Source organism: Salmo salar, chromosome ssa27 (genome assembly GCF_905237065.1).
Source record: "Salmo salar chromosome ssa27, Ssal_v3.1, whole genome shotgun sequence".
In the NCBI taxonomy this organism is placed as follows: Eukaryota; Metazoa; Chordata; class Actinopteri; order Salmoniformes; family Salmonidae; genus Salmo; species Salmo salar.
Genome location: NC_059468.1, coordinates 7,245,467 through 7,366,047, shown reverse-complemented (window position 1 = coordinate 7,366,047; position 120,581 = coordinate 7,245,467). Strand labels below are relative to the sequence as shown.

Below are 120,581 nucleotides of genomic sequence, written 5' to 3'. Positions count from 1 at the left end.
GATGTGTTGGATGTTAGATGTTAGATGTTAGATGTGTTGGATGTTAGATGTGTTGGATGTTAGATGTGTTGGAGTATTAGATGTGTTGGATGTTAGATGTGTTGGATGTTAGATGAGTTAGCTGTGTTGGATGTTAGATATGTTAGCTGTGTTGGTGTGTTAGATGTGTTGGTGTGTTAGATGTGTTGATGTTAGATGTGTTGGATGTTAGATGTGTTGGATGTTATATGTGTTGGTGTGTTAGATGTGTTGGATGTTAGATGTGTTGGATGTTAGATGTGTTTGTGTGTTAGATGTGTTGGATGTTAGATGTGTTGGATGTTAGATGTGTTGGTGTGTTAGATGTGTTGGATGTTAGATGTGTTGGATGTTAGATGTGTTGGTGTGTTAGATGTGTTGGATGTTAGATGTGCTGGATGTTAGATGTGTTGGATGTGTTAGATGTGTTGGATGTTAGATGTTTGGATGTTAGATGTTTGGATGTTAGATGTGTTGGATGTTAGATGTGTTGGTGTGTTAGATGTGTTGGATGTTAGATGTGTTTGATGTTAGATGTGCTGGATGTTAGATGTGTTGGATGTGTTAGATGTGTTGGATGTTAGATGTGTTGGATGTTAGATGTTTGGATGTTAGATGTGTTGGTGTGTTAGATGTGTTGGTGTGTTAGATGTGTTGGATGTTAGATGTGTTGGATGTTAGATTTGTTGGATGTTAGATGTGTTGGAGGTTAGATGTTAGATGTGTTGGATGTTAGATGTGTTGGTGTGTTAGATGTGTTGGTGTGTTAGATGTGTTTGATTTTAGATGTTTGGATGTTAGATGTGTTGGATGTTAGATGTTTGGATGTTAGATGTGTTGGTGTGTTAGATGTGTTGGATGTTAGATGTGTTGGATGTTAGATGTGTTGGTGTGTTAGATGTGTTGGATGTGTTGGATGTTAGATGTGTTGGTGTGTTAGATGTGTTGGATGTTAGATGTGCTGGATGTTAGATGTGTTGGATGTTAGATGTGTTGGATGTTAGATGTGTTGGATGTTAGATGTGTTGGTGTGTTAGATGTGCTGGATGTTAGATGTGTTGGATGTTAGATGTGTTGGATGTTAAATGTGTTGGTGTGTTAGATGTGTTGGATGTTAGATGTGCTGGATGTTAGATGTGTTGGATGTTAGATGTGTTGGATGTTAGATGTGTTGGTGTGTTAGATGTGTTGGATGTTAGATGCGTTGGATGTTAGATGTGTTGGATGTTAGATGTGTTGGTGTGTTAGATGTGTTGGATGTTAGATGTTAGATGTGTTGGATGTAAGATGTGTTTGTGTGTTAGATGTGTTACCCACACGACTTTCATTTGTTTCATTTGGGCTAGAAAGTTTTGATGGGTCAAGTTTGATTGCTAGTGCAAGTGTATTGCCTAATGTGATAAAAGTGTAATGTACTGTAGAATATTAAATTCACAGGGCAATTTTGAAACATTTATCTTGCATTTTTTGCTATTGGATTAGATCAATGTTCTCATGCTATTTCACAATAAACATACAATTTGAATCAATGGTTGTGTGGTGAAAGATGACTTGCTGCGTTATAGGTGCTACCAGTTTGGAGTTTTGTACTAAGAGTTTTGAAAACCAGATTCTTAACCAGATTCTTGTGAAAATAGCACCAAAGCGGTTGAAAAAGAAATTGTCAACAACATTACTCAGGCACCATAACCCATCACTCATAACTCTGCGTGCCTATTTGTATGGAACTGAGAAAGTAAAAGTACAACTAGTTCTTTACTTTTCCTCAGAAGAAAGTATTCTGGATGTGTTCCGTAGAAGTTGTGTGTGTGGATGTTCGTAAATGTGCGTGGGTGTGTGAACACTTATCCTTCTCTGACAACCCTGATAGAGATTGTCTCCTGTAATTGCCAGGGTGTGGCATCAACGACATCGCTCCTCACCGCAAAAAAACAGCAACAATTCATTAGAGATGTTAAAAGTAAAGGGCACACTAATAAAATCAGCCATAGGCCTCTATATCCTAGCCCCGGTCGTGTGTGTGTGTGTGTGTGTGTGTGTGTGTGTGTGTGTGTGTGTGTGTGTGTGTGTGTGTGTGTGTGTGTGTGTGTGTGTGTGTGTGTGTGTGTGTGTGTGTGTGTGTGTGTGTGTGTGTGTGTGAGCCCTATGCCAACAGACTTCCTTTTTAGATAAAGGGCAATCCATGGCACCTTACATATTTCCCACTTTTGATTGATTCATAGAATAATAGTCATTAGGTTGACACCACAGTCCTAACATATATTGTAATTGAGTTAACAACTGGCTTCTTATCAGGAGGGCTTTTTTTTCTAGTTTGAGGCGCCATATGATGTCTTCAAATTTCCCTGATGAGCCTGTCCTGTTTGCCTTGGCCTCTGAGAGCAAGCACAGGTAATACACTACACTGATGAGCAGTGGTGTAAAGTACTAAATAAAAATACCTTACAATACTACATCAGTAGTTTTTTGGGGTATCTGTACTTTACTTTACTATTTATATTTTTAACAACTTTTACTTTTACTTGCCTACTGTACATTCCTAAAGAAAATAATGTACTTTTTACTCCAAACATTTTCCCTGACACCCAAAAGTACTCATTACATTTTGACAGGAAAATGGTCCAATTCACTCAAGAGAACATGTCTGGTCATCACTAACGCCTCTGATCTGGCAGACTCACTAAACACAAATGCTTCGTTTGTAAATTATGTCTGAGTGTTGGAGTTTGCCCCTGGCTATCCGTCAATAAAGAAATAAAAAATTGTTCCGTCTGGTTTGCTTAAGAGACGGAATTTGAAATGGTTTATACTTTTACTTTTGATATTTAAGTACATTTTAGGAGTTCCATTTACTTTTGACAGTTAAGTACATTTAAAACCAAATACTTTTAGACTTCTCCTCAAGGAGTATTTTACTGGGTGACTTTCACTTGAGTCATTTTCTATTAAGGTATCTTTACTTTTACTCAAGTATGACAATTGAGTACTTTTTCCACCACTGCTGATGAGCCTGTCCTGTTTGCCTTGGCCTTTGAGAGCAAGCATGGGTAATCAGTGGCAATTTTAGCATGTAAATCTTGGCGGGGGCCCCCAAACAATGTGTGAATCATGCCAGCAAAGCCACTACACAACACAACACTAAACAAAACATGAATTGCACTATAACGGTGACAAATGGTGCCCACAAACTGTTAGGGCCTACATAAAGCTGTCCTAACAGCAGAGACCCCAAAAGCAGTCCAAACACCTTACCACTGCTACACCTGGCTATCAGCGGAGCTTTGTCTGGCATCGAAACAGTTCATTCAGCCTCATTTACTGCCTTTTAAAAAAACATGTCTGATATGGCTGACTTGCTTAAACAACTGTGGTTTCAACTGACAATTAAGATGTACAAACCATGGCATAAGGGGACGGCGAGCGGATAAGAGGCAATCCGTAATTTAGATTAAGACATTAATGAGCAAGCTAGGACGGACGTAGTCAATATAACTATTTGTTCAGCACTTTTAGAAATTACAGCGACAGAATTCAAAACATGGGTCGTTCTTGTATTTACTTCCGGATGCTGGAGTGAGTAGTCGTGCTGTTCTTCGCTCCGCGGGTAATATTACATTTCCTTACATTCCTTACATTACAACGGAACGATTTGATTAGTGTAATGTTAGCTAGTTAGCTACATAGTTGTCTTTGCATCAAGGATAAAGGTGTAGCTAAAGGTGTAGGTGTAGCTTTGAGAAACTAACTTTGAGAAACTAATAAGGTTAGCTAGCCGGCTGTATTCGTTCGTTCGCGCCGTTTTCCAAACGGCGTCAACATCACAACACCACAGCCACTGCTAGCTAGCCAACTTTACCAACTAGAGGTACTGTAGAAACTAAACACATTACAACGGAACGATTTGATTAGTGTAACGTTAGCTAGCTACATAGTTGTCTTTGTATCAAAGATAAAGGTAAACGCAGCCATTGCTAGTTAGCCAACTCTACCAGCTACCAGCTAGCAGTACTGTATCATTTTTAGTCAATAAGATTTTTGCAACGTAAGCTTTCGAGTTGTGTAGTTCACTTGTGTAGCTAGCAGGACTGACTTTGTGTTAGCTAGCCAACGTTTAATTACTTCTGTGTTATGAAAGGAACTAGACACGGACACGAATGACCCATTGATAGTTTGTTGTAACCAAGTATTGGTGCTAACCGTGTGTTATTGGATGCTAGCATGCTAGTTAGCTACGGCGTCATAAGACACGGTGCACTGGGTGGGTTTCACGGAAGAATACTGTACCAAGTTATCTAGCTGAATGAACTAAGTTTGAGCCTATTCCTGGAAACATTGAACCACTGTAGTTTACATCAATTATAATTTCTAAGTGGAAGTTGGAATAGTTATATTTGAGTGTTTCAGCGAATGGTTAGTGAGGGAGGCCCTGCTCTCTCGCTTCCCCAGTTGTTTAGTTAATTTTCTTTCCAATCTCCTTAGCATTAGCACAGCCTCTCCTGTAGCCTGTCAACTATGTGTCTGTCTATCCCTGTTCTCTCCTCTCTGCACAGGCCACACAAACGCTTCACACCGCATGGCCGCTGCCACTCTAACCTGGTGGTTCTAGTGCGCACGACCCACGTGGAGTTCCAGGTCTCCGGCAGCCTCTGGAACTGCCGGTCTGCGGCCAACAAGGCAGAGTTCATCTCAGCCTATGCTACCCTCCAGTCCCTCGACTTCTTGGCGCTGACGAAAACATGGATTACCACAGAAAACACTGCTACTCCTCCTGCTCTCTCCTCGTCTGACCACGTGTTCTTGCATACCCCGAGAGCATCTGGTCAGCGGGGTGGCGGGACTGGAATCCTCATCTCTCCCAAGTGGTCATTCTCTCTTTCTCCCCTGACCCATCTGTCTATCTCCTTTGAATTCCATGCTGTCACAATCACTAGCCCATTCAAGCTTAACATCCTTATCATTTATCGCCCTCCAGGTTCCCTTGGAGAGTCCATCAATGAGCTTGACGCCTTGATAAGTTCCTTTCCTGAGGATGGCTCACCCCTCACAATTCTGGGTGACTTTAACCTCCCTACATCTACCTTTGACTCATTTCTCTCAGCCTCCTTCTTTCCACTCCTCTCCTCTTTTGGCCTCACCCTCTCACTGTCCCCCCCCCCTACTCACAAGGCAGGCAATACGCTTGACCTCATCTTTACTAGATGCTGTTCTTCTACCAATCTCACTGCAACTCCGCTCCAAGTCTCCGACCACTACCTTGTATCCTTTTCCCTCTCGCTCTCCTCCAACACTACTCACTCTGCCCCTACTCAGATGATATTGCGCCGTCCCAACCTTCGCTCTCTCTCTCCTGCTACTCTCTCCTCTTCCATCCTATCATCTCTTCCCTCTGCTCAATCCTTCTCCAACCAATCTCCTGATTCTGCCTCCTCAACCCTCCTCTCCTCCCTTTCTGCATCCTTTGACTCTCTATGTCCCCTATCCTGACCGACCTGCTCGGTTCTCCCCTCCTGCTCCGTGGCTTGACGACTCATTGCGAGCTCACAGAACAGGGCTCCGGGCAGCCGAGCGGAAATGGAGGACCTGGCATCTTTTCACTCCCTCCTCTCCACATTTTCTTCCTCTGTTTCTGCTGCTAAAGCCACTTTCTACCACTCTAAATTCCAAGCATCTGCCTCTAACCCTAGGAAGCTCTTTAACACCTTCTCCTCCCTCCTGAATCCTCCTCCCCCCCCTCCTCCCTCTCTGCGGACGACTTTGTCAACCATTTTGAAAAGAAGGTTGACGACATCCGATCCTCGTTTGTTAAGTCAAACGACACCGCAGGTCCTGCTCACATTGCCCTACCCTATGCTTTGACCTCTTTCTCCCCTCTCTCTCCAGATGAAATCTTGCAACTTGTGACGGCCGGCCACCCAACAACCTGCCGGCTTGACCCTATCCCCTCCTCTCTTCTCCAGACCATTTCCGGAGACCTTCTCCCTTACCTCACCTTGCTCATCAACTCATCCTTGACCGCTGGCTACGTCCCTTCCATCTTCAAGAGAGCGAGAGTTGCACCCCTTCTCAAAAAACCTACACTCGATCCCTCCGATGTCAACAACTACAGACCTGTATCCCTTCTTTCTTTCCTCTCCAAAACTCTTGAGCGTGTCGTCCTTGGCCAGCTCTCTTGCTATCTCTCTCAGAATGACCTTCTTGATCCAAATCAGTCAGGTTTCAAGACTGGTCATTCAACTGAGACTGCTCTTCTCTGTGTCACGGAGACTCTCCGCACTGCTAAAGCTAACTCTCTCTCCTCTGCTCTCATCCTTCTAGACCTATCTGCTGCCTTTGATACTGTGAACCATCAGATCCTCCTCTCCACCCTCTCCGAGTTGGGCATCTCCGGCGCGGCTCACTCTTGGATTGCGTCCTACCTGACAGGTCGCTCCTACCAGGTGGCATGGCGAGAATCCATCTCTGCACCACGTGCTCTCACCACTGGTGTCCCCCAGGGCTCAGTTCTAGGCCCTCTCCTATTTTCGCTATACACCAAGTCACTTGGCTCTGTCATATCCTCACATGGTCTCTCCTATCATTGCTACGCAGACGACACACAATTAATCTTCTCCTTTCCCCCTTCTGATAACCAGGTGGCGAATCGCATCTCTGCATGTCTGGCAGACATATCAGTGTGGATGACGGATCACCACCTCAAGCTGAACCTCGGCAAGACGGAGCTGCTCTTCCTCCCGGGGAAGGACTGCCTGTTCCATGATCTCGCCATCACGGTTGACAACTCCATTGTGTCCTCCTCCCAGAGTGCTAAGAGCGTTGGCGTGACCCTGGACAACACCCTGTCGTTCTCCGTTAACATAAAGGCGGTGACCCGATCCTGTTGGTTCATGCTCTACAACAATCGCAGAGTACGACCCTGCCTCACACAGGAAGCGGCGCAGATCCTAATCCAGGCACTTGTCATCTCCCGTCTGGATTACTGCAACTCGCTGTTGGCGGGGCTGCCTGCCTGTGCCATCAAACCCCTACAACTCATCCAGAACGCCGCAGCCCGTCTGGTGTTCAACCTTCCCAAGTTCTCTCACGTCACCCCGCTCCTCCGCACACTCCACTGGCTTCCAGTTGAAGCTTGCATCTGCTACAAGACCATGGTGCTTGCCTACGGAGCTGTGAGGGGAACGGCACCTCCGTACCTTCAGGCTCTGATCAGTCCCTACACCCAAAGAAGGGCACTGCGTTCATCCACCTCTGGCCTGCTCGCCTCCCTACCTCTGCGGAAGCACAGTTCCCGCTCAGCCCAGTCAAAACTGTTCGCTGCTCTGGCACCCCAATGGTGGAACAAGCTCTCTCACGACGCCAGGACAGCGGAGTCAATCACCATCTTCCGGAGACACCTGAAACCCCACCTCTTTAAGGAATACCTGGGATAGGATTAAGTAATCCTTCTAACCCCCCCCCCCCACCCTCCCCCCCAAAAAAGATATAGATGTACTATTGTAAAGTGGTTGTTCCACTGGATATCATAACGTGAATGCACCAATTTGTAAGTCGCTCTGGATAAGAGTGTCTGCTTAATGACATAAATGTAAATGTTCTTACAGAATTCTCCCTGTACATCAAGTCAGAACCATAGGATAAATAAAGGGGGCATATAAGCAGACAATGAAAGCTCTTACAATATTCAATGATTTTCTATTTAGATTTCTCTAAAACAGTTTAAAATCTAACTACCTAGTTAGACAATAAACGTTTACAATAGTTTTCCTATTCATATCTGGATCCTGGGACGCAGTTAACGTTAACGCTGGGACCGCTGATATATGTCCCGGGATCCGTGCTCAAACAAGGTGGTACTACATTGGCGAAGAAGCTAGCCTATCAAGCTAGGCAACCTGGTCTACTTTTGCCAGATACCAAGCACGCTAAGCGGTTAGCCTTTGTAGCAAGGGCACCACTTCTATTTGTCTCAGTTTTAGGACTACCGATTTACAGAGTTTTCTCATTTCACGGAGTGAATAGCAGGCTCATCCTACAATTAGTACTGTCACGCCTCAGAAAAAGACAAGGATCACATCTCTGCTGGGCTGGTATGTGAATTCTTGGAGAAGCAGAAAGTTTTCCATAAGGAAATTATACTTCAGCAGGAAAATAACTTTAAAAGCTTCATATAGATGATCATAGAGTCTACCAACAAACGGCTGGACGACCTGACTAAAGATGTACAAGACATTAAAACAAGCCTTCAGTTCACACAGAAGGATGTGGATGTATTGAAGACCACACAGGATACACTTTCCAGAAACTGTTCCTCTATGCGGAATAAAATTACCACAGTCAAGGAGGGCCTCCAGAACATGTCTGGGAAGGCTGATTACCTGGATGGACAATGGAGGAGAAATGATCTTGTATCCAGGAGAGCCGAAGTGAGACATGGGCTGAATCAGAGGACAAAGTTCGAAAGCTGTTTTCTGAGGAGCTACAATTGGATCAACAGGTTGAGCTGGAATGTGTTCACCGGTCTGGGAAACCAATGGTGGTGCCAACGGAACCAGAACGGAACCAGAACCAGGCCAATAGTAGTGAAATTCCTCAGGTTCAAGGATAAGCTTGCAGTCCTTGGAAAAGTCAAACGCCTTAAAGGGTCCTTCATCTTCATCAATGAGGATTTCTCAGATGCAGTCCGTCAAAGAAGAAAGGAACTAATACCAGCTATGAAGGCTGCAAGAGAACAAGGTGACATGTAGCATATTTGAGGTATGACAAACTGATTGTTCACCCTCCCTCCCAAGGAGTTCGGAGGAGCGACAGACACAAGTAAAATACCAAAGGCTAAGGTAATCTACCAAAGGTCCTACAGAGGTTTCAATCAGGACTCATTTGTGGATGAGATTAAGAATGTGCAATGGTTAGAAGTGTGTAGTAAGGATGATCCTGAAATGTCACTAAGTTTGTTTATGAGTATAGCTGATAAGAATGCCCTTTAAGAAAATGCACTTTGAGGTCAAATGGTGCCCCATGGATTGATGATGAGCTGAGAAATTGAATGATTCAACATTATAATGGCAAAAAAGTAGCAGATAAATCTGGCAATCTGTTTGATAAGCAAAGTTATTGTAAATTAAGAAATCTTGTGACCAAGCTAAACAAAGGAAAAAATAAGGGATTCTATCAGCACAAAATTTATGAAGTAAAGGGTGATTGGGAAAAAACTGTGGAGAACGTTGAACACTATTATGGGTAGGAATTCGAACATGTCCACCTCTTTTGTTGAATCAGAGGGTATATTTATTACAAAACCATATGACATCGCAAACTACTTTAATTAATATTTTACGGGCAAAGTGGACAAGTTGAGGAATGCTATGATTCCAACTGATGGCTCCATGTCATATAACCTTATAAAAGATTGTATCATGAAGGAGAGGCAATGCATGTTAGAATTTCATCAAGTAGAAAGAGAATGGACGCTGGTAGAAGTTGAAAGGATGCTGTTGTCTCTTTCGGATGATGTCACCTGGTACAGATAATCTTGACGCCAAATTGCTTAGAGTTACAGCTAACCAAATATCAACCCCAGTCTCTCATATTTTTAATAAGTGCTTGATGTATGGGGTGTGCCCAGAAGTCTGGAAAGAGTCAAAGGTTATTCCACTACCTAAGGATAAAAAAATGCATTCACTGGTCCTAATAGTTGTCCTATAAGCTTGCTGCCTGTGTTCAGTAAATTATTGGGGAAAAAATGTATCTGTACAAATCAAAGATTATTTCTCATGTAATGGTCTGCTAACGGGTTTCCAGCATGCATACAAAGGAGGGCATTCTACGAGTACGGCCTTACCACAAATGACAGATGATTGGTTAAAGAGTATGGATGACAGGAAGTTAGTTGTTGCAGTGTTGCTAGATTTCAGTGGTGCTTTTGATGTAATTGATCATGAACTGTTACTAGGTAAACTCAAATGTTATGGTTTTAAGTCTGCAACTCTATCCGGGATGGAAAGCTATCTATCCAGGAGAAGGCAAAAAGTGTTCTTTAATGGTAGCTTTTCAAATAGTAAAGATATACACTGTGGTGTTCCTCAAGGAAGTTGCCTAGGCCCACTTCTCTACTCTATCTTTACTCATGATTCACCTTCAGTAATGAACAAAGCAAGTGTGGTCATGTATGCTGATGACTCTACAATGTATAGCGCAGCATCAGAATGTAATGAGCTAACAGATGTACTGAGCAGTGAACTAAGAATGGTGTCTGAGTGGGTTGATATGAACAAATTGGCAAAGGAACATTTCTGAAAGGAAATGTATTGTATTTGGTTGAAGATGTATGCTTGCTGATGATTCCCAATTGAATTTGTTTATGAATAGAACGCATGTAGAGCAAGTGAAAAGAACAAAACTACTAGGTGTCATATTGGACGCAGCTTTACCATGGTCAAAACACATAGATCATATTGTATGTAACATCTAGCCCACTGAATCAGGTGATTCCATCTCTGGTCCTATCACACTTGGAGTACTATCCAGTTATATGGTTATCTGCAGCAAAGAGATATGAAAAAGCTCCAAATTGTTTAAAACATGGTTGCCAGATTAGCTCTTCATTGCTCTATCCATATGAATATTATCCAAATGCATCAGAATCTCTCATGGCTTCACGTTAAAAACAAATTACTCTCCAGTCTTCTGATTTTCATTAGGAATGTTATATTTTTCAAAAAAACACAGCATTTTTCAGGCCAGTTAGTACATACTAGCAACACGCATAACCACTAAACCAGACAGACAAATTCAGGGCAGCTAAGACAACCCAAGCCAAGGACAAATCGCCTTAAATCTACAGTTTTATATAGAGCCATAGCTGAATGGAACTCTTTACCAATCCATATTTCTCAGGCAAAAAGTAAATCCACCTTCAAGAAAAAAATAAAAGAACATCTAATGCGATAGACCATATGACTGGACAGGAAATAGAAAGCATCAACTGAATGTTAAATGTGTTTCCTGTAAGGTATTTTAATTGTCTGTATTGTCTACTTGTTGAATGTTTGTGAAGTCTTAATTTGTGGTTGTTTGTAATGTCTTGTTAATTGGTGTTGGACCCCAGGAAGATTAGCTAGCGTTACGGCGTTAGCTAATGGGGATCCTAATAAAAACAAATGACAAAATGGCTACATGTGCACCACCAAGTCAGAACAGTAGGCAGAATTAAGAGGGGAAAATACACCAAATGATTAGGGTGAGGCATATGGGCTACTAACAGCTTACTACAAAACATACACTTAGTGTTACTTTCTTAGCTACAGCATGCATATGTCCCTGGTATATTACATCATTTATGCAGCAGCATACAATACATTTTTGGACTCACCTTGTTGTGCTGTGTTCACTTGAACAGGAAGGTGGCGCGGCAGTCCTTGATGGGCAAATTTTGTCGTCCAACTATGTCATCAAAGTCTTTGTCATCAAACCTCTGGATTGATGGTGCTTTCAAGACAATTGGGAACTCTGAAAAAAACAAGGTCAAATCAAGATGACGTCAGTGATCGTCAGTTTGTAGCGCTAGAAAGAGGCCCGAGTTCCCGACTTACAATTCCGAGTTGGATGACCGTTTAAAACTTATTTTCCTGGATGTTCCAAGAGGTCACAAGACTGACCCCACAAACTCTCAGTCTAATAGGGATTACTCTTTGATTTAATTACTTTTACGTAACAGCTGATTCAAGATCTGTTTCCCCTACTTCTACCTAAGCCTAACTGACAATAAATATCAGAACAGGTCCTGGACCGATTCAAATGAGTTATTACAGGTATAATGTACCTTCACAAACACCAATTGATGGTACCGTATACATATGGATTAGGCTACCTGCACAGAAACATAACCTTACATTATTTCACAATCTGTCCTTCAATTGAAAATATGTATTAAGACTAGGAAAAGCTATGAAAAGACAACTGACATTTACTCCTGAGGTGCTGACCTGTTGCACCCTCTACAACCACTGTGATTATTATTATTTGACCCTGCTGGTCATCTATGAACGTTTGAACATCTTGGCCATGTACTGTTATAATCTCCACCCGGCACAGCCAGAAGAGGACTGGCCACCCCTCAGAGCCTGGTTCCTCTCTAGGCTTCTTCCTAGGTTCCTGCCTTTCTAGGGAGTTTTTCCTAGCCACTGTGCTTCTACATCTGCATTGCTTGCTGTTTGGGGTTTTAGGCTGGGTTTCTGTATAGCACTTTGTGACATCGGCTGATGTAAAAAGGGCTTTATAAATACATTTGATTGATTGATTGATTGATTGATGGCCTAGGGTGGTGTAGCAGTCTAAACTCAATCACATATATTGCTGCAGCATGTGTTCCCATCTTTCCCACTGTCTCTTCTCTAGCCAATAAGGCATAAAAAAGACCACACATTTATATTTAAAAAAAAAGGGGGGGGGGATGGAGGAGAAGACTATGGACCTTTGATCAAAAATGAAACACAGAGAAGTTTTATCTTGATGTCCAACCCTGGTCCATTCGTCACTGTCCTTGGCTGTTTGTCTTTCCATTACACACCATCTCTGATGACATAGGTAGGGCAGAGTGCAGACAGTGATAAACGGACAGTGATAAACTGAATGAGTAATACAGGCACTCAGCTACAGTAACCTATATGGGTCTAAAGGTACAGATAAAGGGTGCTTATTGATTTATATAGAGCTTGTGAAGTGCTCATTCTTAGGATGTCATAGCGCTGCATCCATATTCAACTGATCTGGGAGAGTCATACCAGACTGTATGCTGGTGTTTAACTCATGCTCTGTTCACTAAATATTCTAGGTTATTTAGCAACAACAACAAATATTTTCTACCTGCAACTGAACTAGACAATTGTTTTTGGTGACTTTCAAAGGCAAGATAAAGTGATATGATACCCTTCTGTTATAAATAGAAAAACCCTATAGAAAATGAACAAAAATGAATTATTTAGGCTTTACTATTATTATTTCAAGGCTATAGTCTGCCATTTAAGAAACACATTTTGAAACATAAGCACTCAGCATTTCACCAACACATCAACAACAGCACTTCAACAGCATGCCTATAAATGTAGCAATTAAGCTGTATAAATATTAGACTATACAGTCATTCTACAGTGCCTTTGAATTCACTTTTAGAAACACGAGTTTGGCCAGTCTTTGGTTTGAGGATCATGCCTAGTTTGTTAATTTAGCCTAGCAGATGCTCTCATATTCCCATGCTGTAATCACAGTCAACACAAATCTATTTTGTAACAACAATATCATGTAATCAAATAGAATCAATTAGAAAAGAATAGTTTCCCGAAATGACAAAAGTTACAAGTGCGTATAGGCTTATACTGATGATATGCAGATGCTGTGTTAAACAACAAATGTCTTTTTCTCAAATTTACTGGTGATCAGATATTTCAGTTGTACCTGGTTCTGTTGCGCTCAGTTTTTACAGTTGAACTTCATCACTGTTCCAAACTTAGACTATCCTCTTTTTTAACAAACTTAGACTATCCTCCTTTTTAACAAACTTAGACTATCCTCCTTTTTAACAAACTTAGACTATCCTCTTTTTTAACAAACTTAGATTATCCTCTTTTTTAACAAACTTAGACTATCCTCTTTTTTAACAAATTTAGACTCTCCTCTTTTTTAACAAACTTAGATTATCCTCTTTTTTAACAAACTTAGACCATCCTCTTTTTTAACAAACTTAGACTATCCTCTTTTTGAACAAACTTAGACTATCCTATTTTTTAACAATAGCCTGTATAGAAATCGAAAATGATTGGTTCTACTGCATGCTCTCATATTTTTTTCAAGCGAGGGACATCCATTTTCATCTTAGAAAGGTAGGATTTTCTCCAGGTATCCCTCAATATAATTATAAATAGTGTTCAGTTCATAAAGGAAATCCTAATAAAATACACAACAACAAAAAATAATTATGATTAACCTACATCACCAATAATTGCGCCACTTGATAACAATAATCAATAATACATTCCTCATTGCACTGTGTTGTTGTAGATTAGGAATAATAATGTTATTCTCTAAAAACGTAGACCGAATCAATAGTGGAATTTTGCGTGCCCGACTTTGCGTGCCCGAATGCACTTTGACAGACAAATATTGATAGCCCTAATATTTAGCTAATGAGTGGCCTAATTTCTAGCTAATATTTAGCTTCTTTGGCTACACAACTCAAACCTCTTTTTCAGCTATTCCCGTGCGCAATAGACTATAGCAGGGTGTCAAACTCATTCCATGGAGGGCCTAGTGTCTGCAGCTTTTAGTTTTTTCTTTCAATTAAGCCCTAGATAACCAGGTATTACATGGTTGCACAGGACAGACAGTGATGAGCACAGTGAAAAAGAAAATCCAAACGAATTGACATCCATTAGAAAAATGGAAATTGAAAGCAAACCACTTCCAATCAAAGTTCATTTGTCACGTGCGGAGAATACAACAGGTGTAGGTAGACCTTACAGTGACATGCTTACTTACAGGCTTTAACCAATAGTGCAAAAAAGGTGTTAGGTGAACAATAGGTAAGTAAAGAAATAAAACAGTAAAAAGACAGGCTATACACAGTAGAGAGGCTATAAAAGTAGCGAGGCTACATACAGACACCGGTTATGTAACGATCGTCAAAATGAGGAGACCAAGGTGCAGCGTGGTAAGTGCTCATGATTATCTTTATTTAACTCAGAACACAAAAAGATTTAAATAATAAACAACGGAACACGAACGTCACGTGCTGCAGGCTAACTGAGCTGTACAAAAACAAGATCCCACAGCTGAAAGTGGGCGAAAGGGCTGCCTAAGTATGATTCCCAATCAGAGACAACAATAGACAGCTGCCTCTGATTGGAAACCATACTAGGCCAATCAAAGAAAAAGACAACATAGAAATATACCACATAGACTGCCCACCCCACACCCTGACCTAACAAAATATTGAAATAAAATGTCTCTCTCAGGTCAGGGCGTGACAGGTTAGTCAGGCTGATTGAGGTAGTATGTACATGTAGATATGGTTAAAGTGACTATGCATATATGATGAACAGAGAGTAGCACTAGCGTAAAAGTGGGGTTGGCGGGTGGTGGGTGGGACACAATGGAGATAGCCCGGTTAGCCAATGTGCGGGAGCACTGGTTGGTCGGCCCAATTGAGGTAGTATGTACATGAATGTATGCTTTTGTTGTTGAATTTTTACATTTAATTGAAATAGGCCTACGAGTGTCTATATTATTTTTCATTAGGCTACATGTAGCCTACATTGAAGTGTTATTTGCAGTTGTCACTATGACAATGAACACACCCTGGAGCACTGAATGGTCTGTGTTACTACATTATTTATAGGCCTACAGCGTGCAGTAGGATGCTTTGATCAGTTGATTGACAGGTGTAGGCTACTGTAGAACAGTAAATGTTTCTCTGGTGTGGATGCTCACCAACGTTTTATAGTTATGCATAATGTATTGTTATAGTTATTGTCCTTGGTGTGGATGGCCCTTAAAGCTTAAATTGGTAAATGCCTCCCTCTAGTGCATAACATTAATATGGTATGAATACAGCAGTGGTTCTCACCACGGATTGATTTTATAGAAATCATGACCGCAACATTGATAGCCTAATAAAAAGCGATGTAATATTTCCTGCTATTTTGTTTTAATGATCATGTCGGAGGGGGAGGGTTACATGTTTTTGTTTCAAACACACGGGGAGGGACAGGTAAAAATACATTTTCCATCCATTTTCATTTCAAATAAATCCAATTAAATCCAGTAGCCCACAATGTAAATAAGATTCACTTCCTAAATCTCCTCTTATGTAATCATGGAAAGTGTGCATGTTCAAGATAGCATGCAAAGAATCTTGAACAGCATTGATCAATTTGCACTATGTAATTTTTATGTAATATTCACTGCAATCCAGATCACTAGGTTGTGCTATTAGATGAAGCACTGTGATAACACATTAAGTTGTTGCATACTAGTGGTTGAGTGTTGGGCCAGTAATCGAAAGGTTGCTGTCCCTTTCCCTTTCATACAAAATATCTGATATTGTCACGGGCGATGTAAGGATTGGACCAAAATGCAGCGGGAATGTGAATGCTCATTTTCTCTTTTATTAAATAAAATGAACACTGAACAAAAAGAACGACGAAAAACAGTCCTGTCAGGCGCACAGCTAAACAAGGAACAACTACCCACAAATCCCATAGAAAAAACACCCCTACTAAATAGGACCTTCAATTAGAGGCAACGAGGAACAGCTGCCTCCAATTGAAACTCAAAACAATAAACTAGACATCGAAAAACTAGAAAATAGAACATAGAAATACAAAACATAGAACACACTCCTGCCACGTCCTGACCAAACTACAATAACAAATAACCTCTTACTGGTCAGGACGTGACAGTACCCCCCCCCCCAAAGGTACAGACACAAAAAAATAAACCCCAGACACAAAAAATAAACCCCAAAACAAAAAATAATCCTAACTAAAGGGAGGGGAGGGATGGTGGCCACCGTCACCGACGGTTCTTGTGCTACACCCCCCCCTCCCCAACCTCCTACTACGGAGGTGGCTCAGGCCTTACTCCCCAACCTAACCTGTCCACCCCCGCTAAATGCTTATTATATTTTACCCATCCAGAAGTCTCTGGGCTATGGTGCATCGCTGAAGACCTCGGGCTGATGCGCGTCGCTGGAGACCTCGGACTGTAGGCCGTCTCTGGGAGCTCTGGACTGTGGGCCGTCTCTGTCGGTTCCGGACTGTGGGCCGTCTCTGTCGGCTCCGGACTGTGGGCCGTCTCTGTCGGCTCCGGACTGTGGGCCGTCTCTGTCGGCTCCGGACTGTGGGCCGTCTCTGTCGGCTCCGGACTGTGGGCCGTCTCTGCCGGCTCCGGACTGTGGGCCGTCTCTGCCGGCTCCGGACTGTGGGCCGTCTCTGCCGGCTCCGGACTGTGGGCCGTCTCTGCCGGTTCCGGACTGTGGGCCGTCTCTGCAGGCTCCGAACAGTGGGCCATCTCTAGATGGGGCACTGTCGCCGGACACTCTGGACGGGGCACTGTTGCCGGACACTCTGGACAGGGGCACTGTTGCCGGACACTCAGGATGGGGGCACTGTTGCCGGACACTCTGGACGGGGGCACTGTTGCCGGACACTCTGGAGGGGGCACTGTTGCCGGACACTCTGGACGGGGGCACTGTTGCCGGACACTCTGGACGGGGCACTGTTGCCGGACACTCTGGACGGGGGCACTGTTGCCGGACACTCAGGATGGGGGCACTGTTGCCGGACACTCTGGACGGGGGCACTGTTGCCGGACACTCTGAAGGGGGCACTGTTGCCGGACACTCTGGACGGGGGCACTGTTGCCGGACACTCTGGACGGGGGCACTGTTGCCGGACACTCTGGACGGGGCACTGTTGCCGGACACTCTGGACGAGGCACTGTTGCCGGACACTCTGGACGGGGCACTGTCGTCGGAAGCTCTGGACGGGGACTGCGCACTGAAGGCCTGATGCGTGGGGCTGGCTTAGGAGGCGCCAGACTAGGGGCACGCACCACAGGGCTAGTGCGAGGAGCAGGAACTGGATACACCGGGCCATGAGTAGGCACTGGAGGTCTGGAAATAGAACGAGAAACAGCTGCCTCCAATTGAAGGCCAAAACAATAAACTAGACATAGAAATAGAAAAACTAGAACATAGAAATACGAAACATAGAACGCAACCCAAAAACCCCGACAACACAAAACAAACACACCCCTGCCACGTCCTGACCAAACTACAATAACAAATAACCTCTTTTACTGGTCAGGACGTGACAGATATTGTTTTCCCATTTGAACTTTGTTGTGCTTTTAAATGTTTGCAAGCGCAGCGATAACACATTTAGATGACAACGAAACCAAAAATAAAATATTGTTTTTCCATTGTAATTTGGTTGTGGTTTTAGATGGTGCTTTTTTCTGTTCATTAGTTTTGGCCACCCATCCCATGAGAGTTAATGTCATTCCAGTTCATCTGAATGTCATTCCAGTGCACTGCTTGCTATGAATTATATCTGATGGTATTTGTATGTTTAGGTAAACATACAAATAATATCCCGGTTGGAACACTGACAAGTAGAATGCATAAAAAATACAAATCTGATTGGATGGGCTCCCCAGTGTCTAGACGGCTGCAATAGACTTTCTCACTGCTCATTCTGCATTATGGGCAGGGCTGGTTCTAGCCTTTTGGGGACTCTAAGCTCTCAGTATAATGATGCAAAGTCTTTAGATGTTGTACATGTGAAATTGTGTAATTCCGTCTTTATCCGCAAAGCTATATTCCATTTTGTGTGACTTGAGTGGTTTCCCCTACCAGCTGTGCTGCACAGGCTGGACGGAGAACTGCTAACTTCCTGTATTTCAACACATTTTGCCATGGTGCAGAGACGAACATTTGCAGTTTTCTAATGCCATTCTACATATTTTGTCATGAGGCTAAGAGAAAAGCAAATTTCCTGCAATTCTACACTTTTTGCCATATGTGCTGTTTTATAGCTCATCCATGCAATTGTTTACATTTTGCCATTAGGCTGAGAGAACATTTTGCAGTTTTAAAACTAATTTCCTGCTATTCTTTAGATTTTGCCATAAGACTGAGAGAGCATTTTTGCAGTTTTAAAGCTAACTTCATGTAGTTACGAAAGTTCAATCAGTAAGGCTGATCTGACTGGATTGTCACTTTTCATGAATCTAGTAAACTTATAATTCCTATCTCACTCATCAGCATAGCATATAAATACATGCTAGTGCCATAATGTTACCTCATCAGCTTAGCGTCACGCCTCTCCTCTTTCCTATTAGCAAGCATGCGGAATGTCATTCACCGATTAACTTCAGACTATGAGCATGGCACACTAAGGCAATTCCATCTTTGTAGAATGGCGCCGGAGGGGATGGCTGACGTTTTACGTGCTCCTAACCAACTGTCCTATTTTGTTAGTTTTTTCACGTTGTTTGTTACTTTATTTTGTAACTTATTTTGTACATAATGTTGCTGCTACCGTCTCTTATGACCGAAAATAACTTCTGAACAGCGGTAATCCACCTCGAACTGGAAGAGTCATTTTTCTTTAATGAGTCCGATGCGAAGGATATACTGCTTTCTCGGGAATGGGCCCAAATCCCCGTCATTTGCGTGAAGAAAAGACGGAGAAAAAGGGGGCGGAGGTCGGACTGCCTTCTGAGAATTCGTAGGTGAGTGAGAAAACTCCCACTGCCATCCGTTCTATTGGCCAACGTGCAATCATTGGAAAATAAAATGGATGACCTACCACCAATGGGACATTAAAAACAGTAATATCTTATGTTTTACCGAGTCATGGCTGAACAACGACATGGATAATATAGAGCGGCAGGATTTTCCATGCACCGGCAAGACAGAGAAGCTACGTCTGGTAAGACGAGGGGCGGGGGTGGGTGTCTTTTTCTCAATAACAGCTGGTGCGCGATGTCTAATATTAAAGAAGTCTCGATGTATTGCTCACCTGAGGTACAGTACCGTATGACAAGATGTAGACTACAACATCTATATTATTCGTAGCCGTTTATTTACCACCACAAACCGATGCTGCCACTAAGACCGCACTCAACCAGCTGTATAAGGCCATAAGCACACAAGAAAATGCTCATCCTGAAGCGGCACTCCTAGTGGCCGGGGACTTTAATTCAGGCAAACTTAAATCCGTTTTACCTCATATCCACCAGCAAGTCACATGTGCAACCAGAGGAAAAACAACTCTAGACCACATTTAATCCACACACAGAGATGCATACAAAGCTCTCCCCCTCCCCTCCATTTGGAAAATCTGACAAAAATTCTATCCTCCTGATTCCTGCTTACATGCAAAAACTAAAGCAGTTCGTTCCAGTGACTCGCTCAATATGGAAGTGGTCAGATGATGCGGATGCTACGCTACAGGACTGTTTTGTGAGCACAGACTGGAATATGTTCCGGGATTCATCAAATGGCATTGAGGAGTATACCACCTCAGTCATTGGCTTCATCAATAAGTGCATCAATGACGTCATCCCCACAGTGACCGTACGTACATATCCCAACCAGAAGCCATGGATTACAGGCAACATCCTCATCGAGCTAAAGATTAGAGCTGCCGCTTTCAAGGAGCGGAACACTAATCCGGACACTAATAAGAAATCCTGCTATGCCCTCAGACGAACCATCAAACAAGCAAAGCCTCAATACAGGATTAACATTGAATCCTACTACACCAGCTCTGATGCTCGTCAAATGTGGCAGGACTTGAAAACTATTATGGACTACAAAGGGAAACCCAGCAGAGAGCTGCCCAGTGATGCAAGCCTACCAGACGAGCTAAATGCCTTTAACCTCACTAGGGTAATGGGCACTATTTTCACCTCCGGATGAAAAGCGTGCCCAAAGTAAACTGCCTGCTACTCAGGCCCAGAAGCGAGGACATGCATATAATAGAAAACACTCCAAAGTTTCTAAAACTGTTAAAATAATGTCTGTGAGTATAACAGAACTGAAATGGCAAGCAAAAACCTGAGGAAAATCCATCCAGGAAGTGCCATTATTTTTAAATGGCTGTTTTTCCAATGAAAGCCTATCCATAATTTAAAGGGATAGGACCCAGATTCCGTTCCCAATGGCTTCCACTAGTTGTGAACAGTCTTTAGACATTGTTTCAGGTGTTTTTTCTGAAAAATGAGGGAGAATGACAACTTTGAGTGAGTGGATAGTGGGATGTCCCCAGAGCTGTTTCATGGCACGACCGAGAGTGCGCCTTTCTTGTTTTTCTTTTATATTGACGACGTTATTGTCCAGTTTAAATATTATCGATTATTTAGCTTTACAACAACCTGAGGATTGATTATAAACATCGTTTGACATGTTTCTACGAACTTTACGGATACTATTTGGAATTTTCGTCTGCCCGTCATCTGCATTTGAGCCATTGGATTATTGAACAAAACACGCCAACAAACTGGTTTTTGGATATAAAGAGGGACTTTATCGAACAAAACAAACATTTATTGTGTAACTGGGAGTCTTGTGAGTGCAACCATATGAAGATCATCAAAGGTAAGTGATTCATTTTATTGCTATTTCTGACTTTCGTGACTAATCTACTTGGCTGGTAACTGTATGTAATGTTTTGTGTGCTGAGCGCTGTCCTCAGATAATTGCATGGTTTGCTTTCGCCGTAAAGCCTTTTTGAAATCTGACATGGCAGCTGGATTAACAACAAATTAAGCTTTATTTTGATGTATTACACTTGTGATTTCATGAAAGTTACATTTTTATAGTAATTTAATTTGAATTTGGCGCTCTGCAATTTCACCGGATGTTGGCCAGGTGGGACGCTACCGTCCCACACCCCCTAGAGAGGTTAATGCTCGCTTCAAGACAATCAACACTGAAGCATGCATGAGAGCACCAGCTGTTCTGGACATAACACTCTCGGTAGCCGATGTGAGCAAGACCTTTAAACAGGTCAACATTCACAAAGCCGCTGGGCCAGACGGATTACCAGGACGTGTACTCAAAAGCATGCGCTGACCAAACTGGCAAGTGTCTTCACTGACATGTACAAACTCTCCCTGACAGAGTCTGTAATACCTACATGCTTCAAACAGACCACCATAGTCCCTGTGCCCAAGGAAGCGAAGGTAACTTGCCTAAATGATTACCGCTCCATACCACTCACGTCGGTAGCCATGAAGTGCTTTGAAAGGCTGGTCATGGCTGACATTAACATCATCCTCCTGGAAACCCGAGACCTACTCCAATTTGCATACCGCCCCAACAGATCCACAGATGACAAATCCTCAATCGCACTCCACACTGCCCTTTCCCACCTGGACAAAAGGAACACCTATGTGAAAATGCTGTTCATTGACTACATCTCAGTGTTCAACACCATAGTGCCCACAAAGCTCATTACTAAGCTAAGGACGCTGGGACTAAACACATCTTTCTGCAACTGGAACCTGGACTTCCTGACAGGCCGCCCCCAGGTGGTAAGGGTAGGCAACAACATGTCTGCTACGCTGATCCTCAACCCTGGGGCCCCCCAGGTGTGTGTGCTTAGTCCCCTCCTGTACTCCCTGTTCACCCACGACTGCGGGGCCAAACACAACTCCAACACCATCATTAAGTTTGCTGACGACACAACAGTGGTAGGCCTGATCACCGACAATGATGAGACAGCCTATAGGGAGGAGGTCAGAGACCTGGCAAGTGTGGTGCCAGGACAACAAACTCTCCCTCAATGTGAGCAAGACAAAGGAGCTGATTGTGGACTACAGGAAAAGCATTCACGGGGCTGTAGTGGAGCGGGTCGAGAGTTCCAAGTTCCTTGGTCTCCACATCACCAACAAACTATCATGGTCCAAACACACCAAGACAGTCGTGAAGAGGGCACAACAACATATTTTCCCCCTCAAGAGACAGAAAAGATTTGTCATGGGTCCCCAGATCCTCAAAAAGTTCTACAGCTGCACCATCGAGAGCATCCTAACTGGTTGCATCACAGCCTGGTATGGTAACTCCTCGGCATCTGACCGTAAGGCGCTACAGAGTGTAGTGCGTACGGCCCAGTACATCACTGGGGCCAAGCTTCCTGCCATCCAGGACCTACAGTTGAAGTCTGAAGTTAACATACACCAAATACATATAAACTCAGATTTTCACAACTCCTGAATTTTAATCCCTGTAAAAATGCCCTGTTTTAGGTGAGTTAGGATCACCACTTTATTTTAAGAATTTGAAATGTCAGAATAATAGTAGAGAGAATTATTTATTTCAGCTTTTATTTCTTTCACCACATTCCCAGTGGGTCAGAAGTTTACATACACTCAATAAGTATTTGGTAGCATTGCCTTTAAATTGTTTAACTTGGGTCAAACGTTTCGGGTAGCCTTCCACAATACGTTGGGTGATTTTTGGACCATTCCTCCTGACAGAGCTGGTGTAAGTGAGTCAGGTTTGTAGGCCTCTTTGCTCGCACACTCTTTTTCAGTTCTGCCCACAAATTTTCTATAGGATTGAGGTCAGGGCTTTGTGATGGCCACTCCAATACCTTGACCTTGTTGTCCTTAAGCCATTTTGCCACAACTTTGGAAGTATGCTTGGGGTCATTGTCCATTTGGAAGACCCATTTGCGACCAAGCTTTAACGTCCTGACTGATGTCTTGAGATGTTGCTTCAATATATCTACATAATTTGAAGCCATCTATTTTGTGAAGTGCACCAGTCCCTCCTGCAGCAAAGCACCCCCCCATCATGATGCTGCCACCCCCGTGCTTCACGGTTGGGATGGTGTTCTTTGGCTTGCAAGCCTCCCCCTTTTTCATCCAAACATAACGATGGTCATTATGGCCAAACAGTTCTATTTTTGTTTCATCAGACCAGAGGACATTTCTCCAAAAAGTACGATCTTTGTCCCCATGTGCAGTTGCAAACCATAGTCTGTTTTTTTATGGCGGTTTAGGAGCAGTGGCTTCTTCCTTGCTGAGCGGCCTTTCAGGTTATGTCGATATAGGACTCGTTTTACTGTGGATATAGATACTTTTGTACCTGTTTCCTCCAGCATCGGCCCTTTGCTGTTGTTCTGGGATTGATTTGCACTTTTCGCACCAAAGTATGTTCATCTCCACCCTGATCTGTTTCACCTGTCTTGTGATTGTCTCCAACCCCCACCAGGTGTCTCCCATTACCTTGTGTATTTATAGCTGCGTTATCTGTTTGTCTGTTGCCAGTTTGTCTTGTCCAGTCAAGTCCTACCAGCGTGTTCCCGTGTTTCCTGTGCTCTGGTTTTTGCTTTTTCTAGTCTTCCCAGCTCTGACCTTTCTGCCTGTCCTGATCCTGATCCTCCCTGCCGTCCTGTACCTGCCTGATTCTGATTTGGATTACGACTCTTTGCCTTCCTTGACCTACCGATTGCCTGCCCCTTGTATTGTAATAAACTCTGAGACTCGTACTATCTGCCTCCTGCGTCTGCACCTGGATCTTAGCCTCCCATCTTAGCCTCAATGAGCCACCTTTGGAAGACATGAGGAGTTAATGCAAAGCCTTATAGATGGGACTCCGTACCCTGGCAGAACGCCATGACCATGTGTTCACTACATTACTGGAGCAATTCCGCGGATTCCCAACTAGGCAGCAAGCCACAACAGTAATCCCCCAGACTCTCAGCAACCCGCCACCAACCCCGGTGTCCCCAGAACCTCGCTTACCTCCTCCGGAGCGCTACGCTGGAGATTCTGGAACCTGCCGGGCGTTTCTCTCCCAGTGCTCCCTCATCTTCGAGCTGCAGCCTTCTTCGTTCCCCTCGGACCGCTTGAAGATAGCGTTCTTGATAACGCTGATGTCCGGGAGGGCCCTCGTCTGGGCTACGCCGGTGTGGGTGCAACAGCCCACTGTTTGCCTCAGTCTTGAGAAGTTTGAGGCGGAGGTACAAAATGTGTTCGATTCTCCGTTGTCTGGGAGAGAGGCTGCTCGTAAGCTGCTCCAACTACGTCAAGAATCTAGTGGATTTTCACATGTTGGCAACTGAGAGTGCCTGGAATCCGGAAGCCCTGTTTGACACGTTCCTTCATGGATTATCGGAGCTTGCAGCCTGGGAGCTGCCCATGGACCTCGACTCACTCACAGCCTTCACCATCCAGATCGATGGGCGGCTACGGGAATGTAGGAAGGAGAGGGGGTGTGGGAGAAAGGTAGACTTGCAGAGGGAAGAAAGATAGAAATACATTAGCTAGCGAAAGAGGAGACTGACAGCAGGCCCTGAGTGGAAATAACAGATGGCCATACATCCCCAAGTAGGAACGGCCAGGCAAGCTGTATGTATGGCCATGACTAAATATATGCCAAGCGTAAGCCTGCAATGCATGCATTATTTTCATATCCATATGAGGAGTGTCTAGCCCCTACTATGTTAGAGCTAAAAGCAGATATGGGCGTTATCCATTGGGTTGAAAGAAAATGGTGGCAGAACGCATAGGGGGTTTTACTTCATTTACATAAAGGATGGACCTATGTATTGTATATGCATAAAAGCAGAGCCGGGGCCTAAGGAAGGCAGTTGTTGTCCGCGGACCGGCTCGGCTTTATTACTCTGTATTAAAGTCTATATTGAATTTACAAGTTCTTGTAAGAAGTGTTATTCTTAAGACAATTTTCCACGACAGGGGTCTGATCCCTGTCGCCCTCGCTCATCCTCGAATTCCACCTCGCCTCCGAGGAATCCTGGAAATCCCCAAAGTCTACATTTCCGAGAGAATCCGGTGTCATCCGAGTTCCCTCGAAAATCACTGAGGACTGTCGACTCACCTCCTCCGGAGCCCATGCAACTTGGCAGGGCTATATTGTCTCATGCTGAGCGCTTACGCAGACTGAATAGCAGTCTGTATTGTGAAGCTCCAGGACATTTCTTATCTACCTGCCCATTAAAAACCAGGCTCATCAGTAGATATGAGTACACTGTTGAGTCGTATGGGGAGTTTCCAATCTCTCACTACTTGTAACCCCCTCTATGCTACCCTGTTGTGGGGAGACCAGTCCAAATCCATCCGGGTGCTCATTGACTCTGGGGCCGACGAGAGCTTTATGGACACTACCCTGGTGTCGGAGCTGGGTATCTCCACTCAACCCCTTTCAATCCCAATGGACGTCAGAGCGCTGGATGGGCACACTATTGGCAGAGTTACCCACAATACGGTTCCTATCAACCTGAGAGTGTCAGTTAACCATAGTAAGGCTATGCAGTTTCTGCTCCTCGAGTCTCCTATGTACCCATGGTTGTGGGGTTTTCATGGCTCTAGAGGCACAACCCCCTAACCGACTGTGTTATGGGTTCCATCATGGGTTGGAGTCCGTTTTGCCATGCACATAGTCTGAAGTTGGCGCAACCTGTCCCGGGACGTCTCCCAGCGGGCTTGGGTAAAGCCTCTGATCTCTCCGCTGTTCCCTCGGAGTACTAGGACTTACAGGAGGTTTTCAACTCCATCTCTTCCCCTGCATTGGCTCTACGACTGTGCAATCAACCTTCTCACCGGCACCACACCGCCTCGGGGGGTGACTTTATTCCCTATCGGGTCTGGAGACCAAAGCGATGGAGGGGTACATTGAGGACTCTCTCGCTGCAGGGATTATACGTCCAACTGCCTCCCCCACCGGTAAAGGGTTCTTCTTTGTGGAGAAGAAAGACAAGACCCTGCGTCTGTGACAGGTTAAAGGAAATACTCATAGCCTGTTATACATTAAAAAGTATTAGTAAGTTCATAGTATGTGAGGATCTTAAAACATCTAAGGTTATAAAGATCATGCATTCTGTATTAGTTGATAGAGATGGATAACATTCATATAATTGTGTTAAAAAGTTAAAATCCATCAAGCGTACAAAAGGTAAGAATTGTAAAAGGAATGAGTAAACGTTATATTGATTACTTTATTTTGTGGTGCCTAATTGAAGGGGAAAAGTGTTCATCTGTGATCTACTAAATGCTCTTTAATCTATGAGCCTGAGATCGATTGCTCTGGTCTCCACCCAAGTTCGCGGGGAAATCGCGGTCTTTTCCTTATTGCAGTAAAAGTTCTCAGTGAGGAAACAATACCGTATCACTCTCGTGATTATTTCTCCCCTTTTTCAGGTACGTTATTGATGATAAAACAGAGTCATTTAAATGTAATAACTCGCTAACATGTCAAGAGTGTTTAAGGTGTGTCTTAGTAACATCTTGAGGAAGTTTGAGTTAAGTTTGAAGAGAGTATTATGAGCCCTGCTCGGTTGCAGCAAAGGCTAGCTTCGTACTGAGAGTAGCTGCCATTTTATGTCGATCGTGAATGAACATGTGTGTTGTTAATAAGATATTTTGTGGTGTTATTTGTATAATGTTTTTTCAAACACTTTGACTGTTGATAAATTGAGTTATGGTTTACTGAGTTAAAGCTTTGTGCTTGACAGTTATATTGAAATTAGTGTATGTTTCAGTGAATTACAGTATATACTGTTGTGACTTGAATAAGCCTTGTACCCTACAACACTAGCTCTTTCCTGTAGATCTGTTGTTTTGTAAAATGTGTTACTTTGGTAAAATGATTGCAGTAAAAGTTCTCAGTGAGGAAACAATACCGTATCACTCTTGTGATTATTTCTCCCCTTTTTCAGGGGTGTAACACGTCTGTGTATCAACTACCAGGGCCTTAATGACATTATGGTTCAAAACCGTTACCTGCTACCACTCATCTGCTTGGCTTTTGAGCTTCTCCAGGGGGCCGTCATCTTCTTGGACCTTCGGAATGCATACCATCTGGTTCGGATACGGGAAGGAGGCGAGTGGAGGCTAGAGGGTACTACGAGTACTTGGTGATGCCGTTTGGACTGACCAAAGCTCCTGCAGTGTTCCAGGCCCTGGTCAATGATGTGCTCTGTGACATGTTGAACTGATTTGTGTTTGTCTACCTTGACGACATGCTCATTTATTCCCTGCCAGCTCAAGCGAACGTCCTGGAGAAACAGCTTTTCGTGAAGGTGGAGAAATTTCAGTTCCATCGCTCCACCATCTCCTTCCTAGGATACATCATCGCTGCAGGGAATATTCAGATGGACCCTGACAAGGTGTGAGCAGTGGTGGATTGGCCTCAACCCACATCCAGAGTTTAGCTGCAACGTTTCCTGGGGTTTGCTCATTTCTACCGTTGTTTCATCCGGGGTTACAGCAACCTTGCTTTCCCCCTCTCTGCACTCACCTCTCCCAAGGTTCCGTTCATATGGTCTCCAGCAGCTGATCGGCGTTCTCAGACCTCAAGCAGCAATTGACTACAGCTCCCATCTTAATCCATCCGGACCCGTCCCGTCAGTTCATGGTGGAGGTCGACGCCTCAGACGTCGGAGTGGGGGCTGTCCAGTTCTAGCGTTCTGCCCTGGACCAGTAGCTGCATCCCTGCGCCTTGCTTTCCCATTGTCTTAACCCCGCTGAGAGGAACTGTGATGTGGGAAATTGAGAATTACTCGCAGTTAAGATGGTATTGCTGGAGGCACTGGTTAGAAGGGGCAGAACATCCATTCTTGGTGTGGGCGGACTATAAGAACCTGGAATATCTCCACACCACCAAGCACCGCAACTCCAGGCAGGTGAGATGGGCCCTGTTATTCACTCGTTTCCATTTCACTATGTCCTACCACCCGGGGTCCAAGAATGTGAAACCTGACACACACTCACATCTGTACAGCCCTGCTCTTCCCAGAGCAAGAGGAAGAGGTCAGTATACCATCTTCCCAGATGTTTGCAGTACCTGGAAGAGAGCTTGGTCCACTCTTCTCAAGACCACCTCCAGGTATCGTCGACAGGCGGACCACCAACAGACCCCTGCTGCCCACTACCGTCTTGGGCAGAGGGTATGGCTTTCCACTCGGGATCTGCCCCCCCCCGAGTGGAGTCCCGCAAACTATCCCCCGTTTTATCGGCCCTTTCCCCATCTCCAAGGTCCTCAAATCGTGACATCAGTGCTCTTCAGGGGGGGGGCTCTAGGGTGATGGTGCTTTCAAGACAATTGGGAAATCCCCTCAAATTATGACATCAGTGATCTTCAGGTCGAAAAGTTGCCAAACCCTCTCCTAATCCGGATGACGCTAGGCCAATTGTGCGCCGACCTGGGATCGAACCTGGGTCTGTAGTCACGCCTCTAGCACTGAGATGTATTGCCTGAGACCGCTGCGCCACTCGGGAGCTAGAAAGATGCTTGAGTTTCCGAGTTGGATGACCTTTCAAACCAATTTTCCCAGTCGGAGCTAGTTTATTTGCGAGTTCCCAGTTTTCTTGAGCGTGCTGAAGTCAGATGTCAGAGATATCCGAGTTCCCAGTTGTCTTGAATGCAGCGTGATACCCAGATTTTTCCCAGTCGGAGTTAAAAAAATAAATAATTGCTGTCAATTGTCTCCCATGCACGGATGTCAGATTAGGCTATCTAGTCAAAAAGCATCCATGAGCTGTTATATTTGTCCGAAAATCTGGCTTTCAATCGTTTGGCTTTGCTTGTGTCTATTTTAGCGACATGTGCATCTGCATGCATGTGGATAACTCATCGCAAGTGCAAGCTTTGGGACACAAAATCGGGAGTCTGTGTATTGGTTTGAGTCTCTGAGTTGTGCATCGTTCTGGTGTGGCGACGGAAAATAGCTAACCCGACAACAATACAGCAGGCATCACAGAAAAAACCGTGTCCCATCAACAAACGCGTATAGTCTCTAGGAAGTCTACTTACAAGATGTCAAGTCAAACGTGTCCCTCGCTATCAGGGGTGAAAGTATAATTAATTTCTTCCCAGTATTGGACCTCCTATATTTATGGGGCTAATCATATAATTACACATAGTATTGAATTAACAGGGATTCTATGTGGGCCTAGTCGTAAAAATGTGTAATTTAACTTAAAACGCAACACTTTTATCTGAGTTACAGACGTTTATTTCATAGTGAGCAGGGTTGAAAGTAAGGCGGTAAGGTCCTATACAGCTTCCCAGCAAAATAAATAGTGGGGGGTAAGCCATACAGGTAAAACATGAACCCCACAATAATTAAATACAAAGGTAAAAACTGTAGGCTATTACACCACTTTTTATCATTACCGTATGACAGCGGTAATGATAATGAAAATGAGCGAATGGATTTGAAAACGGGTGGCATAGCCTAAACTTCAAAATCTGATGTGTTTCGACAAAAACACTGAAATGTTGCCAAGGCAGCCCGAGACGCGCGCGGATATATAGACCTACATTCTGGCCTAATGATAATCACCAATGTCAATAGGCTTTTTGTGTTTTGTGTAACAGGATGGCTCTTTACATTCACCACTGTTTGGAGGCTGGAAATATGTTGCCAGTGGAAGAACGTGCGCGGGTAGCCTAGTAAAAGAGCCCTTTGAAGTGACTGTTTGACAATTACAGTACATATACCTTCGTTGACTGGAAACGTTTCGTTTTTTTTGGTGAAGCCGGCTATATTGTGGTAGGGTTATTTTCTGTGACCACCCACCATAACGATGCACAAATCAGAGAGTCCAATCAATGCACAGACTCCTGATGATATGTCCCAAAGCTACTCTAGGGCGTTTCACTCACCTGTGAGATTGCGCATGCAGAAGAGAGAGGAAGAGAGAGAAGCGTGAGAATCAGCTGTCTTCTTGATGTCTGCAGGTTCTTCGAACCTTGTAGTGTTTTTCATGTCAAGATTCGTGACAAGTGGTACTTTGAATTTGGTGACTTGCCATTTATGTCTGGAATAAACGTAAAGATGGCGAAAAAGAGTAGTTCCAAAAAGTCATTCAAAAGCTTGTTTTCTAAAAGCGAAGCCAAATTGACTGTGGAGAAGGAGAAAGATGACCGTGGAGGGAAAAAGTTCCAACTCTTCAAATTCAAGAAAAATACCAAACACGGCAAAGATGAAGAGAAGCAAGTGGACTTCAGGTAGGCTACTATATGCCAAATACTGGAAATAGTTCCAGGCTTTTCTTGTTGCAACACTGTGTCATAGTTTGCTATCTGAACTGATGGTCGTGATACCATTATAATGTTCTACTGTAGTCCACAGACTTTGAATAGCGTACTTTATTTATGTTGCGCGTGACTTGAAATGAATTCACACACTTTTGTTCTATTTGTGCATGCATCAGTGGGAACAGTTAAGCTAGTCTAACAATTAGGCAGCAAATGGGCTCTCTGATTCAGAAGATACCGTTGCAAAAACAACAAGATGATCTACACCACACTGGATGGAAGTAGCAACCTGTATTAAGCATGCATCGAGAATCTGGTTTAAAACATACACCTACTGCAAGGTGTTACACGCTAGACAGGGTGCAAGAGCCACTGGTTCAAACTATGCACATTGTATGCTCGTCTGAGGGTAGCCAGAACATTCAATATTTACACACATCTATGTTTCTGTCGATCCTACAACATTCTCAATGGCTTTATTTAGGTATGCAATATGGTGACGAAATCCCTTGACATTCAAGGTATACTAGAGTATGCACGTATGAATGCGCAGCAGATACTTTGACCCTAATTTACTGGTTGAACATGAACAAACCGGTTAATGAGCAGCGTAGCACATGACACAACAATCATGTGGTTAGTCCTTTTGGAAAGCAGCTGTTGCCATCTGGTTTTATTGGCTCCAATACACCAGTTTCTCCTTAATTGAACCGTGCCAACTATACACCTCAATGCCTGGATCAACAGCAAGAGTAAACATCTCCTTTTCATATAATATTTCATTCAAAGGCTGGAGGGTCAAACCAGTAAAACACGAGTTAGAGGTTTATTCAATGTTTGTTTTGGTGTTCGCTTATTCCAGGTTATCAAGGGTAGTTGCCATGTTTGTGACTATTTGGTATAGGGTAGGGCGTCCACCCACCCTGCCCAGCGTGGGTGAAAATGTGCTTTGGTGATGATATGTAACTTCCTGACGTTATAAAATATAATTTACCAAGACGCATATGATTACCATTTGTTTAAATCACTGAACACAACATGCGCTTATTCATGGGTCTATCTGCCCAAGGCATCTATTTGAGCCAGGTGTCTAATTCCTTAATGCACACAGCATTTGCTCATTTGCATAGTTAATCATTTAATTCCAGCATTCACTTCCAGCATTTGAATACATTTCTTAATTTCCTTCGCAGTGTTATCATTTACACACTGTCACGTTTATTTTGTGTTAGTATGCCATAATAAAAAAATTTAACAAAAAACTTTGACAGAATAATTATTGTCCTTTAAAAAATATATTTAACTAGGCAAGTGAGTTAGGAACAAATTCTTATTTACAATGACGCCAAACCCGGAAGACGCTGGGATTCAGCCTGGTTGCGAACCAGGGAGTGTAGTGAAGCATCTTGTACTGAGATGCAGTTCCTTAGACCACCGCGCCACTTTGGAGCCCTGGGAGACTGCTTTTTCGGCGGTTCTTATTTATGCCACTAGATGGCGATTGGACGATTATTAGTAATCCCGAAGTTGTTCGCTGTTTTTGTGGTTGCTGGTTAGCTAGCAGTTCTCAACTGTTAGCAGCCAATGGCTAGCATTTTCTTACTGGAAATACAAAAATTATTGTTCCCATAATTCTTTCAAGTCATTACCAAATAATTTAACGTAACAAATCAAGCATTAAACCTAGTAAACAATTCATTTAGACCCAGCGTTTTATTTGAAACAAGGGATTATTTGCTGACGTAATGCAATTTCCAGATTTTTGTCCGCATTTTTTTTTTCTGGCCTTCGTTGATTTATTCACCCTAATTCTAGCCATTGGACCATTGGTTTTCTTAGAGGATTATCGTCACAATTAACATTATTTTACCCATTGGTCAAAATGTGTTTTTGATTGGACACCCTATATAGGGCATTCTAGTTAAATCACCTTTATTTCTTCAATAGGGAGTGGTGAAGGATAAGGTTTAAGTACAGGTCTCCATGAAAATGTAAACTCACTGTCTGATCTCTTCAATGGTAGATAATCGTTGTAAAAAATACATAAATAAAACTGACATTAATCCTGTATGTCAGTGTGGTTTGGCATGAGAATCCGACTCATAGAACTACATGAAAGACCTTTACAATACCCAGTCAGCATTGCCAAAACCAAACAGGTTAAAATAAAATACTTCCAAATATGGAGTAATTCATGGGAGTGATTCATGGGAGTGTGGAGTGTTAACTGAACTTATCGCGTAGTTCTCAAAGCGTTGTGTGACGAGGCAACCTGGCCCCAGCATAACCCTTTGTGCCAATTTAAAGATCAAATCGGTCTTGACACAACTCGAGACGCGTCTCACTCCGTTCAGTCCTTGTGCATAGCTTAGCTTCTTCACAGCCACCCTTCTAGACAGAATTTGAGCTTCTGTATCCGAGGAGGACTGTCTAAGGACTTATTTGTGTCTTTGCTAAGCGAAGGGACACGAAGAGGAACCTGTCATTCCAGATGCCTTTCCTCTGCATTTCCTCTACATGTTATTGTTCCCAGGGGCATCTATGCTTGATGTCACTGTTAACATCATCTTAGTAAAAGTTACAGTAGCATTCAATTGAAGTGAAGCAAATGATGTATCTGACAATATGTAGCTAGTGGAGTTTATTTGAAACATATACCATTTAGACATTTTTTTTGTCTGCATATTAAGGATGTGCTGTCATATCTAGACATAAAAAAATACCATTTAATCTTGTCTTCAATTATTATTCTAATGTCTGCCAGATTACAAATTCAGTACGATATGATTCCTCTCTCTTAGATGTGAGTTTGGGCCTGGATTGTTGAGTGTTATTACTCAGCACAGGTGTCCCCTCCATACATTTACATCATAGTGTTACAGTATATACTTTTTGCTCTGTTGGTTTCATGATTCATGAAAGCATCAACTGAAACCCTATATGAGAACAGGCCTCTTACTTCAGCGTACAGTTTTCTCCACATGCAACTTCCTCTACGCTCCCCTCTTCATTTAGCTATGATTTAGCTTCATAGCTAAATCAATAGTGAAAACAACAACGCTTCACTTTTTTTTTTTTACCCAATACCAGCATCTTACCTTTTCCCATCTCTGCATGTTGTGTTACCTTCTATCGTTTATGTTTAGCCTATTGTCAATAGTAGTTTACTCTATAAAATGTGCATGTTTTCTAACACTGTATTTATTGAAAAACAACTCAAATGATGTGCAATAAGGTCTACAGTACCTTTACCAAGGTGTGGCCCAGGTATCTCACATACTGTTGACAATAACTAGGAGCTACACAGGTATGCTTCACCCCTCAGGCTCTGGTTAAAACTCCCTAGACTCCAACAGCACTTCATACTATACATGCATGCTTGCACATGTGGGCCAATACCAATCTCCCCCGACTACTAGTTTCAGTTGTCAACCTTAATTAGGCTACATACAGTGCATTTGGAAAGTGTTCAGACCCCTTGACTTTTCCCACATATTTTTTTAACATTACAACCTTATTCTAAAATGGATTAAATTGTGATGAAGTGAGAAGTTTTTATTTGTATTTTTAGAAACAAGTGTCTTGGTGGTTCCAAACTTTCTTTATGAATTATGGAGGCCACAGTGTTCTTGGGGACCTTCAATGCTGCAGTCATTTTTTTGGTACCCTTCCCCAGATCTGTGCCTCGACACAATCCTGTCTCGGAGCTCTATGAACAATTTTTTTAGACCTCATGGCCTGTTTTCTTTTTTTTTCTCTGACATGCACTGTTAACTGTGGACAGGTGTGATCCTTTCCAAATCATGTTCAATAAATTCATGTCCAATCAAGTTGTAGAAACATCTCAAGGATGATCAATGGAAACAGGATGCACCTGAGCTCAATTGAGTCTCAAAGCAAAGGGTCTGAATATTTATGTAAGTCGGGTATTTCTGTTTTTAATTTTTAATATATCTGCAAACATTTCTAAAACCTTTTGTTTTGTCATTTTGGGGTATTGTGTGTAGATTGATGAAAACATTTTATTTTGTCAATTTTAGAATAAGGCTGTAACATAACACAATTTGGAAGAAGCAAAGGGGTCTGAATACTTTCCGAATGCACTGTATGCGTGGGATTGTGTTGACATATCCGCTTGGCATAACTCATCATTCGCGCAGCACTTTGAAAATCTCAAATTGAACTTGTGACAAATAGTCTGAGTCCCTAAGGTGAGCCTTACAGTATATTAAATCATTTGGATAGGAAAAACCAGGTGGGTTGGCTAGCTGTGAATGACAGCCAACATCTCTATGCAAATCCTGCTCTGTTAAAGCACCCTGTCTAGTTGCACTGACGCGCTCCTCACTTTCTCCCTCCCTCTATATATTTCTGCTTGTGAATCTGAAGGAGGCACCTGTCACCTGCTCTTTAGGAATGCCCGGTTGAACTGCATCCAAATCATGTCTTAGATAAGAAGCTGCGTCAGTCTATGAGCCTTTTTTACATCCAGTCTTTATGAAGCCTACACAAGCAAGACGTTGTGCTTCTGTCAGGGTGTACACATGTCGCTAGTGAAGGATCTTGGAAGAGGACGTGACCCGTTCACGATGCATCAGGACTCCTCCCTCTGGGCTAGAGAGACATCATATTTTGTCTTCTCTGTGTGATGATGGATGGACACAATGATTGACAGGCCGAGCACTTTAGATGACACAGTAGAAACCAGGAAGTGAGTTGCTGGGGTTCGTTTGTGTGTAGAAGCCACTGGCCCGGTCTGATTTTTTTGGGGTTTGTTTTTATAGCGCCTGACAGTCTCTCCTAAATAGCAAACTTATACTGTATTTTAGGGAGGAATGCTGTTCCCCCTGAGGTGAAAATATAGAATTTGATCATTCCATTGGATCATCCACCTCACGATCATTCAACCTCACTCCCTTCACATGCAATGCTTCATTGTGACATTGTCGATGTCCATCTATTGTAACAAAGAGAGACATTTTTCTGTAGCTTTATTTGCTTGCCGCTTACCTCAACCCTTTTTCATTCAGCAAAGTAAAGAAATGCCACTTGTGTAGAAAGAAAGAGGCTTTTGTGGCACTCCTTTGGAGAGCTCTGCTATGATGACAGCTGCTTATGGATGAAGCCACTCTGTTTACAGCCACACACTGGACCCACTGGCAGCGTTATTGAGGAAGGGGCCATTTCTCATTCACTGTAATAATTATGTCAGTAGAAGAAAAAAAAATGAAACCCGATTCAGAGAGATTGTTGATTTTTCTTTTTGCATGCTAAAGGTTGTTGGAATGTGTAGACGCTATTTACTCAAAGTATGTAACCATGTTCTCAAGTGCTCTAGTGAATATGAACGATGCTCTCCAACTGTACTTCCATTTTATGAGCCAGAATTATGCTGCTATGTAGGTAGATGGATGGGTTGATAGGATAGCCTGAACATGTGAAAGTTGGCTTGGTGTCTCTAGCTTGAACGAATCAAGACTGATAATTACTGTTAGTGGGTTAATTTATGCAAATTTGATGTTTTAATGTGTGTAGCTGAAATGGTTACAAAGCAGTAGCATTTGAAATGGCTGCACTGTGTTCATATGGTTGGCATTGAATCCATTAAGTTGTATGTAAATGAAAAGTTTTAGAAATTTGAAGTCTGGATAGGTTCAACATTTTTTACATTTGGTATTTTTTTTTTTTTACATTGCTACCACTATATTCCTTTGGTTCTCATTCAAACATATGTTAATTTATGCTCATTTAAAATGGTTATAGTTCCAAAAGTATAAATATTATCAAAAGGCTGTATGCAAGCAATTTATGTTGAGTCGGTGTGCACATTTCAGCATCGGTTTAGAGTTGATCACCTAAACGCTTCAAGAGGAGTAGCGTGGCCAAATGATCCCCCATGCAAGTCTATGGCCCTTTTATTGTCATTGAAATGCATGGCAATGGTGGCTCATTTAATATATGATTGTAGTACAAAAAGTATAGATGCTATCAAAAACATTTTCTCAAGCATTGTAAGTTGGGACGGTCTGCCCAATTTAAACGTTTGTTTCTCGCTTATACGGTTACAGTGTTGTTGCGTTTGGTCTAATATGAAAATGTATGCCCATTTTAACTGATTAAAGGATGGAGGAATGAAAGAATATATGAAGTGTTTCCATCATCCTGCAGTTGGTTTTGGCCTGAGTTTCTAGCTGGAATGGTTAGAAAGCAGTGAGACTGAATATCTACCTCTCATGGTCGCCATTGACTAATGTAAATAATGCATATTTTAATTTGTTATATCAGTCTTTGACAAGCATTCTAAACACCCCAACCCTGGATGGTGTTGATAGCATGCCTTAAATGGTGAAAGAGGATGCATTTATATATTTTTTACCATTCAAGTCTATTGACTTGCATTTAGTTTTATGCAAATATGGTTATAGTACGGAAAGTATAAATGCTATCAAACATTTTCTCAAGCAACCTGAATACGGTCAGTCTGCACATTCTAAAGTTGGTTTAGTGTTAATAGCTCAAGTGGTTTAAGTGCTAGAGCGAGTGGAATAATAAGTATGTAAGAGATCTAGAATCGTGCTTTGCCTTCAGCAAGCACACCAAATCAGGATGTATTTGTGTGTTCTCCAGTGCTGATGAGACCAATGGATCTGGTGGTGATGCCCCGGGGAGGGATGCTGAAGGCTGGCCTGATGTTAGTCACACCAAGAAGTCCAGATCTCTGACTGCTCCCAGGTCAAAGGTCAGTTGGGGTCCTTGATCCCCGTCAGTCCTTTTGGAGATAACTGGGAACGTGGCGTGCTCCAGGACTGGGTACAAATACTAATCCAATAACTTTCACATACATTTCAAAGTATGTGTTTTAATATTTTTTTTATTTGAAAATGGAGGTATTGGAATATACTGTATTTAGAAATACACTTTGAAAGTATTGTCATGCATTTGAAAATACAAATATTTAAAATACCAATGCATTTGAACCCAGGTCAGTTTTTTTTTATTTTTATTAATACCTTTTATTTATACAGGTTTTTCTCATTGAGATAACATCTCTTTTCCAAGAGAGACCTGGTCCAATAGCAGCAGGGGGACCAACGTTTCAGACAAAACAACTTACATACACTAACACAACATTAAACAAAACTATAAACACACATACAGTACAACAAAAACATCCATTTGGTCTTAGTGGTATGTATTTGGAAACAGTTTCAAATAGTAGGCTATATAAAATATTTTACGAAAGTAACTTTCTAGTGCTGAGCGATTTTAACTGACATTTCATTTTTTTTAATCAGTTATTAAACAACTATTTGACAGATGTCGGTTCAATTGCTTGAATTCCATTTAGTTTGGGGGTTTTTTGTGAGCCAATGCCCTGTTTATCTAGAGAGAAATCTAATAATTCACAAGAGAAATCAAGTCAAGAACTATGTGGGATGCTGGGCTGAAGGGGAGTTGTAGTTTTCATTAAGCAAATATTCAACCTTGTTCAGCGCAGAAACTTGGTAATTAACTACAATGTCCATAATCCAATGTGGATTTTTCCGGCTCAGACAGAGACGGATCAGAGGATGAGGCGATACGAGAGGTTTCACTCTCACCAAGATCATTCTAAAAACAACCCCAATACGTTTCTTCCCACCTTTGGGACAATGACTCCCATTGTTAGGGCAGAGACATGAGCGTCTCGTCATTATATACAGATCTCTGGATGGATACACTTTTACGCTTGAGAGAGGAATGTACACAACCATGAGGGGGACATAAACAGTATGTGAAAGTATGCCTTATCTGCTTTGAAGAATTTGTAAAATGATTTTGTCAGACAGCTCTGCAGCATACTAGCTAAATAGGATGACTGAAAACCGTATAGTATGGAGAGCACAAAATGTTAGATGGGCTGGCTGGCTGGCTGCTACTGCCTGAACAGAGATGATTACTTTAAGGAATCAAAAATAATAAAGTCATCAAATAAAAACAAACTGAAATATACACAACTGAAATATGTTATTATTTCATAGTCATTTCCTATTTTTTTCTATTGACGTCTACCCAATGTGTACCTGACAGACAATGGAATATGATTTAGCAATGGGATGTTCAACATTTTTGGCTTTTTGGAATTGCCATTAAAAAGCTCTAAAATCATTGTACTGTCATTATTTCATAATGTATTTCATGTTTAAAAAAATGTTCAACTGAAAACCGTGATTATTTTTTAATTAACAAACCCGAACCTAACTGCTAAATCAAATTTTATTGGTCACACACATATTTAGAAGATGTTATTGCGGTTGTAGCGAAATGCTTGTGTTCCTAGTTCCAACAGTGCAGTAGTATCTAACAATTCACAACAATATACACATCTAAAAGTAAAATAATGGAATTAAGAAATATATAAATATTAGCACGAGCAATGTCGGAGTGGCATTGACTAAAATACAGTAGAATAGACTACAGTGTATATACATACAAGATGAGTAAAGCAGTATGTAAACATTATTAGTGACTAGTGTTCCATTATTAAAGTGGACATTTGGTCTCTAGTCATTGTCAACAGTGCTCAAAGAATCACACAGAGTTACAATTCTATAAAAAGTATGTTTTTTTGTGTGCAATAACTTTCCTTATCAGCTTTCATGTGTATGGTATCCATTTTAATGTGCTTTACTATAGTATGACAATAGCTCACTCCTAACTGTTCAGTGTCTGTTTTGAGAATGCCTAATCTCATAAGGGCAGCTACTGCTTTTGTTGGTGTTAATGTGGTGTCTGTCATTTTGATTGAGAAACCGCTGGGGTATTTCTCTTAGTTTTCTCAAGGCTTTTTCAGAGCAGGAATATACTCTGGGGTTTATTTTTGTTTGCGTTAGAAAATGCATATTGTCTTTTAAAGTTTAGTGTGTGGCCCTTTTTCTAACAGTGGCATGCCAGTCGGTGTCCCACTCCTCTCCCTCTGGCAGTTCTCAGTGCAAATCATGGCCGTACAGTACACACCCAGCCACGTAGACTCCTCACGTTGTGATCTGTGTAGCAGTTATTTAAAAAGGCTAAAGGTAAAGGTAAACTATGACGTTATCAGGTTCTGCTATTCCACGCTAGAGGGAGATATTTTCAAAGAATTTCCTATAAATAGCCTACTATTTGAAACAACTATCTTCATACTTGTTTCCAAATACAGTATTTCAAATTCCCCTAGGACCAAACACTGTAAATGCATGGAGTATTTGAAAATGCACTGTGTATTTCATTATTTTCAAACATGCCAATACTCTCCACATGTATTTCCAAATATATTCCAATAGTCTAAGAACAAATATACAAATACTTACTTGAAATGTCTTTGAAAAAAGTTAAAATAGCCTAAATAGTATTTGAACTCAGGTCTGGTGTAGCATAGCAGCTTAATCCTCTGGATTTTGGTTGAATGTACAGTAGGCTATTTCCTGTTGCTAAATTTCTAGACTTGCTCAGTAGGATTAGGGAACAGTTGGCATGCAAACTGCTGAAACAGATCCAGATGTTATTTTATCTACCTTAAGGTTAATGATAGGATTTCAGAGTAGGGTGATCTGTGGTTAGGGCCAACTTCTACTGCCAGCATTTCAGGGATGGTGGTGTCCAGTGATTATCATTTTTCTTTTTTTGTCAAAATGTATAAAGTCTGCATATAAAATAGATGAGACAATGGTCTGCTAGGGTGAGTTTCCATTGAACTGTCTTGTTGATGAAAACAGCTGGACATAATGACGTCACACCTAAAAAATAAAAAAAATATGGTGTTCAACACAAACGTTGAAGTGTTTCCATTACCCATTCAAGAAAATAAATTGGCGACAGCCTGTATACCCTCCCCGACTCGCGGCTCCCACCGCAGAACGCCGTCAAAGGGGACGAACCCGGGGATCAGGAGGGGACCGGTCACCCCGCTGATGCGCGAGAAGCTGTCACGTCAGCTGAGGCACGGGAACCTGTTGAGTCAGCTGAGGCACGGGAACCTGTTGAGTCAGCTGGGGCACGGGAACCTGACAGATCGTTTGAGGCAGGGGAGCCAGGCAATCCGGACGAGCCGGTGGAAGCAGAGGAGCCTGGCAATCCGGTGCAGGCATGAAAGCCCGACGATCTGGCTGAGGCAGGAGAGCCTGTAGCAGTTCCCCACGCCATTACTGACACAAACATTTTTATTTAAAAAAACACTCCCTGATGCTTCCCTTAGGTAACGTGTTATTCTGTAACAAGTGCGCTGAGAGTCGGGAAGCAAGTTCAGGGAGTGAGTGTTTTTAATAAATAAAAGACAATGAACAAACACCGCACCGACATGAAACAAAGTCAACAACACCTGAGGAAAGAATCAAGGGGAGTGACAGAGATAGGGAAGATAATCAAGGAGGTGATGTAGTCCAGGTGAGGGTCATAAGGCGCAGGTGCGCGAGACGGTGACAGGTGTGTGGGATAATCAGCAGCCCGATGAGCTAGGGGCCGGAGAGGGAGTATGCTTGACATCAGGTGTCCCGCTTACTTTCAAAAGTATTTGTCAATCATCATTTATTAGAAAAACAGTGTCCATTATAATTTTTCTCAATAAAGAACGCTTGACAAAATAAAAATCCACCCATCGAACATAATTATTTTATTTGCAATCTTTAGAAAATGTCTCGTAACTGCTGTTTCCATTGCAACATTACTTTTGTCGAATAAACCTTGGTCAATGGAAACCTGCCGCTGAAGAGCGTAGCTCATAAAAATCGTCTGTCACTACCGAGTTCCCAACTGCCTCTGGAAGCAACATCAGCACAATAACTGTTCTTCAGGAGCTTTATGAAATGGGTTTCCATGGCCTAACAGCCACACACAAGCCTAAGATCACCATGTGCAATGCCAAGCATTGGCTGGAGTGGTGTAAAGCTTCACCATCTGGCAGTCTGACGGACAAATCTGGGTTTGGCGGATGCCAGGAGAACGCCACCTGCCCCAATTCACAGTGCCATCTGCAAAGTTTGGTGGAGGAGGAATAATGATCTGGGGCTGTTTTTCATGGTTCAGGCTATGTCCCTTAGTTCCAGAGAAGGAAAATCTTAACGCTACAGCATACAATTACATTTTAGACTATTCTGTGCTTCCAACTTTGTGGCAACAGTTTGGGTAAGGACCTTTCCTGTTTCAGCATGACAATGCCCCCGTGCACAAAGCGAGGTCCATACAGAAATGGTTTGTTGGGATCGGTGTACAAGAACTTGACTGGCCTACACAGAGCCCTGACCTCCACCCAATCAAATACCTTTGGGATGAATTGGAACGCCGACTGCGAGCCAAGCCTCACTAATGCTGTTGTGGCTGAATGGAAGCAAGTCCCCACAGCAATGTTCCAACATCTAGTGGAAAGCCTTCCCAGAAGAGTGGAGGCTGTTGTAGCAGCAAAGGGGGACCAGCTCCATATAAATGCCCATGATTTTGGAATGAGATGTTCGACGAGCAAGTGTCTACATACTTTTGGCCAAATAATGTATAATAGGTTGGTTAGTTAGTTAGTCCTTCCTTTGCCCAATAGAGGGAGCCAGTGTTACCATGCATGAGGTTTGCAGGCATCAAGCATACAACAGGTTTTGTTGTCAGTCATCATCAGTGATTCATTGTTCCTCAGGACAGTGGTAAAACTTCAATTAAATTATGAAAACAAAAAAACGTATTATATTTCTAGCACATTAGTGAGAGTCTGGAGACATGGGAACTTGTTATATTTGGTGTAAACACTGTTCTCTGCTAGTGTTTGTGTGCATGTCTGAAAGCGTGTGGGTGTGTGTGTGTATTGCATAAAGGGGCATTTAGACTGAGACTTACCCAGAAAGACAGCTGTAATCAATGCCAAAGGTGATGTATTGACTCAGGGAGTTGAATACTTATTTAATCAAGATTCTTTTGTGTTTTATTATTCTTTTTTTATACAAAATGTTTTTTTTATAAATCCACTTTGACATTTAGTATTGAGTATTTTGTGTAGATTGTTGACAGCAAAATGACAATTAAATCCCACTTTGATTTCACTTTAATACAAAAAAATCTGGAAAAATGCAACGGGTGTGAATACTTTCTGAAGGCAACTCCTATGTATAGCCAAGGCAGCTGCTATGGTAACATGGCATAACAACTATCATACATTAGTAGTTATCAAGACAGCATAAACAGATCTGGGACCAGGCTATAGCATTTGTACCATCAGCAGCCACCATCAACCTCAGATGAGGGGGGGAGAGACAGTACACAAGTTCCCGCTCAGCCCAGTCAAAACTGTTCGCTGCTCTGGCACTCCAATGGTGGAACAAGCTCCTTCACGACGCCAGGACAGCGGAATCAATCACCACCTTCTGGAGACACCTGAAACCCCACCTCTTTAAGGAATACCTGGGATAGGATTAAGTAATCCTTCTAACCCCCCCCCCCAAAAAAAAAAGATAGATGTACTATTGTAAAGTGGTTGTTCCACTGGATATCATGAGGTGAATGCACCAATTTGTAAGTCGCTCAGGATAAGAGCGTCTGCTAAATTACGTAAATGTAAATACTACAGTATTATCTGCAAAAAAACACTAGTAATTACTACAGTAATGTATGTCTGCAAAAACAGTATTTTTTTTTTTTTACTGTATTAAATACTACAGTATTTCATTAGCATATACCCTGCCCATTCCCCTCCCCCATATCCCAATTTATGCCACCCATAAGTGAGAAACCTAGATGCCTAGTATAGACCATATTGTGTTCCATACAGGTTATAACAAGAGCTCTGAACTCTGTTCAGACCCCAGTCCTATCTATCTAAAGCTCATGGAAAATTAGCTCTTTTAGTATTTCTCCAGTAGATTTCCTCAAGGAATACTACAGTAAAGACTACAGTGAATACTATAGTATATAAATATAGTAGGACTACAGCATTTAAACTATAGTATATGGTCATACTCTTTGTAATAGTCTTCAAGTAGCTCCTCATCAAAATAATCTTCCTCCAAGAAGTCCATGACTTCATGTTCCTCCTCATCCTGCAGGTCTTCTTCAGTGATGACCCTTTAGCACATAAAAAAGGGGATCATGAATGTAAGGGAATTGTTATCAACCTGTTGGCAAGATGGCAAAGTTATATTTTATAATCCCTTTCACTCTCACATTTTGAGAAGACGTAACAATTTCATATCTGATAGTCCATAACTAAAATAATCTGATTATGTATGCCTGTAGCAAAATGAAACCAGTTATACCTCCAACCTGAGCCTTCATAAGTCATATGATTTATCATAAGAGTTATACAGTCATACTTCCATTCAACAGCCAGAAGGATCACATTTTTTTTTAGGAATCATATCACAGATAAACATACACCTAATGAGTTATCTAGCTAACTAATAATAATAGCTACCCTCTCTCTTTCTTCTGGCTGTCAGGATAGAAGCTACAAATCCAATAATTTTAGCGCAAATACCTAATAACAAATACTCTTCAAATTGTAAATTAGAGCATTTTGTACAGTCATCAAAGAAAACACGAACACGAAAAAGACGACAATCTAAATCAAGTCCTTTTTGGGTGACTGACTGACTGCAGCTTGAACAATAGTCAACAGGCTAGCTACCATTAGTTAGCTCACATATTTTGGTAGCTAGCAATTTAACTAACATTATCTGAGGAGACACTATAGTGGCCTAGAAATACAATGACATTGCTAAAGTAGGCAAGTAATTAGTAGAAAACAACTTTGCCATCATTATCATGTTGTCAAATTTACTTAGAGATGGCAATTGCCATAGCTAGAAATAAATTTTTTAAATGCTAACTTTAGCTAGTTAAAATCCGGTCCTGACACTATTAAAGTGATGACAAAATTATTTGCTTCCTTTTAGAAATGTCATTGTTTTTTCCAAGTAACTGTAATGCACTTTAGACTAAATCTTCATCAGAACATTGCAGCTCAGAGAATGTCATTGAGTAGCTAGTAGAACGTTCATTCGGGCATCGGTTCTCAAGAGAACATTCAAAACAATATTGTGACGAATCATGCAACTGTGGAGATGGGAGAACCATCTCACTCCATCAATCAGGCCTTCATGGTAGTGTGGCCATGACGGAAGCCACTCCTCAATAAAAATCACATGACAGCCCGCTTGGAGTTTACCAAAAAGGACTCTCAGACCATGAGGAACAAGATTCTCTGGTCTGATGAATCCAAGATTGAACTCTTTGGCCTGAATGCCAAGAGTCACGTCTGGAGGAAACCTGGAACGATACCTGTGGTGGCAGAATCATGGTGTGGGGATGTTTTTCAGCAGCAGGGACTGGGAGACTATTCAGGATCAAGGTAAAGATGAACGGCGCAAGGTACAGAGAGATCCTTGATGAAAACCTGCTCAGGACCTCCAGGACCTCCAGACTGGGGTGAAGATTCACCTTCCAACAGGACAGTGACCCTAAGCACATAGCCAATACAACGCAGGAGTCCCTGAATGTCCTTGAGTGGCCCAGATTTGAACCCGATCGAACATCTCTGAAGAGACCTGAAAATAGCTGTGCAGCGACGCTACCCATCCAACTTGACAGAGCTTGAGAGGATCTGCAGAGAATAATGGGAGAAACTCCCCAAATACAGTTGTGCCAAGCTTGTAGCGTCATACCCAAGAAGACTCAAGGCTGTAATCACTGCCAAAGGTGCTTCAACAAAGTACGGAAAGGGTCTGAATACTTACGTAAATATATATATTTTTTTTTATTGTATACTTTTGCAAAAAAAATCTAAAAACCTGTTTAACGTAACAATGTGGGAAAAAGTTAAAGAATGTCATTTTTGGTGAGTTTGGACATTTACAAGCGAATGTGAATGAGACATTGTGCAAATGAACTAAGTTTTGGATGCATCCTTGTCTGGAAGAACAGTACTGGCTCTGAAGCAGCATGTGTTCACGCTGTGCCTGTGTGGAGTCTGGGGTCGCTAGGGCAATGGGCCTGCCTGCTCTTCTTGAAGAAAAGGGGGAAGAAGATGGGCCGAGAACAGACAGGAGAAAAATACAAGGAAATCAAGATAGTGGCAGCTGTACAAATAATTAATCCAATCCACCTTTGACTTCTCAAACATGGCAGAAAGCTAACACAATATGGTGCCCCATCACCTTATTAATTCAGCCACTTACTTAGATAACGCCACCCAAAAGTTTAACTTGCTAGTTAATGCAGAATTCAGCATTTTTCACGCAGAAAAATAAATAAAACGCTTAATATCTTGCTGCGTTTTGTAAACGCAGATGTAAAATGCTTCTTATTGTAATTTCTGCTCGGCATTACAAATGTTGTGCTTCAGTTGCACTTCTCCACTCAGATGTGAATTCACAAACGGCATTCTATCAGCAGACAGCACTCTGACTGTGTAGCTACTTTTCTCCGGTACTTTTCTTGGTGTAGCCAACCTACTTTTCTCTGTAAAATGCAAGATTAACTTTAAGCAAAACATTAGGAAATGTAGCTGGCTGTGTGACTGGCTCAGCTGTTCTGGGGAACTACGTTATGTAGTTAGCTTCATAATGTAAAATAATGTGACCGGTGAAATGAACGCGATCTGCTTTATCTCGTATTGCACAAGTTGACTGTATGTATTTACATAAACATGAGCTACAAATATTAAAATGTATTGATGGTATTTAAAAACCATCCCATGGCTATTTCCAAATACCCCGGTATATAGTATACCGCCCAAGCCTATAACATTCAACATCATATTTATTCAGATATATTATATTCATATTTTCATTTCACATTTTCTTGTACCTGTGGGCTGCCACAAAAAGGGGGGGGGGGGAACAAATCTGAGAAATGCATATCAAGAAAGATAATGAGCATCATCAAAAGTTGTGTAAGATTTTGTATGCAAGGAAAATAAACAACCTTTTTTTCCACATTTAGTGTGTGTGTGTGTCTTGATGTGTGTCAGAACACATGGTTGCTCCATCCATATACTGTAGATTGACTCAGGTTTCACTACTATTGCTATCTTCTGCGTTTCACTCAAAGAGGAATTCTTTTCAACTCTGCCCAGATTCAAATCTGACAGACTGCCTCATGGAAAGCTTTGCATTCCATTCTCCATTGTCATCAAGGTTCAACAAAGGCACACTCACCAGAATAACATTGCAACTATGTCTTATCAAACATAACCATTGGGAAAACGATGTCCAGACAGATAGGATATGGTTTGTATTATTAGCTACCAAACACTTTCTGTGGCACTCCTCCAATCATTCACACCTCATCCCCACTATGTGACACACCGCTGGAGATCTAAATCATTCTCCTATTACCACGCTCAGATTTAAGTATCTCTGGAATTGATGTTGTTCAAACTAAGGGTGGAGTACTTTTTGAAGTATGCCTTGGAAGGGTGTCTCCGTGCTCCTTTTCCACTGAAGTGTAGACAGATGAACTCCGACGAACGAACACTGGCAGGATTCTGTAACTTCTGTTTTATACATACCAGTGATTCTTGCCTTTTGTTGTCAGTGGAGCGTTGCAAGCTCTGAGTAATTGGGGTTTGGTTCTTATGAAATCGAGAGATTATTCTCATGCAAATTATACAGTGAGCCTATTGGCTCTCTACGAAACAGTTGATAGAGTATGAAATGTTCATTTCGAAGCTAAGTAATGTTCGGTCTCTCTTTTCTCTCCCCAATCTCTTTCTCCCTCCATCTTTTTCTGCCTCCATCTTTCTCTTTTTAGCATATTGTCCCCCTTCTCCCTCCCCCTCTCTCACTCACTATCCCTCCCTCTGCCTTTCCGTCTATCGCTCGCAAACAGACCAAGGACCTCAGCTACTCAGAGATGGACCTCCGTGCCAAGCCCAAGAGGTTCGGCACTTTCGCCTTCGGCTTGAAGAGGAGTAAGAAGAAGAGTGACGGGGATCTATCCCAGAGCATCGTGGTCCTCCACAGCCCCGATCCAGAGGTCAAAGGGCAAGTGGAGGAGGAGCCTTTGGACCTCAGCCTCTGGAACATCGGCCAGGGCGGCACTCTGAACAAGAGCGTAATGTTCGCTATGTCTCAGCCTGACATGAACACTACGACACGGGTCACCTCTTATCCTCCTCATACTGTCCCCAATGTATCGCAGGCCCAGGAGCCCCTGATGGACAGTCCTAAGACTGTCACCGACCAATCAAAATCCCAGGAATCCTTGATGGATAAGATTATTCCTATTGAAGTGGGTCGGACTACAGGAAAAGCCCCTTTAGCTATGCCTGAGATGGTGTGGGACGAGACCTCAGAGGAAGAGGAGAGCCCGGGTGTTGAGTGTGACAACCCTTATGCCTCAACAGACCATACTGACACAACTTATATGGATGTTGATAGCTTTAACCCAACTCCTCCCTCTTTCCCATCTATCCCACCACCCTGCTATCCATCTAGCCCACCTACACCCTTTTGCCCTCCTCCTATTACAGTTTACACCACAAACCAGAGAGATGACCTTTCCCACTCCCCATTACCCAGCTCTGACCCTGGGAGTAGTGGTCTTTCTGATCCTGTCTTTCCTGTTACTGAATTCTCACTTACCAAAGCTGAGGCCTCTGTTACCTTCTCCATTGGCCAACCTGTTGTTGCTGAAAATATCAGCACTGTTACCCCTAATACTGATCCCTCTCCCATTGCCTTGGACCCCAATAGAGAAACCTCTGTGACTGAAACAGACACACCTGTCCCTGAAGTTAATACCGAGGCCTTTGCGCTCAACCCTGATAGTTTGGCTGACGACACTGACACTCCTATTCTCATCACTGTCAGCTCGTCTCTTATCACTATCAACTCTGTTACTGATGTGGACACCCTTGCTGACACTGTTACTACCATTGACACCACCTCCATCAATGACACCTCTGTCTCTACCACTGATACATCTAGGCCTATGCCTGAAACTGTCACCTCCGTCACCTCTGAAGAGGTCAGCACCGCTATTCCTCATCTTGGCCCCTCTCCTGCTGAAATGGTCAACCCCGTTCCAAGCACTGACAAATCTACAGCTGAAATGCTAGCCTCCATTGCAAAAACGGTCTACTCTGTTACCGGCAGTGACAACACTGTCCCCAACACTGACACGTCCTCTGCCAACAAAGAGGTATATGGAACTCTGTATGACTCGCTATTTCCTCAAAGTTTCACATCGGAACCAAAATCTGCCATATCAGACCCTCACTCTACTGAGGGACGTCTTGACACCAACCTAACCATGAGTTATGACACTGACCCACACCTGTCCTTGGATAACCCCTTTGACTTATTTTTACCTGAACCAGTTAAACAGGAGTCTGAAACTGCCTTTGATCACACTGAAGCTAGGGTCAGTGGCACCACCCAATCAACTCCATTACGGTCTGCCAGTGACGCCCCTTTTGCCGACATGGACATACCTGCCACTGTAGTCTCCAAAATGGATGCCAGCCATCCTGACACAGACACCACTGCTTCCCCTAAAACTAGCCTCACTGTTAGTGACTCAAAACCAGTATTTGAAGATCTTTATGACTCACTTTTTCCTGAAAGTTTACTCTCACATCACGTATCTGACAGATCTGCCGCCACTAGTTACACGTCTGACCCAGACATGGAGACATCTGCCGTTACGATGGACTCTCCACCTCATAATATGGACACTTCTCTTGAAAAAAAGGATCCCGCTGTTCCTCAAATAGACACCTCCGACCCTAACACAGATATCTCCCTCACTGAGCCTGAGAATTCCAGTTCTCTTGAGTCCACACAGGGGGAATCCTTTGTCACAAAACCAGTCACCATTGACGCTTCCGGCTCCTCTACAATCTCTGAAACAATGGCAACTGCGACCGGTCAAGAAGCAGAAGTAGAGATTATGGAAGCGGAAAATATTCTGAACTCTGATGCAGTCATTGTCAGGGAAAAATCAAATGATGTGTCCACAATTGCTACTGAGGAAGTTCAAGAAGCAGAGATGATGGAAGAGGCCAACAGCATAGATTCTAATAGACAGATTGAGGAACATATGCCCTGTGATGCAGAAGTTGTCAGGGCAAGCTCATATTATGTGACCATACCAGAGAACAGCAGTGCCATGGAGGTCACTATGTCAGTGGTCCATTACAGCATCCTGGAGGATTACATGGAGGAGAGTGGAGTTGAAAAGATAAAAGCAGAGGAAGAGAAAGGAACGGGCAGACAATGGAGGAATGGTAATGAAACCACCGAAATGGGATGGAGTGTGGCGTCACAGAAAGAAACGGAAGAAATGTTCGAAACGAGGGATAGAGGTCAAGAGAATGAAGTCCACAAAGAGAAGAGAAACGTTGAGTCCCAAGAAGAGAGTGATGCGGCGAGCCTAGTGCAGGTGGAGGAGAGAAAAGCGAGAGAAGTCTGGCCACTGGTGAAGGAAAAGAGGGAGGAGGGGGTGGAACCAGCCCTACCGGTTCAGCAGGTGCACACGCTTATGGAATGTGAGTTGACAGCCCCACCTTTCACCACAGAGCAGCATGGAGAGGAGGAGGGGTCAGGGAGTAACCGGAGTGTGGTTACGCATGCTTGCTTGGGAACAGAGGCCTGCACTTATACAAATGCACAGACCTCAGGCCAGGAAGAGCCACAGGAGGAAGTGGACGAGTCCCGCAGCGCTGAGAATAAACACTCTGACAACAGAGGGCGAGAGGAAACACTCAAAATACACAACACACTCGCACACGCCGCCGACGGAGAGGAGAGCATTTTAGACACACACACAGCAGAGATAGTGGACTTAGTCACTCGTACTGTCGAGGACACGGGTGCTCCGAGCACACCCTCTTTCACTGACCAGAAAACAAATGTAGACACTGTCACACACAGTGCAGATGGTGAGAACAGACTCACACTCGACACAGACAGAGAAGAGACATCGACAGACACATTCGCACACAGCGCTGAGTCCGAGTCCAACACATATACTGTAAAGGGAGAACACAAAGGGACACTCAGTGCTGAGTGGATAGACAGCATTTCTACTCAGGACACAGACGGAGCCAGTGGAAAGCCAGTGTCAGAGCAGGTGGCTGTGAATCCTCCAGTCACAGGAGACCCAATCCTCAAGAGACTTTGGAAGAGAGCCAACGGTCTTGTCACTGAGGACACAGAGAGACCCGGTGCAGAGCCAGAGCAGGTGGAAGTGAAGCTGTCAGTCACTGCAGACACATTCCTCAACTTGAAGAAGAACAGAGTCAACTGCCTCATCCAGCCAGAAGTGTAAGTGATTCCATTTTATCTGATATCCTTACTCTGATTTCCAACTTACCTTGATGTGTGTGTTTTGAAATGGAGGCAGAAGTGATTAAGTTTCATGTGATCGTTCTATACTAAATGAGTGAGTGTGCGCAGATTCAACACGTGTGTCTGAGTGTGAGGGGACGTGGAGACTCAACAACAATAGGACTAATTGATCTGTCATGTCTGCTGTGCAGTAAAGTGTATGTGTATGGTAGTAGGTGGAATAGAGGACAACATGGCGACGTCCGTTCTCTGCACTGTGTCTAGAATGTTTTCTGTTGGAAATGCAAAGACTGTTATTATCTTATACTGTTGTGATTTATGGTAACTAGCTATAATAACGATTGGATTTACAGTTGAAGTCGTAAGTTTACATACACCTTAGCCAAATACATTTAAACTCAGTTCTTCACAATTCCTGACATTTAATCCTAGTAAAAATTCCCTGTCTTAGGTCAGTTAGGATCACCACTTTATTTTAAGAATGCAAAATGTCAGAGAGAATTATTTATTTCAGCTTTTATTTCTTTCATCACATTCCCAGTGGGTCAGAAGTTTACATGCACTCAATTAGTATTTGGTGCATTGCCTTTAAATTGTTTAACTTGGGTCAAACGTTTCGGGTAGCCTTCCACAAGCTTCCCACAATAAGTTGGGTGAATTTTGGCCCATTCCTCCTGACAGAGCTGGTGTAAGTGAGTCAGGTTTGTAGGCCTCCTTGCTCGCACACTCTTTTTCAGTTCTGCCCACAAATTTTCAATGGGATTGAGGTCAGGGCTTTGTGATGGCCACTGCAGTACCTTGACTTTGTTGGCCATTTTGCCACAATTTGGAAGTATGCTTGGGGTCATTGTCCATTTGGAAGACCAATTTGTGACCAAGCTTTAACATCCTGACTGATGATGTTGCTTCAATATATCCACATAATTTTCCTACCTCATGATGCCATCTATTTTGTGAAGTGGTCATGATGCTATCTGTTTTGTGAAGTGCACCAGTCTCTCCTGCAGCAAAGCACCCCCACTACATGATGCTGCTACCCCTGTGCTTCACGGTTGGGATGGTATTCTTTGGCTTGCAAGCATCTCCCTTTTTCCTCCAAACATAACGTTGGTCATTCTGGCCAAACAGTTCTATTTTTGTTCCATCAGACCAGAGGACATTTATCCAAAAAGTACAATCTTTGTCCCCCTGTGCAGTTGCAAGCCTTAGTCTGGCTTTTTCATGGCGGTTTAGGAGCAGTGGCTTCTTCCTTGCTGAGCAGCCTTTCAGGTTATGTCGATATAGAACTTGTTTTACTGTGGATATATATACTTTTGTATCGGTTTCCTCCTGCATCTTCACAAGGTCCTTTGCTGTTCTGGGATTGACTTGCACTTTTCGCACCAAAATACGTTCATTTCGTTTGTTAACAAGAAATTAGTGGAGTGGTTGAAAACAAGTTTTTCTTCAATCTAAGTGTATGTAAACTTCCGACTTCAACTGTATATAGCACTTTCCTACCTATGTACAGACAGACGGGCATGACCAAGGTCTACCTTAGCGTCCTGATACATGACATGTGGCTCTAAGTAACTTAGTCATCTGAACCATAAACATTATGTAATAATTTCTCAGGTGAAACGACTACAATATTTACCAGGTATTTACCCAGGCTTTTTTTTTTTTCTGTCACCTTTTTGAATATTTCTTATTTGTGGACATTTCTTTAATGACAATGGCATCCTTTTTTTGATGTTGTTGAATTGGCCAGTTTCCTGGTGGATCACAAAATGTGAAAGTCTCCAAGCCAGACTGTAGAAGTGGTGATTAGCCTCACCCGTCCGACCACGTATTTGTGGAGATTGCTCTCTGCACCCTCTCAGTGGGATGGGCTATGAGGAGTCATAGTAAAATAACTTCTGGTGGCTTAAAAATATCATTGACGTGTGTGTGTGTGTCGCAACACTCTTTGTGTCGCCAGGAATGAAAGACATATGAATGTAGCCAATGGTTTTCATTCTTTAAGATAGGTACACTATGTTAATTGTTTCCGCCTGACTCAGACGGAGCCTTATATGGTCTACCTGATTGTCAGGCCTTTTGCGTGATCATGGAATCTTGGACCTATGGCATTTTCTTGGAACACCTTAAAGTACCAAGTAGACCCACACAGTAAAGTTTATATAGCCAAGCCACACTGTTATCAGTTCATCTGAAAACATACAGTACAGTAGGGACATTTTCCACATAGCATTATTCTTCAGAAGTACTGTATAATTTTTTTTTTTAAAGCAAAGCACAACTGCCAATAATGCACTTTCATTAAAATGAAATGTTGCTAAAAGTAATTAGGAAAGAAGTGGAGGGCCCTCAACCACGTGAGTCAAGGTGCAACCAAAACATTTTATCATAATTGAAAAGGAGCAACTGTAACGGCTGTCGTGAGAGTAGACCAAGGTGCAGCGGAGTTAGTGTTCATCATTGAATAGACGAAAGAACACTATACAAAAATAAGAAAACCGACAGCCAAACAGTCCTGTCAGGTGCAAAACACTAACAGAAACAATTACCCACAAAACCCCAATGGAAAAACAGGCACTTATGTGTGACTCCCAATCAGCAACAACACTCTACAGCTGTGCCTGATTGGAAGCCACACGGCCAAAATCAACAAAACAAACCAACATAGAAACAGAACATAGAACGCCCACCCAATGTAACACCCTGGCCTAACCAAAATAAAGAACAAAAACCCCTCTCTATGGCCAGGGCGTTACAGCAATGCTTACTCACCATTATTAACTATTAAAAGCTTCTCAAATGCATTTAGTTATTTTAAAATAATCAGAAAACCAAGGATCTCAATAAATAACACAAAGATACAGTACCAGTCAACAGTTTGGACACACCTCATCATTCAAGGATATTTATTTATTTTTACTATTTTCTACATTGCAGAATAATAGTGAAGACGTCAAAACTATGGAATAACACAAATGGAATCATGTAGTAACCAAAAAAGCGTTAAAACAAATCAAAATACATTTTATATTTTATATTCTTCTAGGCAGAGTTGCAAAGAAAAAGCCATATCTCAGACTGGCCTATAAAAAGAAAAGATTAAGATGGGTGAAAGAACACAGACCCTGGACAGAGGAACTCTGCCTAGAAGGCCTGCATCCCGGAGTCGCCTCTTCACTGTTGACGTTGAGACTAGAGGTCGACCGATTATGATTTTTCACCGCCGATACCCATTATTGGAGGACCCAAAAAAGCCGATACCGATTAATCGGCCGGTTTTTATTTATTTATATATTTTTGTAATAATGACAATTACAACAATACTGAATGAACACTTATTTTAACTTAATATAATACATCAATAAAATCTATTTAGTCTCAAATAAATAATGAACCATGTTCAATTTGGTTTAAATAATGCAAAAAAAAAGTGTTGGAGAAGAAAGTAAAAGTGCAATATGTGCCATGTAAAAAAGCTAACGTTTAAGTTCCTTGCTCAGAACATATGAAAGCTGGTGGTTCCTTTTAACATGAGTCTCAATATTTCCAGGTAAGACGTTTTAGGTTGTAGTTATTATAGGACTATTTCTCTCTATACCATTTGTATTTCATATACCTTTGACTATTGGATGTTCTAATAGGTACTTTAGTATTGCCAGCCTGATCTCGGGAGTTGATAGGCTTGAAGTCATAAACAGCGCAATGCTTGAAGCACAGCGAAGAGCTGCTGGCAAATACAGGAAAGTGCTGTTTGAATAAATGCTTACGAGCCTGCTGCTGCCTACCACTGCTCAGACTGCTTTATCAAATCATAGACTTAAATTATACACAGAAATACGAGCCTTAGGTCATTAATATGGTCAAATCCGGAAACTATCATTTCGAAAACAAAACATTTATTCTTTCAGTGAAATACGAAACCGTTCCATATTTTATCTAACGGGTGGCATCCATAAGTCTAAATATTGCTGTTACATTGCACAACCATCAATGTTATGTCATAATTATGTACAAATTAATTACGGTCTTTGTTAGGAAGAAATGGTCTTCACACAGTTCTCAATGAGCCAGGCGGCCTAAACTGCTGCATATACCCTGACTCTGCTTGCACAGAACACAAGAGAAGTGACACAATTTGCCTAGTTAAAATAAATTCATGTTAGCAGGCAATATTAACTAAATATGCAGGTTTAAAAATATATACTTGTGTATTGATTTTAAGAAAGGCATTGATGTTTATGGTTAGGTACACATTGGTGCAACGACAGTGCTTTTTTCGCGAATGCGCTAGTTAAATCACCCGTTTGGCGAAGTAGGCTGTGATTCAATGATAAATTAACAGGCACTGCATCGATTTATATGCAACGCAGGTCAAGCAAGATAAACTAGTAATATCATCAACCATGTGTAGTTAACTAGTGATTATGTTAAGATTGATTGTTTTTTCTAAGATACGTTTAATGCTAGCTAGCACCTTACCTTGGCTCTTTGCTGCACAGGTAGTCAGCCTGCCACGCAGTCTCCTCATGGATTGCAATGTAATCGGCCATAATCGGTGTCCAAAAATGCAGATTACGATTGTTATGAAAACTTGAAATCGGCCCTAATTAATCGGCCATTCCGATTAATCGGTCGACCTCTAGTTTGAGACTTGTGTTTTGCGGGTACTATTTAATGAAGCTGCCAGTTGAGGACTTACGTAGTTTAGGACTACGTAGTTTAGCCTTTTAAAATGATAAACTTGGATTAGCCTACACAATGTGCCAATGGAACACAGGAGTGATGGTTGCTGATAATGGGCCTCTGTACGCCTATGTAGATATTCCATTAAAAATCAGCCGTTTCCAGCTACAATAGTAATTTTCAACATGAATAATGTCTACACTGGATTTCTGAACAATTAGATGTTATTTTAATGGAAAAAAAGTAGCTTTTCTTGCAAAAACAAGGACATTTCTTGTTTGAGGAAGTGTAAAGGGAGGAAGAGGGGGTGGAGGAGGAAGAAGGGGAGGAAGAGGGAGGTGAGGAAGAGACTGTACATAAGTGACCCCAAACTTTTGAACGGTAGTGTATGCTGAGCAATTGTTGGCTGCTTTTCCTTCACTCTGCGGTCCAACTCATACCAAACCATCTCAATTGGGTTGAGGTTAGGTGACTGTGGAGGCCAGGTCATCTGATGCAGCACACCGTCACCCTCCTTATTGGTTAAATAGCCCTTACACAGCCTGGAGGTGTGTTGGATCATTGTCCCGTTTCAAAACAAATTATAGTCCAAAACAGATGGGATGGTGTATCGCTGCAGAATCCTGTGGTATCCATGCTGGTTAAGTGTGCCTTGAATTCTAAATAAATCACTGACGGTGTCACCAGCAAAACACCATCACACCTCCTCCATGCTTCACGGTGGGAACCACACGTGCGGAGATCATCCGTTCACTTACTCTGTCTCTCAAAGACACGGTGGTTGAAAACACATTAAGAAGGAAAGAAATTCCTCATGACCTTTTAGCCAGGCACACCTGTTAATTGAAATGCATTCCAGGTAACTACCTTGTAAAAATAAAGAAAAACCCTGGAATGAGTAGGTGTAAAATCAGACAATGCCAAATTCCAGTCCGAAGGAAGTATGCTTTGAATTAATTTCTCTAATTTCTCTAGTATAGAGAGAGATATGCCCTGGAAGAGGTGGTCTTCACTGATATATCCCTTAAACAAAGTACACTACACTTTGAAAAAGAATTGAATAACAATGTAACTGGGAGCTAAAAAGGTTAGCTAGTTAAATGCTTCTGGGTCAAATGCTTCTGCAGTTAAATATATCTGGGTCAAAGTTATACAATTCATTTAGAAGTGCATGAATTTAAATATTCAATGTTTTCGATCTATTATGCTAGTTAACGATGATAGCACCTTGAATCTCTCAATCAAAATCCGAGAAGATGACTAAAAATGTTGACTAAGATGGCAACCACCTCACTCTCTCCTATTTAACTAGAGAATACAGTTACTATTTAAAGTTATAACATTCAAATTATCGACAGCGAGAATTAATTGCGCTAGTCAAGGAACAATTGAGGCCTGGACAAATATATTTGAGTCTGTAAAGAACAGCTAAAGCCCCACACATACAAAACCAGTTTGTTTTATTTATTTATATATACAGTTGAAGTAGGAAGTTTACATACACTTATGTTGGAGTCATTAAAACCGTTTTTCAACCACTCCCCAAATGTCTTGTTAACAAACCATAGTTTTGGCAAGGTGGTTAGGACATCTAATTTTTCCAATAATTGTTTACAGACAGACTATTTCACTTATAATTCACTGTATCACAATTCCAGTGGGTCAGAAGTTTACATACACTAAGTTGACTGTGCCTTTAAACAGGTTGGACAATTCCAGAAAATGATGTCATGGCTTTAGAAGATTCTGATAGGCTAATTGACATCATTTGAGGTAGGAAAATTATGTGAATATATTGAAAGAACATCTCAAGACATCAGTCAGGAAGTTAAAGCTTGGTCGCAAATGGGTCTTCCAAATGGACAATGACCCCAAGCGTACTTCCAAAGTTGTGGCATAATGGTTTAAGGACAACAAAGTCAAGGTATTAGAGTGGCCATCACAAAGCCCTGACCTCAATCCTATGGAAAATGTGTGGGCAGAACTGAAAAAGCATGTGCGAGCAAGGAGGCCTATAAACCTGACTCAGTTACACCAGCTCTGTCAGGAGGAATGGGCCAAAATTCACCCAACTTATTGTGGGAAGCTTGTGGAATGCTACCCAAAACATTTGACCCAAGTTAAACAATTTAAAGGCAATGCTACCAAATACTAATTCAGTGTATGTAAACTTCTGACCCACTGGGAATGTGATGAAAGAAATATAAGCTGAAATAAATCATTCTCTGTACTATTTTTCTGACATTTCACATTCTTAAAATAAAGTGGTGATCCTAACTGACCTAAGACAGGGAATTGTTACTAGGATTAAATGTCAGGAATTGTGAAGAACTGAGTTTACATACACCTTAGCCAAATACATTTAAACTTCCGACTTCAACTGTGTGTGTAAATATATACACTGCTCAAAAAAATAAAGGGAACACTTAAACAACACAATGTAACTCCAAGTCAATCACACTTCTGTGAAATCAAACTGTCCACTTAGGAAGCAACACTGATTGACAATACATTTCACATGCTGTTGTGCAAATGGAATAGACAACAGGTGGAAATTATAGGCAATTAGCAAGACACCCCCAATAAAGGAGTGGTTCTGCAGGTGGGGACCACAGACTACTTCTCAGTTCCTATGCTTCCTGGCTGATGTTTTGGTCACTTTTGAATGCTGGCGGTGCTTTCACTCTAGTGGTAGTATGAGACGGAGTCTACATCCCACACAAGTGGCTCAGGTAGTGCAGCTCATCCAGGATGGCACATCAATGCGAGCTGTGGCAAGAAGGTTTGCTGTGTCTGTCAGCGTAGTGTCCAGAGCATGGAGGCGCTACCAGGAGACAGGCCAGTACATCAGGAGACGTGGAGGAGGCCGTAGGAGGGCAACAACCCAGCAGCAGGACCGCTACCTCCGCCTTTGTGCAAGGAGGAGCAGGAGGAGCACTGCCAGAGCCCTGCAAAATGACCTCCAGCAGGCCACAAATGTGCATGTGTCTGCTCAAACGGTCAGAAACAGACTCCATGAGGGTGGTATGAGGGCCTGACGTCCACAGGTGGGGTTTGTGCTTACAGCCCAACACCGTGCAGGACGTTTGGCATTTGCCAGAGAACACCAAGATTGGCAAATTCGCCACTGGGGCCCTGTGCTCTTCACAGATGAAAGCAGGTTCACACTGAGCACGTGACAGACGTGACAGAGTCTGGAGACGCCGTGGAGAACGTTCTGCTGCCTGCAACATCCTCCAGCATAACCGGTTTGGCGGTGGGTCAGTCATGGTGTGGGGTGGCATTTCTTTGGGGGGCCGCACAGCCCTCCATGTGCTCGCCAGAGGTAGCCTGACTGCCATTAGGTACCGAGATGAGATCCTCAGACCCCTTGTGAGACCATATGCTGGTGCGGTTGGCCCTGGGTTCCTCCTAATGCAAGACAATGCTAGACCTCATGTGGCTGGAGCGTGTCAGCAGTTCCTGCAAGAGGAATGCTATGGACTGGCCCACCCGTTCCCCAGACCTGAATCCAATTGAGCACATCTGGGACATCATGTCTCGCTCCATTCACCAATGCCACGTTGCACCACAGCCTGTCCAGGAGTTGGCGGATGCTTTAGTCCAGGTCTGGGAGGAGATCCCTCAGGAGACCATCCGCCACCTCATCAGGAGCATGCCCAGGCGTTGTAGGGGGGTCATACAGGCACGTGGAGGCCACACACACTACTGAGCCTAATTTTGACTTGTTTTAAGGACATTACATCAAAGTTGGATCAGCCTGTAGTGTGGTTTTCCACTTTAATTTTGAGTGTGGCTCCAAATCCAGACCTCCATGGGTTGATAAATTGGATTTCCATTGATTATTTTTGTGTGATTTTGTTGTCAGCACATTCAACTATGTAAAGAAAAAAGTATTTAATAAGATTATTTCATTCATTCAGATCCAGGATGTGTTATTTTAGTGTTCCCTTTATTTTTTGAGCAGTGTATATATATACACACACACACACACACACACAGCACACAGTTCATTCAGAATGTATTCAGACCCCTTGACTTCCACATTTTGTTACGTTACAGCCTTATTTTCTCATCAATCTACAAAGTAAAAACAGTTTTTTTAGAAAATGTTTGCAAATAATAATAATTAACTTATTTACATAAGAATTCAGACTCTGCTATGAGACTCAAAATTGAGCTCAGGTACATCCTGTTTCCATTGATCATTCTTGAGATGTTTCTACAACTTGATTGGAGTCCACCTGTGGTAAATTCAATTGATTGGACATGATTTGGAAAGGCACACACCTGTATATAAGGTCCCACAGTTGACAGTGCATGTCAGAGCATAAACCAAGCCATGAGGTCGAAGGAATTGTCCGTTGAGCTCCGAGACAGGATTGTGTGGGGTAAGGTACCAAAACATTTCTGCAGCATGAACGGTCCCCAAGAACACATCACTCTTAAATGGAATAAGTTTGGAACCACCAAGACTCTTCCTAGAGCTGGCTGCCAGGCCAAACTGAGCAATCGGGGGAGAAGGGCCTTGGTCAGGGAGGTGACCAAGAACAGAGCTCCAGAGTTCCTGTGTGGAGATGGTTGTCCTTCTGGAAGGTTCTCCCATCTCTACAGCACTCCACCAATTGGGCCTTTATGGCCATTTATGGCCAGACGGAAGCAACTGCTCAGTAAAAGGCATATGACCTCCCGCTTGGAGTTTGCCAAAAGGCCCCTAAAGACTCTCAGACCATGAGAAACAAGATTCTCTGGTCTGATGAAACCAAGATTGAACTCTTTGGCATGAATGCCAAGCGTCACATCTGGAGGAAACCTGGCACTACCCCTATGGTGAAGCATGGTGGTGGCCGCATCATGCTGTGGGTTTGTTTTTCAGCAGCAGGAACTGGGAGACTAGTCAGAATTGAGGGAAATATGAACACAGCAAAGTACAGAGAACATTGAAGAAAACCTGTTCCAGAGTGCTCAGGACCTCAGACTGGGGTGAAGGTTCACCTTCCAACAGGACAACAACCCTAAGAACACAACCAAGACAACACAGGAGTGGCTTCAGGACAAGTCTCTGAAAGTCCTTGAGTGGCTCAGTCAGAGCCTGGACTTGAAACTGATAGAACATCTCTGGAGAGACCTGAAAATACCTGACTGCGCTTGAGAGGACATGCAGAGTGATCGAAACTCCCCAAATACAGATGTGCCAAGCTTGTAGCGTCATACCCAAGAAGACTAAGCTGCAATCGCATCCAAATGTGCTTCAGCAAAGTAAAGGGTCTAATTATGTCAATGTTTTCTTTGTTTTTTATTTGTCATACATTTGTTTCTTTCAAGCCCAAGGTCGAGGGGTGGTATGGGGGGGAATTTAAGGGGAGATGGAGGGGTGGGAGGGGACTGAAAAGCAACTTTGGTTGCTGTGTAGGATGGGAAGGGATGGGGAACGCGTCAGGGTTATTTTATTTATATGCATTTCTTTAAAAAAAAAATGTTTTTACCTCTAACCCCCTCTGAAAAGAAAAATGTCAAAACGAAATAAAAAGTTAGTCGAACATACCACATAGGCTCTTGAAGCCTCTAAAAACCACATGGGAAACTGTTGAGGGTGAAAAACCCTTCAGCGTTGCAGTTCTTGACAAACTCAAACCAGTGCACCTGGCACCTACTACCATACTCCGTTCAAAGGCACTTTAAATATTTTCTCTTGCCCATTCACCCTCTGAATGGCACACATACACAATGCATGTCTCAATTGTCTCGTAGGTTTAACAATCCTTTAACCTGTCCTCCCCTTCATCTACACTGATTTGAAGTGGATTTAACAGGTGACATCAATAAGGGATCATAGCTTTCACCTGGACTCACCTGGTCAGTTTATGTCATGGAGAAAGCTAATGTTTGTACACTCAGTGTAGACCAGGACCATAGTGTTTTTTTGCAGTTCTTTTATTAATGTTCAGAATTTATCAAAGGGCCAGTAGAAATTAATAAATGGGCCGGATCTGGCCCGCGGGCCACCAGTTGAATAGCCCTTCTGTAAGTAGTGTTGTCTGTTTGTTGTTGTCTTTCCCATTGTCTTTCCCAGCTCCCAAGTGGTGCAGCGGTCTAAGGCACTGTATCTCAGTGCTAGAGGCGTCACTATAGACCCTGGTTTGATCCCGGGCTGTATCACAACCGGCCGTGATCGGGAGTCCCATAGGGCGGCGCACAATTGACCGGGTTAGGGGAGGGTTTGGCCGGGGTAGGGCGTCATTGTAAAATAAGAATTTGTTCTTAACTGACTTACCTAGTTAAATAAAGGTTCAATAAAAAATAAACATATCTGCTGTTGTTTCCTGCTACCCCACAAGATGGTGGCATATACATATGGTTGAGTTAAGAATGCAGTGGTCCACTTACTTATTACAATATCACTAAGATATATCTCTACACTGTATATAAGGGTGAAAAATAGAAAGAGTCAGCTTGTGTGAATGTAGGCAGTTTCTAGAAAGTCACACAGGACACAAAATGGTTCGCTAGCCTCTGCTTTAATCAAATCAAATCATTTTATTTGTCAAATGCGCCGAATACAACAGATGTATACCATACCGTGAAATGCTTACTTACAAACCCTTAACCAACAATGCAGTTAAGAAAATGGAGTTATAGAAATAAAAAAAGTAACACAATAAAATAACAATAATGAGGCTATATACAGGGGGTACCGGTACCGAGTCTGTGTGCAGGGGTACAGATTAGTCGAGGTAATTTGTACATGTAGGTAGGGGTGAAGTGACTACTCATAGATAATAAACAGCGAGTAGCAGCAGTGTAAAAACAAAGGGGGGGATGTCAATGCAAATAGTCTGGGTGGCCATTTGATTCATTGTTCAGCAGTCTTATGACTTGGGGGGTAGAAGCTGTTAAGGAGCCTTTTGGACCTAGACTTGGCACTCCGGTACCACTTGCCGTGCGGTAGCAGAGAGAACAGTCTATGACTTGGGTGACTGGAGTCTGACAATTTTTTGGGCCATTCCTCTGACACCACCTAGTATATAGGTCCTCGATGGTAGAGTATGCTGCACTCTGTCCAACATCTCTTTTATGAACTAGGAAGTGGTGTCATAATCTGCCAATAGACAAAACCTCCACCTCTTGTATGAGATTGGAGCTCTGATGGACAGACATGTTAACACTAGGTGAAAGCTAAACTAAAGGAATAACCCTCAATGATCACCTATAAAGTGTTTCGGACTTGGAGGCCACCTTGCTACAGGGATTCGGGAGGGCCAAATGTCTGTTGACACTGTATCATCTGGTGCTGTCATTGGCGCCATCCATTCTTTGTCTACGAACCAACTTAGATTTTCGATGACATTCAATTTTCTTTCATGAATACCAGGATGGAAGCAATAATCAGAAACATGCCAAAGGTAGAATTTCAAGAAAAGTCAACAATTGACAACAAATGCACATTTAAGGACATAGCTTGATTAGCATACTGCGCCCCAAACATTATCGTTTTACCCATGGGCAATGATGGGTGTTCAACACATGAGGGCAACACTTTCAAAAGAGATATATCAAACCAACACTTCTTTACTTGTAATTAAAAAGGACAATTTTGGCCTGTGATGAACACCTCCATTATAGGAGGCACACCCCTCGCCACTAAAACATGTTAGAAAAACAGTCAGCCGTGAGTGACAAGTTAAAGAGATTCTCCGGTACTTTGGTATACTTTTTAGCCAGTAGTTTTGAATGGTAAATCACGAGCCAAAAGTGGTCCCCAAAATAGATGATATGTGCCCCACGTCATTGCTCTCTCTCTGCTGCGTCCACTGAGCCATTGGGCCCGCCCTGTAACCTCATTGGATAACGCTGGGCAGGCCACTTGCTAGCTGTCACTCAAATGCGCAGGGCGGAAACTCATTGGCTAGAACTCTAATTGCTAGGGGCTGGCCCACTTGGGGGGAAATGAGGGGAAAATTGTACGGCACAGCTTCAAGAAAACTGTTTCTTTCAAATTAAGGATTTTGTGGCTAATTTAGGTAAAATCGTAATTCCGCTCATAGATAATACATGTGTAAACTACACATTGACACATCAGCCCAAAGCAAGAGGTTTTAAAAAATATTTTTTTTAGTCGCCAAAGTACCGGAGATTGTACATCAGTAATGTCGGCAAAATGTATCATCTTATTGAAACTATACATCCCAGGATGTTTAGCTACAGTAGTGGCGGTTTCAAACATCGTCATGGCAGAACCCAATGGATCGTGTTGCTCTGTAACTCTGAATCTAAATTTGCATTGGAACTCTGCATGTACACCTAGGAACAGCTGTGCACGCGATACCAGAGCGTGGGGAGATCTGTGTGGAATGTGGAGGCAGACAGTCGGGCCCTAATTCAAAAGTACTGTAGTACATACACAAAAAACATCCACAGGTGCAGCCAGGGTAAAAAATACTGCCATAGGAAAATAAATACCTGCACAACAGCAGTTGGAATGCTGCTGAATTTAAGCCTGATTTAAAATCTCTTAGTGATTGATGCATTGCTATTAAAATGTAAGAACAAGCAAAGAGTGTGTGTGGGTATTCGTGTTCTTCCTTAGACCGCAAAGCCTTCCTCCACCTTACCCTTCAGACAGCATAGATGAGAGAAAAAAAAGTTTAAAAAAAAGTCCTAGTGGTCCCAACATTTCAGTTCGAACATGTTCTAAATCAAAGTTTATTTGTCGTGTACAGATTTTACATAGCGTTTTAGCAGTGCAATGAAATTCTTCTGTTACTAGCTCCTAACAATGCAGTCAAATGTCAAACAATTCTAATGTAAAAAAGAAAAGAGTGGAAAAAAAGGCAAGAAATCAAGGACTGACGGACAAATCCAATTAACAACCCAAATAGCACTGTAGCAGTATCAAAATGCAATCTATACATATGTACACAAGGGGAATTTACACAAGAGAAACTATACTGAACAAAAATATAAACGCAATATGTAAAGTGTTGGCCCCATATTTCATGAGCTGAAAAAAAAGTTCCCAGAAATGTTCCATCCACTCAAAAAGCTTATTTCTCTTACATTTTGTGCACACATTTGTTTACATCCCCGTTAGCATTTTTCCTTTGTCAAGATAATCTACCCACCTGACAGGTGTGGCATATCAAAAAGCTGATTTAAACAGCATGATCATTACACAGGTGCACCTTGTGCTGGGGATAGTAAAATGCCACTCTAAAATGTGCCGTTTTTCACACAACACAATGCCACAAATGTCTAAAGTTTTGAGGGAGTGTGCAGTAGGCAAGCTGACTGCAGGAATGAACACCAGAGCTGTTGCCAGAGAATTGAATGTTAATTTCTCTACCATAAGCAGCCTCCAACCGTCATTTTAGAGAATTTGGCCGTACGTCCAACCGGCCTCACAACCGCAGACCACGTGTATGGCGTTGTGTGGGTGAGCGGTTTGTCAACGTTGTGAACATAGAGCACCATGGAGGCGGTGGGGTTATGGTATGGGGCAGGCATAAGCTGTGGACAACAAACACAATTACATTTTATTGATAGCAATTTTAATGCACAGAGAGACCCTGATGATATCCTGAGGCCCATTGTCGTGCCATTCATCTGCCGCCATTAACTCATGTTTCAGTATGATAATGCACGGCCCCATGTCGCAAGGATCTGTACACAATTCATGGAAGCTGAAAAAGTCCCAGTTCTTCCATGGCCTGCATACTCACTAGACATGTCACCCATTGAGCATGTTTGGGATGTGAATGACAGCATGTTCCAGTTCCCGCCAATATTCAGCAACTTCGCACAGCTATTGAAGAGGACATTCCTCTGGCCACAATCAACAACCTGATCATCTCTATGCGAAAGAGATGTCACACTGCATGAAGCAAATGATGGTCACACCAGATACTGACTGGTTCTGATCCACATCCCTACTTAAAAAAAATAATAATTAAGATGTCTGTGACCAACAGATGCATATCTGTATTCCCAGTCATGCGAAATCCAGAGATTAGGGCCTAATTCATTTATTTCAATTGACTGACTTCCTTATATGAACTGTAACTCAGTAAAATCGTAGGTGGCGATATATTCCCGACAGGATGCTCTCAAGGGTGCATCTGTAGAAGTTCATGAGTGTCTTAGGGGCCATGCCAAATTTCTTCAGCCACAGGAAAGGCGCTGTTGCACTTCTTCACCACAATGTCGGTGTGGTGAGACCATTTCAGGTCATCAGTGATGTGTACGCCAAGGAACTTCAAGCTTTTGATCCCATCTACTGCGTCCCCGTCGATGACGATGTAGGCATGCTCCCTCTTCTGTCTCTTGTAGTCCACAATAAGATCCTTCCTTTTTATTGATGTTGAGGGACAGGTTATTTTCCTGGGATCACTCCGTCTGCGTGTGTGTGTGTGTGTGTGTGTGTGTGTGTGTGTGTGTGTGTGTGTGTGTGTGTGTGTGTGTGTGTGTGTGTGTGTGTGTGTGTGTGTGTGTGTGTGATTTGACATTTTAAAGGGCAACTGCACTTCCTGATTCGGCCTTATTTTAGATTTGGTTCTTTAAGAAATGCTAGCAGCCATGATTGAATTCAAACGGGAGTTGATTTCGGGGTGTGGTTTGATGCGGGTGTCTCTTGTGTGTGTTCGCAGGTGTGAAGAGTTAGCCAAGTTAGCCTCAGCCGGCTGGTGTGCGACCGTGGCGAAGTTGACCTATTGACCTTTTTAAAATGTAGTCCCATGTACATCATTGACTAATGCTCCCTAACTAGCCCCATAGGGATGTCAAACCAAATTGACCATGGGGATTACGATCAGGTCGCATGCAGCTGCGCTCCGAATTGATGATTACTTGGGTGCTGCCGGCTGAGGGCATGTGGGCAGGATTAAAATAAACCCAACCCATAGAAAACTTTTATGGTACCCTTCATTCCTTGACATACAATCTTTTCCTATCGTCTCATAAATCTTAGTTTTGGACGAGACTGACTTTATGACCAAAATGATCCTATTTACACATTATACTAAACTTTGACACTGGAATAAATATTTGACTCATACCAATGACACATAGGCCGTTTAAAAAAAAAAACGAGAAGTTGCTTTTTAGGGGCAGTCGCTCTTTAAAGCTGCATGTTCCAGCAGAGGTGCAGTGGTATGTGGTAGCTCAGCCCTTCTGTCTTCCCCGGGGGCAGTTGTTGTGATGATTTGATCTACCTGCTGAAATGGATGGATGGAGAAGTGCCATAGCACGCTACCAAGAAAAACACTGGAAAGAAGTTGGATAAAGAAATAGTTTAGAAAAAGAAATACGCTCCTACGGAATGACGTTGTTGTAGTGATGTGCTGTCAAATTTTTCCAAAATGGTAGTATGAAATTAGAGAGGAGTTGTGAGGATAGGTAAACATTCGTTGTTGACTCATAAAAGGACTGCTGTTTAGCCTGGAACACATAGATAGGACGCTTACGTCTGACTTGACACTCTACTTGTCTCTAGTAGTTTGCATATTGTACACTTTATGTTGAATCTGTCTATTTGTACCTGTCCCTGGAGAGAGACCCTGCATGTTTGAACACGGAATCAAATGCTTCTGCTTCTGATCGTAAGTCAGTGGTTCTAATGGTCTGTGGGTTTTCTAACTATACCAGAGCTAACTTGTCAACTAATTATCAAGCCCCTTGACTACATGAATCAGGTGAGCTAGTTCAGAGCATTAAAATCCTAGGACGCAAATGGGTGGACATTTTTGTTTTTGCCCTAGTACTCGCACACCTGATTTTCAAATGAAGAATGAAGTGTGTGAGCGTTAGGAAGGGGGGGAAAAAAAGTGCAACCCTTTGTGTCCCCAGGACCAGGTTTGATTTGGATTCCCACATGACTAGTCTGTAGATTGTCTGTAGAGCATTCTACAGATGGACTATCCAATTAAAGTGTTACCACGTCTTTTAAAACCATATTAATCATACTTCAAAACATAGTAATTATGCAACAGTGACCTATGAGGAATGCACATCTGGCATCTGTTTTGATTTGACATACACTACCAGTCAAAAGTTTAGACACACCTACTCATTCCAGGGGTTTTCTTTATTTTTTACATTTTCTACATTGTAGAATAAATAGTGAAGACATCAAACTATGAAATAACATATATGGAATCATGAAGTAACCAACAAAAATGTTAAACAAATCAAAATATATTTTATAGTTGAGATTCTTCAAAGTAGCCACCCTTTGCCTTAATGACAGCTTTGCACACTCTTGGCATTCTCTCAAACAGCTTCATGAGGTAGTCACCTGGAATGCATTTCAATTAACAACAGGTGTGTCTTGTTAAAAGTTATTATGGCAAGAACAGCTCAAATAGCCCAAGAGAAACGACAGTCAATCATTACTTTAAGATATGAAGGTCAGTCAATCCGGAAAATGTCAAGAACTTTGAACGTTTCTTCAAATGCAGTTGCAAAAACCATCAAGCGCTATGATGAAACTGGCTTTCATGAGCACTGCCACAGGAAATGAAAACCCAGAGTTACCTCTGCTGCAGAGGATACGTTCATTAGAGTTACCAGCCTCAGAAATTTCAGCCCAAATAAATGCTTCACAAAGTTCAAGTAACTGACACATCTCAACATCAACTTTTCAGAGGAGACTGAGTGAATCAGGCCTTCATGGTAACATTTCTGCAAAGAAACCACAACTAAAGGACACCAATAATAAGAAGATACTTGTTCGGGCCAAGAAACACGAGCAATGGACTTAGACTGGTGGAAATCAGTCCTTTGGTCTGATGAGTCCAAATTTAGATTTTTGGTTGCAACCGCTGTGTCTTTGTGAGACGGAGTAATTGAACGGATGATCTCTGCATGTGCAGTTCCCACCGTGAAGCATGGAGGAGGATGTGTGATGGTTTGGGGGGTGCTTTGCTGGTGACACTGTCAGTGATTTATTTAGAATTCAAGGCACACTTAACCAGCATGGCTACCACAGCATTCTGCAGCGATACGCCATCCCATCTGGGTTTCGCTTAGTGGGACTATCATTTGTTTTTCAACAGGTCAATGACCCAACACACCTCCAGGCTGTGTAAGGGCTATTTGACCAAGAAGAAGAGTGATGGAGTGCTGCATCAGATGACCTGGCCTCCACAATCACCCAAACTCAACCCAATTGAAGTGAAGGAAAAGCAGCCAACAATTGCTCAGCATATGTGGAAACTCCTTCAAGACAGTTGGAAAAGCATTCCATGTGATGCTGGTTGAGAGAATGCCAAGAGTGTGTAAAGCTGTCATCAAGGGTGGCTAGAATCTAAAATATATTTTGATTTAACATATTTTTTGGTTACTACATGATTCCATATGTGTTACTTCATAGTTTTGATGTCTTCAGTATTATTCTACAGTGTAGAACATTTTGAAAAATAAAGAAAAACCCTTGAATGAGTAGGTGTGTCCAAACTTTTGACTGGTACTGTATGAGAGAGCTCAGGTTGTACACCTACAGGTTTGTGGAAAGGTTATCACAACACAGTGCTATTTTCTTGACTTTTGACCTCCAGTGCTTTTGGAATCCCCCCGTGCCTTGCGCGAAGAGTAGGTAGGGAACTTTAGTTAATGCCACCTCCCAACACAGAGAGCTGTAACAGAACAGTAATCACTATAGCTGTTAACGGTTATTTGAGTCATGTGGAATAGTACTGGGATTCAAAAGTGACTGTACCTGTAATGCTTTGTTTGGAGTTCTCTGCACATTTTCAAGGCGATGGCGAAATAGTGACTCATTTCAAATTGTCACGTAAACCTGTGACATTGAAGCTCAAAGGGGATTTAACAAATAGTTACATCCACAGTAGTATCACAGTAGGTTTGGCCTGGCATCATTTGAAACCTGTTGACTTAAAGTAACCTTTAGCTTTCAGCAACTCTTCATTCACATTGTAAACACAAACTAATCTCTGGTTAAACATTGTTGCAATGTGTGTAAGTTATTTTTTGCGTCCCAGTATACATTTTAGGTTGGACAGTCTGAAAGAAAATTGGCCCACCACACAATGTATAATATATATTTGTCAAATACTAATGTACTAACTATACACAAGATGTATACAGTTTTTGGGCCATCATTGTTACATTTCCCAATCAATGACACAAAACCCAGCCACTGACACACTGCTGGTGAAGCATGTAGCCTAGCTTCTGTTAACTTTTGTTTTTACAGTACACCCAATTCTGCATACCTGAAGTTCCCCTCTATGATTTCCATAGCTCGCCGAGATAATCACCACCTCTTGACAAAACAGTCCTTAATTAAAACACTGCCATGATTGGTCAATGACTATTATTAACTTGTGCCATTCTGTTTGTCTCCTACCTGTTAGGTCTCTGGATGCTTCAGCTGTTCGCAGTACTGCTTTAAAAGACTCTGAGGGCTCTGACTCAGAAATTCAGCAGATAGTGGCTTATCTGGAGTCAGACAGCGAGATGAAATTATACCGTTCCACTCTCATTATAAGACCCTCTCCCACCCACGAGGGCATGGATGAACCAAAACAGGACTTTCGCAAAGTCTCCCAGGTCACCGACAATGACACCACAGACCACACTGTATTCAGTGTGGACTACAGTAAAAGCACTATCACTGACCCCAATAGAACTGAAAGTGACCTAGGTCCAGTTGTACCAGAATACAAATGGAGAAACCAGTATGAGGGGGTGCAAACCACTTTCGACCCCACAGGGGTGTCCTGGCGCTCTGACTCTCAGTCGAATGAGTCAAGAGTGTCCACGCACAATGGATTCTACTCCTCCCTGTCCCCCTCCCTCCCTGTGTACAAACAACACATCACCTCCCCCGGGCCGCCATTCCAGGAACCTGGCCTGTCCTCCCACTCCTCGAACATGCCCGGTTCCCCCGGCAACGGTCACTGGCTGAGCGACAGGAGCGAAGTTCGGCTGAGCCATGAGAGTAGCGAGCCAGAAACAGGCAGGGGGAGGAGGAGGGAGTGGGAAGAGGAGGAGGAGGAGCTAGCCACTGCACCTGCAGGACAGAGAGAGAGAGGGGTAGAGCAAAAGAGTAGGGCGGGAGAGTCCGTGGGAAAGAAGATAAAGTCAGGCTGTGATCAACAGTCGCTCCCAGTCTCAAACTTCTCCTCGGCGGGTCAGTCCATTGACGACGTGGACTACAGCAGAGACAGCAGTGACTTCTTCTCTGGGGTGTACAAGGCCACACTTGTGGAGCTGCTCCCTGACCCCTCCTCCTCAGACCCTTCCCCCTCTTCCTCTCCCATGACCCCTGACCCGAGCTCTCCCTATCACAGTGACATGGAATGCCTGGTGGACACCCTGAAGAGCATGAACCCTATCCCGGTCCAGAGGCAGAGGAGCCTGCGTGGGACCACCTCCCCCTCCATCTTCTCCTCCCTTTCCCCTATCGTGGAGGATGCCCCCTGCTCCACCCCCACCAACACCAAATCTCCCCAGGTGCCCCCTGGGCCTTCGCTGGAGGTCCCTAACGACCGTTACATCCTGTCCGCAGACCTGGGCCTCAACCGGGGTGCCCCCAAAGAGATGCGCTCCCCTCTGGAGTTGATGAAGCTCCAGCAGCAGCAGGAGCAGCAGGCTGGGGACCACCATTTGAACCGTGGAAGCCTCAACCTCCCACTCCGAGGCTCGGCTCTTAACAGCATCATCGTGAGGAAGAGCTCCTTGGGCAGTGACTCATCCTCAGAGCACTCGCCGTCCCCCATACTAAACGGAGGGAGCAACAACCAGTCTCCAAAACCCTCGCGCCTGGACAACTCGTTCCTCTTCTCCAGCTATCGTTCAGCATCGATTGATCAACCACAGGAGAACGGCAAGGCCCATAGCCCAGGCCAGCGGCCCTCTCTGTTCCGTACGAGCTCCCTACCGGACATAGGGCCTAACCAGGACCGCATGAGCTCAGGGGTTGGTATGGGCATGGCCGGTGGGCCCGGGAACGGACTTGGATTTGAATCTGGAGCCGGAACCGGAAATGACCCTTCAACATCCGTCCGCTACGACCGTTTCTCCTCCCTGATGTCTGGCTCCTTAACCGGAAACAACACAGACACCAACTCTCGAATGAGCAGGCCCCCTCCCCTCCCTAGCTTCACCTCTACCCTCGGAAACCTTCTCAGTCCCACAAGCTCATCTCTGGACATCCACAGGTCGTTCGCCAATTCTAACGACTCCCAGTCCAAGCTCAGCCCGGGACTGGGTGGTATGGGCTCTGTGGGCTCTATTGGTCTAGGTCTGCAGAGGAGCTTCAGTAACGAAGGCCTGAACTCACCACTGTTCAACACGGGGTCCGTCCATGGAGGGTCCGTCCATGGAGGGTCCGTCCATGGAGGGTCTGTCCATGGAGGATCTCACTTCAGTCCAGAGCCAGAGCCAGAGAAGAACCTGGTGCCCAAGTATAGAGCTTTCCCCGACGCCTATGTGAGTACTGACCTGGGGTTTAATTTAGCATTGGTTTAGATGCAAGGTTTTAGTTGGAGAAGGTTTCAGGAAGAGATTGTGTGAATACTGGGATCATGGGGATGGTAAAAGGAGTGTGATAGAATTCATGACAGAGTCTTATGGGAAGGGGTCTAGTACAGGGGGAATAGGGGCATTTAATAGGACTGCAATTGGATTGGATTTGTCTTAGACACGTATTTCACCATTGGCCTCATGACACATTTTTTTTCTGTTTAGTGAGAGATTGTGAGAACACAGTGTGAGAGGAGAAGAATATAGAAGGGATAGGAAGAAATTGAACATGTTTTAGACGGCTACCGAGCATTTTATCATTCGTTTACATGGACGTTTTGAAGTACAGATGAGTTTAGGAAGAGATTACGTGACAATCTGATTTGAGAAAAAGTTAACATTACCAGTGTAGTTCCCTGATTTTTCTACCTTTCACTTAATGAGTTCCACCGCGGTGATGCCGATGCCCTTTCTGAATGAAAGGGTGAGAGCGGTGAAATGGTACCGGAGGCTGATGAAACGCAATAGATCCATGGCTAGATGCGTTACATCAGCCACAGTATCCGTGCTCCCCTCTCATGTAGCTACTAGCTCTTCCCATCTGCGTTCATAATACACATTTAACAGGTCTCTAATAAATACAGTAACAGAAAACAATGCAGGCCGGCTCCTACAGATAAGGAAGTCGCTGCTTGTGTGGCCAGGGTTGCCGTGGTTACGGGGCATGTGTGTTAAGCCTAAACATGATTCGGGACATGTCATGCCAATACACACATTCACGCAGGCACGCAAGCCTCACACACCACTCGATATTCCTCAAGGCTTGGATATCACGCTAAACTCATCATATAACACTTCATTGGTTCTTCCACAGAAGAACATGGCACATACCAATTAATGGTTTCACACTCATTCACCATGGCTCGTTTTTACAGTTGACGTTTTTACACCACAAGACACATCTCTGACGGGACGTGGCAGGAGTTACAACATCCAACAAGGCCACATCCTTATGTTCCCTCTAATGACATTGTCAGGCGTATATCAGTCACACAGGTGCATGTACATACTGACATTAGGATATACTGAGCACCACTCATCCAGTGGAGCTTTATCTTACACCATTCGACCGAGATGTTGACACTTATCCTATGCAAACTGTGTTTTGCAGAGTCGGCACAGTGCACTCGCGTTTTGTTTGTGTGCTGGTCCGGATATCTAATAACCCTGCCACCCCTCAGGCCACAGGTAGACCTGAGCAGCTCATGTTTCTGTCACTGAGACTATTATTGACTCTTTCACCATGTGATTTGGCTCCTCAGTGGAACTGGCTCTCTGACCTCAGTTATATAGGTCGAATCCTTATATAAATCTGAATGTGAGATCCACATGGGGGACTCAAGTTGACATTAATCTATGATTTATGCAAGTGTTTCTGGGCATGCATAGCCTAGATCTCAGCTAAGAATTCGGACAGAAGTCACAAGGGCAGTTCAGTAACCTGTAATGCTGGTGGCTCTCTGACCTACATGAATGCTAAGTCACCAGAACAGGTACAGTGAGTGGCTTGTTATCATGTGGGTGTTGCCAGGCAAGTGTTTGGAGACTGTTTCACCGCCCACTGTTGGCTTTTACAGCCTCATCCTGCTTTCCTTCTGCCAACAGAGAGGAAAGGGGAGGGCGAGATGGAGGGAGAGAGAGAGACAAGCAATGGGAGAGTGAGACATCAAGAGAAGGAGAGATAGAGATGGGAGGGTGAAAGAGAAAGTCCCACACACGCAAAGACATACCTATCAAAACACAACGGTTGGAGTTTCTGGGGAATTTGAATATACAGGAATTTACACGATCTTAATAAGATGCGTCTATGGCAACAGGCCTTGGACACACTGTACATCTATGTCTGTACATCTATGACATGAATGAAAGCTACCCATCCAGATAGCATTAGGGGCATAATTCATCTTGGCACAGTGTTATCTGTTCTCGGCAGCACTTATCCACCCAGCGATCGAATCCTGCTTGGGCTGACACACCTCGTCTTTTCATCTTCCGTTTACCTCAAATTTGACCTTTGTTTACTTGTGGATCTGACAGAGCTGGCCCAGGAGAGGAGGGAGGGAGGGTGGTGGAAGGGGGAAAATGATTAAGTCTTCTCTTTCTTTCCCCCGCTGTTCCGTTCATCTCTCTCTTACACATGTCTGTGCACAGTCTGAACGTATCGTGCTGAGACTGCGAGATGTAATCTGTAAGCACATTTCCAGCCTGCAGTGCTTGGCTGGAGGTTGACACTTGGGAGGTGGAGAGGCGTGGGTACATGATGGAAGTGGCATCGTTCTAGGGCTGTGACAATGCCAGTATCGCAACACCAAGCACACCAAACTATTTTGTCCTGTAAAAACCTGCTGTTATGTAAAGTATTGTGAGGTATAGCTTGGAAAATAAATAAATGTGACTCTGGATGACAGCATAATGATGTTTGTTTCCAACATCGGGGCTGTTTTCCTAAAGAAGTTACATCTGCTTCGTGTTTTGTTTCCTTGCCACGATACTAAAGAGTATCGCCATACAGGTACCGTCCTGGACCTACGAGCGTTCACTCAATTAATCAGAGACACGGGGAGAGAGACATAAAGAATGGGATGTGCTGTACTATAGTTAAAGACAACCTGTTTTTTTTTACCTTTTTATTTAACCAGGCAAGTCAGTTAAGAACAAATTCTTATTTACAATGACGGCCTACCAAAAGGCAAAAGGCCTCCTGCGGGGACAGGGGCTGGGATTAAAAAAGAATGATAATGTAAATAAATATATGACAAAACGCACATCACGACAAGAGACAACACAACACTACCTAAAGAGAGACTTAAGACGACAACATAGCAAGGCAGCAACACATGACATCACAGCATGGTAGCAACATGACAACATGGTAGCAACACAACATGGCAGCAGCACAAAACATGGTACAAACATTATTGGGCACAGACAACAGCACAAAGGGCAAGAAGGTAGAGACAACAATACATCACGCAAAGCAGTCACAACTGTCAGTAAGAGTGTTATTGATTGAGTCTTTGAATAAAGAGATTGAGATAAAACTGTCCAGTTTGAGTGTTTGTTGCAGCTCGTTCCAGTCTATCAGCTGCAGCAAACTGAAAAGATGAGTGATCCAGGGATGTGTGTGCTTTGGGGAACTTTTAACAGAATGTGACTGGCAGAACGGGTGTTGTATGTGGAGGATGAGGGCTGCAGTAGATATCTCAGATAGGGGAGAGTGAGGCCTAAGATGGTTTTATAAATAAGCATCAACCAGTGGGTCTTGTGACGTGCATACAGAGATGACCTGTTTACAGAGGAGTATGGAGTGAGGTGATGTGTCCTCTAAGGAGCATTGGTGGCAAATCTGATGGCCGAAGGTAAAGAACATCAAGCCGCTCGAGAGCACCCTAACCTCCGATCTATAAATTATGTCTCTGTAATCTAGCATCGGCAGGATGGTCATCTGAATTAGAGTTAGTTTGGCAGCTGGGGTGAAAGAGGAGCGATTACGATAGTCTAGATTTAATTTTAGCCTGCAGCTTTGATATGTGCTGAGAGAAGGACAGTGTAGCCATACTCCCAAGTACTTGTATGAGGTGACTACCTCAAGCTCTAAACCCTCAGAGGTAGTAATCACACCTGTGGGGAGAGGGGCAATCTTCTTACCAAACCACATGACCTTTGTTTTGGAGGTGTTCAGGACAAGGTTAAGGGCAGAGAAAGCTTGTTGGATACTAAGAAAGCTTTGTTGTAGAGCGTTTAAAACAAAATCAGAGGCCAGCTGAATATAAGACTGTATCTGCATATAAATGGATGAGAGAGCTTCCTACTGCCTGAGCTATGTTGTTGATGTAAATTGAGAGGAGCATGGGGCCTAGGATCGAGCCTTGGGGTACTCCCTTGGTGACAGGCAGTGGCTGAGACAGCAGATGTGAATGTGCCAGGATTTCATTATGTACCAAGCAGTACATGCCTGACTTGATTAATGATCATCATGATAATTATTACAGTTGTGGGCACTAAAAAGTTAGGTCATACCGAGGTATTGGCAGAACAATTGCCACAATGCATGTCTAACGTGCCACTCAAGCGTATTTTTACCAATGTCACAAAATCCTGGACTACTTTATAGGGTTTTAAAAAACAAACAGATTGGTGCCCACAAATGTATTCTTAGTGATTTTCATAGTCCCTCAGTCACATTCACTGCGGTCACATGGGTCGTACTAGGGTACGGATGTTAAAATCCCTCAATCTCCCGTTGGCGCCCATTCAAATAAGCCCCAAGGATGCCTTGTTAAATCTAGTCAATTCTCTTAAATTAAATACCATGACTGTTTTCTCATTAGCTGGGAATGTTGTTTGAAATGTCTGATACTATAAAAACAAAGAGAGTCGCACACTCCATATTGCAACTCCCAGTAATGTATTGGGTAAAACGCCAACGTTTCGGCATCACTTACCCAATAAATTACTGGGAGTTTATATATGGAGTGTGCGACTCTCTTTATTTTTTATAGTTTATTCGCTGTTAGTCAGCACCTCCAAATAATTTTTTTTTCTGGGTGTGTCCCAACTCATGTTTTTAAATTTTTTTTAAACGTCTGATACGGGGCGGCAGGTAGCCTAGTGGTTAGAGCGTTGGGGCAGTAACCGAAAGGTTTTTAGATCGAATCCCCGAGCGGACAAGGTAAAACTCTATCGTTAACAGTTAACCTCTATGGGCTAGGTGGGACGCAAGCGTCCCACCCGTGGTGCACTCCATCAACAGCAGGTGCATTTCAAGAGCGGCAAATTTGAATCCAAATAAATGTCAAAATTCAAATTTTTCAAACATACAACTATTTTACACCCTGTGGAAAGATAAACATCTCTTTAATCTAACCACGTTTTACGATTTCAAAAAGGTTTTACGGCGAAAGCATAAATTTAGAGTATGTTAGGACAGTACATTTACAAGAGTTGTGTGTAATGTTGTGCCAATTCAAAGACAGGCGTCACCAAAACCATAAAATCAGCTAAAATTATGCACTAACCTTTTACAATCTCCAACAGATGACACTCCTAGGACATTGTGTTAGACAATGCATGCATTATTAGTTCTATCAAGTTCATATTTATATCCAAAAACAGCGTTTTACTGTGGCGTTGATGTTCAGGAAATCGTTTCCCTCCAATAACCGGCATTCAAGTCAGCACCACAAATTAAATAATTAAAATTAGAAAACATTGGTAAAATATTATATTGTCATTTAAAGAATTATAGATTTACATCTCTTGAACGCAATCAACTTGCCAGATTTAAAAATAACCTTACTGGGAAATCACACTTTGCAATAATCTGAGCACTGCGCCCAGAAAAATACGCGTTGCGATACAGACTAGCCACCATGTTGGGGAGATCTAAAATCAAAAATACTATGTAAATAATCCATTACCTTTGATTCTCTTCATCAGATGTCACTTCCAGGTATCACAGGTCCAAAACGAATGTAGTTTTGTTCAAAAAAGCTAATCATTTATGTCCAAAAATCTCCGTCTTGTTAGCACATGATCTAAGCCTGCCGGACTTCACTTCATGAACGAGGGGAAAAATATATATTTACGTTCGTTCAAACATGTCAAACGTTGTATAGCATAAATCATTAGGGCCTTTTTTAACCAGAACATGAATAATATTCAAGGTGGACGAATGCATTCTCTTTTATAACGTATTGGAACGAGGGTACCCAACATGAACTCGCGCGCCAGGTGTCTAATGGGCCATCATCGTTCCATGGCTCTTGTTCGGTCAGATCTCCCTCCAGAAGACTCAAAACACTTTGTAAAGGCTGGTGACATCTAGTGGAAGCAATAGGAAGTGCCAAAATATTCCTCAGCCCCTGTGTTTTTCAATGGCATAGGTTTAAAGGTAATACAACACATCAGGTATCCACTTCCTGTCAGAAAATGTCTCAGGGTTTTGCCTGCCAAATGAGTTCTGTTATACTCACAGACACCATTCAAACAGTTTTAGAAACTTTAGGGTGTTTTCTATCCATATATAATAAGTATATGCATATTCTAGTTACTGGGTAGGATTAGTAACCAGATTAAATCGGGTAAAAAAAAAATATCCAGCCGTGCAAATACTGCCCCCTAGCCCTAACAGGTTAACCCACTGTTCCTAGGCTGTCATTGTAAATAAGAAGATGTTCTTAACTGACTTGCCTAGTTAAATAAAGGTTAAATAAAATACAACATACTTAGGTGATATTGTTATCAACCTACTGCATACCCCTTCAAAATATAAATGTTTGTGTGCAGGGTGTGCTATTAGCGTGCTAACACTCATTAAGACAGATGTCGAATAGCTGGCATTCACTGGTTGAAATTTAAGTAACTTTTGTGTGTAATGGAGTTGACTGGTGACTATGACATGAATATATATCATTCATGATGTTTGGATGGAAGCTATAATCCAGTTATAATGTATAAAAACATGTTTTACTATTTATGTTATTGCTTGAATTCAGTCTTGGCTGCACTGCTTTCATTGGGGAAAGATTGCTTCCGTACTCTGCCCGTCCCGGCTTGTGTGAATTTTCGGTAAAAATGTAACTTTGCCGTGTGGACCTATACCTGGTATTTCAATCAACATCACATACTGATGTCTCACTACTATTGTGTGGGTTATAGTCATTATATAACTCTTATGCACTGGGATTACAAAACATGAAGAACACATTCCTAATATTGAGTTGCACCCCCTCTGCCCTCTTTGCCCTGAGAACAGCCGAAATGTGTCGGGGCGTGGGCCCTACAAGGTTTCAAAAGCGTTCCACAGGGATGCTGGCCCATGTTGACTCCAATGCTTCCCACAATTGTGTCAAGTTGGCTGGATGTCCTTTGGGTGGTGGACTTGAAAAACCGATGCGTCTGGCACCTACTATCAAATCAAATTGTATTTGTCACATGCGCTGAATACAACAGGTAGATCTTACAGTACTTACAAACCCTTAACACGTATTTTTCTGCATTGTTGCTTAAGTAAAAAATAAATAAAAGTAACAAGTAATTAAATAGCAGCAGTGAAATAACAGGGGGTACCGGTACAGAGTCAATGTGCTGGGGCACCGGTTAGTTGAGGTAATTGAGGTAATATGTACATGTAGGTAGAGTTCGTGACTATGCATAGATAATAAACAGAGAGTAGCAGCAGCGTAAAAGAGGGGTCTGGGTAGCCCTTTGACTAGCTGTTCAGGAGTCTTATGGCTTGGGGGTAGAAGCTGTTAAGAAGCCTTTTGGACCTAGACTTGGCGCTCCGGTACCTCTTGCCGTGCGGTAGCAGAGAGAACAGTCGATGACTAGGGTGGCTGGCGTCTTTCTCTGACAACGCCTGGTTTAGAGGTCCTGGATGGCAGGAAGCTTGGCCCACTGATGTACTGGGCCGTACGCACTACCCTCTGTAGTGCCATGCAGTTGGAGGCCAAGCAGTTGCCATACCAGGCAGTGACGCAACCAGTCTGGATGCTCTCCATGGTGCGGCTGTAGAACTTTTTGAGGATATGAGGACCCATGTCAAATATTTTCAGTCTCCTGTGGGGGAATAGGCTTTGCGTGCCCTCTTCACGGTAGTCTTGGTGTGTTTGAACCATGATAGTTTGTTGGTGATGTGGACACCAAGGAACTAAAAGCTCTCAACCTGCTCCACTACAGATCCGCCCGATGAGAATTGGGGCGTGCTCGGTCCTCCTTTTCCTGTAGTCCCCAATTATCTCCTTTGTCTTCATCACGTTGAGGGAGAGGTTGTTGTCCTGGCACCACACAGCCAAGTCTCTGACCTCCTCCCTATAGGCTGTCTCATCGTTGTCGGTGATCAGGCCTACCACTGTTGTCATTGGCAAACTTGATGATGGTGTTGGAGTTGTGCCTGGCCATGCAGTCATGAGTGAACAGGGAGTACAGGGACTGAGCACGTACCCTTGAGGGGCCCCCGTGTTGAGTATCAGCATGGTGGATGTGTTGTTACCTACCCTTATCACCCGGGGGCAGTCCGTCAGGAAGTCCAGAATCCAGTTGCAGAGGGAGGTGTTTAGTCCCAGGGTCCTTAGCTTAGTGATGAGCTTTGTGGGCACTATGGTGTTGAAGGCTGAGCTGTAGTCAATGAAGAGCATTCTCACGTAGGTGTTCCTCATGGCTACAGACGTGAGTGCTACGGGTCGGTAGTCATTTAGGCAGGTTACCTTAGTGTTCTTGGGCACAGGGACAATGGTGGTCTGCTTGAAACATGTTGGTATTACAGACTTAGTCAGGAACAGGATGAAAATGTCAGTGAAGACACCTGCCAGTTGATCAGCGCATGCTCGGAGTACATGTCCTGGTAATCCATCTGGCCCTGCGGCCTTGTGAATGTTGACCTGTTTAAAGGTCTTGCTCACACTGGCTGCGGAGAGCGTGATCACACAGTCGTCCAGAACAGCTGGTGCTCTCATGCATGTTTCAGTGTTACTTGCCTCGAAGCGAGCATAGAAGTAATTTAGCTAATCTGGTAGGCTTGTGTCACTGGGCAGCTCGCGTCTGTGCTTCCCTTTTGTAGTCTAATGGTTTGCAAGCCCTTCCACATCCGACGAGCGCCGGAGCCGGTGTAGTACAATTCAATCTTAGTCTTGTATTGACGCTTTGCCTGTTTGATGGTTTGTCGGAGGGCATGGTGGGATTTCTTGTAGTCTTCCGGTTTAGAGTCCCGCTCCTTGAAAACGGCAGCTCTACCCTTTAGCTCAGTGCAGATGTTGCCTGTAATCCATGGCTTCTGGTGTGGGTATGTACGTACAGTCACTGTGGGGATGACATCATCGATGTACTTATTGATGTAGTGTACTCCTCAATGCCATCGGAAGAATTCCTGAACATGTTCCAGTCTGTGTTATCAAAACAGTGCTGTAGCTTAGCATCTGCTTCATCTGACCACTTTTTTATTGACCAAGTCACTGGTGCTCCCTGCTTTAGTTTCTGCTTGTAAACAGTAATTATGAGGATAGAATTCTGGTCAGATTTGCCAAATGGAGGGAGAGGGAGAGTTTTGTATGCATCTCTGTGTGTGGAGTAAAGGAGATCTAGAGTTTTTTCCCTCTGGTTGAACATTTAAAACGTCTTATGGATAGGTGGGACAGTAGCGTCCCACCTGGCCAACATCCGGTGAAATGGCAGAGTGCCAAATTCAAATTAAATTACTATAAATATTAAACTTTCATGAAATCACAAGTGCAATACATCAAAATAAAGCTTAACTTGTTGTTTATCCAGCCAAGGCGTCAGATTTCAAAAAGGCTTTACGGCGAAAGCAAACCATGCGATTATCTGACGACAGCGTCCAGCACACAAATGCATAACAAATCATTTTCAACCAGGGAGTTGCGACACGAAAGTCAGAAATAGCGATATAATATATGCCTTACCTTTGAAGATCTTCTTCTGTTGGCACTCCAAAAGGTCTCTTACATTACAAATGGTCGTTTTGTTCGATAAATTCCTTCTTTATATCCATAAAAACTCAGTTTAGCTTCAGTCAATAATCCACTCGGTTTCCCTCCGTCAAAATGCATACAAAATGAATCCCAAGCGTTACCAATAAACTTATCCAAACAAGTCAATCAAAGTTTATAATCAATCCTTAGGTACCCTAATACGCAAATAAACAATCAAATTTAAGACAGAGAATTGTTATTGTCTTTACTGGAGATAAACAAAAAGAAGGCACTCTCTCCGCCATGCGCTTGGAAACACTACAGCCAAAATGGGAGCCACTTAGAAAAACTACAACTTCTCCCTCAGTTTTCAAAAAACCAGCCTGAAACTCTTGCTAAAAAGACTGTTGACATCTAGCGGAAGCCCTAGGAACTGCAATCGGGGACAATTTCGCCCTATTATAAAAGTGCCAGCCATTGAAATCAGTGGTATGCTGAATTTGTTTTCTTTTTATGGTTTGTCCTCGGGCTTTCGCCTGCCATTTCAATTCTGTTATACTCACATACATTATTTTAACAGTTTTAGAAACTTTAGTGTTTTCTATCCAAATCTATCAATTATATGCATATCCTAGCTTCTGGGCCTGAGTAGCAGGCAGTTTACTTTGGGCATGCTTTTCATCCGGACGTCAAAATACCGCCCCCTATCCCAAAGAAGTTAACATGCTGGTAGAAATTAGGTAAAACAGATTTAAGTTTCCCTGCATTAAAGTCACCACCCAATCGGAGCGCCGCCTCTGGATGAGCATTTTCCTGTTTGTTTTTGGCCGTATATATCATACCCCGTTCAAAGGCACTTATCTTTTGTCTTGCCCATTCACTTTCTGAATGGCACACATACACACACACAAGCCATATCTCAAGGCTTACAAATCCTTCTTTAACCTGTATCCTCCCCTTCATCTACACTGATTGAAGTGGATTTAACAGGTGACACCAATAAGGGATTATAGATTTCACCTGGATTCACCTGAAAGTCTGTCATGGAAAGAGCAGTACGCGTTATGAATTATGCAGGTCAATTGTCTTTAGCATGGACTAGTGTCCTTTACAACTATTTTCCTGTCGCAAACTGAAAAGGCACACTCCGCACATAAACAATCTGGATAATTACCGCAGTAACTAAAGCTCAATCACCTTTGACAAAAGGACCTTGGCAGCGCTGTGTCGTAACCAGACAGCTGAGGACACTAAATGATGATCCCTCTATTGTGGGACTGCTCACTTCATCTCTCAGCAGTTTCAGTCATTTTTTTCCTACTCCCAAAGACAACACAGATACACGTTGTGTGTTTAATGACTGTTTTAGTTGACTTACGGCTTACACAACGCACCTGCAGCATTTTGAATAGGTTCTGTACCAGACTGTCTTGACTATGGCTCACTGAGTCTGGAAAGGCATCTCCCTCAGCAAGCCAAGATGCAAGAACGAAAGAGCATGAACTTAATTACATTATTTTATTGATGTTGGCATGTCTCCTTTGATACATTTGATTGACAAGGTTTCAGTTTGTTGTTCCAATGTTGGGATTTGTAATAGGCTATTACATTTCAAACATGCGTCTGAGATGGGGGGGGGGGGTGTTCTTAGACTAGAGAAGACAGTCTAACAGTCATTCTGATTCTACCTGTCTTTGTGAAGCCCTGAAGCATTGTAACTTGTGACATAGCACAGTGACAAAAATGGGTGGGGGGCTTTTCCCTGTGAAATGGCAAAGCCAATGTAGTATCGGAGGTCTTTTAAGCTGTGGCTCAATCCTCCCCTCGGCTCATTTTCAAGTGAATTCGACCGGTGTCCTGTTACTGTTTTGAATGCTCAAGCTGAATGAAGTTGAGGGCCGCTTTGTTATAGTTCAAGACTCATTTAGCCGCAAATGTTTCAGGGTGCAGTGTAAAGGCGGCCAGTCTTACTAGACAGTCATACTAGGATAAGCAATGTGTGGATTGGAGCAGCAACAAATTCTGTTCATGACCTGAATGTGATATGAAAGTCCCGCCTACTTCCTGGACCATGTCCCATGCTATTTTTGAATGGCCTTCAAGATTGTCTTCAAATTTATGAAAATGCGGTCACATAAGATATATGTAAAATTCCATTTGTATTCAGGGATTCATTTACTTCTACCTGATGCCTTTCATTAAGGTTTTCGATAGTGGTTTATTTTTGTAAACAAAAGCCTTCATAGATGGCATTGGGTAGAAGTAAATTAATCCCCTAACACGAATCAAATTGTACTTATCTTAATTGACCGAGTTTCCATGAATTTGATGATATGATTATGAAGGCCATTCAGAAACAGGATTGGATGTGATCCAGGAAGTAGGAAGGACGTTCATACCATATTTGATCTTTGATTACAGAGTGTAAAGAGATCTAGAGGATATTTCCTATGAGTTCCTACTGCAAAGAGTCAAGCAGACATTTCATACCAAATGACTTGCACATAAAGAGAGAGACACACACACACGCGCGCACACAAAACAAACACAAACTCTCTACCTGTCCACCCAGAAAGGTGAAGGACTGTGTCCACAGTGTGGGCACATTCTTTTGCATTCCAACTACATGCCACTAGTACATGTCATTGAGAAACAGGTGTAGCCAAGCAATGTCAAGGTCTGGTGAGACGAGAACAAATGACACAAGAATGCATCTTTCTCACTTCCCTCTTAGAGAGGTTGTTGTGCTTTCAAAATGGCCGCTCCCCTCCTCGTCTTCCTCAGAACCAGTTCTCCTAGATGAAGGAATGCTGAAATTGTAAGGCATGTGTGTCCTACTGGCTGAAATAACGTGAAATAGATAAACAGTAGTAAATCACTGCAAAGGGTATTCCCACTTTTTGAATGGTTAATTGTGTTGACAAAAATCCACACACACACACAGTAGTTTGTTGTTGTCTGTCTCATGCCTCTCAATGTGAAGTTGATGTTTGCATTCTCTCAGGGAGTAATGGGACATGGGTGGCCTTGTGTGTGTTAATCAGTAATTGCAAAACGGGTTGACAGGGTGGCTGGGGGGTTTTAGATTTAACATTTCTGTAGTTGTTTGGGTACTGTTTCTGCAGTAGTTGAGATATTTTGAGGTTTGTCATGTTAACTATTTAGATTCCAATCCCTAATGTGTTGTCCAAGACGAGATAAACATGACATACTGTAGAAAGTCTAGTGATGCACTGTTCATTTTTTTTTTTAATAATATACATTTTAGTCATTTAGCAGACGCTCTTATCCACAGCAACTTACCACATTCATCTTAAAAGATTGATCGATAAGATAACTATGTGCTATTTATAGTGGTTTGATAAAGTATGAAATGACTAGATGGCTGTTTTCTCTGTGTGTCTGCAGCTCACCAAGGAGAAAGAACATGGAAAGCTCAACCCTCGGCCAGGAAAGGTGAGTGTCTGTCTGACTGTGAAACAACTACACCTCTATCCCTCACCTATCGTCTTTGTCCTACAGTATACCATTTGTCCTGAAGTAAAGGTCAATGTCCCATTGTGACCTTTTTTAGATGTAATGAAGGATGACTGCTCACCAGGTTAGCCACCATGTTAGCTGTTGTTCACCAGGTTAGCCGTTAGGATTAATGAGGATAATTCAAAGTGAATGAATAGCTTCACACTTCACCGTACCCCAAAGTGACAGTTAGTTGCCGAAGGCAAGTAATTAAGGATGAGGAGAGCGATCTCATGTAGAGCATGGGAAAGCTGAGGAAATGAGATGAGTATGATTCCATTCAGATTCACTCAGCCAAACATCGTTCTCTATTTAGGCTGTTGAACATTTGGATCAATCAATCAGATCTGTGTGGAAGTGGAAAGAAAGCCATTTTCTTTTTTCTAAGAGCCCAGTTCATTCACTATAGTCCTAACATACTACAGAGTAGGGGTTCCCAACCTAAGGCTTGCAACCCCAGCATAGGGTCGCCAAAGCTTGCAGTGCTTGATTTGAGAGAAAATCAAATCATAATCATTGCATCATTTGTAAATCGGAAGGTTCCGGAACAAAAAGTGAACAAAAGAGGGGGGTGACCTGGGCAGCTCTGAATTGCCGGAAGCAGAAAGCATTGCATGCATATCATTGCATTTGCGTAGTGGCATAGAGCTGTAGAGGCGAGGCATTTTAGTAGCCTAGGGTCCGGGAAATATGTGCCCCTTTTCTAAACTCATTTCATGACTGGAGACTTTGGCAGAATCTTTTTTAATACTGTCCAAATGATCGAAATGACACTCTGACACTGACAATCTGAGATCAATAAAAACAACCTTGAATCCATCAATATCCTAGGCCTAGGTGTGTGCAATCATATTGTAGGCTACAATATGAACAGGAAATTATAGTCCTAAAAATGCTTTCCAGTTTCACTGATTTACCCAATGATGAGCAGCTCACTCACTGGTGATGGCCGACGTGTTTATGCCAAAAGCCTATCTCTTTCTTGTTTAACAAAGAGGCAACTCCAATGAACCTTGATCGCTTTTCTTCAAATTTCCGGACAGGATCCGGCTCAAACATTGGGCGTACTTGATCGGCATGTTTTATGTTTTAGTTTTATTGTTGTTTACAGTTTCACGTCTCTCATTATTAGCCATTCACAATTATTTCCTCTTTGGCAGAAGTTACATCCATGCCTTGCCAATGCTTTTGTGCTCCAGTCAAACGATCCTGTGCTCAAACAATTACTGTTGTATTTAAATTGCTGTGGTATTTCAACACTGAGTAACACTAGCTACATACCTGCCCTATTTGCCTTTTGCCATTAAGATTATGAAACTAGATAAATGTCAACCTTGCTCCTGCATGCTCCAATTAGCTTTTCTCCGTCAACATGGAATTCGCCATGGCACCTACAGACTTGCTTGACATTTAGCTCTGACAGGTTCTGATTAAAGAGCCTGGCTGTGATACACAATAGCATACCTTACCTGAACGTTCACACGGCTAACAACCCAAAGCGCTGTATCTAAGTTGCGTCACACTCTTTTTGCTGTTTGCTGCCTCCAGTGATGGAGGAAAGAGCTGGCTTGAGTTAGCCTGGTCATTGGATCAGTTTGTTCCTTTAATGTACGGTAAGAAGTGGCGGGCGCTCAACAAACATGAGTCAACTGCAAACCAAAACAATGACGTCATCGTTGAAAAGAAACGGGCCATTAAAAACATGTTGTTTTATTTGAGCGACTATTAAAAGCTTGACGTTCCCTTTTACAATGGCCTTCATCAGAACGTTTTAATGTACGTCAGAGATATTGGCTGAAGCACAAACGGATCTAGCGTCCACGCTAGGATAGAGGGTGGAACATGGTACAGTATCCGTGTGCTCTTTTAAGTTGAGCGTCTCTTATGAAATGGTGCTTTTCTTTTCCAGATGTTCATCTTTGACCAGCCAGGGATGTGTGGCCAGCGGATTGAGGTGCGGAGTGATGTCATTGATGCCACACCCTGGCAACTACAGGAGACTATCTCGATCAGGGTTGTCAGGGGAGGGTAAGTATTCAAATGCACGCTCGCTCGCTCGCTTGCTACTGTGGTTAGAAATGCTCATGGACTTTAGACTTGAGGGGATGCACACACCCACACACGGGTATATGACATGCACACACACACACACACACACACACACACACACACACACACAGCAAACAAAATCAAAGGTCACACTTTTTCGTCGTGTCACATGTCACTTCCACATATTTGGCCCAACCTCAAAGCGAGAGACAATATTTAAACTATCCTGTCAAGGTTATTAAAGTATCTCCAATGCTGCCAAATCATGTAGATCTTGAATGCCCCCTTATCACCCGCTGAGATACACGGAACTGAACACCAATGTCTGAAATTGGACACGCTTTAAGCGGTAATCCACACACACAACACACACACACACACACACACACACACACACACACACACACTAATCCATAGAATTATGATAAAGATAATTGCAGTATGATCTCAACCAAGTACCTAGTAGTAATACACACTATAATCCTTTTATTAATCCAGAGAGGGGCTATGGATTATTTATTCTAGGAAACTGCACTGGGTGCGAGCACTGCAGAGGGAATCTTTTACGTCTCTCATACCCATCCCTTTCTCTGTGTTGCTGCGACTTTTTGAGGAGATCTCTGGAGAGCGGACTAAGATATTGGCATGTTTTATTGCAATATTTGCATATCTGTCTACCTGTCTCTCCCTCTTGTTATAATTTGCCTACTCTAAAATAAATGAAAATGGTCTCTCACAACCTATTACTGTACACTCTTAGAATAAAAGGTCTTATCCAGACTTCGGTTGTCAGTTGAATGGTGTTTCCTCTGACACATTGGTGCGGCCGGCTTCCGGATTAAGCGGGCGGGTGTTAAGAAGCGCGGTTTGGGACCTCCAGCGGTCTTAAGGCACTGCATCACCCCGCTTGAGGCGTAACTACAGCGCCGGGTTTGATCCCAGGCTGTGTCACAGCCGGCCGTGACTGGGAAACCCATGAGGCGGCACATAATTGGCCCAGGGTCATCCGGGTTATGGGGAGGGTTTGGCCAGCCGGGATTTCCTTGTCCCATCGCGCTCTAGCAACTCCTTGTGGCGGGCCGGGCGCCTGCGAGCTGATTTTGGTTGCCAGTTGTACAGTGTTTCCTCTGACACATTGGTGCGGCTGGCTTCCGGGTTAAGCGAGCAGTGTGTCAAGAAGCAGTGCGGCTTGGCGGGGTCGTGTTTTGTAGGACGCATGGCTCTTGACCTTCGCCTCTCCTGAGTCCGTACGGGAGTTTCAGCGATGGGACAAGACTGTAACTACCAATTGGATACCACGAAAAAGGGGTAAAAGGGTTATTCGACTATCCTCATGTCTTCCATGTAGAACCCATGATTATGAATGAAAAGATATATTGTGAACACTTGCATAACTGGAGAGATATTTATACTTACCCTTTCATATCTTGAGTAGTGACCACCGTGCCATCCTCAGTGTAGAGATCTACTCGTGTGTCCATTTGTTAGCGCAATGGTCAATATATTCACTACCTGTTTAAATCACTATTGAAATAGGTCATGGATTGTGTTCAAATGAATCTTGTTCAGACCATGGACCCTTACTTTTCATTTTCCTGTCTTTCCATTCCTCTCTTCAGCTGGGTCTTGTACGAGAAGCCCAACTTCAAAGGGGAGAAGATAGCTCTGGACGAGGGGGACATAGAGCTCACCTACCCTTTCGACGCCCCTGAGGAGGAAGAGGAACAACAACAGAAGCAAAATGGAGTGGGCGGACAGAAGGAGGGAGGAGAAGAAGTGGTGGAGGCCAAGCCGGTCAGGAGGTTCATCATAGGATCAGTACGAAGAGCAGTCAGGGTAAGAAGAAGAAGTCACAGATTACTATTATGATAAGCCATAGAGCATTGTTTCTCAAACCAGGCCTTTTTGAGTAGCCGCTAATTCCAAAGGCTTTAGGCATGTTAGGTTCTAAATTCTAGTACGAATCCAGTCAGACAACAAAGGAAGCTCAGACTAGATTTATTACACCCAAACTGGATGTTGCGGCTGCATAGCACACATACAAATCACACAAGCATATATTTATACCTTCCGATTAGGCGGATTCTTTGTTGCTGGGTAAGAACTGAGTCTGTTCATCCTATTGATATTATCATGGCCCAGTCCAGAACCTGTCTGTGTCTGTGTGTGTGTGTGTGAGAGAGATAGGTCTACATTTGGAATATTGTTGAGATGGGCCCCTATAGCCCCGCCCTCCCAGAGGTTTCTTCTCTCTTCAACTGTTGTCCTCACCTCCATGTTGTACTCCATGTCTCTCCCTGCCCTAGTTCCATAGGAACTAGCCTGACCGTACCGGGAACTAGCCTGACCTTACCGGGAACTAGCCTGACCTTACCGGGAACTAGCCTGACCTTACCAGGAACTGAGACTCAACTGTGGCCCTTCACTTACCTCCTTAGAAAAATTAACATAAAACAATAACATATCTGGACATACATACACTTTCTGTACTTCCCTTGTCGCTGCATTAACACTTTCCAGCTCCAACATCATAGCCAATAACAATTACTACTAATAAGAGGATTATGCAATTATAAATGAACTCATTATGCAACTAAAATGGGCTCAAGCCAAATAGTCTCCAACAGGTTGATGGATGCCACAAGGCAAGAGTTATGCCAGTCTGATTAGGTGTGGTTCAGTAGATGTGTTGACAGACTCTGGCACTCTTACGGATTGCTGCCTCGAAATGCCGTCCTCTTTGTTAGAGCCTGTATCACAAATGCGCTTCTCTCTGTGAAACTAGCACCCTCTAGTGTCAAAGTACCATACTTGACATTTCTCTCTGCCCCCACAGGACTACAGTGTGCCAGAGATCAGTCTGTTCCCAGAGGAGAATGCCGAGGGGAAGAAGGTGACCTTCAGAGACACATCAGATGACGCCAGGATATTCGGCTTCCCCATCAAAGCCAACTCCATCATCATCAACGCTGGACTGTGAGTAACAGAGTCGGCTCTGCCAACTACTTTTCAGGAGGAAAAGGATAAACCATTTCATGAAAGTAGATGATTATATTTTTTATATTGTTTATTTTGTCGACATAATGACATGATTTTGTGAGGTCTAGCTTCTGTTATGATATCCCTGTTCTCGTTTGGATTTTCTCTCTTCAGATGGCTGGTGTACCCTCAGCCTTTTTTCCAGGGCGTACCACGTGTTCTGGAGGTGGGGGGGTTCCCCAACCCTGCATCCTGGGGCGTGGAACAACCCTACGTGGGCTCAGTGCACCCTCTCAAAATCGTAAGAATCCCATCCACCTCCAGAACACCTTGCACCTTTTCTAGAATTGTACAGACCATTAGGACAATGTACACGGTTTAGATTTACATTTAGTAGAATACACATTCCCATGCAACGTCATTTTACAGCGGAACAAGGTAATGCATTGCATTACAGATGACATTCGTTAAGATTTCATTGAATATATATATATATTTTTTTTACAGGGTGAACCGAGAGTGGAGAAACCCGGTGAGCCAAAGGTAAGAGATACGGCAATGCTATGGCCATGATACGGAAATGAAGGAACGAGTCAATCAAATCAATTGAATTACACAAACGCAAAGCAAATGATGTGTGTTTATTCCCTGTGTTTTCCAGCTGGTGCTGTATGACAAGCCTTACTTCACTGGGAAGACGAGGACGATCTACACCAACATGAGAGACTTCATGACCAGACTGGATAGACAGCAGACTGCCTTCATGTACAGCCCTGGATCCATCCAAGTACAGGGAGGCTGGTGAGTAAAGTGTGTGTGTGTGTGTGTGTGTGTGTGTGTGTGTGTGTGTGTGTGTGTGTGTGTGTGTGTGTGTTTGCGTGTGTGTCTTACTTCCTGCATCTCATCCTCTGTCTGCCTGTACTTGTAGCTGGGTGGGCTATGAGAAGGAGGGTTTCCGAGGCCACCAGTATCTGTTGGAGGAGGGAGAGTACCACGACTGGAGGGTGTGGGGGGGCTGCAATGCCGAGCTGCGCTCTGTCAGAGTCATACGAGCGGTGAGTGGGCCATACCATCACGTAACAGTCCCATCTCTATCAGGACCTTGTATCCAGCCGCTGCAAGAATGATCATGTCCTAAATGGCGTGTTTATCATACGCTGGTGAAAGCTGTGCTCCCTTATTGATGTCACTTGTTAAAACCACTTCAATCAGTATAGATGAAGGGTATGAGACGAGTTAACGCTAGAGCCGCTGGGTGTCGATGTTCACCAATGACAATGAAGTAATTGTCCGTGGTGACATTTCTCACCTTGCCCAATATAAGGTTCCACGAGCGTTAAAACCACATCTGCTGACATTCACGCCTGCTGCCCGACGTGGATATTTTCCCAGAGATTGAAAGCCGTTCAGCATGTACAATTACGCACGCTGTCGCTGATACGACCGCTTGGTTTCAGTGGATTGATATAGGGTAGATACCATTTAGAGATTAGAATTAGAGTGGATCAATACAATAGAATGGCCCGCCCTGGTCTTCATTCACTATTATGCTTCTCCCCATCATACTTTACTTTAGTTTCGGTATAGTTCAGTTTCAAGGCAATTGTCCGGGGGATTATCAACTGGGTACTGCACATCCAACTGTTGGGAGAAGGAGCGGAGCAGGCCCTACTGTTGGGAGAAGGAGCGGAGCAGGCCCTACTGTTGGGAGAAGGAGCGGAGCAGGCTCTACTGTTGGGAGAAGGAGCGGAGCAGGCCCTACTGTTGGGAGAAGGAGTGGAGCAGGCCCTACTGTTGGGAGGAGGAGCGGAGCAGGCCCTACTGTTGGGAGAAGGAGTGGAGCAGGCCCTACTGTTGGGAGAAGGAGTGGAGCAGGCACTACTGTTGGGAGAAGGAGTGGAGCAGGCACTACTGTTGGGAGAAGGAGCGGAGTAGGCCCTACTGTTGGGAGAAGGAGCGGAGCAGGCCCTACTGTTGGGAGAAGGAGCGGAACAGGCCCTACTGTTGGGAGAAGGAGTGGAGTAGGCCCTACTGTTGGGAGAAGGAGCGGAGCAGGCCCTACTGTTGGGAGAAGGAGTGGAGTAGGCCCTACTGTTGGGAGAAGGAGTGGAGCAGGCCCTACTGTTGGGAGGAGGAGCGGAGCAGGCCCTACTGTTGGGAGAAGGAGTGGAGCAGGCCCTACTGTTGGGAGAAGGAGTGGAGCAGGCCCTACTGTTGGGAGAAGGAGTGGAGCAGGCCCTACGGTTGGATGGGCACCGGGGGAAAACCATTCCAAAAAATGACATGCCATCCTAAAACTGGTTGTAACTCCAGTTCTGTTTGTGATATTAAGATTTGAACAATGGCAGTGTGTTATATAGACTTATTTAGGAAAAGTCAATGACAGAGGGGGGCATGACCCCAAAAATTGGCAAAACAAATCACGAGCAGTCAAAATTACTGCTTTAGCGGTTGTAGTGTTAAAGGATTTTTAAGCCTTGAGACAATTGAGACATGGATTGTGTATTTGTGCCATTCACAGGGTGAATGGGCAAGAAAACATATTTAAGTGCCTTTGAACAGGGTATGGTAGTAGGTGCCAGGGGTAGCGGTTTGTGTCAAGAACTGCAACATTGCTGGGTCTTTCACGCTCAACAGTTTCCCGTGTGTATCAAGAATGGTCCACCACCCAAAGGACATCCAGCCAACTTGACACAAAAAAAAAGCAGCTCAAACCTCAATGTTAGGAGTGGCACCGGGGTAACATTAGCCTTCAGAAATCTGCATTTTCTGCCTTTTGAAATCATTTCATCTGAGTTTCATATTGGAAGTCAGTATATTTCATCCGAGTCAAATTGATGCACAAAACTAGTCCTTTTCCATTCATGATTTGGAGCGAACCCTGACTGAAGCTGAGCAGAATTCACAGTAAGAAGCATTTTAGATCTGCGTTTACAAAATGCAGCAAGATATTTTTTCTGCGTTTTATCTTTTTTGTTATTGTAAAAAGCCCAGAAACGCATCCCCTGTGTCATATGGTTTACGTCATTTTCATGCTTATCAAACCATTGACCACTTGTGCCCTGTGGATGGGGGCATTGTCATCCATAGCCATTGTAGCCAAAATAATGCCCTTCCCAGCATTTTTATATATGGCCCTAAGCATGATGGGATGTTAATTTCTTAATTAACTCAGGAACAACACCTGTGTAGAAGCACCACCTTGTGCTGGGGACAATAAAAGGCCACTCTAAAATGTGCAGTTTTGTCACAACACAATGCCACAGATGTCTCAAGTTGAGGGAGCGTGCAATTGGCATGCTGATTGCAGGAATGTCCACCGGAGCTGTTGCCAGAGAGTTTCATGTTAATTTCTCTACCATAAGCCGCCTCCAACGTCATTCTAGAGAATTTGGCAGTACGTCCAACCGGCCTCACAACCGTAGCTTGCTTCTTCACCTGCGGGATCGTCTGAGACCAGACACCTGGACAGCTGATCAAACTGAGGAGTATTTCTGTCTGTAATAAAGCTAACTCAGTGGAATTGTTGAGTAAATGTGGGATACAAAGAAAATATAAATGGAACAATTTCAAGTGTTTCCATTATTTTGGCAGTGACCTGTATTATATCTAGATGACCCAGGTACAGGGACATACTCAGGTTAGGCTTTTGGATTGGGGTTAGGATTAATATCTAGAATTTACTTGTCCCCTGTTGCCATAGAGCACTGTGGCCATTCACTCAAAAACAAATGTAGTTCCATTGAACTAATCAGTGTGAAATACTTTTGACCAGAAACGGAACAACAGATGGCATCGATAAGGACAGTGGAACACACCACATCAAGACCTCACTGTGTCTGTGGGCGCCAGCGTGCTTACTGTCGCTATTCCTTTCCTGCTGGTTAAGTTTAGGATGTAGCTGATCCTAGATCTGTGCCTAAATCCAACTCCTACCTGGAGCCACAGCATGTGACCTCTGACCCCTCTGTCCCCTGTAGGACCTGACGGAGCCCATGCTGGTGATGTATGAGCAGCCAGACGAGGAGGAGGAGGCGGTGGAGCAGGAGAACACCTTTGAGGTGACCAAGGCCATTCCTGACGTGGAGCTGTTTGGTTACGGCACCAGCACTCGCTCCATCCAGGTCCTCAGTGGAGCGTAAGTACACATGCTGGTGACGAGCAGCGTTATAGTCTAACGGGGCATAGTCTAGCGTTATATACAAGGGTCAAAGTAGAATACATTTCCTCCCGGTATTGGACCTTTTTTATGGGCCTAATCATTAGAATTCCATATAGAACCCCTATTAATTCAACAGGATCTCTGTGGGTTCTAGTCCTACAGATTTGTCATTTAACTTTTAGAATGTATTACCTTTTTATTGTGGCATAAACACAACCAGTCATGATGTTTCATCTGATTTGTCAAACAATCACTTCAAAGGGCTTCTTTAGTAGGATACTCGCACACGTTCTTCCACCGGCAACATATTTCCAGCCTCCAACCAGTGGTGAATGTAAAGAGACATCCTGTTACACAAGACAGCACAGAGTGTAATGACATTGGTGACAGTCATTAGGCCAGGATGTATAAGTGTAATGACATTGGTGACAGTCATTAGGCCAGGATGTATAAGTGTAATGACATTGGTGACAGTCATTAGGCCAGGATGTGTAAGTGTAATGACATTGGTGACAGTCATTAGGCCAGGATGTATACGTCCACTGCTGTCCACACACGTCTCTGTGTCAGCAACTCATCTCTGCCGTAGCGAAATGTCAGTGTTCTCGTCGACCACATCGCATTTTGGATCGTACCGTTTTCTTGACGTTTTCTTTTCATTATTATGATATAGGCTCATGTTTAACCGGTACAGCTTACCCCCCGCTATGTATTTTGCCGGGAAGTTGTACCGGATCGTGCCGCCTTACTTCCACCCCTGCTTTATATAGTGATAGCATAGTAATGACTGATATAATGCGTGTCAGAGGCCTGATAAGTTAGTAAGAATATGATCATCAATAGAGCCAATATAGATATGGTTCTGATAATAACTTGATCCCGGCTGATAAGTTAATAAGAATATGATCCTGTTTGATAATACCTGGATTTATTACGTTGTAGGCATAATAAATGAAACATAAATTCCCTCCAACTGTGAATGGAGGATGTTAGAGTATTAGTGGAGGTTTGACTCAGCCACCGTTGTTCTCTCCTTCAGATGGATCGCCTACTCTCACGTGGACTTCTCTGGTGACCAGTATATCCTGGAGAAAGGTTTCTACAGTAACTCTGCTGACTGGGGCTCTGCAGACAACCGCATCTGCTCTGTCCAGCCCATCCTACAGGTGAGTAGGAGCCTGGAGACTCTTTTCTAAGGAGTTGACAGTGGAGAGACGGAAACAGACAGGCAAATGAACTGAGAGAACACCCGCCCTGTTTCGCTGCTCCTGTAATGTTGCAATGTTTTGATCGCTTTGTCAGCCTGAGGGAAAAATGAAAAGGATGTTTGACATTGGGATGTTTACTCTGTGCACTCCGTTGTCGTGTGTCCATTTCAGGCTCCGAGTGAAAACCAGGGCAACGTCAGAAGAGAGGTGAGACTTCTGGTGCAATCGTATATCCTTCTGCAGTCACATGATCTCTTTTCACTTGAACTATGTCTACGGTAAACATGACCGATTTTTTTTTTTTAAATGTATAAACTCTTTCTTCCTTCGCTGTCCCTGTCCTCCTCAGGTGATGCTGTACACGGAGCCAGATTTCCAGGGTGAATGCCATCTGTGTGACAAGAACCAGGAGTCCCTCTCTGACAAGCTCATCGCCAAGTCCTTCAGAGTGGTGGGAGGAAGGTGGGACGAGACCAACGCACACAGAGCTAACATTCTGGCAGAGGCCAAAGAGAGGAAAGCATGAGGGAGAATTTAGGAGGTTACACAGGCTTAGTGCACTCTTAGAATGAAACATGAGGGAGAATTTAGGAGGTTACACAGGCTTAGTGCACTCTTAGAATGAAACATGAGGGAGAATTTAGGAGGTTACACAGGCTTAGTGCACTCTTAGAATGAAACATGAGGGAGAATTTAGGAGGTTACACAGGCTTAGTGCACTCTTAGAATGAAACATGAGGGAGAATTTAGGAGGTTACACAGGCTTAGTGCACTCTTAGAATGAAACATGAGGGAGAATTTAGGAGGTTACACAGGCTTAGTGCACTCTTAGAATGAAACATGAGGGAGAATTTAGGAGGTTACACAGGCTTAGTGCACTCTTAGAATTAAAGGTGCTATCTAGAACAAAAAATTGTTATTCTGTTGTCCCCATAGGAGAACCCTTTGAGGATCTCCTTTTGGTTCCAGGTAGAATACTTTTGGGTTCCATAAAGAACCCTTTCCACAGAGGGTTATACATGGATCCCAAAAGAGTTCTACCTGGAACCAAAAAGGGTTCCACCTAGAACCAAAGAGTCCTCCAATGGGGACAGCCGCAGAATCCTTTAGTAACCCTTTTTTTCTAAAAGTGTGGAGATGTAGATTCATCTTGTTGTTGTTGCCCCGGAAAAACACCTCATTCATCTTGTCAAGGGCTTGATGATTAGTTGACAAGTAGAATCCAGTGTGCTTCGTCGGCTGCCACAACCAAAATGTGTACTGTTGGGGGTACTCTAAGACCAGAGTTGAGAAACAGTGGGATGGAGGACTTATAATAGATGAGCCATCACGGAATTATTACTCTGACAAGTTTATCGCCAAGTCCTGACTGGTGGGAGGAAGGTGGGACAGAACCAACACATGCAAGCATGCAGACACACATATGAGTGTGTGTGTCTGCATGCATGCATGTGTTGGTTCTGTCCCACCTTCCTCCCACCAGTCAGGATATATACACACACACACACACACACCAAGTGTAGTTGACAAAGGTCTGAGAGGGAAAAATGTAGAATTAGGAGCAATGGAAGGATACACAGGCTTAGAGGAGATGTAGAGAATGGTATGGAGTGATGAAGGGCCTAGAGATGCGCCAGGACATTATTATAACTGTACTGATGAGTATGTGGGGTTAGTAAATGGGTTTTAAATGGGTTTTGTGTGCTCCTCTGTGTTCCAGTTGGGTGGTGTACGAGGGCCGTGAGTATTCAGGGAACCTGTACATCCTGTCAGAAGGAGACTACCCCAACTTCACCAGCATGGGCTGTCCTCCGAACTGTGTCATACGCTCGCTGAAGACTGTCCCACTGGTAAGAACAATCCTCATATACTCGTCCCACTCGTATATAGACTGGCCTTTCCACCTCCTTCTCACCATCACATTTCACTTTGTCTGTCTGACTCTCACCGTTTTATTTTCAATCACTTAATGAATCAATTTGTTGTTCATCATAGAATTTAGGTATGTTTGGCTTAATGCTCCCAGCCTTCTCTCACCCCCTCCTCTTCCCCATACCATTACTTCTCTCAACCCCATAGCCTGACCCACTGTAACACTGCTCCAGCCTATTCAACCTAATGTGTGTGTATATTGGAGGGGTGGGGGGGGTGGGGGGGAAGCAGAAGACATCCCATGTGGACTAATAAAGTCTATCTTAACACTGTATATCTTAATCCCCTTGTTTCCCCAGGTATTCTCAGAGCCCTCCATCTCTCTGTTTGGTCTGGAGTGTTTGGAGGGCAGGGAGATCACAGTGGACACAGAGGTGGTCAATATGCTGGAGGAGGGCTACAACAACCATCTACTCTCTGTCAGAGTCAACCGAGGCTGGTGAGTGTGCGCGCATGCGTACGTCCGCGTGTGCATGCTTTGTGTGTGTGTGTGTGTGTTATTCTGAGTGTTGACATTATGTGATCTTGTTTAACTCTCTCACCCTATACCTCACTTGCGCTCTTTGCAGCTGGGTGCTGTGTGAGCACAGTAACTACAGGGGGCGCCAGTTCCTATTAGAACCCATTGAAATCACCAACTGGCCCAAGTTTAGTCAGCTTCTCACCATTGGCTCAATGTACCCAGTACGACAGGTTCGTATCCCACTCTACTTCTTTACTTCATTCCAGTTATAATACACTGTAAGAAAAAAATGTTTTGCTTAGAATAGTGATCCTGACTAAATCACTGCCATTGTGAGTCAGTTGAACATTTTCTACATAGAGACCTAATTTATTATAAACCTTATAATAAGATATCATAAAATCTCATACATGCTTATACAAAGTTATGAAGCCCTTACGCTACTTCTATTTGCTTTGACATGTGACTGTTTCCATTCCCTGCAGAAGCGGCGCTTCTTCCGCATCAAGAGCAAGGAGCGAGGTCACTTCCTGTCCATCCAGGGCGGCATTGAGAAAATGAAGTCGGGACGCGTGGTGGTGATCGAGCAGGTGGAGGGCATGAGCGACATCTGGTTCTACCAGGAGGGCCTCATCAAGAACAAGGTATTACTTACAAGGAATAAAGTTCCTGAACTTTTTTTTATTTCATTTGATCATTTTCTTTCACCTTTACTTGAGGAACCCCTGGAACTCCCTCGCGCAACCCCATGGGTTCCCGGATTACAGTTCTGAAGAGCTGCATTTTTGCTGTTTAAAAAAAAAAAAAAAAAATGTGATACCATCCTGGCACTTGATTGATACATTTATCAATTATATCAATCACAATTATTGATTGATTGACCATAGAGAGGTCACACCTGTTTGTCCGCGTAGACATTAGTCTCTGATTAAAAGGCAAAAATGGACACTGGCATACACTGTAGCCCTTGAGGACCGAAGTTTCCCACCCCTGGTCTTAGATTCACATATGCTAGTCCTATAGTAATCAAAATAAATATGGAAGCTTATTGTGTCTTTCTACTGAAAACAAAGAGATTTGACCAGAGTTCTACATTTTCTTATGTCTGTCTTTCTCTAGTTGGCTCCTACTATGAGCCTGCAGGTGATGGGGAACGTGGAGGCGGGGGCGAAGGTGGTGCTGTGGTCAGAGGCCCGGCAGCCTGTCCAGACCTGGTCAGCCCAGATGAGAGGCACCATCCCCAGCCTTACCTTCCCTGGTATGGTGTTGGACATCAAGGGTGAGACACTACTGACATCTTAGGAGGGAAATGATAGGAACTACACACATGATTTGAGCTTTCATGCAATAAACCCCCCCCCATGTTCTCTAAAAAAAAAATTGGGGCACTGGGGAAATGTTTGGTCTTGTGAGCGGAACTTTGAACCGTGTGAGTATTTTGTGCAACTTCCAGCATATTTACAGTGAACACTGAGGCTGTACCCTTACAGTTTGTCAGTAGCCAATAGGCTATTGTGGCTATTTGATCATAACGTAGGCCTACCAACAAAGCCAATGTCTACTTGCGTGTGACTTTTAATAACGTTTTTACATTATGAAGGGCTTGACATTAATTCATTATTTTTTACTTAGTCTATAACATTATGGGCCAAACAGGACTTTAAATTGCATTGTGTTGTGTTGTATGATGCAAGAAACCACTTTACAAAATAAAAGTCATTATTATTAACATACAGAGAATTAGACAATGTAGGCTGCCCATTGGCTTATTTGCACATTCAAGCCTGTCTCAAAATACAACACTGCCCCTTTAATTAAGCTTTTTACGTGACTAGCTTTTCAAAGACAACTTGAACTGTAGCCTACACATTTTGTGCTCTTGTAGGAAGCAGTAACTCCCCATTGCTGACCTATACTTATCTATACTGAACAAAATTAGATCTTTTCCATTCATGATTTGGAGCGAACCCTGACTGAAGCTGAGCAGAATTTACAATAAGAAGCATTTTAGACCTGCGTTTACTTTTCTGCGTGAAAAACACAAACGCGACCCCTTTGGCATATGGTTTACATAGTTTTCATGCTCATCAAACCATTCAACCATTGACCACTCGTGCCCTGTGGATGGGGGCATTGTCATCCTATGGGGGCACAGCCATGGTAGGCAAAATAATTAAATGTCTGCAAGAACACAGTGGCCACCATCATTCTTAAATGGAAGAGGTTTGGCTGGCTGCCCGGCCAAACTGAGCAGACCAGGGAGGAGGGCCTTAGTCAGGAAGGTGACCAAGAACCCGATGGTCACTCTGACAGAGCTCCAGAATTCCTGTGTGGAGATGGGAGAACCTTCCAGGAGGACAACCATCTCTGCAGCACTCCACCAATAAGGCTTTTATGGTAGAGTGGCCAGACAGAAGCCAGTCCACAGTAAAAGGCACATGACAGCCTGCTTGGAGTTTGCCAAAAGGCACCTAAAGGCCTCTTAGACAATGAGGAAACAAAAACGATTTCATCAATTTTAGAATAAGGCTGTAACATAACAAAATGTGGAAATAGTCAAGGGGTCTGAATACTTCCCCGAACGCACTGAACAAAAATATAAATGCAACATATAAAGTTTTGGTTTCATGAGCTGAAATAAAACATACCAGAATCTTTCCATAAGCCCAAAAGCTTATTTCTCTCAAATATTGTGCACAAATTTGTTTACATCCCTGTTAGTGAGCATTTCTCCTTTGCCAAGATAATCCATCCACCTAACAGGTGTGGCATATCAAGAAGCTGATTAAACAGCATGATCATTAAAGGTGCACCTTGTGCAGTTTTGTCACACAACACAATGCCACAGATGTCTCAAGTTTTGAGGGAGCGTGCAATTGGCAGGAATGTCCACAATATTTATTTTTACATTTTTTTGTTCAGTGTATATAACTGGACTAATAACTCGCTAGCTAGCATAGAATATCAACAAATGTACACACGCACTGATCTGAAAAGCACCATTCACTTGCAGGTGATTGAAAGACTGCTCGTGGGCTACCCCCGCCAATAGAATTCTACTCTGTTGCTCTCTGGCTCTGCCTACAACACAATCACAGACTCAATCTTGTAAAGTTACATATATTTTAGTTTGTTGCATTGAAAAGGGGCTGATATAATGTTGATTCAATCACAGAAAAAACATTGATTTATATCGCGTAAACTAATGGGGTGAACTCGGTGAAGTTCAATCTCTTGCATCTCTGCACGGCCTGGCCTTTCTACTGATTAGATATAGATGTATTAAATAGGCATTGTTGATTCAAAAAAGAATAATAATCACATCAATTATTGATAAGCGTGCTATAAATGAATGATATAATTGTATCTCTCAGGTGGCAAGCAGTACGACAGAGACCATGTGGTGATTTTACCAGAGAGTGAGGAGAGGCCTTGCCAACAGTGGGAGTTGGAACTGCTATAACTTTCCAATAACCATCCCTCAACCCACACCCTTCACCTGCTCCTCCAATACAATACAATACAATACATTGCAATATCACCAACCCCTCAGAACTCCTACTTTTCAGTCTGTGGAGATGGACATTAGGAAGCACCACAGACTTAGCCTTGTCATCACCAGGCACCCTCAAGATGATCTGAGAACAGCCTCATTGCAGTTAAAGGGTTTTTCTTTCATTCCATGAAGAATCCTACGAGGATGATCATTTTTTTGCCTCGACGTGAGGACCGCAGCATACGAACGACTCGACAATAAATAACCAGTGCCTTTTCAATCAACTGGAAAGGATGGGAAGGATAATGCTTCACCCCCCCACCACCACCCTCCTTAAATATGTATATTTGGATTATTCTATTTACAGACATTCTACCCTATCAGATTATTCCTTGACTTGGATGGTATAACCCGGCTTACCCACACATTGGGAAGGTCAAAGTTACATCTACTAAATGGTATATTATCTGTGGCTACTAGCAGTATATTTAAGATGGATTCATAAAGGAAGCCAAATCTATGCACATTATTTTCTGAATTGACTTAAGTTTTTGGTTTGTTGTGTTTTGTTTGACTATGCAATGCACTACGTTTTGGGATGCAGTATAATACATACACAATACATATAATAATGTATGATGCAGTGCAAATGACCCTGTGGGCTTTTATGCAGTTCTTCTCTAATGCTACAAGTATGTTCATCAAGTTGGTGTTTCTATTCCACTATGGTATTACTTCTGTATTTGCATAGATATTAATCATACATTGACATTCACTGTCGACATACAGGTTGCTCTATTTGTTATATAACACCAAATGCCTTGCTTCTCTGTGCATTCTTTTATACCGAAAATATGTGAATGGAAATAAACGTGGTTTTAAAATATCAAGTTTAAATATGAAATAAAACATATCAATTGTTGAAGTGTTGTTCATCTGAAATGGGTCTTGTTCTTTCATAGATCTTCAATTATAGATAAGTTACAGTATACTGTCATGTATTCTGTGTTATTATACAGTTCGGTCAGGGGTGAGCAGTGGTACTGTGTCTGGCCATCATCTAGTTTGGCTATCAGGATTCACACAGACAATCCTGTCCTGAATACCATGGTGATGTGCGTACAAGATACAGGACTGTTAAGAGTGAGACAAGTCAACTGATAGTATAGTATGTGGCCCTACTCTGTACAGAACAGACAATGCATAAGTACATACTTGTAGCTCCAGGTTAAATGCATAGGTTTTATTAGTAGTCTAATCCTTCACAAAATGGCACATCTCAAGCCTGCATTTATACATACAAGTACAATGAACTAAATGGCAATAGAGGTAAGACATAATGATGCTGGATACATTTTAAATGGTGACTTTTATATCCGACAAGCTAAAGTGGAACGATAGTACATCATATCCATCCAACCGATACACACCGAAACTTCCCATTGTTGACAGTGGCCACACACAGTACAACCCACATATCTGATTTCACTCTGCTCCAGGAACAGTGTACAGACAATATCCTAGGCACTAGGCGGACACAGTAAGTAAGAGAGTGGAACTTGCCCATGTCATTGTAAATCACCAGCTTGTTTCATGTGGCTGTAAATATGCGTCCCTTTAGTTTGGAGCCGCCCCCAACGCACCATCCCCTCTGTGTCGCTCTCTCCCTCTGTGTCCCTCTTTCATTTGAAGTCCAATGATCTTTATGACTGAGTCACGTGGGAATACAGAGAGAAGTAGAATGTTTTCTCTTTTGCTCGCTCTCTCTCTCTGTAATGTTTAAACGGGAGGAACAAGACCCGAGCTGTTGAATGGATATCTGATCTTAGGGGTTTTCACATGTCCTGGGTGTTGAATGTCTTCTTTGTTGGACTCTGTCCGTTCTAAACATGAAGGTTTCAGTCCCTCTTGTTTAAGTTAAGAGGCAACACCAAGATTTAGGTGCTACAAGTTAAGTTAATAAACATATTGGTCAGAAGGGTCAAATCAGATGTTTTCTTCTGTTTTAGTATTGTCCTGAATTCACCTGAAATGTATTTGGGCTTTGTTTTACCTGGATTCTCTACAGAATTTGATACATGTTCCCTCTTTTTACATTTCACTCACAAAGGAAAGTCTTTTGATTCTATTCAGTCAAAACCAGACATTTCGTTTCTGTGGTAAGGTTGAGGAAACCTTCCTTGCCCTGCACAAAACCTCACCCTTTGGTATGGTATGTTGAATGGTGAGGTTAGTTATCTTGTGGCTCATCTTGTAGATTCTTCTATTAAACTCAGCTATTCATGATACCATTCATGACATCTTCCTTTACCCCAATCAAAATATTCCCTGCTTAAAGATACCATATGTATATGAAAACAAACCAGCCCTCCTATTACTATTATGGACCCTTATTAGTTATCATTTTATGGTCAACTATGTCAAGTCAAATGTATTTATAAAGCCCTTTTTACATCCGCAGATGTTCAAGTGTCGCTTGGTCTAAACCAGATAGTCCAGATGTCTCCTCAGCTAGGACTATTAGACATTTCCTAGTTATCTATGCGAGTTGCCATAGATATCTGATGGACCAATGGCAATGACCTGCGTGTGGGTCCTGAGCTCTCATTGGTTCAACAATAAGATTTTTGCAAGAGGAATTTGAGTGAAAGAGAAGGAGGCGGGTGCAATAAGGGCAGTTTTGTTGTTGTAAGGGCATTTCAGCTACTTGCTCACCTTTCGTTCTGACTACTGGTTTTCAGGTAGGAACTAATACTATTATTATTTGTCTGACAGCTCTTTTGAGAAAACATTGTAGCTTATAGTGTGTATATTAGTGACCATATTGCCATATTACTAATTGTGAGTGACTTTAGAGTGGTTTCTGTCTTTTGGACAGGCATCCTTCATGAATTTCAGAATTTTATGTTGTGGGCTAAGTTCAAGTTTTATTGCCACATACACAAGTATAGTGAAATCCAAGCTCTATCAAACAGTGCAGTAATCAATATCAAAATAGTATAACAAATAAAAATATATATAAAGAAAACCCAAGAAATAAGAACGAGGACATTGGTTACACTTTCTATGAACCACCTGTATATAAGTCATAGTTAATGCATTTATAGTGCCTTCTGCATTATAAAGCATTTTTAGACTTAAAACTTAATTACAGGTTGGGATTGTATAAAACACCCTTCTATAAAGGCTATCAATGCATTCAAATGCATTTAACAACATTTAACAAATGCATTTAATTTGACTTATGATAGCTCATGACTGCTTTTGTGATCAATGATGATGGAATGACACATTCCATCATTCCTCACGTGTCTTCATTCATGCATGAAACAGTGGTGTATAGTTGTATTAAACGGTCTCTCTCATTTCCTCTTTTGTAGGTTAAATTCAGACATGGACATTGAGTACTTGCCATCATTTGTGAGTGTTAGGAATCTCTGTCTCTGTCTATCAATCTTTCATCTCTTCTTTATCTGTCGACATCTCTGCATCTTAGTTTCGTCACTTTTTCTTCAAACAACTTGTCCAACCGCCTCTTTTTCCTGCACTATGGTATGTTTAGAATTCTTACACTTCTCCATTGTGAAATGGAAGAGTGTGAAACCTTTAGGATAATGCCTGCCCAGGCAAAATGCACATTTGCCGGTTTCACTCCCCTCCCTCTCCCTCACAGTCCTCATCTTGTCACTGTTTTGCTGAGCTTTCTCTCACTTCCCTTTCTCTTCTGTCTCCTTGTCCGCCCACTTAACTATTTTCTTCCCCCTCTTCCATTTTGTCCCCTTCAAATGCCTTTTCTCTGTCTTACCCTACCACTCTGTCTATTTCCCCTATCGTCGCCCTCTATCCTCTCCTCCATTGGCCTTGCCCTTCCTCTCTCACTCATTCTTTCGCTGGTCCTCTCCTAGGAGATGGCCTGGGGTACCTTGGGTACTATAAGGCCCTTCCTTAACTTCCATGCTAAGAGAGATGCTCTGAACATTCAGGCTGCCCTGGAACAGAAAGGTACAGCCTCAGTCATCATAACTCATAATGATTAAAGTATATGGGCTTCAAGGCTTGTTTTGTTCTATCCTTGGGTATTAAAAATTCTTTGCATTATTTTATTTAAAAAATTCTTAACAAGATCTTCTTTCCGGTCTGATTACAGATGTACTTACTCTGATAAATATCCTGACCAACCGCAGTAATGCTCAAAGACAAATCATCGCTCAGACCTTCAAAACCATCACAGAGAAGGTAACGAGTAACTACGATACTGGGACAAGGTTACCCACTTCAAATCCTAACCTCAGCCATTACAGGTAAAAATTCCAAACTGACCACAGTTCAGACACACTGACTATGTGTTGTTCCCCTGAACCAGGAGCTGTCCTCTGGGCTGAAGAAGGCCCTGTCTGGGGAGTTGGAGAATTTGCTGTTGGCCTTGCTGATGACCCCACTGCAGTTTGAGGCCTATCGTCTGAGACAATCCATGGAGGTGAGGGATGGTGGGACAGAGGGGGACAGGAGAAAGAGGGTGGAAGGGAGTGATAGAGAGAGACTTTTTTAATAAAACAAATACCTTTATTGGTCCAATAATTTACATCACTTTAGTACACTCATTACTACATTGTAACAGTACTAAACAGTTCAAGCCACTCCTCGTCGTCCACTGTACACAGAACCCCACACCTCTACAAGGTCCCCCAGATGGTTCACCAGCCCACAGTAAGCATTATCCAGTGTCAGCCGAGCTCTGTGGTCCTTACATCCCACCTCCTGCATCTCAGACTTCCTGGTCTTCCACACTGCCATTTTTGGGGGGTGGCAGGTAGCCTAGTGGTTAGAGGGTTGGGCCAGTAACCGAAAGGTTGCTGGATCGAATCCCCGAGCTGACAAGGTAAAAATCTGTCGTTCTGCCCCTGAACAAGGCAGTTAACCCACTGTTCCCCGGTCGGCCGTCATTTTAAATAAGAATTTGTTCTTAACTGAATTGTCTAGTTAAATAAAAAACAGCTGGCTGTTAGCCACGCTAAACATAGGCCCTCCAACATATAGGTCCCAAATCAGCCCCAACCCTAGCCCTGTACACAACCAGGACAGAAAACAGCCCTGTCAGTCTGTTTCCTCCTCCCCACAGAACAGACACCCCCTCCCCGCTGATGGATCAAGGTGCGACACACATCTGTTTGCAGCGATAGCCCCGTGAATATTCCTCCACTGTAGATCAGCAGTACACTTCTCTATGGCGGTCTTATACAGGGAGCGCCAACATCCTCTCAGAGAGGTGCCCGGCCACCCTGTTGCTTTCAGCCCATGCAAATTGTCTTATTGATCCACCTTGACAGCCACCTCATGCATACAAAGCCTTTTTGCTGGTTGTACAAAAAAGAAACAGCTCCGGAATCCTGAACAATACGATCAGCTCCTCACCCTCCTGGTGTTCCCCTGCAACAGCAGCTGGGGGGAAAAGGAGGTAGATGGTAAAAAGGAGCGAGATCAATGTCATTCGTGGTTAAACAGCCCAGTCTCTGCCTGCTTCCCAGCAGCTCCCTGAAGGAGCCCGGTAGTGCAGCATGGAACCCTTCCACCACCTGCTGCAGCAGCCTGGGTGACTTCATGGAGGAAGCCTCCGTCATGTCACTGGCAGATGTACACCCATCCTTCTCTCTTAGATCACCTAACTTAGTGAACCCCTCTCTCACAAGTCTGGTTCGCATGTTCACCTAGGTCAGCACTCTGGACTGGATGAGGGGGTTGTGGAAGAGTGGCTCCTCCATTATCCATGCTCCTGGCCATGAAAGTCTCTTTCCGCGTCCGAAGCACAGCGCGGTAGAACGGAGTAAGGGTTGACATATCGGCCTGCTCCAGATCCAAAAGGAACAAGTGCCTGTCAGATCCAAGGCCCCTGCCTTCCTTAGAACAGCCCATGCTGTGTCTCTCCAGCACACCCCCTGCTGGTACAGCTTGTAGGTGGAATGACTCTGGACCCAATACGCACCAGCTCCAGCCTCCCTCATGCATGTCTGGTGTCGACCAGACCCAAAAAAAGGTCCACCAGGTAACTTTTGCAGTCGCTTGACGAGACTCTGTGTGAGGTCCAACAACATCAGTGCAAGAGCATTGAAGCGGACAAGTTGTTAGTGAAAGCACTGTTCCCCTAAAAGACATCTTAAGTAGTTAGTTAAAAAGTGAACCAAATAGCTACCCGGACTATCTGCATTGACCCTTTTTGCACTAACTCTTTCATCACATGCGCTACTGCTACTGTTTATCCCGACCTATACCTCAATTACCTCGTACCCCTGCACATCGACTCAGTACTCACCCAGTATATATAGCCAAGTTATCATTATTCATTGTGTATTTATTCCTTGTGTTATTATTTTTTCTATTATTTCTCTATTTTCTCTTTGAATTGTTTAACCCATTAGTTAGCGTTTCACTGTTAGTCTACACCTGCTGTTTACAAAGCATGTGTCAAATAACATTTGATTTGATGATTTTATTTGATCAGTGGCAAAATAACAACAACATTTAGACAACTTAGCCGCAACATTGTCCACCAGCCCCTCCAAGTTTCTCTCCTGAAATTCTGAGGTCCCCAAGAACCCCTAGGAACTTTATCCCTACTCTGCCCCACTGTAGCCCCCCAGTAAGTCTAGGACATCCTACTCTGCCCCACTGTAGCCCCCCAGTAAGTCTAGGACATCCTGCTCTGCCTCACTGTAGCCCCCAGTAAGTCTAGGACATCCTGCTCTGCCCCACTGTAGCCCCCCAGTAAGTCTAGGACATCCTGCTCTGCCCCACTGTAGCCCCCAGTAAGTCTAGGACATCCTGCTCTGCCTCACTGTAGCCCCCAGTAAGTCTAGGATATCCTGCTCTGCCCCACTGTAGCCCCCCAGTAAGTCTAGGATATCCTGCTTTGCCCCACTGTAGCCCCCCCAGTAAGTCTAGGACATCCTGCTCTGCCCCACTGTAGCCCCCCAGTAAGTCTAGGACATCCTGCTCTGCCCCACTGTAGCCCCCAGTAAGTCTAGGATATCCTGCTCTGCCCCACTGTAGCCCCCCAGTAAGTCTAGGATATCCTGCTCTGCCCACTGTAGCCCCCCAGTAAGTCTAGGACATCCTGCTCTGCCTCACTGTAGCCCCCAGTAAGTCTATGATATCCTGCTCTGCCCCACTGTAGCCCCCCAGTAAGTCTAGGACATCCTGCTCTGCCCCACTGTAGCCCCCAGTAAGTCTAGGACATCCTGCTCTGCCCCACTGTAGCCCCCCAGTAAGTCTAGGATATCCTGCTCTGCCCCACTGTAGCCCCCAGTAAGTCTAGGATATCCTGCTCTGCCCCACTGTAGCCCCCCAGTAAGTCTAGGATATCCTGCTCTGCCCCACTGTAGCCCCCAGTAAGTCTAGGACATCCTACTCTGCCCCACTGTAGCCCCCAGTAAGTCTAGGACATCCTGCTCTGCCCCACTGTAGCCCCCCAGTAAGTCTAGGATATCCTATAATCATCTGCCCATAATCAACCCTTCACTCTTCTCCCAGTTCACCTCAAACAACAGAAGAGCCATGCTAACCTCCTCCACATCTCCCTCCCTCTTGACACACACTGTCACATCATTAGCATAAGCCAACACTGAACTGAACCCCACCTACTGTACCCGGAACTGACATCCCCTGCAGCCTCTCCCTCAGCCTACACAGCAGTGGTTATATGGCTAGACAGTAGAGCTGACTCGAGAGTGGATACACCTGTCTAATCCCTCTCCTAACTGGGACTGGCCAGCTCAGCCCACCCCACACATTTACCATAACTGAAGCCCCAGAGGACAATGATCTAAACCCACTACCCAGGCCAAACGCTTTCATGTTCCTAAACAGATAGGCATGACACACTTTCAAAAGATGTTTCTAGATCAATAGAAATGCGTCCAAGATCCTGATCATACATCCTAGTGAGGTCTATGAGGGAGGGAGGGAGGGAGGGAGGGAGGGAGGGAGGGAGGGAGGGAGGGAGGGAGGGAGGGAGGGAGGGAGAGCAGGTGCATGGAAAATTGATCAGACATACTGTAAATGTACAGATGAGCAACATACAGTAATTGAAATGAGAAAGTGTATTTTTTATATACAGGGCATTGGTACAGATGAGGAGGGTTTGCTAGAGATTCTGTGCACCAGGTCACCCAAGGTGCTTGCCAACATCACCGCTACCTACAAGGAGCGTAAGTTACAACAGTTCAAGGATAATTATAAAGACATCATTATCTATATCGCTGCAATCCCTTCATAACATCGCATGGCAGAATTGCTCTTCCATCAATACAGTTCTACTATGATATGTTCTAATGAAGTAATCACCAAAGTATTCAGAGGCCAAATAATGTCCCCCTAACTTCACGTGGTGTGTGTTTTTAGAGTATAATAAGGATCTAGAGACGGACCTGAAGGGTGAGACCAGTGGGGACTTTGCCAAACTCGTCCTGGCCTTACTCAAGGTAAACCTTTTTCCCTCTCCCCTCCCTGACAGAAATCCTCTCCACTGGAGCCTAAGACACCAACATGTTACACTTATTAGAAGATCCTCTGTAAGATTGTCTGCTAAATGACTCACTTGTACATGTACATTTTAAATAGGCAAACAATAGAATAAAAAATGTTTAGAAATACTTATCTTGATCCCACTCTCTTCCTCTCTATTCCTCTACTTCTTCACACTCAATAGAAGAAAAAGGTAGTAGGACTGGTGCAAAGAGACACAGAGGTACGTACGGTGTATAAAGCACTAGTGTACTGCACCGTGTATTTTTGAGTGATCAAACTGTGTGTGTGTGGGTGTGTGTCTGTTTAATCTTATGTGCTTGTGACTGAGCAGGCTCTCTCTGAAGCTATCAATCAGGCGAAGGCAGATCCTGGACCATGGATCACCATTCTGACTACCAGAGACTCTGAACATCTTAACAAAGGTGTGTGTGTGTGTGTGTGTGTGTGTGTGTGTGTGTGTGTGTGTGTGTGTGTGTGTGTGTGTGTGTGTGTGTGTGTGTGTGTGTGTGTGTGTGTGTGTGTGTGTGTGTGTGTGTGTGTGTGTGTGGTTTTACTGTGTATGCGTGTGTGTGGGCCTTTTTTTAGATTGAACTTTATGTAATATTGTTGTGTTGTGTGTGCAGTGTTCGTCAATTTGGAGAGTGAGAAGCAAGAGACAGTGGATGAAGCAATAGAGAAAGCATTCAGTGGAGATGTGAGACTTGGGCTGAAAACATTGGGTAAAACACTGGAATGTGGGTGTGCATCCCTGTGTGTGTGCCATGTGTTTCATGTGTACATTCAAATGTGTACATCTATCTTAAATCATATGCTTACATCATTACTAATGAAGTGGATGTCCAGTGAAAACAGTTATGTGTCCACAAGCAGCAGAGCACAGAGTGCACTGTACATACAGTAGAGGGATGTGAATATGTGCAGGGACTCACACCCAAAGGATCACTAACCTTTCTCTCTGATAACAGTGCGTTGCGTACAGAGTCCAAACCTCTACCTGGCTCAGAGGCTGGAGACCATGAAGGTAAGCGTCACCATGTTCAGAACGCATGAGTCCGTCTGTCTGTCCGTCTGTCTGTCCGTCTGTCTGTCTTTGGGGGTGTTTGGTTTTCCGTTTGGTTTTCCGTTGTGTTTGATTGGTTAAACTCTGTTTGTTCCCTCCAGGCAGCCATAGTCCAGGGGGTGATGGTGTCCCACAGTGAGAAGGATCTGCTATGTGTGAGAGTGGCTTATCTCAGACAGACAGGCACCTCACTCTATACAGCCCTACAGGTCAGACACACACATACGCACGCATAGACACACACACACACACACACACACACACACACACACACACACACACACTGTATGTGTACCCAGTGGTGTAGTGGGGTCTACAGGCAGGTATACCCACTTTTTTTTAAATTGGGCATTGCCTATACTCACGTCTTAATCCCCACTGATGCGTATCAAAGTATTGTAGTAGAGGTATACACCGTATCATATATTATATTACGGGTGACAATTTTAGTGCTCATCAATGCATTCTCTACCAGAACCATTGGTTGGCCCTCTTTGATGTCACGAAGGTTAATACATTGCTATGTTTTCCCACTGTACCTAACAGCAAAACTAAACTTTAGACATATGAGTTACCACCCCCGGTCTCAGGGATGGTTAACTCTGGAAATGTATTTGGTCTCTACTGAGTTAAATAAGCTTTTAGTTTTCTTGCACCTTATCTGTGGAACAATCTTCAAATGTTCTTAAATTTGAGGTTCTGGTGCCTGTAGGGTAATTCAGAAAGCTGATTGAGGATGTTTTTACTGATGAATGTGTTGCATTTTGTATTTGTATTTTGATGTGTGTATTTTCTGTCATTTCTGTAATTCAGGGCTCATCTGTAAAAGAGACCTTGGTCTCAGTATGACTCCCTGATAAAATAAAGGTTAAATCAACAAAATATATTATGTAGAACAATAGAGAAATCCTGCATAAAGTAGCCTACACAAATGCAGCTCACAAACCCTTCTTCTCTGTACGTAGGGTTTTCAGCCCTTACATCACCCACTATTGACTTCATGTGAACTACAGATGTAGGAGCTTACTTTTGGATTTGATTTGATCACTCATTTGACGTTTAAAAAAAAGGCTTCTACAATTTATAAATACCATTTTGGAAATTCAGACTTGATGAGTCAACCCCTACAAAAATATCCATTAATTATAATCCACATAATAATTCACATTTCCTGTTGCTGCAGGATTATTTTCCTGCTGAAGTAAACTAGCTCCAATTAAGATCCTACATCTGTACAATTCCGACGCTGTGTATTACGTTTAGAAACGTCAATAATCATTGCTTTCAAACCGTTTTTTGAAACATATGCTGATATGCCTCTTATCTTTCATATCAGAGAGAAATACGATTTCAAATAAAAAAGATTCACTTACTGTAGCAGTTTGGCAAAGATCCACACGGCTGTTGTGCCTCCAGCCCGAAGAGCTATGCATCAGCTCAATTTCCTCTCAAGTTAACCCTCCCTTTTCTGATGCAAACTTCTCCAATGATGTCATCACGCTAGAGCAGGGCTGTCCATCCCTGTTCCTGGAGAGCTACCATCCTGTAGGTTTTCACTCCATCCCTCATCTAGTGCACCTGATTCTAATAATTAGCTGGTTGAAAAGCTGAATCAGGTTGGTTACAACTGGGTTTGGTTGGAGTGAAAACCTACAGGAGGGTAGCTCTCCAGGAACAGGGTTGGACAGCCCTGGGCTAGAGCATCCTAGCATCCCAATTGCATCCCAGAGCAAATCTAAACAGATATTGTCATTTATTCTAGGTTATATTAACTAGGTCTTTTTTAGTTTTCCTCATAACATATTTTATAATTTCTGTTTATTTATACTTGTCTTAATTTCTTGTTGCATATGTATTTTTGCATTCTTTAATGTCTTCCTCAACTAATTGCTGCACCTGGTCGTTCATCAGAGCCTTCAATGGACCATGTGTTGTTCTCCAGGATGAAGCTGAAAAATAATCAAATAATGCAATCATCAGGCAGTGAAGAGTAGATGGAAAGTGTGTTAAGTAATATGGAACTGATTTCATTTCTTCTGTAAGATACATCTGAAATATGTTCAAATGAATGGCAAAGAGAAATGCTGTTGTCATAAATCATATCTGATGTACACTACCGTTCAAAAGTTTGGGGTCACTTAGAAATGTCCTTGTTTTTGGATGAAAAGCATTAGAATTAGAAATTAGAATAATTAGAAAGTAAGTCCAATATGGGCATATATAGTTTGAAAATGTAAGGATGAAGTAATTATGACTTTGTGGCTGTGTTAACTAGTGACGGCCGCGCAACAAGGATGGCCTACCAGTCTCTTAACATCCAATTTGTGAGAGTGAAAACCTGAAAGAAATATAGGACAAAGTATATTTTTCTCACACAGGGCGCCTTTCCTTCACCGGGCTGGCCATTTGGGAAATTCTGGGCAGAATTAGAGTATACCCACTTCTCCAGGCACCACTACACCACTGTGTGTACCCACCCACCAGATGTAATGCACATTTAGACTCCCACATGTACACATACTTATCTGCACGCCAGTAGCACACCTGTTTGAGGAACGAAAAACAAAATATATGTATTTATTTCCTGTAACAAATACAGTAGAAATGCATGTCAATGAAAGTATCTATCTATAGTATCTCAGCCAAGCAGTATAGCATTTTTTGAAATGTTCCAATGTTATTCAACAGAAACAATTCAAAGGAGATCACCTACAAGCACTGCTGGCAATCTGTCGATCTGAAGACTAAAGGAATGAGTTTTGTGTACAATTTCACATTAGCTCAGCCTATACATTACTATTCACATTTGAGTATTTACAGTATACATATGTAGGATCTTAATTTGAGCCAGTTTGCTACAGCAAGAAAATAATCCTGCAACAACTGGATATGTGAATTGTTATGTGGATTATAATTAATACCAAATATTGTAGCGGTTGATACATTTTCGTAAGGAAAAATCAAGTCTGAAATCAAGTGAAAATTACAAACTTCAGAAGTCTTTTTAAACCGCAAATACACTACAAGTTTTACATTCCCTGCATTGCAGGAAAGTTCTCCTTCAACACGGTGATCAAATTAAGATCCTACATCTGTATTGCTCTATGTCTCATTCCTACACGGTAATACAAGAAAATAAAACGTTGTCCTATTGCTAATGCTCATAATGCCTAATATGACAGTAAAGTCACACCTTCTACTCATTTTTTCTATGATTCCTTGAAGTGTACTTTAATCTGAAGTGTACATCCATACTTTTCTGAAAATAAAAATTGGATTACAATCAAGTATATTTTCCACAACATTCATTCCTTCAAACCAGTGCATTTAAAAAACAAACAGACAAAAATACATCTAAAAGGGCAGTGGAGGCAAGTTCCCAAAACCGGCAACAAATATCTGCCGGTCACCCTTTGGTGACTGTTTACAACAAATTCAAGTTTAAGAACAACTTGCTTCTCTCCTAATATGTCCAAATGCAAAGATGAACCTCTAACATGAAAAGTCAATGACTGCTGTTCCAGTAGAGGAAAATCCATACTTCCAGATACATATTTGCTTTGCTCATTAGCTTTGGTTTCATTCATGGCCAGTCAGTCTATTTAGCCTGAGCAATACAAACTTCAGGCCAGGAGGGGTGCACCACTTAGAACCACAAGGTGTAGAGCAGAGGAGGCACCACAGAACACAACAGAGATGCTCTGGTTGCTGGTCTGCCACTTGGTGTGATGGGTGGAACATGTGCTGCTGTTGTATTAGGAGCAGGAGCAGCGGTTGTATTAGGAGCAGGAGCAGAGGTTGTAGGAGCAGCAGCTGCGGTTGTAGGAGGAACAGGATCAGTGGTTGTAGGAGCAGGAGCAGCCGTTGCGAGAGCAGCCGTTGCGGGAGCAGCCGTTGCTGGAGCAGCCGTTGCGGGAGCAGCCGTTGCTGGAGCAGCCGTTGCTGGAGCAGCCGTTGCAGGAGTAGCCGTTGCTGGAGCAGCCGTTGCGGGAGCAGCCGTTGCTGGAGCAGCCGTTGCTGGAGCAGCCGTTGTTGGAGCAGCCATTGTTGGAGCAGCCGTTGTTGGAGCAGCCATTGTTGGAGCAGCCGTTGCAGGAGTAGCGTTGCATTAGTATTCTGAATACAGAGAATGATAGAAGAAACAATTGAGTCAATGTGGACTGCAAATTATTCTTAAAGGGACATTTCACTCATAAATTAAGATTTGTCAGATGTTTTCAGACCCCAAAAGTAGACTCGTGTCAAGATGAAATATTGATTGTGTGGATCTGGCTATAGGCCTCAATCCTAAATGAATGGATTAGCACTGTCTAATTTCCTAGATTTCCTGGTTTTATTCGGTGCTCATCTTTTCCATTCATTTGAAATGGAGGCGCAGAGCTGGATCTACACAACCAATGTCATTGGAGATAGTTTCGTCTTGACATTAAACTACTTTAGAGGTCAGAAAAAGTCTAACAAACTTTCATTTGAAAGTGCAATGTCCCTTTAAAACTTTAATCCTTAGCTGCTTGATCCATTTTTGGACTTATGAATGGATGATATATACCCATTGATTCTTGAAGAAAATAACTTATAAAGGCCTCATGAGCTTAGGGCTCTATTCAGTCTGGATCGCTGAAACGTTACAGATTGCGCTCTAGAAATGTGAAAGGTCATTTCCGATGGAGACGACGATGTGCAGCGTTTCCAGTGAATGCAGTCTCCGCTAACGCGGGAATGTTGCCTTTCCATTTCAATCACACTGTAAAGTTGAATTTCTGCGACACGGATCGAATAGAGCCCTTAGTTCAACTGTCGTACCCCATCAGAATCCAAAATGCAAGCTTGTTTTACTCCAATGTTTGGTCTCGACCCCGCCCTGTGCAACTGGGTCCTGGACTTCCTGACGGGCCGCCCCCAGGTGGTGAGGGTAGGAAACAACATCTCCACCCCGCTGATCCTCAACAATGGGGCCCCACAAGGGTGCGTTCTCAGCCCTCTCCTGTACTCCCTGTTCACCCATTACTGCCTGGCCATGCACGACTCCAACTCAATCATCAAGTTTGCAGACGACACTACAGTGGTAGGCTTGATTACCAACAACGACGAGACGGCCTACAGGGAGGTGGTGAGGGCCCTCGGAGTGTGGTGTCATGAAAATAACCTCACACACAATGTCAACAAAACAAAGGAGATGATCGTGGACTTCAGGAAACAGCAGAGGGAGCAGTCCCCTATCCAAATCGCCGGGACAGTAGTGGAGAAGGTGGAAAGTTTTAAGTTCCTCGGCGTACACATCACGGACAAACTGAAATGGTCCACCCACACAGACAGCGTGGTGAAGAAGGCGCAGCAGCCTCTTCAACCTCAGGAGGCTGAAGAAATTCGGCTTGTCACCAAAAACACTCACAAACTTTTACAGATGCACAATCGAGAGCATCCTGTCGGGCTGTATCACCGCCTGATACAGCAACTGCTCCACCCACAACCGCAAGGCTCTCCAGAGGGTAGTGAGGTCTGCACAACGCATCATCGGGGGCAAACTACCTGCCCTCCAGGACACCTACACCACCCGATGTCACAGGAAGGCCAAAAAGATCATCAAGGACAACAACCACCCGAACCACTGCCTGTTCACCCCGCTATCATCCAGAAGGTGAGGTCAGTACAGGTGCATCAAAGCTGGGACCGAGAGACTGAAAAACAGCTTCTATCTCAAGGCCATCAGACTATTAAACAGCCATCACTAACATTGAGTGGCTGCTGCCAACATACTGACTCATCACTAGCCACTTTAATAATTAAAAATTAGATGTAATAAATGTATCACTAGCCACTATAAACAATACCACTTTATATAATGTTTACATACCCTACATTACTCATCTCATATGAATATACTGTACTCTATACTATCTACTGCATCTTGCCTATGCCATTTGGCCATCGCTCATCCATGTATTTTTATATATATATTCTTATTCATTCCTTTATACTTGTGTGTGTATAAGGTAGTTGTTCTGAACTTGTTAGAGTACTTGTTAGATATTACTGCATGGTCGGAACTAGAAGCACAAGCATTTCGCTACACTTGCATTAACATCTGCTAACCATGTGTATGTGACAAATAAAATTTGAATTGATTTGTCTATGTATCCAGAGATGGTTCTCAGTGTACATAGAGTCTATGTCCTGGACACACCACGTTCCTCTGGTTCCAGGAAGATTGTGTGTGGGTGTGGGTGTGTGTGTGGTTGGGGTGTTTTCCCGGCAGTTTCGGCGGACATATCATGTCAGTGTACAAAACAGCAGCGTCAAGGTTCAACGCTTATCGCTTTGAGTGATTTACACCACCTTTCCATTACTCTTCACTCTGTTTTTGTTGATGGAAAATCTTAATTTGGGTAAATGTAGAAGTAAATATCATACTGATAATTGCTAAAACAAACATGGTCCAGGGGTAATGATGTTGCTTAGCAGATTCCTTAGCACCATATCACACAAATTACTTCTAATTTGGGACATCATTCTTTGATTAAAAGGTCTATTTTTATTACAGAAATTGCCAAATACCAAATCACTTTTTAAAGCAGTCCCACTTGCAGTCTACAGTATATACCAGTTGAAGTCGGAAGTTTACATACACTTAGGTTGAAGTCATTAAAACTCGCTTTTCAGCCACTCCGCAAATTTCTTGTAAACAAACTATAGTTTTGGCAAGTCGGTTAGGACATCTACTTTGTGCATGACACAAGTAATTTTTCCAACAATTGTTTACAGACAGATTATTTCACTTATAATTCACAGTATCACAATTCCAGTGGGTCAGAAGTTTACATACACTAAGTTGACTGTGCCTTTAAACAGGTTGGAAAATTCCAGAAAATTATGTCATGGCTTTAGAAGCTTCTGATAAGCTAATTGACATAATTTGAGTCAACTGGAGGTGTACCTTTGGATGTATTTCAAGGCATACCTTCAAACTCAGTGCCTCTTTGCTTGACATCATGGGAAAATCTAAAGAAATCAGCCAAGACCTCAGCAAAAATATTGCAGACCTCCACGAGTCTGGTTCATCCTTGGGAGCAATTTCCAAATGCCTGAAGGTACCACGTTTATCTGTATAAACAATAGTACGCAAGTATAAACACCATGGGACCACGTAGCCGTCATACCGCTCAGGAAGGAGACGCATTCTGTCTCCTAGAGATGAACGTACTTTGGTGCGAAAAATGCAAATCAATCCCAGAACATCGGCAAAGGACCTCGTGAAGATGCTGGAGGAAACAGGTACAAAAGTATCTATATCCACAGTAAAACGAGTCCAATATCGACACAACCTGAAAGGCCGCTCAGCAAGGAAGAAGCCACTGCTCCAAAACCACCATAAAAAGCCAGACTACGGTTTGCAACTGCACATGGGAACAAAGATCGTACTTTTTGGAGAAATGTCCTCTGGTCTGAAACAAAAATAGAACTGTTTGGCCATAATGACCATCGTTATGTTTGGAGGAAAAAGGGGATGCTTGCAAGCTGAAGAACACCATCCCAACCGTGAAGCACGGGGGTGGCAGCATCATGTTGTGGAGGTGCTTTGCTGCAGGAGGGACCGGTGCACTTCACAAAATAGATGACATCATGAGGTAGGAAAATTATGTGGATATATTGAAACAACATCTCAAGACATCAGTCAGGAAGTTAAAACTTGGTTGCAAATATGTCTTCCAAATGGACAATGATCCTAAGCGTACTTCCAAAGTTGTGGAAAAATGGCTTAAGGACAACAAAGTCAAGGTATTGGAGTGGCCATCACAAAGCCCTGACCTCAATCCTATAGAAAATGTGTGGGCAGAACTGAAAAAGCATGTGCGAGCAAGGAGGTCTACAAACCTGACTCAGTTACACCAGCTCTGTCAGGAGGAATGGGCCAAAATTCACCCAACATGTTGTGGGAAGCTTGTGGAAGGCTACCCGAAATGTTTGACCCATGTTAACCTATTTAAAGGCAATGCTACCAAATACTAATTGAGTGTATGAAAACTTATGTGATGAAAATAAATAAATAATTCTACTATTATTCTGACATTTCACATTCTTAAAATTGTCACAAGCGTCGTAATGAACAGACCAAAGTGCAGCGTGTTGAGTGCTCATTCTTAATTTATTTTATGAGAACACTTAAACAGCAAAATAACAACGACCAACAGTTCCGTCAGGTAAAACAACTAAACGGAAAATAACCACCCACAAAACCCAAAGGAAAACAGGCTGCCTAAGTATGGCTTCCAATCAGAGACAACGAAAGACACCTGCCTCTGATTGGAAACCATACTCGGCCAAACATAGAAAACGAAGCATAGAAAATGAAAACTAGAACAAATTCCCCTTGAACCAAAAAAACCCAAAACACACAAAACAACCCCCCTGCCACGCCCTGACCATTCTACTATGGCAATTGACCCTTTTCACTGGTCAGGATGTGACAAAAATAAATTGGTGATCCTAACTGACCTAAGACAGGGAATTTGTACTAGGATTAAATGTCAGGAATTGCGAAAAACTGAGTTTAAATGTATTTGGCTAAGGTGTATGTAAACTTCCGACTTCAACTGTGGGATCCATAAATAACCACACCAGACCTAGGCTATCAAAGACTATTAGTCCCACTAACAACTTGTGCCCCCTTCTCTATGACGTCTGTTGAATGGACAATCTACTATATCTTCTCACACATCATGCATAAAACAACAACATTTATTCTTACTTTTCCTTCACCTCAATATACCCATGAGTTGTGTCCCGCCACCCGCCAACCCCTCTTTTGCGCTACTGCTACTCTCTGTTCATCATATATGCATAGTCACTTTAACCATATTTACATGTACATACTACCTCAATCAGCCTGACTAACCGGTGTCTGTATGTAGCCTCGCTACTTTTATAGCCTCACTACTGTATATAGCCTCGCTGCTGTTTTTCAATGTCTTTGTACTGTTGTTTTTATTTCTTTACTTACCTATTGTTCATAACTTTTTTGAACTATTGGTTAAAGCCTGTAAGTAAGCATTTCACTGTAAGGTCTACACCTGTTGTATTCGGTGCACGTGACAAATAAACTTTGATTTGAGTTATTTTGTTTTGCCTAGACCATAAACCTTGTTTTCAAAATCTATATTTTATAGCTTGTTTTATTAAACAGTTTAGTTCCTGTCAGTATTTGAAACTGCATCCGCTGTATTTTAAACTGCATCCTCGTCTGATAGACTTCCCGGTAGTGACGTTGCAGCATCACTGCAAAGATTACCGTGTCACATCTGCTGGATTGTATGGGGATAAAGTTGAAGTCTGAAGAATACTTTTTATAATATCGTGCTTCCTCTTACCAGACAGTTGATATAGCAGCTGAGGTCAGACATGTTATACAGAAGAGCAACGAAGACCTAGAATTTCTCCCAAATGACTTCCCATCTCCATCCTGAATTTCACGGTCAAAATTAAATACATCATTCTATATTTAGATCATATATGCCCATAATCCACTGTATATTTGGATCAGGTATGCCTACAATGTGCTTTTGAGATATTGTTCAGTTTGGTAGAGTGGAATTACTCTTCGAGTTGTCATTACAGGAAACAGTGACATGTCACAACCACAAACTACTGTAATAGCGCCTCATAAAACAT

The 120,581-nt window shown here is 43.1% G+C and overlaps 2 protein-coding genes across 7 annotated transcripts; both read left to right on the top strand.

Moving 5' to 3' along the window:
- The first annotated feature begins 30,203 nt into the window (after positions 1–30,203).
- LOC106588493 (uncharacterized) lies at positions 30,204–102,265 on the top strand. Its single transcript, XM_014177585.2, has 22 exons — positions 30,204–30,556; positions 37,214–37,325; positions 47,333–50,850; positions 69,927–72,006; positions 84,936–84,983; positions 86,956–87,074; positions 88,715–88,931; positions 89,932–90,071; positions 90,249–90,375; positions 90,582–90,617; positions 90,736–90,875; positions 91,003–91,129; positions 94,055–94,212; positions 95,276–95,402; positions 95,616–95,651; positions 95,794–95,906; positions 97,165–97,294; positions 97,676–97,815; positions 97,946–98,069; positions 98,325–98,483; positions 98,959–99,118; positions 101,214–102,265. Exons 1-22 carry the CDS (start codon positions 30,363–30,365, stop codon positions 101,300–101,302), a joined length of 8,094 nt encoding a protein of 2,697 aa, XP_014033060.1. The 5' UTR covers positions 30,204–30,362; the 3' UTR covers positions 101,303–102,265.
- A 1,728-nt stretch (positions 102,266–103,993) lies between these two features.
- Positions 103,994–114,202, top strand: anxa14 (annexin A14). 6 transcript variants are annotated; one of them, XM_014177590.2, is made up of 13 exons: positions 103,994–104,076; positions 104,716–104,755; positions 105,241–105,337; positions 105,483–105,571; positions 105,699–105,812; positions 109,446–109,536; positions 109,730–109,809; positions 110,037–110,075; positions 110,187–110,277; positions 110,479–110,574; positions 110,821–110,876; positions 111,017–111,124; positions 113,604–114,202. In XM_014177590.2, exons 2-13 carry the CDS (start codon positions 104,729–104,731, stop codon positions 113,661–113,663), a joined length of 948 nt encoding a protein of 315 aa, XP_014033065.1. In that variant the 5' UTR covers positions 103,994–104,076; positions 104,716–104,728; the 3' UTR covers positions 113,664–114,202. The 6 variants fall into 6 exon arrangements, with proteins under 6 accessions (XP_014033065.1, XP_014033064.1, XP_014033062.1 ...); XM_014177589.2 differs by having other exon boundaries at positions 110,479–110,589; XM_014177587.2 differs by lacking the exon at positions 113,604–114,202 and adding an exon at positions 113,294–113,588 and having other exon boundaries at positions 110,479–110,589.
- The last annotated feature ends 6,379 nt before the right edge of the window (positions 114,203–120,581 follow it).

Coding starts and splice junctions, on each gene's coding strand:
- LOC106588493 (XM_014177585.2), top strand. CDS start 30,363: ATGTCTGGAATAAACGTAAAGATGGCGAAAAAGAGTAGTTCCAAAAAG. Junction 98,070..98,324: donor CAATGTACCCAGTACGACAG/GTTCGTATCCCA, acceptor CATTCCCTGCAG/AAGCGGCGCTTCTTCCGCAT. Junction 98,484..98,958: donor AGGGCCTCATCAAGAACAAG/GTATTACTTACA, acceptor GTCTTTCTCTAG/TTGGCTCCTACTATGAGCCT.
- anxa14 (XM_014177587.2), top strand. CDS start 104,729: ATGGACATTGAGTACTTGCCATCATTT. Junction 109,810..110,036: donor TCGTCCTGGCCTTACTCAAG/GTAAACCTTTTT, acceptor CACACTCAATAG/AAGAAAAAGGTAGTAGGACT. Junction 110,076..110,186: donor TGGTGCAAAGAGACACAGAG/GTACGTACGGTG, acceptor GTGACTGAGCAG/GCTCTCTCTGAAGCTATCAA.